Genomic DNA, 144,179 nt, shown 5'->3' with positions numbered 1-144,179 from the left:
ACATCAACAATTTACGCGACGGTCAGGAAAGCAAACGTTTTACAGATTGCGTCCTGTCTTACAGGGCTAAAGATCTTCTTGGATTAGTATCCATCAGGATAGCTAACACACATAGTAGTTTAACTGATCATGCTATCACAAATTATGACCACATCATCTCAACAGATGTCATAAATGGTCACCTCCCAGATCATTTAGGCTGAATAATGGTGCTAAAATGTAACACCAAATTCAAACCAAGAAAAATGTATGAGCACAGGCAAATACTGTCTGCAAACAACATTGCTACACCAAGACATAATTTAAGCCAGAAATCATGGGAATCAGTTATTACTACCATTAGGATCAACAACAAACAGAACATGTCCACAGAAATTCTGACTGAGGACATAAACAGAGCCATGCCATTAAAAAAAGTGAGTGAACAGAAAAGTCAACCTTTAAAATCAAAACCTGTGCTGTTAGATTTTAAAACAAAAGATTTGAAAGAAAAAGTGGAAAACATGTATAGCTTACACAGAGTGACTAACTCAGACTAACATAAAGAATTCTACAAGCAGTACAAATATAAATACCACAATGAAGACTGGAGCTTAAATGCAGAAAGAATCAGCCAACAGATATGAGGTTCAGATAATGGTTCAAAGACTTGCTGGTCAGTTATACATAAAATCAGAAGCAAACTAAAATTAATAATGCACAGTTAACTATGAATAATAAATATCTCTGATCCCCCACTAGTTAGCAATATTTTTAATAATTCCTTCATCGAAAATTGAAAATGATGTCTCTGTGAAACAGGAAATACAGGAAACATCTGAGTTCTGTAACAAACAGAACTGCAGTAAACCACCCTCAGTAAGCACATATGACATTCTGTAGCTTATTGATACAAACAAAAAATCAGCAATATTAGATGAAATTTAACCATATATATTGAAGCAATGGAAACATGAACTAATGAAACCACTAGTTCATCTACTAAACTGTGTTCTAAAGGATGGGGTGTTCCCTGACAAGTTGAAAAAGCATTTACAGAACTACATACCCATTGCCCTAATCTCAACTTTCAGCAGGCTGTTAGAGAAAATAATATTTAAAAAGTCCTGGTACATTACAACAATGCTGACATATTAGGTGATTTCTAGCATGGTTTCAGAAGAGGTCAAACTACCACATCAGCAGCAGTACTATTTTCCCATAATATACTTGAAAAAATAAATGAAAAACCTTAAGCAGCAGGAGTATCCCTGGACCTCTTAAGAGCTTTTGATAGAGCACATAATGATGTGGTCTTATCAAAAACTGTGAAGAGTGGTGTCACTGGAAAACTCATGCAATTGCTAGAAATATATTCAAAGGGTAGACAGCAGTGCATGGAGATTATACACTCTAATGAAGAAATACTGGAGAGGAGAAGGTCAAGTATAAGCAAATATGTTTTTTATGTTCCACAGATCTCCATTTTAGGTCCAGTCCTATTCATATGCTATGTAAGTGATTTATCAAGTTCTCTTGACAATAATCAACTGATCACTATGCATGCAGATGATACATCTGGTGTCTGCTGTGCAGACAGTGAGCCCAGCCTAGTTGAAGAGATACATTACTTTATTGAAAAGACAAGTGCTCACTTTGAAAGAGACAACCTAAATGTAAAAAAGAAAAATCTAATATTATTCACTTTAAACCAAATGGTACAAACAGAAAAAATACTGTGATTGATGAAATTCTACCAACAACATTGTGAATAATCAGGTTTATGCATAGATGATTGACTTTCATGGAAGCAGCGAGCTGATTACATCTGTAAAAAATTAACACCGTCTTTATTTTTTTTTAAGAAGATTATCACCATATCTTAATTCTCAAACCCTAAGGACTGTGTATTTTGGATTAGTGTACCCTTTCTTGTTTTATGGACTACTACTGTGGGCTGGAAGAGGCCTAACTAATATGAAAAGGGGTTTCAGACTGCAGAAGCGAGCGTTGAGGATCATCGCAAAAGTAAAACGAGGAACTTCTAGCAAATTCCTATTCATTATACACTATAGTCTCACAGTTTATGCCATTTATATACAACAACCTAGAACCTCTAATCCTAGTGAAAGAAGACACTAAGATTACAAAAAGGAACATAGATATTCCCAACTGTGAAATATGGCATAGAAAAGACTTTCGTATGGTTAACAAAAGATTTTTTGCTTTACCAGCAAAAAGCCCCTATGTCAAATATGTTTTTCATAATTTGTAAGCAAATGAAGTTAATATATTGACAGGGGATACTTTCAAAAAGTGAGTCAAGCAGTGGCTTATCCAAAAATTCCCTCATAACTTGAATTTATCATGAATTATAATTTAATAAGAAATAATGTATTCACAATGAAATTTTCAGAGTGTGCACCGATATAAACTTTCTGGCAGATTAAAACTGTGTGCTGGACCGAGACTCAAACTCAGAACTTTCGCCTTTTGCAGGCAAGTGCTGTACCATCTGAACTATTGAAGCACGACTCATGACCTGTCCTCATGGCTTTAATTCTATGAGTACCACGTCTCCTATCTTCCAAACTTCACAGAAGCTTTTCTGCAGACCTTGCAGGACTAGCACTCCTGGAAGAAAGGATACTGCGAAGACATGGCTTAGCCACAGCCTGGGGGATGTTTTCAGAACGAAATTTTCCCTCTGCAGTGGAGTGTGCGCTCATATGATACTTCCTGGCAGATTAAAACTGTGTGCTGGTCCAGTACTCGAACTTGAGATCTTTGCCTTTCGCAGGCAATGGCTCTATCGTCTGAGCAGCCCAAGCACAACTCACGACCCCCTGTGAGGATGGGTTGTGAGTTGTCCTTGGGTAGCACAGATGTAGGAGAGCTTATGTAAAGTTTGGAAGGTAGGAGACGAGGTACTGGGGGAATTAAAGCTGTGAGGACTGGTTGTGAGTCATGCTTGGGTAGCTCAGATAGGCCAGCACGGTAGCTCAGCGTGTTCAGTCAGAGAGTTAGCTGCCCTCTGCAACGAAAAAAAAAGTGAACGGATCAACGATGGGTGACATACGACACCTACCCCAAACAAATGCAGTGAACAATATCAAACAAAATGAGAATTACAGGGGAAAAAAATGGTAGAGCAGTTGCCCATTAAAGGCAAAGACTCTGAGTTTGAGTCTCGATCTGGGACACAGTTTTAATCTGCTAGGAAGTTTCAGAAATAATGTAAACTAAAAGAAATTGTAATTGTAAAATCTTTATACTTAGTTGAAAATGCACATGCATGTAAAACTACGGTACATGTTGTGAACAATAAACTGAAATCTGCAGTTTAAGTTGATCAAGGTACTCAGTCTTCCCAGAATGTTTCCATTTCTTCCACTGTTTTATTCTTTCTGCAACTGCCTTTTTCACAGATTTCATTCCAGCAGACTTTCTTCTCATTTTTATTGATTCAAATTCATTCTTCACTGCCCTCAAAGGATACTACCATCCAGAGCCAGATGGATTCAAGTTTTCTTGGGGGGTATATTCCTCACCCTCTTCTTTCCTCATAACTTGCGAGATGAGGCCTCAAGAATGGGAATGGCAGTCGCAGAGTTAGCCTGGTTTTCATGTTCATTAAAATTTTCACTAACATGGCTGAAAAATGGAATCAATGATCGCAACACATGATACCCGCTAATTAAATTCAGTCCAGGCCATTGCAAATATTTGTTAGTTTTGTCCACTCAAGACAACATGGCATCGCAGAAGACAGCTAATACTGCTTGCTGTCTTCAGATTTTTCAAAAGCGATTCTGCCTCATTTCTTGTCGTTGCATTTTCTTGTTCTCAATCATTTCTTCAAAGAACACATAAACGGCATAGAAATTCTGTCGAATAGCTGATATTGCTTCCTCACAGCATGACCATCTAGTATCACACAATATCTTAAGTCACCTATTCTTCCTCACAAGCATGTGCCAACGGTGAGTACAAACTACAAAAAAGCCACATAGTCATTGAATAACTTGGAAAAAAAAACAGCTGTTTCTGACGATTTCTCAGCACTGTTTGGAACACCAGGTTTAACAGGTATCAACACAAGGCACATAGAAAGCTAATTAATTCAGTTCCTTTATCTTTGCACTTAAACCTGAATATTTCCCACTCGTGTTACTGGCAACGACAATCTTCTGTCCTCATACGGTACTGTATTCCCAAAAGAGATCTAGGTAAACTTTCCTAAGACTTTCTCCTGTGTGTCTGTGTTGGGAACAAAACATAAAAATCTTCCTCATAAACTCTTCCCTCGAAACAATACCTTCTACAAGGGCTAGCTGATCTTCATGTGCTGTGTCTACTGTTGAATATACAGCTAATCTTTAGAATTTTGCTGTTTGAATTTCGCCAACTATTTTACTCAATACCTTGACTCCCACAAGACCGATGAATTCTTCACAATACCGGTAGCCTTGGAAAAATATGACTGATGGCAATGACCTTTAGAGCAACGCTCATGGATGTGTTGTTTCAAAAACGGGTCAAAATGAGCAATTAATTCAAGGAAACCTAAATAGTTACCATTATTTTTGGTGCAAAAAATTTTGTTATCACCATGAAAAGCAAATCCTCTTATTTCCAAATGCTTAACTACCTCTATCACGCAGGGAAGCACTTCCTGCCAATAATTTTCCTCGGTTTAAATCGTATGCTGCAGTTCACTGTCGATACGGCACATCTCTCATTCTTCCATGGTAGAAGCCGCGTCACTGAATTTTTGGGATGAATAGCATTGTTTTCATGAGATGTCACTTTTTCTACCTCTTTCTTCCAGACAGAAAGCCCACAAATTGAAAATGGAGAACACATATCATCTAAGTCAATGCTGTCACTGAATAATTTACGGAAAATACAAAACACATTTCTTGTAGATTCGGAATACTACAGCCATTTCCTTTCATTTTTCTCTCCATTTAGCAGTTTTCTAAAGAACAAGGTGTTGGGTGAGCACATTTTTTGTGATTTATAGACACGTTCAGATTTACTTAGATCATCTAAATTGTTCTTAACATAGTCTAAACCATTCGCTAAAATCAATTCCACCAATGATTTTTCACGTTTTTCCATTTCGCCGAATGTTTCTCCAATGTTGGGCACTTCACTAATTCACTGTTTAGTTCTGTCTCCGATTTCGATTTTATGATCACTTAGTTCAACATTCGCTTTCATTGCCACCTCAATTACAAAATACTGCCCGACTACAATTTCAGTTTCACCGGGATCTGTAAAACACTCCTTAGAAGAAATAGATACCAGTGTAAAAGGTACCGGTTCAGTACAGACTTCACTAACGTTACCAGTGGGGCAATTTTTTTTCATAAGACTATGCAGTCACTTGTGGCAGTTTCTTCATAAATGTAGCTCCTTCTTTCTGTGCTTTTCTTTTGCTCGAATTAACAATTCAGCTCTCCAACAATAGACGAGGAATATAAGCAACGAACAGAAGAAGGAAAGGGCGATGCGTGAATGGTGAATGCATCACACAAAACACAAAAGTGTTTGAAGTAACTCGCCCGTTGTTAAGGTCAAAAATTCTGCTCGAATACACGCATACGGAGTTTATAAATGGATGGAACTTGTTGACATGAAAGGAATGTTGCGCAACTGCGCAGTAACTTAATTTTTCGCTGGATTTGGACTGGTTATTCTGTGACTACATGAGACTGCAGAACATTTCTGTTCAACGAGAAAATATGAATCATAATTATCATGTACTATATTCGACCTTTTGTTTTAAACTGATGTATGATAGTTTTTTAAGATGGTGGTTGTAACAAACAAAGAAATTTGTTTTATATTTTAGGGTCTTATTTTATCCCATGGTGATGGTTGTATCTTGAATGATTCTTATTAGAGAGCCAGATGAGGAAGATCAGAGTGGAGGCCCCCCGTCCACATGGAGTCCTGGGTCTAGAGCCCCCCTTTTCCCTTCCCTTAATCTGGCACTGGAGGACATAAATTAGAATAACTCATTCAGCACAGAAGACTGTAACCATGACTTTACCAGTTGAAAGTTAGACTTTGAAATTTTTCTACGGAGCAGAGCTGGTGTAGCACCACTCAACGGGTCACCATTTCGTTTCCAGTTAAAAGTGATGAGCCCATGTTTCATCGCTTGCAATGATGTTCGAGAAAAACTGTCATGGCCAGCCTCATAACGTGCAAGTGACTTCACACAGATCGTCCTTCATTCCTCTTTATGGTCTTCTGCTAGGTAGCAAATAATCCACAGAGCACACACTTTTATGTACCCCAACTGGAGGACGAGAGCAGTAGGCTACCAACAGAGCCATCCAGTTGTGCAGAGAGTTTGACTGTTATCCATTGATCACCTCAAATGAGTGTGTCTGCACATTCCAACATTGCAGGAGTTGCAGCAGGCCAGCACGCAGGGGATTGGGCATGTTTGCGCAACCTTGTTATGATAACAGACTCAACACCCAATGACTCACTGTTCTTTTGTTCCAGGTCCTCATAGATATTCTGCATTCTCTGGTTTTCCACAAAAAGAAATCAGTGACAGCTCTCTGCTTGGAATGCACATGCATTACAGACACTATTTCGAAGGCTATGTATAGTACCGCCACCATTCACAAATTCATGAAACTATAGGAGCTGAAGTGGAAATATTCGACGAAGTTGCACAACAAATTCCGCATTTTTTCAACCAAAACCGGCCGAAAAAATGTGTTGCATTACTTACCGAACGCACCTTCATCTCCGTTATATAAAGTGCCAAAGAAACTGATATAAGTATACATATTCAAATACAGAGATATGTAAATAGGCAGAATACGGCATTGCGGTCGGCAGCGCCTATCCAAGAGAACAAGTGTCTGGCGCAGTTGTTAGATCGATTACTGCTGCTACAATGGCAGGTTATCAAGAGTTAATCGAGTTTGAATGTGGTGCTACAGTTGGCGGACGAGCGATGGGAAACACCATCTTCGAGGTAGCGATGAAGTGGGAATTTTCCCGTATGACCGTTTCACGAGAGTACCATGAATATCAGGAATTCGGAAAACATCAAATCTCCAACATTGCTCCGACTGCAAAAAGGTCCTGCAAGAATAGGATCAATGACTGAAGAGAATCATTCGACGTGATAGAAGTGCAACCCTTCCGCAAACTGCTGCAGATTTCAGCGTTGGGCCATCAACAAGTGTCAGCGTGTGAACAATTCAATGAAACATCATCGATAGGGGCTTTTGGAGCCAAAGGCACACTCATACACCCTTAATGACCGCACGACACAAAGCTTTACGCCTTGTCTTGGCCTGTCAACACTGACACTGGACTGTTGATGATTGTAAACATGTTACCTGGTCGGACGAGTGTCGTTTGAAATTGTATCGAGAGGATGGACATGTACAGGTATGGAGACAACCTCATGAATTAATGGACCCAGCCTGTCAGTAGAGGCTGGTGGAGACCCTGTAACGGTGTGGGGAGTATGCAGTTGGAGTTATATGTACCTTGATATGTCTAGATATGACTCAGATAGGTGACTCATACGTAAGCATCCTGTCTGATCACCTGCATCAACTCATGTCCATTGTGCATTCCGACGCACTTCGGCGATTTCAGCAGGACGATGTGACACCCCACACTTCCAGAATCGCTACAGAGCTGCTCTCCTGAGTTTAAACACTTCCGCTGGCCGCCAAACTCCCCAGACACGAACATTATTGAGGAAATCTGGGATGCCTTATAACATGCTGTTCAGAAGAGATCTCCAAGGCCTGCAGGATTCATGGTGTCAGTTCTCTCCAGCACTACTTCAGACATTAGTCAAGTTCATGCCACATCGTGTTATGGCACTACTGTGGCGTGCTCTCGGGGGCCCTACACGATATTAGGCAGGTGTATCAGTTTCTTTGCCTCTTCAGTGTAGAAGTTATGTACTGTTCTTATCCTAGTTTCTGCCAATCCCATAATATGAATTTTATATTCCATTTGGAAATAAACCAGATTTTCCCTATTAGAGCAGGCCAAATGAATGTTCCATAACATAACTCTGTCCAAATGATTACTGTCCATTATTTTGTAGGAGATTAACGGAATGTGCCTCACTCACTCTCGCAACATGATGTTTCGAATCCTTTTGAACTGCACCCAACTGCGCCGTGCTAATGATAGACATACACTTGTGATATAAATTATCTATGATGTTTGCACTAACAGATGACATGGGTCAGAATGGTTTATGTACAGTCAGGGATATAGGGACAGGCACATTGTAGTACAAACCTCTGAGCACTGACCGCTGATTGAGTCCTCTGGTTCTGACTTGTTGTTGAGTGGGACAAACTGTGGGGCTGGCTGAGTCTATGGTGCCTGCATTGCAGGGGCAAAAGTAGCATCTGGTACACAAGCCAGACACGGTCATATGGGACAGTGTTTGAAGAAGTTGACTTGGATTAAGGCTGCAGTCGTAGCGGTTCTGATATCGCTGGATTCTGCCGACGACCGACATCGTCTGGAGACGGCCGATCTTTCCAAATCAGTACGTACGCCACTATGTGCACGATCACACTAAAACTGATCCCTTCTCCTGAATGTACACATTTAGAATGGCAATCGGTGAAATTCAAATCAGTTTGTTTCCTTTGGTCAAATCGGCCGATATCCTCGCACACGAGCTATGGAGCATGAGAAACTGCCAAAAGAGAATGACTTTGTGGCATCCTGAGGATGAAAATATCATAATCGGCACATAGTTCGGAATCTATGGACTAAAATCGCAGGTTTATTCGAATCCTCATATGCAAAATCGGTATTGGAAATTTTAGGAATAGATTATAACCTCAAAAATTTATTTTTTGACGTGAAGAGGGTGGTGTATCTTTTATGCTCATAGCTACTGTACTGGATCTTTCTTGTGGTAGGATGTCATTAGTTGTCTACAAATTATTATTACTGCTTACTGGCGTTTCATGCCAGTAGGTTAGTGATGCTTTTAATATGAAGTGGTTTGAAAATGCAGTGTACGGTAAATATTTCCACTTTTAAGTGCTTCAGTTTTTCAGAGTACTTTATGCTACACCTTTTACTTGTCTTTCACTCGTGTGTAAAACGACAATCACTAATTGATGTACGTCAGCACAACTTCAAATAAATACAGCGACACAGTGTTTTTATAACTAGCTTTTCAAGGTCACCACGAATTATCTAGACTATAGAACAACGTTTCTCCCGTCATCTCATATATTCGTAAAACTTGTCTGGTTATTCCAATAACTGAGGACAGAAAGCATAGTACTTGCCATGTTCTTTACGATTCACGAAAGCTCATTCCCATGCATTCGGTGTCTCTTTAATAGCAGAAGCTGCTACGCAGCACTTGTATCCACAACACAGAGGCGTCGTTGTATCCACCCCACCATAAGAGATTAAAATCTAACCCACATCATACACAGAATAGATTCGAACCTAACCTTCTTGACCTTGACAAAAACAGACGGAGGAGATAAGACGCACTATGACCACACTGTCGGCCGATGTTATTGGGCAACATCTGGCGACCGTTATCTGTGTCACTGTGACGCAGACTACGGCTGCTTTCACACTGGCGACTTCGTTGTGGCGTTTCAGCCACGCGGTTCAATCAAGCAATGGGCGACTACCGCACTTTTGAGCAGCGTGGTCGAATTGCCAGACACGCAACTGTACCACGCAGCAGAAGCTCTGTGGCAAGAGCTGTCTGTATGCTTCTGCTACTTAGCGACGAAACGGACTCTGATGAGAAAGTGTTGCTTTTCGTTTTGTTATTGAAAAGAAAACACAGGCGTCAGCGACATCATCCAAAGTACTGGAGAAAAACATGGACTTTTTTTATAATTTAGAAGAAATTGAAAGAAAACTCTAAAAAATGCTTTAACTGCTTCAGAATGTCTGTGACGTCTTTTGATCAGTTATGTGCTGTGCTGAGGGCTAACAAAATAAAAGAAAGTACGTAAATGAGAAATAGTATATCATCAGATGAAAGATGAATGATTACTTCAAGGTAAATAAAATGCCTTTTTTACATATAAATTTATTTTTAAAGTAAATTCGACAATAATTTTTTTCGATGAAATACGTTAAAACAGCTTCCTAAAATCTACGCTACCCAGAGAATAAATCAGTGGTCACCGATGAATTAGGTGATATAGGTGAAAGTGATTTGATGTACTTGGACATGGATTGGAAGCATGAACAGTTATGGTGTATTTGAATATATAGGTACTGGTATGTGTGAAGTGATCTGAAACTTACAGTTTTCTGGTGAACTGTAAGACCTGATGTTTTACCACAAAACTGACATTATTTCAAAATTATCGTCCATCTTTAAACACTTTGCCACAGATTTCAAATCATCTAATAATGACAGGAGAAAATGATTATCAGGGTAATCTCCTTCACGGTTTGATGAATTTTCTTTTTCTTGATGTTTGCTGCAAGTACCTGAAACAGTTTCTCCCCTTCTGTCATCCCTTGTCTCTTACGGGAACTGGAGGCAACTCCACCCTCTACATCAGAATCATTTGCCACGTCAGTACGAACAATAGCTTCTTCCAGCTCTGCTGGTTTGTTGGCAGTTACAGGTAATAAGAAAGTTATTGTTGTTGTTGTTGTGGTATTCACTCCAGAGACTGGTTTGACGCAGCTCTCCATGCTACTCTATCCTGTACAAGCTTTATCATCTCCGAGTATCTGCAATCTACATCCTTCTGAATCTGCTTAATATATTCTCCTCTTGGTCTCCTCCTACAATTTTTACTTTCCACGGTTCCCTCCAATATTAAACTGGTGATCTCTTAATGCTTCAGAATTTGTCTTACCAACTGATCCCTTCTTCTAGTCAAGTTGTGCCATAAATTTCTCTTTTCCCCAGTTCTATTCAGTAGTATCTCCTCATTAGTTACGTGATCTACCCATCTAATCTTCAGCATTCTTCTGCAGAACTACATTTCTAAAGCTTCTATTCTCTTCTTGTGTAAACTATTTGTCCTCCATGTTTCACTACCATACTAGGCTACACTCCATACAAATATTTTCGGAAAAGACTTCCTGACAGTTAAATCTATACTCGATGTTAACAAATTTCTCTTATTCAGAAACGCTTTCCTTGCCATAGCCAGTCTACATTTTGTATCCTCTGTACCTTGACCGTCATCAATAATTACACTCCCCATATAGCAAAACTCATCTACATTCATGCTTATAAATTAAGGATAATGCTGATATGTGGTGAAACAACGCTCTGGTGGGCTGTTTGCGGGTTTAAATCACCACGGGGTATGACAATACGGTGCATTTGACCTGCGGTCGTCGCACGATGGCGCTGGCAGCAATCCACATACGCAGAGTTGTGTTGGTGCATGTCAGATTACGGTGCAGCGAATAAGTGCGCAGACGTTTTCAGACGTGCTAATGGTGACTGTGTGTTGAAAATAGCTCAAATAACAGATATTGATGATGTTATGAGGGGTAGAATAGTAGGGCGACTGGAGGCTGATCAAACACAGCAGGTCGTAGCATGGGCCCTCCGTGTGCCACAAAGTGTGATATCAAGATTATGGCAACAATTCAAGCAGACAGGAAACGTGTCCAGGCGCTACAGTACGGGACGTCCACAGTATACGACACTACCACAAGGAGACCGATATCCCACCATCAGTGCCAGCAGATGGCCAAGGATTACTGCAGGCAGCCATGCTCGGGACCCTACTGCAGCCACTGGAACAGTTGTCTCCAGACACACAGTCTACAGACGACTGAACAGACATGGTTTCGCCCAGAGACCTGCAAGGTGCATTCCACTGACCCCTGGTCACAGGAGAGCCCGTAAAACTTGGTTTCAAGAACACAGTACGTGGTCATTGGAACAGTGGTCCCAGGTTATGTTGATAGACGAGTCCAGGTACAGTGATTCTCGCCGGGTTTTCATCTGGCGTGAACCAGGGACCAGATACCAACCCCTTAACGTCCTTGAAAGGGACCTGTATGGAGGTCGTCGTTTGATGGTGTGGGGTGGGATTATGATTGGTGCACGTACACCTCTGCATGTCTTTGACAGAGGAACTGTAACAAGTCAGGTTTATCGGGACATCTTTTTGCGTGAGTATGTCAGCCTTTTCAGGGGTGCAGTGGGTCCCACCTTCCTCGTGATGCATGATAACGCACGGACCCACCGAGCTGCCATCGTGGAGGAGTACCTTGAAACAGAAGATATCAGGCGAATGGAGTGGCGTGCCTGTTCTCCAGACCTAAACCCCATCGAGCACGTCTGGGATGCTCTTAGTCGACGTATCGCTGCATGTCATCAAACACCTACGACACTTCGGGAACTCCGACAGGCACTGGTGCAAGAATGGGAGACTATACCCCAGCAGCTGCTCGACCACCTGATCCAGAGTATGCCAACCTGTTGTGCAGCCTGTGTACGTGTGCATGGTGATCATATTTCATATTGATGTCGGGGTACATGCACAGGAAACAGTGGCGTTGTGTAGCATATGTAATTCGGGATAGTTTTCTCAACTTATCAGCAATACCTTGGACTTACAGATCTGTGTCGTGTGTGTCCCCTATGTGCCTATGCTATTAGCGTCAGTTTTGTGTAGTACCACGTTGTATGACCCAAGATTCTGCAATTATCCTTAATTTATGAGCATGAGTGTACTACTTTAAGCATCTCATTTCCCAATCTGATACCTTCAGCATCACTCGATTTAATTCGACTATATTCCATTATTCTCGTTTTGCTTTTGTTTACGTCCATCTTGTATCTTCCATTGACTTATGGCTTGCCATAACTGTAACACTGTTAGTCAACTGCGCCGAACTGTGATTTCCACCTTTCTCAGATACTGTATTTACGCGAATCTAATGCACACCTTTTTGTTTACCATATGCATTAATCAAAACTGGGTTGTGCATAAGAATCGTCGGTGCATTACATTCGAGTACCAACCTGAATCCGTCGTTCAGGGACAAGATCATTGAAATTTACGTATGGTTCCTTACATCTCAATGCATTGTTGTAACTTTCAACTTACGTTTTTGTTGGGCTATTACTGCGTAGTGTGTTCGCATTAGGTAGTCACGAAATGGAAGGCAAGCACGGAAGAATATCGTATGATACTACTATAGAGCGTAAAGTAATTCCTTATGCTTAAAAATACGGTAGCAGGAGGGCGGGACGAGAGTTCGATGTAGCTGAGAGTAACGTTTGCTTTTGGAAGAATTAGAAATTGGCATTATTTGCAACTACCAGTACTAGAAAGAAATTCACTGGTCCTCACAGTGGAAGACATCCTGACGTTGAACCAATATTTTTGGAATTCGTCCGTGGAAGGAGGAAAAATGGACAATCTGTAAACTAATTACGCCATAAGAAACAAAGCGAAAGGAGGTGGCTGCAGTTCCTAATATACCGAGGTGAGAGTTTCAGGTTAGTCGTGGATGGGTTGATCGCTTTATGAAAGGGGCGGGCTTATCTCTACGATGCCGTACAACAAAAGCTTCCACAAGATTTTGAGGAAAAAAAAATCAAGAATTTCAGCTCTATGTCACCACACTTTGGCAACGAAGGAATGTTTCGATGAGCCAAACAGGCGACTTTGTTGATACGCCAATTTGGTTTAATATGCCACATGATTACACGACTGATGAAAGGGGACAAAAGACGTTACCATCAAAGCATCGTGGTGTGAAAAAAAGCACGTAACTATAACGCTGGCAGTCACAGCAGATGGGCGAAAACTTCCTCCTCTCTTAATCTACAAGCGGAAAACAAGTCCCAAGGCTTCTAAAAATGAAAAGCTGTTCCCTGTTGACGTCATTGTTCGAAATAAAGAGAAGGGACACGTGACAAATTCTAACGCTTGACTAGCTGCGAAGCGTATGAGAACTACAAACTACAATTAATGCTATGTCTATACGCATTTCGTGGTCATCTTGCTGATGACGTAAAAAAGAAGATGCACAGTCTAGGCAGTGATCTGTCATTATTCCTGGAGGAATGACTTTTGTGTTAAAACCATTGAACGATAGTGTAAGTAAAGCTTTCTGAGGTTACTTTCAGGAAGAGTGCAAGACATGGTTTTGCAAACCAAACTGTAAACTGACTCCGATACGGAAAATTAAGATTGCTGCACCCCACATTACTGCACGCTTGATTTCGGCCTCATGGAGAAAAATCCAAGCACCAATGATAGTAAACTCATTCGAGAAATGCTGCATTTTATATACTCTGGACGTTCATGAAAATGATGTGCTCTGGAACGAGGACGACGGGGGAAAGAGTAAATGAAACTGCTTCTGATGTAGACTCCTCCGAAATGATGATATTAGTGGATAATGATGAGTAACGACCGTGATTTATGATCTATTTGTTTGTATGTCATGTAGGTAATCAATTTAGGACATATTTTTTAATAATGACTGTGTCACTTAAGAATGGGTGGTGGCTTAAAATTGTTGTTTTGATGCTTCATGTATACATCCACTGACGTGTAAATAAACGGAGCCTACTAGTGATAAGCCAACAAACTCTTTGTTTACAACTTTAACTTGGGGGGGGGGGGGGGGGTGCATTACATCCCACGGTGCATTAGACTGGCGTAAATACAGTATACTGATAATGGCGTCCTGTATTCCGGGCATAGTCTCTCGGACTAGTTTGCCTACTGACATGGGGTGCAGTCGGGTTACGCTCGGAATTACTCGGAGCTTGAGAGTTCTCTTGAGTGAATACATATTAGTGGGTGTCGTGTCGATTCCCAATTTCGTTCTTTTTGTGTATTCTTGCGGTATGTTGCTTCTACAAGTTATCAAAACTCCTAGGATTGGTACATTGACTTTTTCCTTAACCCCCAAACTGTCTCGATGTTCTTGATCGTCAATGTTGACAGTTGTTTTTACACTGACAAAAAGGTTGGTTTCTCGTACACGTGCTACAACAGAGTTAGTGCTCTCAATGTTGGTTACTTTAAGCTGCGACTTATTGTTGACCCTGACGCCATTTCCTTAGCTAACAGTTTTCTTACCACGGTATATGTAAGCACCTGTTTCGGGTCCACTGCTAGCCCACCTCGTTTCTTCGGTATTACACACAAGTGTGCAAATGTTCACCGTCTTCATCCACATCTGTTCCCGCACTGACATCTTTCAGTCGTGTATTGTCCTAGTGAACATAACACTCATTTATATCGTTCGAAATAATGTTGCCCATCGCTGATAACACATTGTCTTCTGTAACTGTTTAGCACTAGTCTTCGAATGTCAGTTTCCATGACGCAGTAGTCGTAAGACCTAAAAACCCCTCACAGTTACAGATGGCTTCCTTAGTGTATCGGAATACCAGTATTTACACTGACGAAGAGTATTCTGCTCCTCTAGTGACAAGCCAGGAAATACCACAAACGCAAACACTGAACAGTATGCTGGAGCACTTTCATGCTCCGACGTCGTCACAATAGATTGTAGGCACAGACGTGAAAATACACTACTGGCCATTAAAATGTCTACACCACGAAGATGATTTGCTACAGACGCGAAATTTAACCGACACGAAGAGTGTGGTGTCACCGCCAGACACCACACTTGCTAGGTGGTAGCCTTTAAATCGGCCGCGGTCCGTTAGTATACGTCGGACCTGCGTGTCGCCACTATCAGTGATTGCAGACCGAGCGTCGCCACACGGCAGGTCTAGTCTAGAGAGACTCCCTAGCACTCGACCCAGTTGTACAGCCGACTTTGCTAACGATGGTTCACTGACTACAGACGCTCTCATTTGCAGAGACGAGAGTCTAGCATAGCCTTCAGCTACGTCACTTGCTACGACCTAGCAAGCCGCCAGATTCAGTTACTATGTCTTCTGAACAGATAATATTGTGACTCATGTACTGTCAAAAGCGACGTTCATCATTAATGGATTAAAGTTAAGTATCAAACTAATTACGTCCGCTTTCTGAATTCTAATTCCTTGTCATGTTCCAGACCTCACGTCAGTATAGTCCTTCTCTCCTCACGCCAGCCTGCGTGAGCTAAAACGCGTGCATTTCGGCCTCTACTAGTAACACGGTGTTGGCTCTTCTGCCAACACAACAAAGAAGATGCTGTGATATGCAAATTATTAGCTTTTCAGAGCATTCACACAAGGTTGGCGCCGGTGGCGACACCTACATCGTGCTGTCGTGAGGAAAGTTTCCAACCGATTTCTCATACACAAACAGCAGCTGACCGGCGTTGCCTGGTGAAACGTTATTGTGATGCCTCGTGTAAGGAGGAGAAATGCGTACCATCACGTTTACGACTTTGATAAATGTCGGATTGTAGCCTATCGCGATTGCGGTTTATCGTATCGCGGCATTGCTGCCCGCGTCGGTCAAGATCCAATGGCTGTTAGCGGAATACGGAATCGGTGGGTTCAGGAGGGTAATACGGAACGCCGTGCTGGATCCAACGGCCTCGTATCACTAGCAGTCGAGATGATAGGCATCTTATGCGCATGGCTGTAACGGATCGTGCAGCCACGTCTCGATCCCTGAGTCAATAGATGGGGACATTTGCAAGACAACAACAATCTGCACGAACAGTTCGACGACGTTTGCAGTAGCATGGACTATCAGCTCGGAGACCATGGCTGCGGTTACCCTTGACGCTGCATCACAGACAGGAGCACCTGCGATGGTGCAGTCAACGACGAACCTGGGTGCACGAATGGCAAAACGTCATTTTTTCGGATGAATCCAGGTTCTGTTTACAGCATTATGATGGTCGCATCCGTGTTTGGCGACATCGCGGTGAACGCTCATTGGAAGCCTGCATTCGTCATCGCCATACTGGCGTATCTCCCGGCGTGATGGTATGGGGTGCCATTGGTTACACGTCTCGGTCACCTCTTGTTCGCATTGACGGCACTTTTAACAGTGGACATTACATTTCAGATGTGTTACGACCCGTGGCTCTACCCTTCATTCGACCCCTGCGAAACCCTACATTTCAGCAGGACCGCATGTTGCAGCTCCTGTACGGGCGTTTCTGGATACAGAAAATGTTCGATTGCTGCCCTGGCCAGCACATTCTCCAGATCTCTCACCAACTGAAAACTTCTGGTTAATGGTGGCTGAGCAACTGGCTCGTCACAATACGCCAGTCACTACTCTTGATGAACTGTGGTATCGTGTTGAAGCTGCATGGCCAGCTGTACCTGTACACGCGATCCAAGCTCTGTGACTCAATGCCCAGGAGTATCAAGGCCGTTATTACGGCCAGAGGTGGTTGTTCTGGGTACTGATTTCTCAGGATCTATGCACCAAAATTGGTGAAAATGTACTCACATGTAATTTCTAGTATAATATATTTGTCCAATGAATACCCGTTTATCATCTGCACTTCTTCTTGGTGTAGCAATTTTAATGGTCAGTAGTGTAAGATTATTAGGTACTTATTAGCGGATAAGTTCAAAGTTATGATCATTACGCGCAACGAACATAATTCTAAGTTACCAGCTCTTGTGCAGGTGATGAAATCGAAGAACTAAAAACAGAAGCAACAGACATTTGAGTAACAGTTAATTTGATTAACAGGGGCAGAGAGCCACACTCCATATCATTTCTTAGAGTAATATTCCCTCCGAGAGCATGAAATCATTACTAAAATCTACTCAATACGTGAGCTTTCGTATGACCTAATCAAGCTCTTCCATTTCTATCCACATTCTCCCTGCACATCTGCAATGCCACTCGCCTTCTTCAACCTACATCTCGTGTCGTGAACCTTCCCAATATTCATCCCACATTCTTCCTCATAACACTCCCTTGCCGTGCACCTGCGTCTCAGTCCCTCACCAAGGACAGATTTTGTTTTTATAAATGCTTTTCTTTACTTTCAATCGTTTTAATCAAAGAATTAAGAGTCGGAACTTCAATGCTACTAACCCCTTCCTCTCCCTCCCTCCTCCGCCACCCTCAGGGGAAATACAAATATCAGATAAAGGGCCATTGTGTACTTGGTGGTATTATCTTCCGTCGTGTACTCACTACATAATTATTTTTTGGCCGGTGATTTAACGCAATTGAAGTGATCGGCAATTAAAAGTGACGTAGGTCTCTCCTAACACGTTAAGAATTCCATTTTTGTACAGTAGTTTTCGTTTCTTGAATGTTAGATTGCCAGCAGGTGGAAGGGCGATGACAATTTTCGTATCTCCTTTTGTACGCTCTATATCATTATCAGAACGTATTTTAGTTGAATGCTTTCTTCTGCCTTAACTGCAGTGGCTTTGTTTGGAAATTGTTACCACAGTTCTGTATCTTCTCATAGAGAAGTGCGTCCTCATCTAGATCTCGCGACGAAATCTCGTATTGTAACGGACAACGAGGTGGGTGTAGTCGTAATACACTGTAATGGCATTCGGGGGGAAGGCGGCTTTACCATTCACACAAGCACATTTAGATTTATGAGGATTACGTTTAAAACTTTTAATGCAAATTCTGGGATGGTTGCTCTAGCAAGACGTCAGCCAGTTTCCACCCTCAACTTTCCTCAGCTGGAGCACGTTCTTCATCTCTAATGGCTCCCTCATCAACAGGACGTTAAACACTGAGCCGGCTGGTGTGGCCGTGCGGTTCTAGGCGCTTCAGTCTGGAACCGCGTGACCGCTACGGTCGCAGGATCGAATCCTGCCTCCGGCACGGATGTGTGTGATGTCCTTAGGTTAGTTAGGTTTAAGTAGTTCTAAGTTCTAGGGGACTGATGACCACAGATGTTAAGTCCCATAGTGCTCAGAGCCATTTGAACCATTTAAACACTGATGTTACTTCCTGTGGTAGCGCTGTATTTACAGCTGTCACGCTTAAGTGTTGTTGTAAACATTTCTTTCGTGTTTTTGTGCATCTCACATACGTTTAAAACTAACATGCGGACCAGTGCTACATCAGTAGTTTCAGTGGCTAAGTAACAGTCATGAAATGCGGATGTCAGGAGTTTAACCCTAGATCAGTACTAGGAACTTTTTTCTGCGACTTGCCGTTCTTTCATCTCTGGCAATTATTTCCTAATGTGAAAAATGACAAGGTGCACTGCCGTTCGAAGTTCTCGTTGTAGGTACATCCCCTCTCACCCCTCCCCAAACACCACCACCAAGGACAACAACAACAGCAATCTCCGATAATCATTTAAAAGTCGAGCCAGTTAAAACTCAGAGGGAGACAATGGCGTGCTGCTGTATCCAGCGGGTCAGACGATGACAGCGGAATACGGCTAGCATGCTCAGCAGAGCAGCGCTGAATGCTGTGTGGAACCGTCGGAGAGGGACGCTGCAAGCCGCTCCACGCCTCTCGTGGTGACCAACCACCAGCGACCAGCCGCCTGTATCTGCGCTGCCTCAGCCTTTGGCAGGCGGTTTAGTCATGCCTGTCCGCCTTCAGCTTCGCCTGCCTTCAACCTCCAGTCTTGAATGTAGCTACTCAGTGATTATATGGTTCTGTTTTGGATTGCAGTTTCGACTTGTTTTCCCAGCGATTGACGTCTGTTCTCTATTCTGAATTCTCGACCGTACATTGTCATTTCGTGCACTACCCTGGCGGCACTAGCCGAGTACTTAGTTGTATTGCATCTACTGCGTTCAATGAATTCGGCATGCACCGATATGGTACGTACCATTTCTGACAGATCCATGAGCCTAGGAAAGCACCGTGTTGAGTGTACTGCCGACATTATTATCTTCCAAGACGACAACAGCTGCGTTCATAGGGCTGAAAGTGTACTGCCCTGTTTTGATGAACTCTCAGACACCCCACAACTCCTCAACTGGTCCGCTAAATAACGCGATATCAGCACCATTGAAATGTCTGGGACTATTTGGATCAACAGATTAAGCGTACTAATCAACATTCCTGCATTTTGGTACCTGTACGGAATCTGATCAATGAGAGTTTTCAGCCAGACATGACATAACTGCGGACACTTGTTGATCCTCTTCCACGCTGTTTTGAGGGCATTTCTAAGAGTAGAGGCGGAGCCACACGGTTTTAGCGTGACGTTTCCTGCAGTGACTAGTTATCTACCTGATGTTCTCAAGCTCTGCTGAGCTGCACAGAGCGCAAGTGCGTGGCCGTCAGCAGGACGTCACGAAAGGCCTGTGCCAATGCATGGCTTCGTAGGAAGGAACGTAGCAAGTAATTTCCATTCTGACAATCACTCCAGATATCTTCACCATTTATCACTCGTTATATCATTACTATATCAAAATGATTCCAATAAAAATTTTTCGATTCATTACTGATTTCAGAGTTTAATGCCCTATATGAAGCTGCTACTGTCACATCGCTGACAGTTCCGCCCACGTCACGATTTTTACAGAGTGAGTGATTTCCTGTAAGTTTTTTCGATACTCCTCCTAATAAGAATTTACAAATATGCAGTTCTGGAATATGTTCAACTTAATTCTATAGGTTTTCTCGTCCTTAATCTTGACTCTCTAAAATGACCATTCATGTATTTCCTAGGCTCAGCACCTCATAAAGGCTGCACTAAAGGCTAACTTCGCTCCCGTGTCTCCTCTATCAATTGATACGACCAGTGCATCGACTTTTGTTCCTGTGATAATTTTACTTGCCAGGGCTTTATAATCTCCTGCAGCTCTGTTGCGATGCACATGGGTAGTAAGTACAACTACCAAACAAGCACGTCCGCGAAATGTATATTGCAATAAATGCGTATTCTATTTATACAAAAGTTTAGATGTATTTTTTCTGTAGGTCTGGGATGATTGTAGTACTCTTCCTGCGTAATATTTCGTGTAATATTATTTCTTCTTCAAGTTAACTGAAAAGCGGATATTTCCCGATTCATTCCCGTCAGCACATTATATGGCATTACCTCCAGTCAATTCAGTAGTGCCAAGTGTAGGGGTAGGTTAATCTTCTGATCGCTCAACGAATAAAGAAGCGATTCGTATTGAAAGTCTATCCACATTTTCCAGATGTCCACGTTACTTCATATTTTTATGTAATATCACAGAGTGGTCTAATGGACTACCTGTTCGTGACCTGAATGTGAGTGACCTGACGCAAGAAAATAGTCAAAAGCCAAATCATTTTACAGAACAAATGTAGATATGTATACTGTGTTATATTTAATGTCATAATGAGATCTATTAACTATATCTATGGTACACTTCCATCGCCCACGAGGCATGATTACAGAAATACGAAATAGCTGAATGAGGATACCCAAACGCGGGTGTGAAACATTCGGTTCATACAAATGTCGTGTCTTATCTCTCCATCATACCTTACAGTGATGGGAGGAAACTCTGTACAATCATCTATTGTCAGAGGAGGCGAGCGAGCGAGCCTGCTAATTTTTGCAATACTGCAATGCTGAGTCCATGTCCGCATCTGCACCTGACATAACTTCTTGCAACAGAAGATGAGAGCATTTCCCACGTGTCTAAACAATTTGAGTGCGTTAGAATGAAAATCCGAAACTGTATTAGTGCCGCACGTATAATTTCTCATTTTAATAATTTTCGTTTGAACAGTTTCACAGGCTGTCATCCTTTATTTATGATGCTGCAGAAAAGATTATAGCGAAGAAGTCTCAACCATTTTGTATCAGTTTCCGTTACGTTCTTTTGTGCATTCATCAATATAACCATAACGTGCTCAAACGGACTACCTAATGAATACCACATCCTATTGCACTTTCTGAGAGCTACTGCGACTCACAATGTGATTTTTAACACGGTGCGTAGCGGATAGGTAAGCTTATTATTCAGTGTCAACAATAGTTTCATTCGAAGAGGTGTAACCGAAGAAACGCCATAGTTGGTATAGAATCGCCACGATGGAGATTGCCAGCGCTGTCGCGATCGCTCTTTTCGTGATGTATAACGTGATTGGGTGGTAAGTTGCATCAGCGATATGCTTGAGACGCCTTTAGCTCAGTTCTTAAATTTAACTTGACAATTTCGGCACTAGAGGCAGATGTTTAATAGGAGTAGGCTCCACAAAGCATCTTCCACATTTTGGAGTAGATTTCTCAACGATGGTTGTAGCCATGGATACGTTCCTGGTTTTCTAGATACGTGAAATTTGTAATAAATCGAATATGTATGAAACTTCAAAGATGATTTGTGTAGTAATAAGTCGGGTGTGTAACAAACTTCAAAGATGATTTGTGTATGTGAGTCGTAATTAACAAGAATTTGGAATGATTAGAAGTGAAGCCTCACAGTTTTCTAGCCACACATTTCCATATTTAATGCTATTCCTTATACAATCCGTATAACGTATTTTCCGCATCTGGTTAGAATTTTAGTTGCATCACAGCTTCACAATGCATCATGCGAAGAGTATATCTGCAGTATTTTCTTCGATGTTTACATTCCACTTTCGTGCACATTGAGTTTTAAAGACGATTTTGTTTGCTTTTGTTAGAAAGAATATCGAGTGAGCGTATACAGTGCTATATCAAATTTGCTCTCACGGGAAGCCAGATAGTCGCAGGCAGCCATAGAGTTTTAATAGTCATTTCGAAATAATAACGGTAGGCGTACATAATTAATGTTTCGATTCTGCGAAAGTAGGGGAGAGTGTTGTGTCTGGATGATAGAGCACCTGGGAATACATATGGATGATAGAGCACCTGGGAATACATATTGTTTCCAGGTCGGAGTTTTAGTCTACCGAGTGATTTTAGAATCACATGAAGAAATACGCAGTAGAAAGCGCCATAAGCAATTTCCGCCATTAAATTTTCTGCAGTGTTTGTTAAAGAGGTTGTGCGTTGTGCGGCGTTTGTTAGTATTATGAGTTCAGAATATTTAAGTGCTTTGTAGCACTGTAAAGCAATATGCAAGCTATTGTTAATTCTTTAGTTGCAGAATTTTATTGCCTGTAAAATTCAGTATATTTTTAAAATTAGTTACATAACGTGTGGACGATTGAACCACACTTTGTCGGTCGTGCACCATTTTGTACTTTGAAATGGAAGGAAGTCTTGTACCACGACACACGTGTTATTTGTAATTGAGTCTCTTTAATGTCTTAACTATTTTCCCTGTCTTGAGAACGGAAATTCGTTTCTATTTCCAGCAGGTTCTGCTTTAAATTGTTTTTCACTTGTAAGTAGTTTTTGATATCACTTTTCATATCACTTACTGATTCTTGGTATATAGAAGAGCAACAATCGAAAACATAAACTATTACACACAGTACTGACAAGATTTTCTCGACTGTAAGACTTTTAAATTTGTCTATAATGTTTGTTCCTATGTAGATGACCATGTTTTACCATGGAACAGTTTTTCACATTTGGCTTTTCACTTTTGGAGAACATACTTTCCCTGAGTAATTTTTGTAGCTTCAGAAAAAGAATGCAGTAGGCATAAGGTGAATGCGAACATTTCAAAATGAGTACGAAAATACATTAAACTTACATTACAGGGCTGGCTGTAGGTGATAGAAAAGTGTTCCGGGGTAGAACAGTGTCCGATGTATGTCTGCAGGTCTGGTTGACACTGATAGCCACGCGCCACAGTACCGTGTCACGTCGCTACGTGAGCGAAATCAACATCTACATTTACAATCTGTACTCTGCAAACCACCGTGAGGTGGATGGCAGAGAGTACGTCCCACTGAAACTTGTAATTACGGGTTGTTCCTGTGTTTTTTTTTTCACGTATGGAGCGAAGAAAAAATGACTGTTTGAATGCCTCTGTGTGTGCAGTAATTATTCTAATCTTATCCTCACTACCCACATGCGAAAAATACGTAATGAGTTGTAGTACATCCACAGAGTAATCATTTAAAGCTGGTTCCTGAAACTTTGTTAATAGACTTTCTGGGGATAATTTGCGTTTGTGTTCAAGGGTCTTCCAGGTCCACGACCTGCTTTACCCACGACTGAACCTATGTGATCATTCCATTTCATATCCCATAGAAGAGTTACACCCAGGTGTTTGTATGAGTCGGACGATTCCAACAGCGACTCATTGATACTGTAGTCATAGGGCAACACGTTTTTTCGTTTTGTGAAGAGCAAACTCTTTCATTTCTGTACATTTAGAGCACATAGTTAATCTCTGCACAACGTTGAAATCTTATATATCCGAACATTTAGATCAAGTTGCCAATCCGCGCACCACGTTGGAATCTGATCAAGATCTGACTTAAAATTTATGCAGCTTCTCTCAGATTGTACTTCATCATAGACAACTGCATCATACGCATAAAGCCTGATTTTACTATTAATATTGCGTAGCCCACTGATAAAAGTGGAAATGAGCGCCATTTTCTTTTGGTTGTCCTAGTTAAGTGCTACGGTACTGCAGTTTGTACCAGGATGGCAGACAAGTCGTTGCAAATAATCATAAACCTGGTTACGTAACTTTATTTGTTCTAAATGATAATTTTAACTTCATGACTAAACTTCGAATTCAGTGTTGCAGAACTCTTTGTTGTTCCAATTGAAATAGTGCTTATTTTGTCATATAGTATTGCACTTTATCATCTTTTATCCTTATATTACAGAACTTTTTACCTTTTTAAACCTTGCACCACTACACTAATATTCGATGAAACACATGTTATCAGCAGAAGAACAGTTTTCAAGTTGAAGTAAAAACACATTGTAATAAAAAGATCTTGATAGTTTACAGTTGTTTTGGTGAAGAAAACTTACATCAAAACTTTCTCTACTGCTGTTATGCAGGGGGCGCACAAAAACGTGGAAACACCATAAACACAACACATTGCCATGACAGCTATGGCGTAGAAAACCGTTGGCATTCAAAACAAATTCGAATAGTCTCGGAATGGACAAATACAGGTCCTGCGTGGTTTGCAAGGAAATGTTATACCATACTTTCTGGAAAATTGTGCCAATTTCAGGTAATGACGATGGAGGTGGCTAGCGTTCACGCACTGTTCTCTCCAAAACAGACTACAAAGACCCAATAATACTCAGACCTGATGTCTGTTGTGGCCAGAGGAGATACGAAAATTCATCCTCGTGCTCACAAAACTAGTCATGGACGATGCGGGCTGTGTGAACAGATCCCTGTCCTCTTGAAACGCAACGTCACCTCTGGGGTACAAACATCGTACTACTGGATGGACCTGATCAGCCACAGTAGTCACACAATCTCTGGCAGTAATACGATCTCGCAGAGTACCAATTGGGCCCTTGGAATACCACGATATGTCTGTCCAAACCACCACCGAGCCTCGGGCATGAACTGCCGTTGCGATATTAACTGGACTAGAAGTTGGAAACAGTGTGAAACAAGACTCAACCGACCAAACGACACACTTCACTTGCTCTACACACCAGGTATTATGCCTTTAGCACCACATTTACTTGTTACGGACATTTGCATCACTGGTGAGTGGTGTTGGAATTATATCTCGCCCTGCAAATCCGAACTTTTAGAGTTCCCTTCGTGAATATGGCATTCAGTTCTGTAGTGACTTTGGCATCTGTCGTCCTCTTAATTTTCGTCGCAATAACCTTCAAAGACCCTTCTTCATCATCACTCAACACATACACACACACACACACACACACACACACACACACACACACACACACACACACTTTCGTCCGCGTTATGGCTTAGCGGCTGATGTTTTCCGCTTTCCCTTTATGCGGTATAAATTTTCGATACGGTGCCTCTTGAAACACCAAAAATTTCGGTTACGAATGCCCAAACCATTCGAGCACCAAAAATTTGCCCATGTTCACATTCACTTAGCCTACCTAATGCACTCACAACTACATCGAACACTGTTCTGACCATGTCTGATATATTGACGAAAAATGTTGAGGGAGTTGCACTGGCGCCGTTCGTGGTTAAATACAACAAAGCAAACCTCCAGGCTTTACTAGCATCTGCGTTTACATTCAAACATATTATACACATCGCATATCAACGCAGGGCTGTCAGATTGTACGACGTACATCCACAGAAGACATGGACGATGATAAGACTTAGTCGTATGACATGCTCAGGGATCAGACATAATACATGCTGAGCATGAGAGTGAATATTCTCACGTAGCAATCTGTCACAGTTGAACTGCACTGAAATGTTACCAAGGACTTGATTCATCAAAAACTGTATCTCACACTCGTGGCAATGGTTTCCACTGTCTGTGGAAGAGACGACAGAACGTCGTCTGCTTTTCAATTTTTCACTCATACTATTACGCTAATCTGTAGCATAATGTAGCATGATGTAAATATCTTCGATTTTCTAATGCGATACATCCGTGAAAAACAAATTAACCGAAATGACAGAATCGCCACGTGGAACAATCAAGACAGATAATTCCAAAACAAGACCCTGAAGCGAAGAATTTATGAAATAAAAATTAATTCCAGACTATTTCAGTTGCCATTAAAGTAAATACTTGTCCTAACAAATGTGACGTCCTTGGGGATTAGAAAACGGAAAGGAGAACGTGGAGGAATAGTCATAAAACGTTTCAGTAGGCTGTATCCGCTCAGTATTTGCAGCTGTCGTACACTACGTACAAAAAAACTTACTTAATAAGGTATTCCACACTTATTTCACACCGCGTCAGTGTAAAATATCACAAGCACAGGAGAGGGAAATTTTTTCGCATCATAGCTCATATGGAACATGGGTAGTCTCTCGATAGATTTCGAAGTATAAGAAGCATGTATTCTGACACCTGCATCGTACCGCCAAACGATTTGCTAACGCTGCAGAATTCAGAACAGTCGGAGTGGACATTTGGATCGGCAGCGCTGAACCTAAGTAACTCGTTCGTCATTGTTCGCCCGCACTGCCCAGACAATTCAGAACTTTCTGCGGGAAAATCAACACTAAAAGTGCATGGGGGATAACAGAAAAAAAGGACATGACATGTCTAAGATCTTTACATTTTATGTGTTTTTTTCTAGTCAGTTCGCCTTAACTTTTGAAAATAAACTGAGACCAACGTACTCACTTCTAACGATTTTGGGAATCAAATTTTTAATAGTCGAAAAGGAACTAAATATAAAACATCGTGGTCACTGAACATTATGTTAGAACCTACTGCTGAGGTACTGTCACAAAGAGGTGAGCGTACACTCGAGTATAATATGACACAACGACCACCGAAAGTTTCATCAGTAGGCAGCAAGAAAAACTGTGTTAATCGTTATTTCGAAATTCGATAAAAAAAATTGTAGCAGAAATCATTACATGGCGATGGTCTTAACACCATACTCTTTTTCAGACTTTATAAAACAATAAATAACAGAAAGCTGTTAATGTTCTCCGAATATTGCTGTATAGTCACGGACGACTGCACGATCTTCTCGTCTGGCTCCGGTCTCTCGGGCACTACCCATAAAACGTATCTGAAACAGAGTACAGAGGAAAAACTTTGGCGTCGAATGCCAAAGGGCTTTCATTCTCCAGTGAGAAGAGTGTAGGTGCTAATTTTAATTTTATGCGTCATCTTGTTAATTTACTTGCATTGGTACTTTGGAGACACCATTCTCAGCTGTATCATTGCGACTGCTCAGTCTCTGATCTGACGAGAAATCTAATTAGTTATCACACCAAAAACCATGAAAACGAATACGTTGAAGGTTCCAAATATTTTGGAGTGCCTCCGTTACAGGACAACGGATAAGACAGGTCTTCCCACTTTTCGTTTTACAAAGCCTTTCCTCGGTCCCGGCTGGACCTCCGGTACGTGATCTCTCGACCAGCAATATTTTATCTAACAGTGTTATAAACACCCCGCTATGAGACATTAGGCGCCTGTAAAACAAGCCAGACACAGCATTAGCTGCCGACGCTTGTGAGCCATCGCTCTACAACCTACGAGAGATCCTGACGGTGCAATCAATACTTACTATAAAAACAGATGCACGTATATGTGTACGAACGTATATTCAATATACTCTTCCTATACCACTGGTCGGATTAAAACGAAACTTGATACACACATGACTTTATCTCTGGAAAGATTCGCTGTGGAGGTAAGTACCTCCAACCTATAAAAGGGGTGGGGGTGCCAAACCAGAGGAACCCATCTCAACTCAATACCAGTTACTTTTGTCAGCCAGAATTTGAGAATGAGGGCACTTACAGACTTGCAACAAACTTTAATTATAATTTCATATCTATACGAAATATTTTCTTGCCGACGATGAAGTGAAAAACGTTTGTCTCTTACTACATTTTCGCTGTTCGTGGAATAAGACTGCTGCATGAAGCATTACATTTTAATTTATCATATCTTTATTACTAACTGTATCCACATGTACCACAGATCGTACCATCAAAATTGTGTCATTGTATAGCACATAGTTCAGGAGATGTGACGTCGAATACTGAGACGCACGAAAAACTGGCGAGTCATGCGTGACGTTTTATTTTTTTATTTTTGGCTTCTAACTACATTCAAACTATTCCGATAGTGAAGGGAGACGATAATTTAATAGTCTTGGGGGACTGAAATTCGATAATAGGAAGAGAAGGAAAAGTAGTAGGTGAATATGGAATGGAGGTAAGGAATGAAAGAGGTAGCCGCCTGGTATAATTTTGCAGAGAGCATAACCTAATCATAGCTAAGACTTCTTTCAAGTATCATGAAAGCATGTTCTATACGTGCAAGAGGCCTAGAGGCACAGAAAGGTCTCAAATATGTTATATAATGGTAAGACAGAGATTTAGGAAACAGATTTTAAATTGTGAGTCATTTGCAGGGGCAGACGTGGATTCTGGCCACAGTTTATTGGTTATGAACTGTAGATTGGAACTGAAGAATCTGCAAAAAGGTAGGAGTTTAAGGAGATGAGAGCTGGATAAACTGAAAGAATCAGAGGTTGGAGAGAATTTCAGAGAGAGCGTTAGGGAACGATTGACAAGAACACTAGGTAAAAGGACGAGAGCTACTCGAATTCCTTGGGTAACAGAAGAGATATTGAATTTAATTGATGGAAAGAGAAAATATAAAAATGCAGTAAATGAAGCATGCTGAAGATTAGATGGATAGATCACGTAACTAATGTGGAGATACTGAATAGAATTGGGGAGAAGCGAAATTTGGGGCACAACTTGACTACAAGGAGGGATCGGTTGGTTGGACATGTTCTGAGGCATCAAGGGATCATCAATTTAGTATTGGAGGGAAGCGTGGAGGGTAAAAAAAAAAAGTAGATTCAGAAGAATGTAGGTTGCAGTAGGTACTTGGAGATGAAGAAGCTCGCACAGGATAGAGTAGCGTGGAGAGCTGCATCAAACCAGTCTCTGGACTGAAGAGCAGAACAAGAACAATTCTGTTCACATTACATTTCACAGACTTATCTTATAAATTCCTTCAGTCATTCGTATTTAATCTAGTTTCCAAACATCATATTGACATGTCTTCATGGATTATGGAGTGGCAATGAGACAATTTGGGATCCAGAGTCACTGGAAATAAGTGTCAGTTATTTCTGAGTAGCCAGACAGTGCAGTCAGGAATACCTGTGAGGGAAATGTTGTTATGCACTGTTTCACTACATTACATGCTACCATCTCACACTCTTAAAAGAACTTCTGCATGCCAAGGCGTGAACGAGTGCTTCGGGAATAGAAATCAAAGAGTTATGTCAGGTAAAGCCTTATTACGAGGAAATAGCTGACACCATTCCAGTCCGTCTGGGGGAAAGGAATGGAACTAACAAGACTGTGAATAAGGCCTGCTCCATAACGCATGGTCATCTTCGTTATGGATAGGATTCGCTGGTTTGTAATGACTGTGACATACTAGTTAAAGTAGGCCACAGATTGATTGATTCCATTATGTATCCAGAAGAAGAGCACAAATTTGTCTCGATAGTACACTACCCTCTGTTCTGGGAAGCAATGAATTGAATGTGCAAAGTCTCTGTTAAATTTTTATATGTGTCCTGCCCTCCCACCTAAACTGATAAGAAGAACTAGAATTCTGTAACGTTCTTCGGAGTAGCTGATTAATAGGTACACCTCCTTAGCGAACGAACCATAATTTTTTGTACACTTCCGATTCTTTTTTTACGTTTCTTTTGCAACCCTTTCAATCAAGACGTAGACTATATGTACTGGAGTTCGTTCTGAATCGTAATGTCTCCGAATATTTTATGTGAAAACTCTTAAAGATTCTTAAATAAAACGAGCATTATTAACACTCAACATCCCTACCTTCATGTCTACATACCTGTTTGTCAAGATAGCCACCCTAGTGACCATGTTGTTAACAGAGGATTGCAACTTGTGTCAGCAAAGCGGGAAAGTACGTACGTATCTCCTATCGCATCATGTTATTAAACCATAAGTGTCCGACAGCACCGAACACGGTGGCACAGTTATTAACGGACTGGATTTGGACCCAGAAGAACGACAGCTCAAATACACGTCCCGCCATCCAGGTTTAGGTTTTTCGGGATTTATCTAAATCTCTATAATCGCTACAGACAAATACCGGGACTGATCCTTTGCAAACGGTACGGCCGATTTCCTTCCCCGTCTTTTCGCACCTAAGCGTGTGCTCCTTTCTCAGCGACCTCACTGTTGGCGGGACGTTAAATTCTAACATTCCTTCCTTTTCTTATGACACCAAAAACATCCATCATCCATGTAACAGATGGTTTCAAGAAACAACACACGGACTTCTTAAAAGAACACTGCAAAAATTCTCGTAGACAGAAAACCTTAGATACTGTTAAATTTTGCTGATTTTCCTTGAGTAAAATGTTGTCGGCAAGTGTCATAGTTACTCTATGGGCTGACGGTCAACTTTCTAACGGTGCCTTGCACTATCTGCTGACAGAAACGCCCTTGCACTTTTTTTAAGAATTCTGAAAGCGGAAGTTGTTTCGTTAGAGCGCTTGAATACTGTATCTCTTTGTCACAATTGTGTTTATATATCTCGTAGATGGCTTGTGCATCCTTGGATGCTGTTAGAAACGTGAAAGAAATAACTGGATATGGCCCACTTCAAAATTCCTCTTCCACTTTCTAGATTACATAAATTAAAAACAAGCTATACATAACTAACATTAGTTTGGTTATCAACTAGCAAGAAATTTCAGCTTTACTGGTTACTGAATTGGTATGACGTTCTATTCAATTATGTGGTGTAATAGTTAGGAATTTGTACAGTCGATTTGGAAGTCATTCAAATTACAGGTCTTCTTACACACTAACGCAGTTAGACACTAATGGCGATAATTTATACACCGAAGAAGCAATGGCTGTAGAAGAGTGGGATTAATATTTAGGTTGAGAGAATATCAGTGGCAAGATTCGCTTATGGCGTTGTTATACTTAGTGAAAGCGACAAAGAATTAAGGGATCTGTTTAATTTGAGGCACAGTCAAATGATTACAGAATGTAGATTGAGAGTGAAACGAAGAAAGACGAAAGTAATGTGCAGTGTCAGAAATGAGTTTAGTGACTAATTTAACATCAGAATTGGGACCACGTAGTAAACTAAGTTAAGGATTTCTTCTACCTTGGAAGCAAAACCAGACCTAATGGACGAAGCAAACATGGCATGAAAAGCAGGCCAGCACAGGCAAAGAAGGTAATCCTGTCCAAGAGAAGCCTGTTAGCATCAAACATCAGCGTTATTGTGGGGAAGGCATTTCTGAGACTGAGACTGTACTAGGAATTCGGCTGGGAAGATTTGGGATCGGATCATCGTAATGGAAGTACTGGGGTCCCCAAATAACTGCTTCAGCGTTCATCATCTTTCATACGAAACTTTCTTTTATTAATGTCAAACAAGTTAAAAAACACAATCAACAACAAAATTGACTGAGAAGGCTTTAGAAAAACGATTTTTAAACAGCTGCCACCAATTACGAGCCACCAGTCATTAACCATACGCAAAAAGTACAGAATTTTAAAACAGTTAACTATAGTTATCAAAATTCACTCAGCAGTTGTTTAGTAAATGTTCTTAAAACACCTACCAGCAGTTATGAGCCCCCTGTCACTCAGTAGAGGGCAAGGATACAGAATTTTATAAACAATTAACAGTCACTGAATAGTTAGATACAGTTAACTATAATTTTCTGATCAGATTTTAAGCAAATGATTTTTAATCAGCTGTTACTAATTATGAATCCACTGTCATTCAGCAGACAGCAAATGCAGAATTTTAAAATCAATTAAAAGTCACTGGATAAACAGCTACAGTTAGCCAAAATTCACTGATCAGATCTTAAGCAAATGACTTATAAACAGCTGTCATTAATTATAATCCACTGTCTTTCTGAACGCACACAAGGAACAGGATTTTAAACCAGTTAACAATCAATGAATAGGCAGCTACCGTTAACGAAAATTCACTGATTATATTTTAAGAAAATGATTATTAAACAACTACCATAAATTATGAACTCACTGTCGTTTAATAGACAACAAAACACATAATTTTTAAAAAATTAACGGACGCTCACTAGGCATCTACGATAAGCCAAAATTCACTGAGCAGTTTTGGACCAAATGACTTTTCAAAAATGGTTCAAATTACTCTGAGCACTATGCGACTTAACTGCTGAGGTCATCAGTCGCCTAGAATTGAGAACTAATTAAACCTAACTAACCTAAAGACATCACACACATCCATGCCCGAGGCAGGATTCGAACCTGCGACCGTAGCGGTCGCTCGGCTCCAGACTGCAGCGCCTCGAACCGCACGGCCACTAAGCCGGCCAAAAGACTTTTAAACAGCTGTTATTAATTATGAGTGGTGGTAACATAAAGTCCACCGGACAGGGAGAGGGGGGGGGGGGGGGAGGAAGGGGAAGAATCGGAGGTAAGGACAAATATGGAAGTTACTTATCTTGAACGGGATAGTTGCCGTCCTTCCACCCCTTCAGCGTCCAGGACACCGGACCGCCTTCACTAGCGTCGAACCGGACAGAAACCGCTTCGCAGGGCAGTTGATAAACGATAGTCAAAAGAAGACTCTGTGCTTTTACACGAGCCGAAACTTTCTCTCGTGCTCCATTCAGAACTCCAAACCTCTCGCGATCCTGGCCAACTCGCTCCACTCACCACACATACAGACTGCCCAAAACTTCATGCTTCGCAGCTTCTGCCCCAACCGATGGCGCAAGCCGCGTACCTTCAAAGTTATCCGGACAAAGACAATCGACGCGGGGCAAAATCGATTGAAGAGCGTGCCCGTACGGCTCATTATAGAAAGGTGTTGGAAATTAAATGAACTGATTAGATACGGAATGAACTGATTTTCTCCAGAATCAGTGAAGAAAACAACACGTGGAAAACACTGACACTATCAAGGAACCAAATGACAGGACGTATGTTGAGGCATCAGGCAGTAACTTCCCTGTTACCAGAGAGAGGTGTAGAGGATAAAACGTAAGGGAAGACAGAGAGTGTAATAAATCCACCAAATAATTGAGGAGGTATGGTGCAAATGTTATTCTGAGATGAAGAGGCTGGAAGTCAAGAGGAATTCATGGTGGGGCGCCACAAGAAACCATGACTTCCGTTTCAAAAAAGCACCAACTTGGAATAGTGTATAACTGTGATGAAAAACAAAATTATTTGAAGGTTATATTTTTTAGATTAGCTTTCAAACCGAGGTTTCAATTGCATTGATAACAGCGTAACGGAAACTCCTGATTAACGGAAAATCAGACAGTAGTTTTCCCAGGATAGCTACTGTGGCACAGTGTGAAGTTCGTCTACATTCTCTGTAGAAACGCCTCTCTGGCAAGAGGAGTAGCTGGCACTGAGGGGCTAGTCAGCCATCAGTTATATAATCTTCCAGTGCGGCTGTTTGCAGACAATCAGACAAAACCATGTCATTGTCAGTCATTTCTGTATAGGGCACCCTCTATCCTCTGAGAGTGGTATCCTTTTTCGGTGTCAAGGCACCAGTATGCGGAGCGTGTGATGTACGACCCTAAGTAGTCCACGTTTGGTAAGAGAGAACCCGATTTGCTCAAGAGAGAGAGGGTCATAATTTGGCATCAGGCAAGCCATCTACATTAGCTAAGTACATAGTTTGTATCAACGTTTTCGTTCACCATCCCGTCTGGTTTCCAGTATTGGGAGAGAACACTTAGCTTCAATATTAAGCTCTTTTTTCAAAACACACATTCTTATTTTAGAAGTTGTCAAACGTTTCTAAGTGATTGCACTTTTTCATTTCCTTCTCTTCCTGATTAATTTTCTACGCATAATTTAACAATATCCAGTTCACATAACAGTCTTAGTTTTCCATAAAGCAGAGAAGAATGGATTTGACTACCTGTCGTTCGTATTTACGGAGACGAGCATTTGGAAACCGTGTCTCACTATGCAGACTTAAGTTTCCTTAAACGAAAAATCCTCGAGCTTGACGAAATTTTACTGGAGCTCGGAATTTATCGCGGACTTGGAGACGATATTAATAGTTTCCACAACGAAACTCTGTTTCAAAATGTGGCAAAAAATCCAAAGAGATTCTGGTCATATGTTAAGCACACCAGCGTAAAGACACAATCAATACTTCCACTTCGTGATAGCGATTGTAATGTTGCCGGCGACAGCGCCACTAAAGCGGAGTTACTATACATGGCTCCCCGAAATTCCTTCCCCAAAGAAGACAAAGTAAATATTCCAGAATTTCACTCGATAACCGCTGCCAACATGAGTAGTGAACAAGTGGCAAAGCTACTCAATTCATTTAATAAAAGCAAGCCCCCCGGTCCATATTATATACTAATTAGATTCCTTCCAGAACATCCTGTTACACTACTAGCCATTAAAATTGCTACACCACGAAGATGACGTGCTACAGACGCGAAATTTAACCGACAGGAAGAAGATGCTGTGATATGCAAATGATTAGGTTTTCAGAGCATTCACACAAGGTTGGCGCCGGTGGCGACACCTACAACGTGCTGACATGAGGAAAGTTTCCAACCCATTTCTCATACACAAACAGCAGTTGACCGGCGTTGCCTGGTGAAATGTTATTGTGATGCCTCGTGTAAGGAGGAGAAATGCGTACCATCACGTTTCCGACTTTGATAAGGGTCGGATTGTAGCCTATCCCTAATGCGGTTTATCGTATCGCGACATTGCTGCTCACGTTGGTCGAGATCCAATGGCTGTTAGCAGAATATGGAATCGGTGGGTTCAGGAGGGTAATACGGAACGCCGTGCTGGATCCCAATGGCCTCGTATCACTAATAGTCGAGATGACAGCCATCTTATCCGCATCGCTGTAACGGATCGTGCAGCCACGTCTCGATCCCTGAGTCCACAGATGGGGACGTTTGCAAGACAACAACCACCTGCACAAACAGTTCGACGACTTTTGCAGCAGCATGGACTATCAGCTCGGAGACCATGGCTGAGGTTACCCTTGACGCTGCATCACAGACAGTAGCGCCTGCGATGGTGTACTCAACGATGAACCTGGGTGCAAGAATGGCAAAATGTCATTTTTTCGGATGAATCCAGGTTCTGTTTACAGCATCATCAGGGTCGCATCAGTGTTTGGCGCACATTGGTGAACGCACATTGGAAGCTTGTATTCATCATCACCATACTGGCGTATCACCCGGCGTGATGGTATGGGGTGCCATTGGTTCCACATCTCGGTCACCTCTTGTTCACATTGACGGCACTTTGAACAGTGGACGTTACATTTCAGATGTGTTATGACCCGTGGCTCTACCCTTCATTCCATTCCCGCGAAACCCTACATTTCAGCAGGATAATGCACGACCGCATGTTGCAGGTCCTGTACGGGCTTTTCTGGATACAGAAAATGTTCGACTGCTGCCCTGGCCAGCACATTCTCCAGATCTCTCACCAATTGAAAACGTCAGGTCAATGGTGGCCGAGCAACTGGCTCGTCACAATATGCCAGTCACTACTCTTGATGAAATGTGGTGTCGTGTTGAAGCTGCATGGACAGCTGTACCTGTACACGCCATCCAAGCTCTGTTTGACTCAATTCCCAGGTGTATCAAGGCTGTTATTATGGCCAGAGGTGGTTGTTCTGGATACTGATTTCTCAGGATCTATGCACCCAAATTACGTGAAAATGTAATCACATGTAAGTTCTAGTATAATACACTCCTGGAAATTGAAATAAGAACACCGTGAATTCATTGTCCCAGGAAGGGGAAACTTTATTGACACATTCCTGGGGTCAGATACATCACATGATCACACTGACAGAACCACAGGCACATAGACACAGGCAACAGAGCATGCACAATGTCGGCACTAGTACAGTGTATATCCACTTTTCGCAGCAATGCAGGGTGCTATTCACCCATGGAGACGATCGTAGAGATGCTGGATGTAGTCCTGTGGAACGGCTTGCCATGCCATTTCCACCTGGCGCCTCAGTTGGACCAGCGTTCGTGCTGGACGTGCAGACCGCGTGAGACGACGCTTCATCCAGTCCCAAACATGCTCAATGGGGGACAGATCCGGAGATCTTGCTGGCCAGGGTAGTTGACTTACACCTTCTAGAGCACGTTGGGTGGCACGGGATACATGCGAACGTACATTGTCCTGTTGGAACAGCAAGTTCCCTTGCCGGTCTAGGAATGGTAGAATGATGGGTTCGATGACGGTTTGGATGTACCGTGCACTATTCAGTGTCCCCTCGACGATCGCCAGTGGTGTACGGCCAGTGTAGGAGATCGCTCCCCACACCATGATGCCGGGTGTTGGCCCTGTGTGCCTCGGTCGTATGCAGTCCTGATTGTGGCGCTCACCTGCACGGCGCTAAACACGCATACGACCATCAATGGCACCAAGGCAGAAGCGACTCTCATCGCTGAAGACGACACGTCTCCATTCGTCCCTCCATTCACGCCTGTCGCGACACCACTGGAGGCGGGCTGCACGATGTTGGGGCGTGAGCGGAAGACGGCCTAACGGTGTGCGGGACCGTAGCCCAGCTTCATGGAGACGGTTGCGAATGGTCCACGCCGATACCCCAGGAGCAACAGTGTCCGTAATTTGCTGGGAAGTGGCGGTGCGGTCCCCTACGGCACTGCGTAGGATCCTACGGTCTTGGCATGCATCCGTGCGTCGCTGCGGTCCGGTCCCAGGTCGACGGGCACGTGCACCTTCCGCCGACCACTGGCGACAACATCGATGTACTGTGGAGACCTCACGCCCCACGTGTTGAGCAATTCGGCGGTACGTCCACCCGGCCACATGCCCACTATACGCCCTCGCTCAAAGTCCGTCAACTGCACATACGGTTCACGTCCACGCTGTCGCGGCATGCTATCAGTGTTAAAGACTGCGATGGAGCTCCGTATGCCACGGCAAACTGGCTGACACTGACGGCGGCGGTGCACAAATGCTGCTCAGCTAGCGCCATTCGACGGCCAACACCGCGGTTCCTGGTGTGTCCGCTGTGCCGTGCGTGTGATCATTGCTTGTACAGCCCTCTCGCAGTGTCCGGAGCAAGTATGGTGGGTCTGACACACCAGTGTCAATGTGTTCTTTTTTCAATTTCCAGGAGTGTATATTTGTCCAATGAATACCCGTTTATCATCTGCATTTCTTCTTGGTGTAACAATTTTAATGGCCAGTAGTGTATAAAAGCTCTGTACTTCACTATCGTATACATCCGGTCGCTGCATGAAAGATCCGTGTGTAAAAGATGGAAAGTTGCTCAGGTCACAGGAAGGAAGTAAGAGTAATCCGACGGATTACAGCACTGTAACACTGACGTCGATTTGAAGTAGGATTTTATAACATGTACTGCATTCGAAAATCCGCCTCGGTAGCTGAGTGGAGGCCGGCACAGTAGCTCAGCGTGTTTGGTCAGAGAGCTACCTGCCCATTGTAATAAAAATATTGAGTGATAGGATCAACGAACAACCTGAACGAGTGTCATCGGATGTCCGCCACGAACAAATTCAACAAACAGTACAGAACAAAATAAGATCAAAGAAAAAAAGTAGTGGCCAGCGCGGCCGAATGCTGTGCAAAGGGGCCCGGGTTCGATTCCCTGCTGCGCAAGTCGCTGAAGTGGCGTCAAATCAAAAGACTTGCACCAGGCGACCAATCTTCCCGACAGGAGGCCTTAGCCACACGATATTTCATTTCATTTCCGTTCCAACATTATGAATTACCTTGAGGAAAACGATCTGTCAGAACAAATGCAGGAAATACCATTCTTGACAAGCACAACTAGATCTTTATTCTCTTGAAATAGTGAGTGCTATCGACAGGGAGCCTCAAGATGTTTATATGTTCCTAGATTCCCAAATGGCTTTTGACACAGTTCCTCACAAGCTGATTTGCATGCCTGTAGAGTATCGTATCTGTTCTGTGACTGGATCCATCATTTATTATCAAAAATATCACAATTCGTAGTAATTGATGGAAAGTTATCGAGTAAAACAGAAGTGATAACTGGCATCACCCAAGGAGGTCCTACAGGCCATCTGCTGTTCCTCATCTATATAAAAGGATTGAGAGACGATCTCAGCAGCCGTCTTAGATTGTTTGCAAATTGTGGTTCATTTAGCGTCTAATAAAGTAATCAGAAGATCAAAACTATTTGCAAAGTGATTTATACAAGATATGTGTATGCTGCAAAAAGTGGCAATTGATCCTAAATAAAGAAAAGTGTGAGGTCATCCACATGACTACCAAAATGAATCTGTTAAATTTTGGATGCACGATGTTACTGTGAATTCAACTACGGGTCTAGGAATTGCAATTATGAAAAACTTAAATTGGAATGATCATATAGACAATGTAGTGGGGAAGGCAAACCAAAAACTGTGTACATTGGCAGAACACTTAGAAGACGAAACAGGTCTAGTAAAGAGGCTGCATACACTGTACCTGTCCACCCTCTGTTCGAATATTGCTTTGAAGTATTGGATCCGTACTAGATAGCACTGATGGAGGATATTGGAAAAGTTAAAACAAGGGAACCTCATTTCGTATTATCGCAAAGTAGGGGAGAGAGTGTCATGGATATGATATTCGAGAGTAGTAGGAGAAGGGTGGCGTCAGTGCATTTGGTTAGTACGGTTTGTCTAAATAAGGGGCAAGGATGCACTCAGCGGCAAACCGATTGTTCTCCTATGACTGACATGTCATTAACCTACTGTTCTGCTAACAGGATCCTTCCTTTTGATTCACAGGCCCTTAACCTATTGTCTCCCGGCACCTCCACCGAGCCCTCCCCAAAAACCCTCAGGAAACCCCCAACCCACCCCCTCCCCCTCGCTGATGCAGGTACACTTTTAGCTCCCAGTTATTCCAATTGCCTCATCTCATTCTTATCAATTGACTGACTACTTAATTAAATTTATCAATTAATAAACCTCTCCCACTCTGGTAAACCCCCACATCCCTCCTTCCCCCTCTCCCTGCTCCACCCACAGCTGGAAATTAATGGCTCTGCGGCGGAGAGAAACGATCTCATAACAGGAAATTCAAGGGTATATTCTTTATTTATAAGAAATTCAGTTTGGGGGGTTGGATTTCTCTTGCTCATTGTTCTCTGCTGTTTGGGAAGATGCAGGTCTTGTAGGAAGTACTTCATCAAATGCTTTCCTCATTTTTTTCCAATCGTGCAAGGAATACTGTCATGAAACACCTATGACATGTAATTACACTGGTAAAAATGTTTCAAGCGCGAAGCATGAACCATCTACTGGACCACGCAGAATGCCACCGCACGCACTGCCAGGAGTCAGGGTGCACTGGCAGCCTCTGCAAACGCGGCCATCAGCTGCCGAGCCACGTGCAGGAGTCCATTCATGACCCACAAGCATGAGGCTGTGGCATCCCTTTCACACTTCACACCCGAGAAATTCCTGTCGAAACAAGTGTTTTCCTAGCCACCAAAGCTGATGCATAGCCTTCATAGCTGTGGGTCCAGTACCGATCGAGATGTTTGCATAGAGGCTCACCCTCGCAGATGCAGCTAAAAGGTTGTCAGTGCTATACTGACGTCACATGTCTATGTAAATCACAGTCAAGTCTCACTCTGGATGTACTCTAGAAATCTGATGCAATGCTTTCAGAAAACATTTACGAAAATATCCCAGAATAACACAGGTTGCATTGTTGCTAGAGATCCTTACGGGATAGCCCATTCGTCATGCGTTATGCTGTACTGCCTTCAACATACATCTCAGAAATGGTAAAAATTCTCACCACTAAAAGTTTTCATCTTGTCTGTGCATGGTTGCGAAAACACCATTTATCATAAGAGCATTCTTGTTATTTGGGAAGAGAGCACCGTCTAAGCACAGATGGCAAATTAAGATGTGGATTTAACTTAATAATTAAAAATCAAATTGGACACCATTAAAACTACGTCTAACAAAAATAAGGAAAGAGTTGTTTTCTGTATCTAAAAGTATATGCTAAAGTTAATAAAGACTTAGTACAAGAATATCTGCTTCTCTTGTTCGCTAATCTACCAAAAATCCTAAGACCTTGAAAAGTTGTTGAAACTAGGTAGCTGAAAGTATAGTGAGCCCCTTTTCGTACCTATATGAAGAATTTAGCTGTCAGTGCAATATGGCGACCGGTACAAAATAGGTTTGCCACTGAAAGCCTCGTCTGCAGAAGAGAATGGCATCAGTGCTGCCACACCGGCAGTAATTTGGCGGTTGAATTCAGGAAGAGCTAACCAGAATGCTCCATTCATTCACAAGAATTACTTTGTGCTGGGACACAATAGCCTCTACAGACTGGTTCAAACAAGATGGGGGCAAGGTATCTACTTAAAGTTCTGAGAGTAATGTGATGTCTTTTTTGTTCAAGTGTTCAAAGACAGGATGAAGCATACCATCCATCCCTGGCAGTATGGTGGCATTAGGACATCTCCACTGTAGGTCAGAGCTTCGAATTCTGTTTGTGAAATTGTTCTGAATTTCCCATCTTTGCTTAGACAGTGCTCTCTTGCCAAACAACAAGAATGGGTTTATGATAAAGAGTTTTCGCAACTATGCACAGCCATAATGAAGGCTTTTAGTGATGAGAACGTTTACCATGTCTGAGACGTATTTTGAAGGCAGGACAGCATAACACATGATGAACAGGCTGTCCCACTAGGATCGGTAGAAAGAATGCAACTTGTGTTATTCTGAGATATTTTCATAAACAGAGGGAGACTTGGCTGTTATTTACATAGACATGTGACATCAGTATAACACTGTCAGCCTTTTAGCTGCACCTACAAGGGTGAGCCGCACCTATGAGAGCTATGCGTCAGCCATGGTGGGTAGGAAAGCAATTGCTTCGACAGGGATTTCTCATGTGTCAAGTATAAAAGGGCTGCCACCATCTCATGCTTGTGGGACCTAAACAGACACCTGCACATGGCCCGGCAGCTGATAGCCACATCGTTGCTTTGTGGGGCTGCCAGTACACCCTGATTCCTGGCAGTGTGTGTGGTGGCATTGTGTGCAGTCCAGTGGACAGCACATGGTTCGTGTTTGAAAGATTTTTACCAGTATAATTACGTGTCATAATCGTTTGATGATGACATTCCTCACACAATCGGAATAAAAAAAGTAAATCAATCAATGTGATTACTCCAGAATGAGATTTTCACTCTGCAGTGGAGTGTGCGCTGATATGAAACTTCCTGGTAGATTAAAACTGTGTGCCGGACCGAGACTCGAACTCGGGAGTTCGAGTCTCGGTCCGGCACACAGTTTTAATCTGCCAGGAAGTTTCAATGTGATTACTTCTTGCACGGCCTGCATCTTTCCTAACAGCAGAGAACAACGAATGAGAGAAATCCAACCGCACAAACTGAATTTTTTATAAATAAAAAATATACCCTTGAATTTCCTGTTATGAGATCCTTCCTCTCGATCGCAGAGCCACCAATTTTCAGGTAGGGGAGGGGGGGGGGGCTGGAAGGATGGGGATGTTTACCAGAGAGGTAGGACTAATTGATCAGTTTAACTAAGTAGTCAATGATATTGAGAAGAATGAGAGGGAACTATTCAAATAACTCAGAGCTGCAAGTGTACCTATATCAGTGAGGGGAGGGGGTGGGTTGGAGGTTTCCTGAGGGGTCAAAGGGGAGGAGAAGGAGAGGGAGAGGTGGGGAACAATCTGTTAAGGAACTGTCAATCAAAAGGAAGGATCATGTTACCAAAACAATAGGTTAATGACCTGTCACCACAACAGGTTGACCCTGAGTGCCTACTAGCCCCTGATGTAGGCAACCCACACTAAGCAAATGCACAGACACGGCCCTTGGCCTACTACTTTTGAGTTGGGGTGACAACCAGTAAAACAATGGCATTTTTCATTGCAGTAAATGAATTTCCCATGACATTTCAATAAACTGTGTTCTGCTCCGAGTGCAAGAATATTTTGTGAACACCCACATTCATAGGGAGAAATGATCATTGTAATAAAATAAGGACGTCAGAGCTTGCACAGAAAGATTGAAATGTTCGTTTTTACCACGTGCTGTTAGTGAGTGGAACGGTAGAGAAATAGTGTGAAGGAGGTTCGATGAACCATCTGCCAAGCACTTCAGTGTGAATTGGAGAGCAGTTATATAGATATATATGTCGGATATCATTTGAGGTGAATAGAGGGTTAAGGTTCTAGCAAACAATGATAGTTTACTTCTTCTTTTCTGTTTAGTGAAGAAAGTGTTCCGACTCTAAATATCGTTCAGTCAACCAAACTTCAGTCTATAGTCTTCCTTCCTTGAAGCAACAATGGAAGGATCGTTGATATTGCGCATCCCTGAAAGTGCTGTCCAAATAATCAATCTCCCTTATATATTTCCACGCATCGGAAAAAGAGATACTGACTGGGATTCATTTCACATGTGGCGAAGTATCAGATGCTAAGGGGAACTGCTCCTACAAAAACTGTTGAATAAAGAAATAAAGACACTTAACCTAAGTCCCACTGACTGCTGTGGCTTGAATTGTTACCTTGAATAAAATAAATATTTGCCTCCAGGATCAAATCTTTTCCCAAACTGGTTCCTCTAAAGGCTACTGACAAAAATTTATTTAAAATAACGTTTGTCTGGGGGAGATGAACAAGTCACATAAGACTCATCCCTGGGGAAATGAGATCTACATAAATGTTAATTATTTTGCCATAGGTATCTTAGGATGTAGGTAGGTGCTTGAATATACAAATATACAGTATGCTGAACTGTTTTTAGATTTTTCTCATGCGTAGTATTAACGTGTCTCACATATAGGCCAACTTCTACAGCTTTTACAATTAAATTTTACTTTCATTTTCAAATCTTCTGTTAATTACTAAATGCCCTTAATATATGTAAACGTTTATAAATAGGAAGGGACGATGGTTATGGTACAGCTGGAAGGGTGGTTTGAGTTTTGTACTTGACAAAACAGTTGGAGGTGTGGAAGTCCTTCCCAGTGTATGAACAGGCGCCAACAAGAGAGGCGACAGCCTCTGCTGCAGGATCTCCTCATAACACAGACAGCAGACAGCAGAAGCAGATAGCAGGGCCGTACAGAACAAGGCTAGACACACAGCCTGCTCACACATACAGTGACACGGAAATACTTGTTGCACCCACTGCAACACACTCTGACTGTCTTGTGCTTACTGCAGTATACAGTCTAATATTTCAACTTCTCATGTTTCAGGTTCCTCTGGTGGACCTGTATCGTCCTGGATCGGTAAGACCCATTTTAGCTTTTTACTTTTACTTTACATTATCCATAGATATTTCTAAGTACTTTGCCTGGTCACAGGTAAAGTACATTTCTTTTGTTTACATTCCTTTCATCATCAAAATTAAACGAGTATGTGGACTTACTCTGGGGCCCCAAGTCCCTGACTGTACCAGATGTCAAAGAAATGATGATATGTCCCAGGATGATGTAGGCTTCAGGACTCCAGAATGTGGTTTAGGCCACTACTGGGAAGGGATATCTTCTTCACATACATTTGCAGCAATCCTTGTGTATATACAAGTGCTGTATCATACGAATTTGTCTAGTGCAGAGGGTTGTAATGAAGCTGTGTAGAGTGTAGAGGTGACTTTGTGTCCTTGATGGTGAAAGAGGAAGTGACAGCAGATATCACAGCTTACTCCTTCTTCTCCAGTATCAAACCAGAGGGCAATAAACATGATGTCACAATATGACCAACGAACCACAACTGACACTTTTGTACCCAGTAATTCAACATGTCTCTGCAGAATGCCAGGGCATTGAAACCAGGGCGCGGACATATAGTCTGGTGACCAGAGAGTATGCAAGACTATGTCTGAACATCAGTCTGATGGAAACCTATGGAAACATCTCGTATCATTAGGAATTATACGGAAATGTCATAGACTGAACGCCTACACATCCTATTCATAGCTACAGCCGCAGAGGCTGGTTCCAAAGGCGTGTCCAAATTCTCTGAATCTTCATGTATGTAACGTCTATATAGGCAACATTTATAAAATTATTAACAACTTTTTGTATTTTTGGCCCCGGTTTATTTTCCAGAGAAACACAAATACGTCATTCAGTTTTATTTGGAATGAGAAGCTCCTACGTGGAAATGAGCTATACAGATCTCTACCTGCCCTGTGGTCCTCCAGCCCACTGCTGGATGGAGTGTCATTGTATCTTTAAAAACAATGCTTCGTCTAACAGAGAGAAAATTCTGCGAAGTCGAACTGCTACCACAACTGGAGTAGATCAGCTGGAGTTATCTCCAAGACATAGACATCTCGCTCGATGCTCTCCCAGGTGTACTTAATAGGACCAGTGTCATATGATATGAAAACTTACACAAGTGGCCTCATGTGTGGGGAGTGTTCCTCAAAGCATTCACACTTAACTGACAAAAGTAATGAATTGGACTCCTGAAACTACAAGTCAACACTGGGCGCTAAAGGTGGTGAAACAGATTTACGCAGTTATAATCAAACAGTAGGTTAAGGTACTGATGGCCGGGAGAAGATGATAGTAGTGCATCCACCTCTTTTCATCCTGCGTACTGAACATGTGGCTTGAACAAATTTGATCACTGCCATTGGTGTGCACCAACTTATATCGTGACACGTTACTCCTGATGTGTATTTTCCAAGCTTATAGGGCAAATATTCTTCCAATCTCCAACATTTCGACCACTGTCGGCAATTCAGAGTACACTACAACCTCTCGATAAGATAGTTGGGACTGAGCGAGCTGGTGCTGTGGTCAGACACTGGACTTGCATTTGACAATACAGAAGTTCCAGCTCCATCCCTCACAAACCTGTCTTGGGGTTTCTGTGATGTCCCTAAATAGCTTACGGTAAATTTCTAGATGATTCCCTCAGAAAGAAAGCAACCAGTTTCCTTACCTGTCCATCCCCATCCTTTCCCAATCCAGCCTTGTGCCCAACCTGCAGCACTCTTGGCATCAAGGGGACATAGAACCATAACATTTTTCTTGTGCCCACAGCAATTTCGGTGCTTGTTTTGTGCAGCGAGTGTAGGTACACATGTGGAGCGATGAATTGTCTGTCACAGGGATATGGCAATATGGCTGTTGGCAGGATGCTGTCATCCAGCATTAAAATGGCTAATAGTCGCATTATTATCCATCAGTCCACAGTCACAAGCCACGACAGTTGACAATAACAAATAACAGTATAAATACAGTGTTCACATGTCGACAAAAGGCTGTAGAGATAGTGATTTTCCTTGAATCGGTGCTGTGTCCTCACAACATTGGCTAAATGGTGACATATGTACTGATATCGCAGATCCTATGCCATGTATGCTCTTCTGTTCAGTGTATTCCAACCATGGGTGCCAAGTCGAGTGGTATGATTTATTTTGCTGTGTCCAGAGAGTAAGTTTGAATGGAGTGTCATTCTGTGGACCCAAGATGGCAGACAGCCCAGATATGTGACTGCTGTGAGTGCCACTGTGGTCGAGCTAGTATCGAGCATGTATGGTAGTATAATGAGTCAGCTGCAACTAGAGGAACCAGCAATGTCTTCCAGCACGATCACCAATTTTTAAGAGGTGAACAAGCCTACAGAGAAGAACCAGTGGCCAAAATGTCATGGTGGCCAATGTGTCCATATTGTGGGGCGGACCTGAAGATGTTGGAGTTACTGAGCAGCTACATGGAGACGAATGTGCAGGTTCTGGGCAGAATTGTTCCTGAGGGCCTCAAGAATTTGATGCACTACACTTCTGTCACCTGAATGTCACTACAGTCTGTGAGGGGCATGGTCGCTGTGTGGACACAACAACTTGGTGGAGTGGTTGGTGCCTGTTCACAGCCAGATGGACAGTGATCCCAGTTGAGGCAGAGAACCTGGCTTCAGCATATCAAGAGGAGCACTAACTAAGAACTTTTGCAGCTGACAGTTGCATGCTGGTGACTTTATGCTTGGTACAGCGTATCGTGTGGTGTACTAGCTGTACATTGGGTACATCTGATAGCAAAAGCATTCCACTTGCAAGTCTTTGGTTGTTGTGTGACAAGGTGTGGTTGGTTATTGATTGCACATAGATGTGTGGGTGTGTGTGCAGTGAATGAGAGCACTTCAGTTTGTTAACTACATGGTGTGAGTGTGATTAATTGTATTGATCCTAAAATTTTAGCTTAAATTATGCTGTGAACATAACTCTCTTGTTGAGACTATTCTGCTTGAAATTCATCTTGTTACTTGTTCTATGTCAAAAATCAATTCATTGTATTATTAGATAAATTGTTGCTGAAAAAAAAACACTTTCAGCTGCAAATGAACTTTTACAGAGCATAATGTGTAGTTCGTTGTGGTATTATATGGTGACAGTGGTGGTAGTAAACAAATACGCAGTTTTGTGTTATGATCCTAGTTAGGTCCTAGAGTGTTTTTATATTCTGTCTTTTGCTACTGAAGTTGTCTCACATATTATTACTCGTTATGTGCCAAGCATTGTAAATTTTTGTCATTGTTAGCTGTGTACGATTGTCCTAAGGTAAGGTTATTTGATGGAAGATACTTTTCATTGGTTGTTTGGAGCCCAGTGTTGGGATCTTTATAGGCTACAGAAATATCTTACTTAAGGAAACTGTGTTTCTAATCTGTTGATGTTAAACAAAATAAATTGAGTCCCACATGTACACAGCTCTCAGTCCAAACGCCACTTCATCTAAATCCTAGGCCACACATGTGACTCACTTTTTTCTTCAATAGCATGTGTCAACACAAGTAATCTGGAAGGCAAGCGTTAAAAATTCCAACCACTGTTAAGGAATGGTTCGTCAAGATATAACGCCAGCAAACAGTCCTGGAACTAGAGTGGAAGAACCTTAGGGAATCCAGTCTCAGAACAAGCTAGGCCAAAGACATTCTTCAAAATTGGGCAGAGCACAAAGAGCTTTCGTTAGCTGTGCTAATCTAATGAGCATGACTCTCTTTTTTATTACCAGGGTGTCCATAGTAGTGGAAGTTGTAGAAACGTTAGTCAATGTGCAGTCTGGTCATATACTGAAGCCTGTTTCTCGTCCTTGCAGCAAGTCTGATGAACGGGTAGCGAAGAACGAAGATTGGTCTGGGCCACCTGCTGCACCACCACCACCACCACCACCACCACCACCAGCAGCAGCAGCAGAGGAGGGTGTTGCAAGAGAGATGTCTGTGGACACCCTGAGCCTTGTCGCTGGTAAGTGGGGCAACTTCTTGTATGCAATTTAGTAGGCGCCGCTACTTCCTGCGCACCTGTACCACACCCTGGAAAAGTCACAAACGTTCATGTGAGGCAAGCACTGTATGTACTGTTCAGACCCAATCCTGTGACCTAGCCTTTGCTTCAGTCTGCAGAATTTTGCCAGGGAATGCAAAAATTATGGAACCCGTTTTGAGGAACTTCAGAAGTTTCATGCAAAGTCTATGATCGTATATAGCTATAGGTCTCAGAACTCTAGTTGGCTTCATGGAGCTGTGAAGGTTCGATAGATTCTTACACTTTTCTGTGCCAAATAAGTTCAAATGTGGATGAAACATGTCATTTGACTGTAGCAAACGCTTATGATGAGATTTCGTCGATACCTCTTTCCGAGTAAAGAAATTATTCGGCAGATGATAAAATTGTCGCAGGTTCTTTTTTTGCGCTCTGGTTTTGACCCAAGCACATAGTGAATTAAATCAGAAATGAGCTTTGGTTAATGCGATAGCAAAAGTATAGTCAACCGCCCCACATTAAGTAGCATATGATTTTTGTGTCAACCTTAATGAAGTTCTGCCACTTCAATCATTAGCAAAACGGTATTCACCATTTTCGCAAAACTACTGTTTTAAGTTCATTTTTTTTTTCTCCAGGGAGTAATGATTGATCCATGACTAACCTACAGAAATTCAACAATGCTGAGAGACCTTTGAACTGACTTTGAGCTTTTTAAATGCACTTTTGAAGTTTCTCCTTAGGGCATTTCGCTTCTACATTCACAACATTGAACACCCATTTTGAAACTGGTTCTTAAGATAAAAATTCATTTCCTGCGAGATGTCTACCTTTTTTTCTTTCTTTATTTATTTCTTCCCTTATTGTATTTTGATTTCCCCCCCCCCCCAGAAGGGGGTAGGCTGGCAGCAGCATAATACGCCGCTCTGCAGCCTACAGATAAATTTAAAAAACATAATAAGAAGATATAACAGTATAAAGAGGTGATAAAATGGTGACTGTTTAAAACTTGTACATGGCAAAAAAGTTGTGAAGAAAAATAAAAAACAAAGAGGTCAGTGATGCTGATTAAAAACGCTTAGGAAACAGACAGGCACAATTAAAAAACATGGTGACAGTCTGGTTTCTGTTCGCAACACTTTAAAAAGGGGACGTACAACACTGAACACTCACGGAAAATACTGCAATATAGAGTACAATGGCATATGGGTATGGAGTGGCAGGGGGGGGGGGGCAAATAATTGGGAGGGGGAAGCCAATAGAGGAAGAGGGCACAGAAAAAGGGGGGGGGGGGGGCGGAGCAGGGCGGGCGCGACAAAGGAGTTGGGAAGACAGTGATGTCTACCATTCCATCAAACTGTAGAATCTTAATGCAGTACTCTTCCACTGTGATATCAACAGTTAGGTCGACAGATAGCTGATAAAGCACATATTTAACAAAATCACTTCCAAACTGACTACAAATTATATTGCCTGAAAATAAATAAATTAATTAATGAAGCACCCAGAAGACTTGGCTGGATGTCAAGTGTGACTTTGTATACCTGTACACCATCGATGGTAAGTAAACGATTAGAGTGGCAGTTCTCTGTGACTGGTAGAATGGCCCACCAGAGTGCTCTAGTGTTAGAAATCTTACAGACACAGCTACATACAGGCATTGTATTAAATCCAATGGCGACATGTGAAAATTTGTGTTGGACCAGAACTCGAATCCGGATGCTCCACTTCTCTATAGCAGTTCCTTTAATCACTTAAGGCACCTGAGCACAGCTCCTGCCCTGCCCAAATCCCTACATGCCACACACTACAGATATAGTGTCCTCTGTCCATTATCACCCATCACATGAGTCGCACAAGTATTCAGACAAGTAAGTGCATCCCCACAGAAGATATTATTTTGAGGTGTCTGTTCTTTTGGACATGTTAGAAAGAACACACACCATACATACATACGTGCATTACTGTTGTTCATATTTAGTGTTGTTACTAGGCCTGGTAAAATTATAAGAGGCAAAACAGCGTCAACATTAAGTGATGACTGTGAATGGCACAGAGACGCTGTGAACTGATGTGAAACGGAGTTATAGCGCCTGACAGAGACTCAAAGAGTCCTCATGGCAGGTGTAAGTTTTTAAACATTCAGATGTGACAGTGGCCCGATGGTGGACTGGAAGGGAATATGGATGTGAGTAAGATGTGTGTGAAATCTTATGGGACTTAACTGCTAAGGTCACCAGTCCCTAAGCTTACACACTACTTAACCTAAATTATCCTAAGGAGAAACACACACACCCATCCCCGAGGGAGGACTCCACCAGGACCAGCTGCACAGTCCATGACTGCAGCACCTTAGACCGCTTGGCTAATCCTGCATGGCAGGGAATATGAGGGCAGGCATACTCATCGTCATGGTTCCAATGAAACACTTATGATTACACCACAAGGGAGATTCTCCTTATTGTGCACGAAACATATTGTAACCCTTAGATATCCTTGTCTGCTATCTGAGAACAATTAATGGACTCCCTCTACATTCTGTGTCATCCTGCAACATCGGTCAGAGACAACCAGGAGCCAGACTAGGGGATTACTACGCCTTGTGTGGCCTGGCATCAACACCACAACACAAAAGGCTGCATTTGGAGTATTGCTGTATGATTCTTCCAGTGGAGGGAAAAATTCGGGTATCACTTCCGGTCGTGGCTGGTATTGACCAAGGTAACTCTGACAGCACAATAGTACATCACTTACATCCTGCATCTTCATGTGGTGCCTTCTATGAGACAGTACCATGGCGCCATTTTTCAAGAGGACAACGATCATCCACATGCAACATGCGTCCCTATCAGCGCTCTGTGTTATGTTTAGCTATTAGCTCTGTACCCAATAGAATATATGAGACATCAGCTCGTACGCCATCTCCATCCCAGTGAAACGATCCAGGATATCAAGGACCAGTTACATCAGCTGTGGACCAGCTAGCTTGTGTCAGGACTGGGTCAACAGTTTTATGACACAATTCTGTACTGAACCAATACATGCACCCAGACCAGTAATCCGGCAACCCCTTAAAATTAACCCACAAGAGGTGCACTCCTTTGTCTAGAGTTGAAATATTTATGACGAAGTCTTAGGATGCTCTTGCTCGCACTGTTTCATGGTTTACTCACGTCGCAGGCAGCTGGGGTACACTGATTCCATCTCGGAGGGGGGACGGGGGGTTATGGGGTGGTGGCAGGAAAGTAATCCAGCCATCCCATAAAATTAACCATGCCAGTTCTGTACTAAACACTGCCGACCCTGTGCATGATGCAGAACAAAGCCAGTCTCAAAAGAAGAAGAAGTAATTAATGAATAAAAGTGAAAAATTCATATTCATGAAAAGTCAGTTTTCAAAATGAAAAGATGTAAGGAGAGAAATGTCTTCTGAAATGTTACTGTCACTGTCAATTGATGCTGCAAGAAGCCAATTGGATTTACACATGCAAATACTTTCATTTCCAAATAAGTTCTTGTTAGTTCCCTTTCTATAAACAATCGTCACAGAGGAACTAACACCATTGATAAAATTTACTGTTTCAGATATACTTCCTGCAATGGCCGGAAACAATATTTTTGTCCCTTTTTGCAGATAGGATAAATAGTCATCCTAATTGGCCTAACATGGTTGAGAGGTTAGCGAAATAAGAGATTATCAGGAGCAGTCAAGAGTATGATGAGATCCAGAACATGTCATCTGTAATCGAAATAAAATGAAGCATTAAGACACAAACGGATAACATTCTATCAGAGGACATCGCTGTAGTGGAGTCCGAGTTGCACTGTTTGACTAAAATAGAGAAATGCCCAGAAAAGGCGGAGGAGACAAAATGAAATTTCATGAGTTGAGAGGATACATGATGCTATTTCAGTGATTAACACTCTGAGTCAAAATTACTTCATTTATCAGCAAGATGCTGAAATCCCTTCTGCCTGGATGCATGATCTAAATTGGTTAGAAAGGGTTTATCCTGAGGTATCCCAACCCACAACGATTGTAATCGTACTTGATATTCTGGATACAGGAATGACGACGTCGTTGGTGTTCGAACTGGTCTAAATCATGCACCATCAGAGATAGATCTAGGGATCTTGCAGGCCATAGGGGTATCTCAGTTACGCAGACAGGATATACGTCCATGTGTGGATAGGCATTGTGCTGTTAAAAAAATGCAACATGATACTGTCACATGAGAGATAACACATGATGGTGCAGCATGTCCATGTCAAACCAGTGTGCTATCACAGTTCAGTTAATCTCTACCAGCCATGACCCGAAATGATATCTGATAGCTCCTCTCAATATGAGACCAGGTGCAAACAAATTGTGTCTATCCAAACCAGTGGATGAATGGGACCACTCCCCATGCCGCCACCACACTCGTTGACCATAGTCGTCAGGGTAACGTAGAACAACGATTTATTGCTGAGTGTGTGTGTGTGTTCAATTTTAAACCAATGTGACATCTTGACACTGCATTATTTGACCATCCAACCCAATGGACGCCCATTGTGAGGCTACTTTCAGTCCAGTCAGGAGCTGATAATGCTGTCTCTCATGTGTATGCAGCATATCAATGTCATTTACAGTGACCACTCAACATTTGAAGCTGTTCATGTTCCTTATATATCCTACCAGTTCTGATACAACACCAAACATGAACACCACTAACACAGTTTGGTGACCATTCTGTCTTAGGGAATTGCTACACAAATTTTTAGAAATACGTGGATTCCGAATGAGATTTTCACTCTGCAGAGGAGTGTGCGCTAATATGAAACTTCAAGACTTCGAGTCTTGGTCCGGCACGCAGTTTTAATCTGTCAGGAAGTTTTAAATGCATGGATTGTGTGAACATAGACGCAGTTACATTGTTATCTGACCGTGGTTTCTGGGAGCTTCACTCTTTTTTTATAAGGCAGTGGATATACGACAACTCCACATGTATACTAGGTGAACTATACTGCAAGGTGCTTATGAAGCATTGGCACTTCTAAAATTCAAGCAATAACAATTTAAACCACATGTTTACGTAAGTAGGAGAGTGGGCTCACTATATTGCAATACCGAGTGTGAGATGACGTTAACCACATCGTGTTTGCCTACCAGCGACGGAAATACGGAACATGCATACTACTTCATCAGATTCTGTATGTGGGATACAGGAGACCTTCCACCATCCCGCCGCTTCTGCCTGATATCGTTGTCATTGCCTTGAACCTATTATTGAGCATCCTCATTGCAGACAATATGGAAATAAGGCAGTTATTCTTAAAAAAAAATAAACCCACTGTGATGACCTATGCAGTCAGCAACTCTGTAATTAATGCGCATTTGTGTGTGTGTGTGTGTGTGTGTGTGTGTGTGTTTGTGTGTGTGAGATAGTGTAGTTGGGGGATGAAAATTTTCTGAACTTATGCTGCAAAGACAGAACTGCTTGAATGGTGTGTTGGATGGCTGTATGACTGTCTTAACCAGCATAAAATAAAATAAAATTTACAGCAATGGATAAAATGCTTACTATCCACTCTCCAAAACACTACAAAATTGCTCCACCACTGCTCAGCATGTAACACAAGAACTAAGCTATTTGCTGTAGATACTCACGCGACATTTGTGTTTTGATCATAATAACATTTTACCCAATGTTTTCTACACTGTAAACTTACAGCTCTCTTGGTGTAAACAGTTGAGATTAAATTTACTGCACAACTAACTAATCAGTTTTGTAAATTTTATTGTGTTCTTACACCAGTTTATATTTCTTACCTTTGTAAACAAGGGTGCATTTTCATGAAAGTTAATCTTTTTCTTTACAGTGCACTCAGGCATGTCAGATATCCAGGAATTTGTTTTGCCCCATGCGGAGCCAGCATTCTGCTCGCTAGAGGTTGAGCATGAGAAGTAGACTGGTTAGTATACAATCAACACTGCTGTGATATTGCGTTCATAAACTTGTTTATATTGTTTTAGCTCTGTCAATTTGGGTACATTTTTATAAACTTTATCCCTTTTGTTCACAGTCTTCTCAAGCATGTTAGCCGGGAGTGTGCCAATTATGGCCCCAAGGAACACCTGTTCTGCACACTCCACAATACGGCCCGCAGGGCCAGCACTACTCAGACCTGTAGGCCGGGAAAAAGCTGGATTTAGTCCAGAGCAGCAAGCATTCCGCTCACCACACGAAACGCCATTCAGACTAGAGCACAATAAGTAGGATGGTGAGTATATGATCCAGTCTGCTTGATATTTTGTACACACACTTGTTTATATTTTTTACCCCTATCGATATGGGTACATCTTGATAACATGTAACATTTTTGTTCACAGTCTACGCATTCCTGCTGGACAGAAGAGTGACTATACTGGCCCAGAGCAGCAAGTGTTGTGCTGTCTAAACAAAACACCCTTCAGGACCAAGCACTGGTCAGGGCTGTTGGCCGGAAAGGATCTGATTATAGCATGGAGCAACAAGAATTCTGCTCGCCATGCAAAACGGCCTTCGAACTCGACCAAAGGAGCTAAAATGGTGAGTATACAATCCAGTGTCCTGTGATAATGTCTTCTTACACTGGTTTATATTTTTCACATTGATCAACTGGGGTTTATTTTAATGAAACATAGTTCTTTTGTTCACAGTTACTCAGGCCTGTTTGCTGGCAGTGTGCTGATTTTGGCCCAAAGCAGAAACTGTTCTGAACACTTGACATAACGGCATTCAGAGCCAACCACTACTCAGATCTATTGTCCGTGAAGAAGCTGATTTCAGCCCACAGCACAAAGCAGTCCGGTCACCAGGCAAGATGGTGTTCAGACTCGACAACAGGAAGTAGAATGGTGAGTACATGATCCAGTCTGCTTGATATTTTGTTCACACACTTGTTTATATTTTTTACCTCTAACGATTTGGGTACATTTTGATAAAAAGTTACCGTTTTTGTTCACAGCCTACTCAAACCTGCTGGCTGGAGGACGACTATATTGCTCCAGGGCAGCAGGTATTCTGCTCGCTAACAAAACAGCCTTCACAGCCAAGTACTACTCAGGCCTGGTGAGTAGAAAGGAGCTGAATTTGGCGCAGAGTAGCAACCATTCTGCTCACTAGATAAAACAGTCTTCAAACTCGAGCACAAGAGATGGGACTGTGAGTACATGTTTCAGACCGTTGTGATACTGTGTTCTTATATTCTTCTGCAATTTTACCATTATCTATAAATATACACTTCGATGAAATGTAACCAGTTTCTTCACTGTCTAATCAGGCCTACTTGGCGGTGAGGAGCATTTTGGTCCAGAACAGCAACTACCCTTCTAGCTAGACAAATTGGCCTTCGGTGTCTAGTACTACTCAGAAATGTTGGCCGGGAAGGAGCTAATTTTACCTTGGAGAAATCAGCATTCCGCACACCATGCAGAACGGCCTTCAGCCTCGAGAACAAGGAGAATGGTGAGTATATGTTCCAATCTACTACTTTTTTGTGATCTTACACTTGGTTATTTATTTACCTTCATCGACAACAGTGCAGTTTGATGAAACTTAATGCTTTCATTCACAGTGTACTTACATGTGTTGGGTGAGAAAGACTTTTTGTTGACTCCAGAGCACACACAGATTAGTGTCAACGTCTTCCCAACTATGTTGGACTATTCTTATTTCCTCCCATATCACCATTCTACATTTCTAACACTAACATGTGATCACACATCTTAGTAAGCACCTGCAGACCATTCCGTTTTTTGTTTCTCATTGCTTAACTTCTCAGTTCGGGCTAAAACTACAGAGTTGCTCATTCATAAATTTGGTCCGTTTTTCACCACAGTTAGCGATGTTACAGATAGAAATATTTCATTACAACCTTTACTCTCTCAGATTGTCACTTTGTGAAAGCCACACTAATAGACACAAACCGTTATTTACCGGTAACTTCCGACTGTTGTTTGTGTTAGCTACCTGTGTTCTACTGATCAACAACATTCATTGAAATTTCAACTTAAACTGTAACATAGTTGACCTTCTCTCGGTTATTTTGTGAACATAGTTTATCACTTTGATGTTAATACAAATAAATACATTGGACTGCACTGAGAGAAAGAACCAAGGCAATACACAGCACGGTAACGTAATTCGGAACAACTTGCATGTGACGGTAATCGACGATCTAACAGGAGTGCAGGATTTCATTTTGTCGTAGAACTACGTTGAGCGACTGCGTGCCTCAAGTCTGGCCACACAATCCCTACCTATGATGCAGTTCTTTTTATGCTGCACTCCGGTCTGCACACATCACTGAATCTTGCATGACTACAATAACACTTGGAAAAGGGTCAGTGCACCAACAGAGAAAGAACAAACTATCTGGTAAAATCAACTATTTTGTCGAGGCCCCTTACTTGCCAATGAAGTTGACGGTAAGAATGCACAACATTTGTGCAAAATTGACAACAGTACTTATCTGAATTCAAGGTGTTGGGAGACAAACTAATGTGGATACAAAACAATCCCGTTGTGTCATATTTATTTACTCATAGATAACCTTAAAATCCCTTTGATGTTGTGCCATGTAGCTCTTAGGAAAGTTTTGGACTCTGCCTTCAATAAAATCACACGATTTCTTCAGAACAAAAATCACACCAACAACCTAGACTCAACCACACAGCGATCTTCAACATCTTGTTACAACAATGAGCCAGTATACCAATGAAGCCCTCAACCCACTGACCGACAGTTGGTTGAGTCACGATGTATGACCTCCCATATGCTTTGTTCACTTAAACTACCTCCATCTAAGTCTGTAGATATTGCCACCAGGAAAAATAAATACTGAAACGGCAACTAAAAAGATTGCCTATGTGATTGTATCTATGTAGTCTTATTTAATATGAAATGAACAAATAGAAAGCATATGATGTATCGATGGCGGATTACAGTCCAAAGTAGGTCCGACATCAGCCAGGCCCCAAGACTTTTCTTCCATTCAATGGCCTGTCTGTCTTACTTAGAACTTTTGAGGCTGCTGTGACATCAGGCAAGCCACTTTATCAATTATTTGTCTATCAAAACTGCAGTGGATACTCTTTAGCAGCACTCTCTGAAAAATTTTCACTTCATTTTTATTGCCTTAAAATGTGTTTTTCGGAAGTAGTATTTTTTTTCCTTGGTCGTCCATTCCTTGGACTCGTCCGTTCGCTGATTTCCAAGGGATATCTGCCCTCAAAAATTCAGTCTTACGAATTGTTTGTGCCTTAGCGAAACCTTATGTCAGCTCTCCGAAACTTTCTGCAACTATGCTCTCCTGCCTGCCCTAATGACATGGTGCCCTTGTCCCCCCTTCCCCCTCCCTTTCCTCCCTATGCAACAATGGTAGCTTCTTCCCTTCAGGTGGTCCTACAAATTCTAATTTCAGTGCTTAGTTGCACCTGATATATCTTGAGATCTAACACTCAAATCACAAAGCATGTTTTCACAAGGCCCTCTCTAATCAAATTGTATGTACATCATCCTGTGATTGCATATACTAATCACTCTCCTTCATTATTTTAATTTATCTACAGATTAGCTATGAGTGTGCTGAGCATGCAAGAATCTACCTCTGCCATGTCTCAACCTTCTCATATTGTTTTTGAAACATTCATGAGTACTGAATATCGGTACATGATAAACTTCACTTTCTTTATTTCTACGTCATGCAGGTATATTTCATTTTCTCACATTTTCTCCTGCCCCCAACTGGTCACAGCATTCAATTCTGGCCTTTTCATGTCCTTTGCAAGTCTTACCAGTTTTTAGAACTCCCCCCCCTCCCCCCCCCCCCCCCCAACTTTTGACACTATATATTTTTAAGAAAACATGCACTGATGGTTACATCATTTTATTTGTCATGAGGATATATGGTCCACTCCAATCCCTACTCCAGAGCCATCTTTCTCTAATGTGAGATAGGTTCATAAATCTCAGAATAAAAGCCTCACAATGACACCTGAAAGCCACCATTTTCCACACCATGTAACAAAGTTTGTATTCTAACTACACACAGATTAATTTGTTACACTACTTTTTCCAAATATTTTCAGAATAATTTTAGTCATGACTTCAGTGATGGAAGCTTACCATTATTACTCATTATGATTTACTCTGTCCAAGGAATACCACTCATGACTCCATAGACTTTTCCCTGTCCATTATTGTACTTTTTTGGTTTTCATACACTAAAAATCATACTTTCTTGATTGCATTTGCTACATTTACTAAATCACTGGACCTTTTTATATTTATACTTCTAAGTCCACCTATTCTAGTGCTCCACACTGCTCAGTCTCTTATTTCCTTAGCCAATTACATAAAATATACAGATCACACACCTGTTTGTGACACAAATCACTAATCTTCTTAACATCAGATTCTTGCCCTGGTGTATATTACACATTCCGCACTGTTACCTTAGTTCCAAGTTACATTTGTATTATATTTATTCCTCTTGTAACCTATTTAACTTAAAACATAAAAACACTGTTCATACTTGTATATCACAGAGCATTACTTCCAATATCATGGTTTACCCAGAATTTTGTCTTGTTTTCACTTCATGTCCCCCTTGTTATTTTCTCTGTATTTCAAAACCCTATTCACACTGTTCTAATTTCGGGATTTTACGTTTATCATGATATCTTCATGACATCCTGTATCTAACCATTGGCTTACTTCACATATTCTCTTGCATTTCAATAACTTCCTCACTTCTCAGTTGTCTATATGTACATACTGAAGACTACCAACAATACATTAAACAAAAGGGGAAGAGAATAGAACAAGGAAAGAATGCATTGTTCTACCCGGCTCAAGTACGCACAGTCGCCTCGCTGTGAAGTTTCCCTTAGAGCAGGAAACCTCGTACCCTTTTTAATGTGCCTCATCTACCATCCCTTCATCAACTTTCCACGCATCTGTTTCTGGTCCTCCTTCCAGAGGATAACTCTTACATCCTTTTTCTGCTTCCCTTTGAACTCTAAAACAATATAAACTTATATTTCATACTTCTTTTTCGTTAGAACCTTTGGTCCTACTTGGAAGTTCAAAATTGCCCAGAAATGGCTCCTTTTACTAAAAAAATTGTGTTACTACTGCCTTTTCCTAACTAAACTCTGCGTGAACAGGCACCATGAAGTTCTAGCGGTACCGACTGGGCGCCATGTCATCCTCAGCCCACAGGTGTCACTGAATGCGGATGTGGAGGGGCATGTGGTCAGCACATCACACCACTGACCGTTAGTCAGTTTACATGACTGGAGCTGCCACTTCTCCATCAAGTAGCTCCTCAGTTTACCTCACAAGGGCTGAGTACAGCCCACTTAGCAACAGCGCTCGGCAGACCGAATGGTCACCCATTCAAGTCATAGCCCTGTCTGACAGCGTTTAACTTCGCTGATCTGATGACTGCCTTTTACTGCATGCTGAGATTTTGTTAGAAAACGAATATTTGCATACTTGGAAATACACATGGTTTATTAGGTACCGGTTCAACACAAAGCACATACAACAACAACAACAACAACAACAACAGAGAAACCACACACAGGTGCGTATTACCAACCACTGAACATGAAATACTGACTTTAGTTATTTAGTTATTAAAGAACACCAAAGACGTAAAACACATTAACGCTCTTCCTTATTTAATAACTTGCGAAGTCTACTCTTATTACATAAATACTGATATCTAATGTAAAACAGTGGCTTTTTTAGTATATCAGCAAGTTGTTCTACAGTGTCTACTTTTGCAACTGTGATTTCATAAGCATCGACTAGTTCACGGACAAAGAAATGCCTTATATGAATATGCTTCATTCTTCAGTGAAACTCAGGATTCTGGGCAAGCCAGATAGCAGTTTTGTTGTCAGCCTGCAGAACTGGTGTTGCCTCCAATTGGTCCATTTCTGTCAGAAGCTTCTTGATCCAGACAATTTCCCAAGCACTTCACTGGCAGCCACAACCTCAGCTTCAGTTGTGGCTATGGCAACAGAAGATTGCCTTTGACTAATCCAGGAAATAGGTGCCCCAAAGTACAGACAAAGGACACCATATGTTGAGAGCCCAGAGCCAAGATCACCTCCAATGTGGTCAGCATCACTAGAACACTCTAAAACCTGCTTCTTAGAATTGTTTTTATATAAAAGTCCATAATTTGTTGTGCCTCTCAAGTATCGTAAGATTCTTTTAACTTTCACTACATCACAATCTGTTGATTTCATGATACAACACTGACAGCATATGCAATGTCAGGACGTCTCCCACACATCAGAAACATCAGTGTTCCAACAGCTTGGCTGTATGGAAATTCAGAGTTGCGAGGACTTTCTTCTGTATCATTGTCATTTATAATGGGTGTAGTTACAGCCTTGCAGTTCTTCATGTTGAAACGCTCTGGTATTTTCCTGTGTAATGAGTCTGACTTACACATACAGTTCCACGTTCTTGTTGGTCAATTTCCAGACCTAAGAAAAATGATGCAGGCACTGAAGTAATTTTAAACTCTTCTCTTAAATCACTGACAATGTCTTCAAGTTCCTGTTCACTGTGAGCTGCAATCAGACCATCATCAACATAAAGCACAAGGAATATTTTCTTACAGCCTTACTGTCTCACGAAAAGACAAGGATCAGCTTCACTCCTCAGAAAGCCCAATTTAGTGAGATGATTACTGAACTTCTCATTCCAGCAATGCAGAGCCTGTTTCAGTCCGTATAGACTTTTCTTCAAGTGACTTGCTCTCCCAGACCCATCGTCACATCCTTGAGGTTGTTGCATATAAATGGTTTCTTTTAAATCACCATAAAGAAAAGCCGTTGAAACATCAATTTGTAAAAGTTTCATGCTCTCACTTGCAGCAACACTTAGTAGTGCTCGAATGGTAGACACTCTAGCTACAGGACTGAAAGTCTGGCCATAGTCAACTCCTTTCTGCTGCGAATAACCCTTAATCACCAATCTTGCCTTGAATTTATTGACTGAGCCATCAGCATTTGTTTTTACTTTATACACCCATCTATTAGGAATGGACCTCTTTGCATATGGTAGGTCAACCACAACCCATGTTCTATTTTCTTGAAGAGCTTTTATTTCAGAATCCATAGCTTCCTTCTAGAAATCATGTTGAACAAACTTCATGGCATCGCTGTCTGTTTCTGGTTCTTGAAAAGATAGTGAGAGGTTCATTACATAATCATTAAATTTTTGTGGACGTCTGAGGGTTAACCAATCACGCAGACATGGTAAAGCTTCTCCACTTGTGACTTCCTGATCTTCCTCCTAAGCGTCTTCATCTACATCCAAGGAACTGCCATCCTCTTCACTCTCACTATCAATACCATTGGTCTTCAGTCTGAGGTGCTGGATCCTGATGATTGAAAACATTCACTGGAAGAGTTGAACTTTTCTCACTCTTCAGTGGCCTCCCCTCTAAGATGACATCTCGTGACCTAATGAGTTTGCACACCTCTCCACAATAAATTCTGTAACCCTCATTGTGATCATATCCAATGAGGACACCTTTCAGTGCTTTTCGGTCCTTCTTCCCTCTCTGTTGTTTTGGAACATGAGCATAGCAAGTGGAGCCTATCACCTGCGGATGTTTCAGTCTTGGCTTCTTTCCATACCACAATTCATATGGAGATGTTCCTGGAGTACTGGAAGGCACTGTTCAGATAGAATGTAGGTTGTGGTGTTCACCATCTCTGCCCAAAGTTCCTGTGGAGTGTTTGCATGTGCATGCATTATGGCTCTGGCAGTTTCCACAACTGTGCAGTTCTCTCTTTCACTGCACCCATTTTGTTCTGGAGTGTAAGGCATTGTGAGGCGTTGAATTATACCCTCTTTGTGAAGAATCTCTTTTGCTTGTTTGTTGTCAAATTCTTTCCCATTATCACTCTGAAGTTTCTTGACGGTATGTCCAGCAGCTTTTGCTTTAGCTATTAACTGCCTTAACTTTTCTGCAACTCCAGACTTTTCTTGTATAAAATGTGTTGCCCTAAACTTTGTATAATCATCTTTGAAAAGAATAAATTACCGGTGCCCTGACACAGAAGGTACTTGAAACGGACCACATACATCAGCGTGAATAAGTTCACCTGGTTCTGCTGTCCTCTTTCTGTTGCCAAATGGTAAACGATGAGCCTTGCCATAAATACAGCCTTCACAAAGTTCACTGTCCATTTCCACCTCAATATTTAACTCGCTACGAAGTACAGACTTCACATCGCGCTTGTATGGTTTCCAAATCTTTCATGATAAAGCTGGAACGTATTGTCTCTGCTAGTGGTGTTAACTTTGCTGAGGGAGCTAGGTTTCACATTTCTTACAGCAAGTTTAAAAAGGCCTACAAAGCGATCACTGTAACCTACCAATCTAGTGACATTATCAATCTTAAGATGACAAAATTCTGCGCTAGATGTGAATTTACTTTCTGGATGTTTATCCTGTGCTGCAAGAACAGAGAATAAATTCTTGTGAATCTGAGGTACATACCATACATCTGTCAAGGTAATTCTGTTCCATTTTCCTCCAACTGCTGCTTCAGTGTCTATTGAGCCTTTTCCAATTGCTTCAATTATGTCCCCATTAGCTGTAGTAACTGAGTGTTTTGTTAGAAAAGGCTGAAATGTTTTGAAACAATTCCTGTCATTTGTAATATGACTTGTTGCACCATTATCTATATACCAGTCCTCATTTCTACATTCAGAGTTCATCACAGAAGATGTCACAGAAAGAAGTAGTATATTTGTATCTGTTGTAGCTGGTGTTGGAGGTTTGCCATCTGATGCCCACTTTCTGCACACTTTAATTGTATGGTTCAGTTTCTTGCAGTAATTACATATTAATTTCTTATACTTCTTTTTCTCCATTGGATTTACTTGCTGAATGACAGCCTTGATGAGTTTGTAGTGAGGACTTCTTGTTTACTAAAATCACCCTCCTTTGTACTCAGAGCTTTTTCATGTGCACACAATTGATTTGTTAAATTATCAATTGTTCTGTCATCTCTAGATGTTAGCATCCAACTAGATTTAAACGAAAAATAGTCTTCTGGTAGTGTACCTAATATTTTACAAATCAAAAACAAATAAGGCATTTCTGAATTATTTACGATATCTTTAGTAATTTCCTGTTTCAATTCACTCCACAAATTTTTCAGTTTGGAAATGTGTGTCACAATATCGTCTTCAGGAGCCTTTTTGTAACCAAAGAACTGCAAACAAAGGTTGTACATTTTGTCTTCAGAAACACCATCAAATATTTTGTGTAATTCTGTCCACACTTCACATGCTGTATTTAGACGCATTATGTTCTGCAAAGTTTTTCCGACATATTTGTAGTCAAAACAGGTAGAGCATTGCTGTCTGCTTTGTTAAAAGTTTCTAAAGCACTTTTGTAGATCGCTCTTTGTTCAACGGTAGCACTTTCTGAAATAATACTAGGTTTCACTAACCTGCCTTCCACAAGATCAAGTGCACCAGGAATTCCTTGTAGACAAATACTTATTTTGTATTTCCAAGTGCTCCAATTTGTTTTGCCTTCCACAACCCCGATGTTGATAATTCTCATTGAATCCATCATTGGTTGCGTGGAATTAACAACTTCAAAGATGTCTTCTTGGAGATAACTTTACAAACATTTTACACAGAGCTACGTTATTATTTTCGTACAAGTGTCCTTTTAACACGCACCTGGGCCCATAACCTGCTGAGATTTTGTTAGAAAACGAATATTTTCCTATTTGGAAATACACATGGAGGTACCGGTTGAACACAAAGCACATACAACAACAACAACAATATACAGAAAAACCACACACAGGTGCGTATTACCAACCACTGAACATAAAATACTGACTTTGGTTATTTAGTTGTTAAAGAGCACCAAAGATGTAAAATACATTAACACTGCACGTACATTATTATACAACACCACTCGACATTTACATCACAACAATTCATATTAAAAAATCAATACCTATGATCATGTTGACACTGAGTTTCTGAATTCTCTAATGTGTGTAATTCTGTGACCACAACTTTGAACTGCAAGAGTAGTTTGACTTCATGTTGGATCGTTTTTGGACACCATCCCTGTAGCACCGTAAATTTCAACATTACAGATCAGCAGTAGTACTGTGCCCATTTTGCTGGGTGAAGTCACCGAAATCTGTGAACAGCTGTCAACCAATACCTCACTTTCTAAGCCACCTACTGCTACTTTTACAATTGGATTGACATCAGCTGAAATGGGCACCAACTCTCCTATACAAAACAACTCTTTTATTTGGCTTTTTTTTATCAAACTCAGTCACAGGCATCGAATTTCTATCTTTGCTCTTCCTATTCACCATTGAGCCTGGGAGTCGAAAATCACACTGCATGAGCACTGTCCAACCTTGATGGCAGTTCATATTTGGAATCTCCATCAAATACGAATTTATAAATCATACGAATTTATACACTAAGCAGATTCAGAAGGATGTAGGTTGCAGTAGGTACTGGGAGATGAAGAAGCTTGCACAGGATAGAGTAGCATGGAGCGCTGCATCAAACCAGTCTCAGGACTGAAGACCACAACAACAACAACGAATTTATAAATCATATTACTTCCGTCCGGAGGCACTCTTGCGTTTTGTAATGAACATGCTTGTTTGAATTCTCTCACTTGCAGTTCAGAAGTGCTTGCTTCCTTGCAGTCTTTTATATACTGTTCTGGAGCCTGAAGTCCCCAGACTTGCCACATCAATGAATTTTTACTTCTTATTGTTCCAGTTCCAGTCAATTGCTTTTTGTCAAACTGTCATACCATCCCTATAGTACCAGGAGTGTTTAATTCGTCACTTGTGTCATAATAATAACTGGTGTGTAAGTCAGGTGACTCTTCACACACACACTCGGTGGTGCAGGAATGTCTCCCCCACTCATCAGTGTCTCCATTCCTACCAAGTTCACTAGAACTTCCTATCAACTGCCCAACCAAGCTATTCAGCAATCTTGTTCCCTCACTGAGTGCACCTCCTTGCCACCAAGGTAATCTGTGGCAGCTGCTATCCACACTTTATTTATGTTCTTCACTCTTACTTAAAACTGGTCATCACAATGATTGATATTCTGTTGCCTGTCGTGCACATCATCATTAGGGGCACCAGTCTTCCACCTTCCCGCATTTGCTGTGGTATATTTTGCACTATACTGTAAGGGCCATGAGAATATTAGACTCTTTCGAGAAAACGTTCATAATTCTCATAATTGTCATGGACTGGTGCTACAAGTTCTCACCAAACACAGTATGGTAACAAAAGTTTTATACCCACAGCAACAACTGTACAGCCACCCCCACATCAGTGGTTACTGAATGACTTCATTGTGCCCTGACCAGGTTGATACTAGTCTTCGATCCAGAAATCTATGAGCAGTTCCTGCTGAATTGCTGTAGACCAATATTCTTTCAAAAATTGGAGCTTGATAACTTGTAAATGATTCACCTGTCTAAAGACATCATCTTTGAACTGCTCTGCTGTAAAAGAAACAGACAGTGAATGAGTTGTAGAAAAGGTAGTAAGAGCAACTTGACTTTCTGCAAGTTGTATCCAAGGCTGTATCCTCAAAGTCTTATGTGGATGGCCTTAGCAGCAGCTGGTTCCATGGCTAAATAAAGATGAGGACAGCAACCAGGCAACAGTCGGTTACCACTTCACAGTGGGCTAGTAGCACTTGTCCAGAAACACATGGAAGTATGACTTCTTGACATGGCTGGAAGTACGAGAAGATTGTACTGAAAGATGTTGGGCGATTAGCCAGTTTCATCCACAGCTAGTTTCACACTCTTGGGTATTGTGGTGCAACTTAATGGTATAAACAGTAACAAACATTATGAGCACATTGAAACAAACAAAAATTAACAAAATATAGGCACTAGTAACTTCACTAGGCAAAAATTACATCATATCATTACCTTTGCCAAAGTATCATTAACCACTAAGCCACATGGCAAGACTAAAATGTGAGTAAGTCCCTCATATAACTATGAAACGTAGAAACTGTAGCTTATATGTTTGAAACCTGTGGTAACAGCTAAAGAGGCGAAACTTCTAAAACATAATAATTGTTTCCAGTTTAAAATATGTTTCAGACTTGGAAACTGACTCCTTTTGATTAACTTTTCCTTGTGATATGCACCTCCCTCTTCTCATTATGTGTAAGATCTATGCGTTTTGGCATACAACTTGAAATTTGAGATTTCTCTCGTGTGGCATAGGCACCAGCACTTAAATCAGCATCTTTGTTGTCCACAGGTGTGCTCGGTTGTCTTGGACAGGCCTAATGTCCCCTGTGACGGGTCAGCCAGCAGCGACAAAGTCATTAGTATCGGGGTGGACACCCACCTTCCAGACAATGGGGCCAGCTCATCACTGACGACGATTTTTTTCCTATTGTGGTGGGCATCTGCCTACTATAAGGGCAGCCAACACACTAGCAGCACCAGGTGCCGACGTCATGGACACTGACAAGACACCACCTGTTGGATGGAGACGCTGTGGCTCTGCTACTACCACAACAGAAGCGTTACGTCATTGTGAGGCTAACATCAGGACAGTCAGTAATGTTTGCCTGGCATTTAAAACTGATTTTTGTTTACAATAAACAAATTATTTGAGCAACATGAGAATACTCATTGAGTGTAACTATTGTTGTTTAATAGTTCTCATAAAAAACCTTCACTGAGATCAGTGTAGGGCATCTGTTTTACCTTTGTACTAGAGCATTATTTACACAATGATACATGCATTGGCCTATTCACTTTCATTCAGCATCTTGTTTCATCAGAAATCTGTCAGCATTGTTGAACGCATTCACTGCCAACTACTTAGCCTATCTGTAGCAATGTATGTTATGCGTCACCAACCTTGCAATTTCTTCATGGCAGAACTCTCAATAGAGATCAGGTTTCCAGAGCTTCATATTTCCGAAGCTATCTTCAGAGAATAACAGTCCCAGATCGAGAGATTATGCCTGAGAAAACAAACTTATAATAGAGAAGAATTTATCTGTGGTTGTCACAGACACAGCTACAAACTAATAATCCTGACTTTTTTCCCATGGAAATCTTAACACTTAAACATCTCTCATGACATACTCTGCCTGAGAAATGGCCACACCAATTTAGTTACTGCAATATGTTCATTCATTTCATGACAGATATTTCACATGAAAAGTCATAATAAAAAGGAAATAATTTCATGCTTGGCAGAGCGAGTGCACCAGCATACATCATTGGTTCAGGAAATGACGTGTTGCAGTCACCTGAGTGGACATCGGTCCCTATCAGCCGACTTCCATGATTGATGGCCGGAGTCTGGTGTGACAAAGTAAACTCTAGAGCACAGTGTTTTGAGCTGGACCACAGCCAACAGCTCTTTTGCACAACATTTTTTGATCTTTTTCTATTACTAAAAGTCAGAAAGTGAAATACATCATTTTTACTCTTCCATTGTAGCAAACTGATACTTTCAGCTTACAGGGGAATGTAAACACATGTCAAGTATTGTGCATCACATAGTAGATATCGACTGCTGTACCAAAACACTATTTCTGGGAAGCTGGATTTTCCCCAATGTGGCGAGAGGTAGTAATAGGTAATGCATCCAGGAACATTGTTGAACATGATTGTTTTTGTGGTGCAGGTGTTAATGGTGGGCAAACGCATAATGTTACTTGATCGAACTGACCTCCACGCCCACCTGTCAATGTTATTGCGACACTGTACTTGTTTGCCTCGTTTGCCTTTCCGGAGGTGCATTTGGCACTGGCTTCAGTTTCATTCATATATATTATTTCTCAAGTCAACATCCCTCTTCTTCAAGACATTGTTATCGTACAGAGATGAATGAGGCATCATTAGAAAATTTTGAGCTATCATAGGCAAAAGGGCATCATGGATGCCCAGCATCATACCTGTATTTTGTGAAGCTAACCTCTTACTCAGGAACAAGAGACTTGGTTTTCATATTTTCTTATTACAAATAACTTCTTATTAACTGGATAATTTGTAAACAGCCGTGTCACAGATAATAACGGTGACCACTGCAGTAGTCCATTATCTCTGCCCATCGTACAGTTGACTTTTCTAAATGAATATACGTTTCAAAACAACAAAGATATTAGTCATAGTCATCATAAATTGCGATTTACGTATTGCTGCTACACCCCAACTTGCTTACATGAAGTAATAAATGCAATCAAAATCCCAAAATACAGTTAGAATTTATTGAGGTCTTAGTGAATACCAGATAAGAAGCGAATTAAAATTGCATTCGCTGTCACTACAAGCAAATTACAGGGACAAAAGTTTAAAAACACAGGATCGTATTTACCATATCCATTCTTTACTTAGAGGCAGTTGCATGCTGCCATTTCAGGACTAACTAAACCAACTAACATTTTCGTATCCCTTAAGGAAAATCAAAAATAAAAAGTTCATGAAGCTCTAATTCTTATACGACATATCGTTTACAACGAGGTATTCTAAAGCCCTGGAAGGAATTTCGTTCAAATTTTCTGTGTGGAAATATGTAGAAAATGGTGCGTCATAAATTTATGATTATTATTTCGCTTTTTCAGTTTATTTTTGAAGAATTTTTTTTTTCAGTTCACACAACTATTCTTATCCCAACTGCATTCTTATCCCCAATACTGTCATTATTTAAAATTATGAAAGTGCTAAAGTTTTGTACAGGGCCCCTGATGAATAATAATGTCCAGCTGCATCGAACAGCACAGTTGGAGGTTCTCTTGCAGTGAGAGGATATTTGGCGAATGGGCTGGCCTGTCCGTTCTCGTGACGTAAATCCCATCGAGCACGTGTGAGATCCATTAGGGAAATGTGTTGCAGCATATCCACATTCACCAAGGACCATCCAACAGCTGTCAATCCTGCTGGCAGATGAATCAAACACCCTGCCACAAAAACTTATTACCAACCTTACTGTCATCAGTGGTGATCACACATTCCTTTAAGAACCATGTCCCGCCATTTGTAAACCTGGGGACCATCATGAAACGCAGACACTTTAGTGTAATTCTACTTTGAATGAAATTGTTATTTCTGTTCTTCTCATTGCACACTTGTTTCAGTGACCTTCTCCAATACACTGCAGCAATTCTTTCTATGAGTGGCCCACATTTCATTGAACCATATTACTTGGCAGAGACATATCTAGCAAAAATTATGAACTTTTTGTCCATAGGGTTTGCACAACAGCTATATTGCCATGATTTGATACACAAATAGCCATGATATTGAAGATACTGCAAAACATGATTCACAATAAGATTCTATGCAGCTATTATGTTTCTCTACTCAATCGCAATCATAAGGCCATCTGCAATTATCTACCACAACACCAAGAATAGCCCACACACAGTCATATAGTGATGATAGCTCTACGTACAAGTCCTGTTGTGAGACATGACACAGAAGTATGACATAATTTTTGTTCATCTCATCACATCTTGATCTGCAGTTATTATCACCATTCAAAATTAATTTTTGTACGTAAAATACCTCCTACATGATAGTACATAATTTTATTTAGCAATGTCAGTTGAAGTCACAATAAATCTCATTGCATCTCTTGAGGTAGTGTCACCTTTAGCTACACCTGCATGAATACTGTGTAAGCCACCTTTAGGTGCCTGGCAGAGGGTTCATCAAAGCACTTTCACTATTCCTCTACCATTCCACTCTGTAACAGTGAAAGGGAAAAACGAACTTAGCTGAAAAGAGATCACTGCTCTGAAAAACAGTTTTGTTTGAATGAATGGAATCATTAGTCATGTATCATGTCCATCTCTCTCTCCCATAATTTTTGATAATACCAAATGAGCTGCCCTTCTCTGAACTTTTTCAATGTCCTCTTGTCAATCCCGTCTGGTAAGGGTACCATACTGCACAATCATACCCTAGCAGAGGATGGACAAGCATAATGCAGGCAATCTACTTAGTAGACCTGTTGCATCTTTTAAGTGCTCTACCAGTAAAATGAAGTCTTTGGTTTGCCGCCCCCAAAATATTATCTATGTGATCGTTCCGATTTCAGGAACACTGCAGCATAATTATGAACAACACAGGCACTTCAATATTGTAACCATCCACCGACACTTAGCAAGCGACTTTCAGTTAAAAATGTCACCCCTGTATGGCAATATACATAATTAACATACGAATGCCAGTTGTAGATGCATGGTTGACAACATATGGAAATTTGGGTCTGGCTGTGTGTGGCATAATGACAACATATGGAAATTTGGGTCTGGCTGTGGGTCACGCTCAGATAGCCTAATGGTAAAGTGATCACTCCCAATAAGTGGGAAATGCTCGAGTAACCTAATGGTAAACTGACAGCTATTAGTAAGACAGAAATCTGCCGCAAGTCTAGGTCTAGCACAAAAAAATTTCATTGTCACTCCATTATACAGCTAATGTTTGTCCATATTTGCAACTACAAATACATTTCATGTACTTGTCTGACTCAGTTCTGTCCTATGGTATAATCTGCAACTTGTTGAAGTTTAAATGAAAAAAATATTATTGCCACAGAAGTTGAAATAAGAACATTTTGACAAGTTGACAAGTAAATATCTTGAAGAAGCCTCTTCAGGGAGCTAAGAATTCATATTCTTACATAACAGTACATGTACTCCATACTGGTATTTGTGGTTCATGATAAAAGTGAATTTAGGGTGAATTCATAAATTCACTAACACAATTTAGAAAAAAATGGTTCAAATGGCTCTGAGCACTATGGGACTTAACATCTGAGGTCATCAGTCCCCTAGAACTTAGAACTACTTAAACCTAACTAACCTAACGACATCACACACATCCCTGCCCGAGGCGGATTCGAACCTGCGACCGTAGCGGTTGCGCGGTCCCAGACTGAAGCGCCTAGAAACGCTCGGCCACACCGGCCGGCAACACAATTTAGAATTAAATATAATTTTAATATAGATTACATACCAATCTCGAGTATTCAGAATGATGGAGCTTATTTATTCTGGTGCAAAAAGTTATAATTGTTTATAAATTGGCTTATGACTGGAAACTGAAAATATCCAAATATTTAAAGTCAGAATAAAAGAATTTAGTAGCCATTTTATGTGCAGTGTACTCAAGGGTACTGAGTAATATAAATTGTGTTTATGTTTGCAAATATGTAGGCAGCTGGTTGTGGTCTGCATAAAGTTGCTGAAATACTCTGTTTGAAGTGTTAAAACACCAGCTAATTAATGTATGGGAAACGTAGTTCCCCCTTTTTTTTCTTTTTTCAAAATAGTTGTTTCCCTCCTAACAAAAGAAGAAGAGCATAATATTCTAATTCCAAAGAAAGCAGATGTTGATAGGTATGGATATTATCAAGCAGTACATTTAATGAGTGAAATACTAACATGAATTATTTGTCGAAGAATGAAAAAACTGGTAGAAGCTGACCTTGGGGAAGATCTGTTTGAATCCCAGACAAATGTAGGGACATGTGAGGCAATATTGACTCTGTGATATTTCGTAGAAGATAAATTAAGGAAAAGCAAACCCACTTTTACAGCATTTATAAACTTAAAGAAAGCTTTTGACACTGCTGACTGGAATAAAATTTTGACAGTAGCACAGCTAAAAAACAAGGAGCCAAAGGTTATTTACAACTTGTTCAGAAACCATATGTCGATTATGAGTCAAGGGGCATGAAAGGGAAGCAATGGTTGAGAAGAGAGTGAGATATGGTTGTAGCCTATCCCTGATACTGTTCAATCTGTACATTTAGTAATCAGTAAAGAAACCAAAGAAAAATTAGGAGTAGGATTAAAGACCAAGGAGAAGAAATAAAAACTTTGAGGTTTACTAGTGAGATTGTAAATCTGTCAGAGACAGCAAAGAACTTGGAAGAGCAGTTGAATAGAATGGACAGTGTCTTGAAAGGAGGTTAAAAGATGAACATTAACAAAAGCAAAACAAGGATGAGGAAATGTAGTCAGGTGATGCAGATGGAATCAGATTAGGAAATGAGGCATTTAAAGTATTACATGAGTTTTGCTGTTTGAGCAGCAAAATAACTAATAGTGGTCAAAGAGAGAGGATGTAAAAATGTGGATTGGCAGTGGCAAGAAAAGTGTTTCTAAAGAAGAGAAATTCATTAATGTTGAATATAGATTTAAATTTTAGGAAGTATTTTTCTGGAAGTATTTCTATGGAGTGTAGTTCTGTATGTATGTGGATGATAAACACTTTAAGACAGGAAGAAACAGAGGCTTTTGAAATGTGGTGCTACAGAAGAATACTCAAAACTGGATGGGTAGGTCATGTAACCAATGAGGAATTACTGAATAAAATTGGAGAAAAAAGAAGTTTGTGGCACTGCATGACTAGAAGAAGGGATTGGCTGATGGGACACATTCTGACACATCAAAGTATCACAAATTTAATATTAGAGGGGAGTGCGAGGGATCCCATTTAGAATTTAGAGGGAGGCCAAGAGATGAACACAGTACTCAGGTTCGAAAGTATGTAGAGTACAGTAGCTATTTAGAGATGTAGAGCCTTGTGTGAGATAGAGTAATGTGGAGAGCTGCATCAAGCCAGTCTTCAGGCTGTGTGTGGCATAATGCAATAGATTTTCATGGTTTAACCACGGACCAAGGACTGCGGTGTTCCTCAGCAGGCCAGCTTCCTTGGAGCTCAATCAACATGGCCACTGCTTTACAGGTGAAATGTTGCACAACACCACAGGATCAAAACCCAGCCCACTCCTTCACAGTCCATCATTGAGACCAGTGTTACATCAACACTGATTTATAAACTTCTGCAACAGTGCACCATCATGGAATAGGGCTTCCGACGATGGGGGAGGGACCCAGGAGCGGCACAATTGAGGGGGCGGACAGCTGAATTGCAGGGATGGCTTCCCACTTGCGTCCTTGAATTGCTTGTGAGGGGCAGAGGAAAATGTCCTTTGCAAAACCTGCCTGTGACGTGCACCACCATTGGGTATGCTCAGACAAAGAGTCAGAGCAACAACTTCCATGGGCGACAGTGGCGGCATGACATCAGCCTCAGCATCCATCGACTCAGGCACCACGAAGTAACACGACAGCGATGGCAGCTGGAGGGGTGGGGGGCATGGCGGTGACGAGAGGCACCCGCCCAGTGCAGCAGAGCAGACCAGTGGTGCAGTCAGGGGCGCCAGCACCATAGGCAGGAGCAGCGGAGCCGCTGTTGGTTGAGTTGTGGGCTGTTGCAGCGGTAGCTACGGAGCATCCAATTCTGGTGGAAAAGAACCAGCAGAAAAAAACCGAGGACGTCACAAATGGATCTGGTTATGGTATTGCTTGACAGTGCCAGAAGGACCAGAAATCACAAACAAGGCATGGCCAAGCTGACGAAGAACGCGCCCCTGCTCCCAGTGCTGCCTGACAGAGAAAACATGATAGAAAACCAAATCATGTGGCGCCCAGCCATAACAAGGCGAAGCAATCGGAGCGTGCAGCGGTGGGTGCAACACCTGCAATAGCAACCGATGTGTGCAGCCATACAGTGGTTCCACTGGGGAACAGGTGCCATGCAACTGGGAGAGATATGAATCAAAGGAAGTCCATAGCGCAGGCTTGCAAGAGCGTGTGGCACGCAACTTGTTCATCTGCGACATAAACGTATGCACAAAGTGTTCAACCTTGCCATTCAACTGGGGGTGGAATGGGGCTGAGGTCAGATGGCGAATGCCATTAGCAGCGCAGAACACTTAAAACTCAGAGGACACAAATTGTGGGCCAATGACGGAGACAATGACTTCAGGAAGGCCCTCAATGGAAGAAATAGACGTCAAGGTCTGAATAGTACTGGCAGATGTGGTACAAGACATAGGTACAACAAAAGGAACGTTGCTGTAAGCATCAATGAGTATCAACCAGCGGGTGTCGCAGAAAGAACCCGCAAAATCATTATGAATGCGCTGCCAAGATGCAGTAGGAGTCGGCCATGTGAAGAAGCACTGGCGGGGAGCACACTGGTTCTCTGTGCAAGAGCGACAATTAGCAAGCAAATTCTCAATTTGGTTATCAACACCGACGGAAGTGCAGTGATGATACACTAATTGCTTCGTCCGCACTATACCTCAATGATGTGCAGTAAGCACAGGATTTCCAACTGCAATGAATGAGGTACAACCACACAAGACTGATCAGTGTCAGTTCATAACAAAATAACACCGTGGTGTACAGACACGTTGAGATGTTCCGCAAAGTACCATTGAACAAGGGAATCACTAATCCGCATAGCAGACAGAGGCCATTGAGTTCGAATGTACTGCAAAACAATCTGCAGAGAAGCATCAGCAGCTGTCATGGAAGCAATGCGACGAAAATCCACTGGAAAACCATCATTGAAATCCTGCGAATCAATGAACATGCTTGGCAATTCCGAAGAATCAAACACTTCGTCAGGACGGATAGGTAGATGAGACAGAGCATTGGCCATAGGCCAAAACAAAATTTCATAATTGCAGTTTGACAAAAACGAAGACCAACGTTGCAACTTTTGTGCAGTATGGGCTGGAACTGCCTTTGACAGGTGAAACAACGATTGCAAAGGCTTATGGTCGGTGACCAAATAGAACATCGTACAATAAATCGTGAAACTTGGTCACTCCATATACAATAGCTAAAGCCTCTTTCTCGATATGAGAATAGTTTTGCTGGGCAGAACTGAGCAATTTAGACGCAAAAGTGACTGGGCGATCAACAGAAGTAATATGGTGCAACAGAACTGCTCCGATGCCATGAGAAGATGCATCGGCAGCCAAAACAACTGGTTAGCAGGGATCGGAAGGAATCAAACAGTGTTCACTCAACAGAGCAGATTTGAGGTTGTGGAAAGCAGCATCACAGTCTGAAGACCAAACAAAAAGAATGTTCTTACCCCGAAGGCAATGCAAAGGTGCTGCAATGTGCACTGCATTTGGTACAAACCAAACATAATATGTAATTCTGCCTAACACAGACAAGTTCTTTCAAGTTCCTGGGTACTGGCAAGTCCCTAATCGCATGGAGATGTGATGGTGAGTGGTGGATACTCTGTCCGTTAATCATATGTCCTAAATACCGAATCTCGGTTTTAAAAAAATTGCACTTGTTTCTGTTACACTAGAGTCCTGCCTGCAAAAGTACAGTAAATAAGGCACGCAAATTCTGCAGATGTTCGTCACGGGTGTGACCTGATACGACAATATCGTCCACATAATTGGAACAACCAGGGACACAGGTGCACAACTGCTGCAAGTACAACTGAAAAAAAGCAGGACCTGAAGTACAACTGAACGGAAGGCGGCGAAACCTGAACTATCCGAGGTGGGTGTTGATCACAAAATATTGCCATGACTGTTCATTGAGCGGAATTTGAAAGTATGCGTCCCGCAAGTCAATCGTGGAAAAGAATTTACCTGCACCAAGCTTAACAAAAATGTCTTCAGGGCATGATAAGGGAACTGTAGCTACCACCGTCTGGGGATTGACTGTAGACTTAAAGTCAGAACAAGTACTGAGATGACCATTTGGTTTTTTGACACACACACTATAGGCAAAGCCCATTGCAAAGCAGAAACTGGTTCAAGGACACCACTGCCTTGCAAATGCTGAAGTTTAGCAGCCATGGCGTCGCATTGTGCATGTGGTACCGGACGTGCACGCCAGAAAACAGGCATGGCATTGTCTCTAACTACAATATGCACTGCAAAGTCTGTGGCATAACCAAGGCCCTCAGAAAAGAATTCAGAAAAATCATCGCATAGTGTAGCCACACTGTCTGCATGGTCACAAGCTTTGACGCAAAGTACATTGTCCTGAAATGCAAGGCCAAAAAGTTCAAATGTGTCCATGCCAAAAATGTTCGGAGCATTACTAGAGTGGAGAACATAAAAAGACACAGTTATTGTCATCGCACAATACATGGCTTGCAAACTACACACACCTAGCATTGAGATTTCCTGTTCAGGAAATGCAGTCAGTGTGGAACGCGAACGACGATGTCGGGACAAACCAAGCAAGTCATACATTGATCAGTTGAGTATAGAAACACACACCCCAGAGTCCAGCTGCATACAAACAGAACGTCCACAAATGTTCAAAGCCACAAAAAGTTTATTCGCATCATGCTGAATGCGAGAGGAAGTGTCTGGCAAAACTTGTTCATGCACACTACGAGCTGTAGAAGCATGTGAAGCAGAAGGCTGATGATGGGAACTATGATCACGGCAGTTTCCATTGCAGTGATGCCCACATGAGTCACGTGAACATGAAACATTCTGAGATTTAGTGTGTCTCTTACTACACACAGCTTGCACATGTCCTTTCTTATTGCAAAAATAACACTGTGAATGACAGGATGGGCAACTGTCCTGTGGGTGGGCAAGAAAGCAATTCAGATAAGATTTCAGTTGCTTAGTGGGTGCCTGGTTGGAAAATTGTTTACTTGTGCACAAGCGGCGCGGCGTGGCTCCCTGTGCCGGGGCAGGGCAGGAGGATGTGTGTTGTGCCTCGCTAACAGTACACACACCCGAGGTCACGTCGAATGTGGAAGTAGCCCAATGTAGTGTATCTTGTCTGTCTAACAAGTCTACTACTTCCTGCAAAGATGGGTTTTTAAATCTTAGGAGTTTTTTGTGGATGCGGTGATCCGCCACATTCTGCACTATAGCATCCCGAATCATGATATTCACATAGGAGAGTCCACAGGAGCAATTAAAGTCACAGCTAACCATGAATTATTTGACTGAGTAGGACCATGCAGGAGACGGAAAAATTTGTAGAGTGCAGCCACCACATTTACACTGTTACAGAAGTGGGAGTTTAAAGCTGCTATCACTTTGGCGAAATTTTTAGTTTCTGGGAGGGTGGTGGGAAACAATTTTATGAGTCCAGGGTATTACATAACACCAACATTGGCAATGAAAAAGGCAAGCTGCTCTGTACCTGGTATGTTGTATGCGGCAAGTTAAGCCTCGAGCTGGCCAATGTATTCTGGCCAATGTTCAGAGTTCGGATTGATGGCACAGAATGGCGGCACCGAAGGCATCATCTGTGGCACAGGCAGGGGCATCAGAGGTGCCGAGGTAGCTGCAGTTTGTAGTGTGACAAGTCCATTCACAGCAGCAAGCAGTGGCGTCATTTGCTGAGCCTGAAACCATACAATATCGGACAGTGAAGCCTGTTCCTGTTGCAAAGCCATCATTGACACAAAATCATTTCTTAGAGCGAAGAGTGGGACTGCACATTCACTCAGTCACACAGAGATAGCACAAAAAAGATAAAGCAGTGCCAAACGAAAAACATAGGTAAGAGGAGAAAAAAAAAATATCCCATACTCATCGACACTTTTTGGTATCCCTCCTGGATAGGCGATGCATGGGTCTGCTCCTGTGAACTACTTCTGTAATATAGGCTGAGAGTGAAGGAAGTGTGTAGGAGCAGGAGAGCTGAAGCACTTCGGTACTGCATGTAACTTTAACACTTTTAATAGAGTCAAAAACACAAGTAAATATCAAATGCATACATATCTTTGGACAGGGTGAGCACGTAAGTGTGAAGCCATAGTCCATGTCTAATCCTGTGAAGTTAGGATGACTGTTCTATATAATCTCAAAACTAACAAATACTCATTGCTGTCCAAACTCTAATTGAATGTAACTAATACAAAGTCTCAATAGCACGCTAGCCCATTTGGTAGTAGAAGCGATATTTCCAGCCCATCTGCTCTTGATGAAAAAGGGCCAGAAATCAAGATGGCACTCGCTGAGCTCCACAGCATCAGCCAGATGGCGCTGTGGTCAGCATAGTTAGTCTTCTCTCATAGTGCCAACTTACGAGAACGTGCACCTATGTTGTTACGTCGTAACTATCGACGCCACTCTACATAACGTCCAAAACATTGAGAATATTTGTAGTACAATACCACAATATTTTCTCATCACTATACTAAAACTACATGATACTGTACTGTTTTGTAGACAAACATATATATTAACATAATAGAAATTTTGTAGCGAAGATGATTTATTTTATAACTATTTTCCTTAAATTCTTGCTGACTTTCTTTTATTTTATATGGCTTACTGTTCAGCTGAAAGCTCTTCACATGTACACTTAATTTTGAACTATGTCCACTCATTTTGAAGGCCCAAACTTTGGCTGAGGTACTACTGTCAGTGTCCTCAGTTTCACTTTCTCTCAGGACACATATACCTGGAGAATGTATCTCATACTTTGAGGTGAAGAAGACATAAGGCCACACAGCCACCTACTTCAGTGAAGTCCTTCATCTCAAAATTGTACCAGCCTGTACAAAAGACTTGTAGTGGCAACCAGACACTGACAGCTGGACAGAGCCCAACCTACAGTTATATATGTACCCTCGAAGCTTCCACTTACAACTGAAACAATGGTGGCTGCAGAACATATTGTGGGAAGAATAATACACCTTCGTGGCAGAGAGAAACAGAAAAAAATCTGTTAAAACAGCCTTACCAATTTCGCAAAACTTGAACCTGAGGATTAAAAACAACAGGCCGGAAAAAACAGGTCCAAAACCATCAGGCTATGTGATTTTCATCCTATCTGACGGATCAGATGATGACCATGTCATAGGTGGTATCAATGTCGATGTCTGCCTTGGAGGTCAGCAAGTCCTCTCACCCTCCCTCGTTGCAGACTCCCCACCAAGGAAGAATAACAACGGGAAAACAGCTAGGTGGTATCAATGTCGATGTCTGCCTTGGAGATCAGCAAGTTCCTCTCACCAACCCTCGTTGCAGACTACCCACCAAGGAGGAATAACAGTGGGAAAACAGCAGAAAAACCTCACTGCTAAGGCGGCTTTCATACTAAAGTGGAAAATCAATTGGTTTTGGGCACATGTGGTGGGTCCATGACCATTAGCTCAGGAAAGACCAAAGTGTGTAAGATTTCAACAGGTACATTTTAAGCTATATTTCACCATTGGACTACATGGTTGTGGCTACCACAAAAAATATGACCTTAGGACAGAGAAGGCTGAATAAGGAGTGAGTATTTTCATAAACAACACAGCCCTGAACAGAGGGTGGAGCATTCACTGCAGCAATGCAAGAGGGTGGAGCATTCACTGCAGCAATTCATTAGTGTCATTGATTCCTCTTTGTCTTTCTGTTTGCTCTCCATCCCACGTGCACACTGCTCAGTGGAAAGTGGTTGATGACTTTTACTGGTGATCACTTCTTGCTCTAGATTCACCTTCCAGACAGAGTGGTGCCCGGAATAAAACTGGGATAACAGGTGCTATGCAAGGCAAACAGGAATAGGTGTCGAGTTTACAAAAGTCAACCAGAACTAGGTTTCTGGATGACTTTTCTAAACTGTACCCCTTTCCCTAAATCTCTCCAGTTCTTTCCCTTCACCCCTCTTTCTTCCCCTTCAACTCTTCTGCCAGAAGAAGGAGCCACTACCTCCAAAAGCTCATGAAAGTTAAATCTTTTTGTGCATGTATTTCCCTGCCACTGCTTGGAGAGTAGATTTTTTATCTGTCCATTTACATTTTGAAATAATATAATCTTGACAGTAGTAATATAATATTACCTCGACCTGTGTTCTTCTTTGTTTGGAGACAACTTCGTCATCTTTTGTGCCTCCTCCATCATTGCAACGACATTTATAGCTCTCCAGTTGCCAGTAATTTTCTTAAGTTATTTCACAACTGATTTTGGAGCTTAAAATTTTATCTTCAGGTGCCACCAAATAATTATCATAGCACCACCAACCAGCACCCATCTGAACAGCATCTCACACACACATGATCATGAACCCTAGCTGCTGAAGCTGACAGTCTGGATTCAGTAACCAGACTGTGGTCATATGTTTGTGAGAGTTGGATTTGTATGATTGTCTGTGTGGATGTATGTCATCTGTTTCTGATGAAGGCCATTTTGGCTGAAAGATTACTTGCTGTCAGTCTTTTTGTTGAGCACTGGATGATGAGAAACACATGACGAACAGTGTATAATTGTGCAGTAATATTGAGATGTTGTGGATTATGTCAAGGGGGACAGCACCTCGAGCGAGGGCACATTCAAGACGGAGGGGGGGCATGAGAAACCTCGACAGGGTGAGGCAGGCGACGGTGGAGAGGTCCAAGGGCCCAGTGGCGAGGGCATGATCATAGGTAAGTTCACGTGGGGAGCATGTGGTCACTCGGCGGAGTGCGTGAGACACGAGTATAGGGTGAGGTTGGAGGAGAGCTCGACAATTGGAGCTGGAAGCCACTCGATGGAGTGTGTAAGTCCAACGTGGAGGGAGTGGTTGGAGCGTTGTGAGCCACGACAGTGATTGGTGTGGTCGTGGCCTGAAGGGGGTTAGAAGAAGGCTCAACATGAGCAGGCTTAAGTCTGTTGAGAGAGACAGTAACAGCTGGATATTTCATCTGGATGTCATAGGTGTTGGCTGAGTGCCGGAGAACTCAGTACAGGCCGGTATATGGAGGTTGGAGGGGAGCACAGACAGTGTCATCTCAGAGCACAATGTACTCGCAATTGTCCACAGATTTCAGGACGTGAACCTTAGGGCAGGAATGGCTGGCGGGCAGAGGAATATGGAGGTTGAATAAGTGGCGTCTGACGCGGTCCACAAAGGAAGGTAAGTCAGACTGAGGGAGAGAAGCAGAAGGGCTCACAAGTTCAGCAGGGAGAACAATGTTCTGGCCATATACGAACTCAGCTATTGCTGAGTAGCACAAGGGGAAGGGCCTCTGTCCATAGTGAGTTGTGGCATCGAAGAGCCGCCTTGAAAGTGCGGTGCCAGCGCTTGACTAGCCTGTTACTTTGCGGGTGATACGCTGTGGTACGGATGTGCTGGATGCCGCAAATGTTACAAATCCCGTTGAACAGGGCCGACTCAAATTGTCTGCCCTGGTCAGTCGTGATGATAGCTGGACATCCGAAACGTGATACTCATGACTTGATGAAAGCTCAAGCAACAGTTTCCGCCATAATATTGGGGAGGGGAACAGCCTCGACACAGTGAGTTGTTTGGTCGATAGACGAGAGAACATAATGAAAGCCGTTAGAGGGGGAGAGAGGGCCGGCAATGTCAATATGAATATGCTGGAAACGCCCAGGAGGGATCGAAAAGGCGCCAAGGGAGGGTGAAGTGTGCTTGTGTACTTTGCAGTGTTGGCAGGTGATGCAGGAGCGTGGCCATTGCTGGCAGTCCTTGTTGTCATTTCCCCACACAAAGCGCTCCGCTACGAGGCAGGCAGACGCACGAACATTGGGGTGGGCTAAATTATGCAATGCGTTGAAGACAGCTCGACGGAACATGGTTGGGATGAGGGTGCATAACTAGCCCGTACTGTTGTCGCACCACATCTCACCAGAAATGCCAGGGAAGGTGGTGCGGATGAAGTGTAGTGAAGAAGTAGAGTCTGTAATCAGGTTTTGTGTTTCCTCGTTGGCGGGTTGGAGGTTAGGCAGTTCACAGAGGTCTAATAGCGAATGGACGGCATCGACTCGTGAAAGGAAATCAGCAACTATATTGTCAGCACCCTTTATGTGTCTGACATCAGTGGTGAACTGGGATATGAAGTCCATGTATCTGAAGCGGCGAGGAGGCGGGTCAGCTGGCGGGTTTCCAATGGCCGCAGCCAGGGATTTGTGGTCCGTTAAAACATAGAAAGGGCATTCTTTAATGTCAGTCTTAAAATGTTTAATCACTTCGTAGACCACGAGCAACTCCCTGTCAAATGCGGAATATTTCCATTATGCATTGGTGAGCTTGCACGAGAAGAACTGCAGAGGCAAAGTCTGGCCGTTGATTGTCTGGCTAAAGACAGCTCCAATGACAGTATCGCTTGTGTCTGTGGTGATGAAAAGCTGTGCATTGGGATGAGGATGCGCGATGGTGCAGGCCTCGGCAAGAAGATTTTTGAGGGCAGTGAAAGAGTCAGTCATAGCTGGGGTCCATGGAACGGGCCAAGATCCAGAAGTGTTGGTGCCTGCCAAGGTGTCCATCAGTGGAGCCTGAATCTCCACAGCCCGAGGTAGATGTTGGCGATAATAATTAACTGACCCCAGAAAGTGTAGGAGCTCTTTGAATGAAGAAGGTCTCAGTAGGTTTAGTATTGTTTGCACTTTCTCAGGGGGCAGTGAAATTCTGTCGGGAGAGACCCGAAAACCAAGAAAAGTGACAGCAGGTTGATGTAGCTGCAATTTGTCCTGGTTGGTCTCGATGCCTGCTGCTGCGGAGTGTTCATAACAGTGTGCACATGTCGAATGTTGTCCTCAACGGAGGAGCTGAACACAAGAATGTCATCAAGATATGCAAAGCAGAATTTTAGGTCGAATAGCACTTCGTTGATGAAACATTGCCAGGTCTGGGTTGCGTTTTTCAGACCGAAGGGCATGAATCAAAACTGAAATAAACCGATTGGGGTGATGATTGCTGTCTTCTTGATGTCTTCAGGTGCCATGGGGATCTGGTGGTAGGCCCATTTGCAATCAATGACAGAGAATGTGGTCGCACCTGCGAGGGAACTGGTAAAGTTGGCAATGTTGGGTATGGGGTAGGTGTCCATAATTGTTCGTGCGTTTAGTCAACGGTAGTCTCTGCACATGCGCCAGAACCCGTCTTTCTCGGGTGTCATATGTATGGGCGTAGACCAGCTACTGGCAGAGGGTTCAATGACGCCAGAGGTTAGTAGTTCAGAAATATGTTTTTTAAGGTCAGAGTGGCGCTCGGGACAAAGTCAACATGGGTTACTGGAGATCGGGGGTCCTGGCATGAGGCGAAGCTTGTGAACCGCGCCGTTGGTGATGACGGAAATGTTGCCGGTGGCACGGAAGGCGGTTTGTTTACAATGTGTGGCGGGCGGGGCAGGCGAGGCGTGATCGCGGTGTTCGGAGACACTCAGCGGATCTGACGGGAGCTGAGACAGCGAAGTGTCCCATGAGTCAACGTGACAAGATGGCCGCTGGCCCAAGGCAGTGGCACGATGCTTGGGTGAGCTCGGTAGAGCTCGTGGGCCGTTAGTGAGTCCATTGCCAGGGGTGCGGACTGTGGCAGCACAGTCGCGGGCGAAATGCTTGGCACGAGTGCACTGTTTGTGTTGTCAGTGGTGATTGCATGGCGGCGCGCAGGAGCCAAAGTTGCATAGTTTGAGGTGCTGCCCACAAGGGGCGGGGTAGGGGCCGTCAGTTTGTGAACACGTGACGTTCGTCGCGCATGCGCACTTATGTCTGGCCGAGTGTCAAACGCTGCCGTGTTAGGAGGGTGTGGCCCTGCGGAATTGGCAGTACACGTTATGGCAGTCTTGATAGCACAGTTGCGAGGGTAGCGGGGAGGGAGGGGGGGGGGGGTAAACCCACGGAGGCTCGATTGCTGGGATTGCAAGCAGATTCGGCGGACTTACTGACCTTGCTTTGTCCTTGCTGTAGTGTCTGTAATTCCTTTGCTGCATCAGAGATATGGAGCTGTGTTTCATGGAGCCGGAGGGAGAGCTCAAAGTTTTCCTTGCATAGGCGAGTGACATGTTCAAGCTCGACAAGGCACTTGTGGGTGGTTTCTTGTAACGTCGTCGACAGAGACGAGCATGTACAGATGAGATGAGCCCGGACCGATGTGTCAAGGGGGGGGGGGGGGGGGGTGGCGTTGTTCGACGGAGCACAGGGGAAGTGAGTCTTCGACAGATGATGAAACACGGTGTTTCGCACTAGGTATGGTGAAAGTTTGTGGTGTTGCAAGAAGTCAATGCCCAGTATAGGTTCATCAATTTCACACTATAAAAGAGTCCACTCAAGTTTGCAGTTTGTGGAGAGTGAGACGACGTGGGAAGTTGAACCCGAGCATTGTAGTTTAGTTGAATTCATGGCTTGCAGTGAAGTATGATGGGGGCAGATGTTCGACGTCACTAAGGATGTAGGCAGCAGCGAAACATCGGTGCCTGTGTCCACTAGGAAAAGGTATCCCGATGAAATGTCTTTAATGTAAAGTCATCCACAATTATCTGGTCGTTCCTGGACAGAATGGAGCACCAGGGGGTGCATGTCATGTTGTGCGGAGGAGGTTGCACCTGGACCTACCTGCAATTGGCGTTTGGGAAGTAGCAGGGTAGTTTGCAGTTCCATGCCGCCTCACCAAACCGTGTGTGGAAGTAACAGTACGGGTAGTGAGGTTGCATTTCCTGTGGAAAGTTCATTGCCAGTGGCAGTGGCGGAGGTTAGGTGGCAGCGGCAGTTCAGTTGCAGGAGGGGGCGTGACCGTGGGCAGAGCCAGTGACGTCCCAGTTGCTTGTTTACTGCTTCCCGGAGCGAGTGGAACGGTCGGCTCAGTACGGCCCCAGCTGCATCTGGCCGCAGGACGATGAGCCTGAACCTGAGACTTGTCAGGTAGGCAGTGGCTGGTGAAATAGAACAGAGATGCATCATGTAGGTTGTTGGCAATTGTCATTCTTTGCTCGACAGGTTCAGGAGACCTTTGAGCCAGAGCAAAGGGGATGTGAGGAAATAGTTTACCTGACCAGATGGCGAGGAGAGCTGTGTCAGAGTGTAGATCGGCGCTGACCATGGCACGCAGCCATCTCCAGAGCTGGGAAGGTTTGTCATTGCCTAGTTGATTGACGTGGAGCACTTTCCGTATTGCTGCCTCAGTTGAGCGTGCAAGCCGACGTAGAACTGTCTTTTTGGCTAGAGTGTACCAAGTAGATGAGTCCGGGGTGTCGACCAGGTCAGCAATCTAGTCCTCCTGGTCATGCAAGTGGGTGATGAGGCACAGAAACATGGTTGACTCGTTGAGTTTGTAATGGTCGAACGCTTCGTCCACAATTTTGAACCAGGTTGTTGCTCCGTCGAGATTAAATGGCGGCAGCATTGGTAAGTGTTGTAGAATTTTCGGAAGAACAGGTTGCATTGAGTTTGTCGGGGCACTGCCTGAATTGAGCTGTTGTTGCTGTAGTATTCCAGGAGAGTGTGCCTCCAGGGGATGTGACGACGATGGCTGGTCACGTGGCAGCGTGAAGGTGACGCATTGTGGTTGAGCGTGATCCGTCACAATGCGGAACGCCGACATGGGTGAGACACTGTAATGTGTCAATTGTAGTTGCGGAAGCTCAAAACGTTGCGGGTGTGTTTGGATTGACGCATCGTGGAAGACTGATGCAGATGAGGCACCGAGATGTGCCGAGAATGGTAGTGGAAGCTCGACTGGAGCCGGCGCGGGGGTGACAGGTGAGAAAAAGCTCAGAGTTTGAGAACACGTGTTAGTCCACAGAAAGGTCGACGTATGATCAGAGCCGGGGCCACCTGTGTTGCAGGGAGGCTGCGGAGGTGCAGGCTGTCCAGAAGCACAGTGTGTGAAATGATGTCGAACGTGGGACGGAATGTGTGAATGTTCACTGTTCATAGTCACTCCACTCAAAACGGTGTGCGGATAAGGTGAATGTCGTGGCACAAAACACTGAGGCGTAGCAGTGGGACGGAGGTGGAGGTCAGGCACAGATAACAAGTTATTGTTCCTGTTGCAGGCCGAGGTATCGAAGTAGGATGGCATGTGCTGACGCTGAACCAAGGCAGGCGCGGGCGTGGTCGGATGCTGAGGAGATAGACCTGTGAACGAAGCAGTTCCGGCCACATGTTAGGTATTCATGTGGTACTGCACAGATTGCGGCATGGCAAATTGTTGTCTTGGCAGTAGTAAGTTGTCCGTCGAAGCATTTGCAGAAATTGGCATTGGTCCCGCACTGCACGGAGATCCATAAGAGGTAACTGCACAGTCGATGAGGGAGGGCACATGGGCTGGGAACAAAGGCATTTGATGGCTGGAGTCATGTGCACTCCTAACCTCACCTATTGTTGCAGGCTCAAAAATGTCTGGTGAAATCGGCGGAATCATTGAGTGAAAGGCATCGCGTTGCAGTCCTGGTGGGTGTACATCACCCGCAACATGATGCATGTTGATCACAAAATCCGGTGTTAGGCGCTGGGCCGAAGTCATTGTTCGAATGCTGTGTTGATGTAATACACGTGAAAATAACGGACGCGGAGCTTGCAGACACAGTAAAATGGCGAAAACAGAAGACGTTGCAACTCGGGGTCACCAGTGAGGAGGATTACCGGGTTAGTTGCACGAATAATCACACCCATTTAGCAATAGTTCATTTATTAACCTTAACACATACAAGGATCACAAATAACTGAACTGAACATGGCGGAACAGCCAAAGATAATGCTTAGAGTCCAAAGATGAATGCATATCGATGTTGGTGTTGATTTCATTGGCGCCACAAATAGTTTACAACACATGACATGGGATAAAAATTATAGTGAATTAAATGCTGAAGTAAAATTTAATTTATTCCATGATAAAGTCATATAGTTGTTTGAAAACAGCTTTCCTCCTAAAATAATCCGAAAGGACATTAAACATCCAAGTAAAGAAACATGGATTACTAGACAAATTAAAGCATAATGTGAAAGGAAAAGGGAAATGTATCTGTTGGCAAGAACAGGTAAAGATCCTGCAGTAGTTGCATACTCCAAAAATGACGCAAGGTGACTAAGAAAGTCGTTTCAAATAATAAATGTGCACCTTACATCAAAAGTCATTCCAACAACAGACATAAGCCATATGGAATGTAGTCCTATATGGAACATAGTGAAATGAGGGACAGGACAGCAGGCCACAGAACAGGATAACATCATTGTTGGTTCAAATGGAGGGGTTATACATGATCAGTCCCAGGTAGCAGGTATGTTTTTAATCTATGTATGTTTGCAGATGGGGATATTCAGCTGGAAAATAATTGTTAAAATTCATCGTGGACCTTGATCTGCACAATTCGCTTCACTACTAGTTTCAGTCAAATGAACATTATGAAGCATAAGCTGCCATAAACAGCTGGAAAGTTATACCCTAATAAGGAGTAATTTGAGTCCACCATAGTAGTGAAACAATTTCTTTTCAATAATGGCTGTGTACAATAGTTATTTTTGGAGAAGCAGAGCTCACAACAGAAAGTAACACACTGACCTATTTACATTATACAACATAACATCACAGGTTGGCATTTTCCGTGATCTGTCTAAGATGTTTGATTGTGTAAATCACAATATCCTCCTAGACAAAATAAGGTTTTGTGGAACTGGTAGTAACAGTCAACTGATGGATAAAAAGTTCCAACACCAAGAAATAATAACTGTAGAGTAATGAAATTTCAGGAATACACTTTTCTAGGTAACATATTTAAGTGATTATGTTGCAGGATCACAGGTTAATATAAACATGAGAAAAACCAATGCAAATGTGAAATGTTGATACATTAATAACTGACATAACTGTCAGAATGTTGAATGCAAACATGCAAACGTGCATTCATTTTGTTGTGTAGCTTCTGGATATCAGTTTGTTGAATGGAGTTCCATGTCTGTTGTACTTGGTCAGAGTCAATACAGGGATAATTAATGCTGGTTGTGGATAAAGCTGGTTGTCATCTGATTATCTCCCATAGATGCTCGATTGGAGATATACGTGGTGATTGAGCAGGCCAAGGCTACATGTCAACATTGTTTGATGTTTAGAATATTCCTATCTCCCAATTGTGGTGACAGGCACTGCACACATATGAGATTTCATTTCAGTTAACAGCACCCTGTCCAACTCTTTGCTCACTTGTTTCACAGCAGTGTTGACTCAGTGCTGGTCATGATACTGCAGGACTTCCACAAAACTCATGCTTGCGTCTGCAGTTGCTACTCATAGTCATTCATTGATTCTGTCATGAAGTACAAAGCAAGTGTATACTCAAAATCTGAGTTTTTGGCTTGGTGGGGGGGGGGGGGGGGGGGGCAGAAAGATAGTAAATGTTAATTTTTGGACAAATGATGAAATAGTTTTGAGATATCACAGTAAATGATTCTGGGAACACTTTCTGTTAATGAATATTCATGACATATTGTGGCATCTGTCTGCTAGGTTCGGAATGGTGCAGGTTTCATTTGTGGCGATTTTTTGTAGGCAAGAAAAGAGGGGCAACTACTCTCCCCTGCCCCTTAATGGCTACATCATTGATACAATCTATTGCATACACCTGATATTTAGCCTTTCATAATCTAGTATGTTTTGCTAGAATCTAGCCTCCAAGACATTCTCTTGTAACCATAATTTTCAGACCTTTAAGTGCACTTATGAGCAGATTATATTGTCACTACCAGAAACTGGATACAGTCAGGCCAGTTCACATTAACCACAGTTCTTTACTTTCCTCCAGTTGTGAAATAAACTGAGCTGCTGGGAAATGGCCTTCTGTTATTAGTTATTCAGATTTATTGGTGTATCTTCAGTGTAATTTATTTACAAAAAAGTATTACCCATAGACCATGTGGTATGAACATTTATGCATTCAGGGTGTAAATTTGCTATCACATGCTCATTAGAGGCATGAAAAATATATTTATAGTAAAAAATCGCTTTCTAAATTCAGTGAACTTAGGCATTAATCCATTGTAATCAAACCTGAATGTCTTATGGAGCAGAAACTTTAATTTTAAATAGAAAGATGGATATTGAAGAAATTTAAAAGAAAGAAGAAAGGTTATTAGGAAAATATTAGGCCCCCAATATTACTGATGGAGAAACTCATAGGCTGAGAAGTAATAAGGAAATAGAAGAATACGCGGACATAAATAGTGACATGAGAAAATGAAGATTTAAATTTTTATGGGCACATTAATGGAATGAGATGCACTAGGATGACAAAACAAATAGTAAAACTCAACAAAAACAGAAGTAAGGGCAAAACTGAGCAAATTAAATGGATCACTGCAATTAAGGATGATCTTAAAGTAGTCAGTATAACTCGGGCAGATGTTACAGATAGAAAAACATTCAGACAAAAGATATTTCATAGGAAAGTTTGTCAGAGGGAAATTAGAAAATGGAATGGAGCACCATGGTCTGACAAAAGAAAAAGACTTCATTCTGAAAGGATGAAACAAACTTGGACACAAAGAAAGTCCAACCATCAAAAGTGACATTGATTGATTCTACCTCGCATGGTCCTATTGGGTCCATATATGAATGATAATAAATAATAATATTGCTCTTATTAATGTATACTCTTTCATCTGGCATGTTATCATACAACATGAAATTCCCAACCTGTACAGCTTGTGAGTTCAGTAAAAACACACTTATATCCAACTCACAAAAATTACCTCACTTGCATTTTAATAATTTTCCAGTACACGTAGTGGAAAGATATTGTTACAAGCTACTCAAAAACTATTTTTTATACTGCATATCATTTTATCAAGTAGATTCTTCAAATTCCAGTTTCTGTGATTCTCAACACATTGTTCTTTAACATTTTCTGACACAAAAAAGCCATATATATTCTGCTGGTGTCTCAAAAGGTAGCTGCTGGATTGCAGTCGCATGGCACTAACTTGTCATGGCCGAAAGTTAGTGGCACCAAAACGTTTGAACAAATTCAACTTTTAGTGACACCATTGAAATCTGATAATTTCTCTTGTAGTATTTGTGATTCACTTCAAGTAACACCACTTTAATTACATGTGGAACCCATCTTCAGCCACTGCACACATAATTTGCATTCTCCTCTTAGTTTGCAGTCCATCACTGTTTCTCCTGTGTGTCCATCTGTCAGTGCCCAAGTTGTTGGATCAATTTCCTACTTTGTCTGCCAAGATTATCCTTTCTCCGAGCTCTAATGGACATCCTGTCAGGGTACTAGTGCATGGGAAAAAGGAGTTTTGAAATCTTTCAGAGCAAGCTATGATTTTTCTGATTTTATTATGCCAATCACTTCTCTGTATTTGGTGGGTACCAACAGAATATCTTCACAATTGAAGGAGAAAGTTGGTGATTGAAATTTCATGAGAAGATCCTGCCACAATGAGAAATGCCCTTCTTTTAAAGATAAGCACCCCAATTCACATATCATGCCCATAGCACTCCCTCCTCTATTTTGCAATAATACAGAATCAGCTGCCCTTCTTTAATTTTTTTTTGATGTCTTCCATGAGTCCCAGCTGAGTAGATCCCACACCACACAGCAGTTCTCCAGAATAGGACAGGCAAGCATGTGTAAACAATCTCTTTTGTAGACTTGTTGCACTTCCTAAGTGTTCTGCCAATAAACTGCTGTTCTTGGTTTGATTTCATCAAATGTTAAAATGTGTGTGAAATCTTGTGGGACTTAACTGCTAAGGTCATCAGTCCCTAAGCTTACACACTACTTAAACTAAATTATCCTAAGGACAAACACACACACCCATGCCCGAGGAAGGACTTGAACCTGCACCGGGACCAGCCGCACAGTCCATGACTGTAGGGCCTTAGAACGCTCGGCTAAACCCGCACAGCGGTTTGCTTTCCTTAAAACATTATCTACGTGATTTTTCCAATTTAAGTTATTTATAATTCTGATCGCTAAGTATCAGGTTGAATTTATGGTCTTTAGATTTTGCTGACTTATTGTGTAACCAAACTTTAGCGGACTTCTTTTAGTACCCATGTGTATGACTTCATACTTTTTAATTATTTAGAGACAGTTACCACTTTTTACATGATATATATTGTATAAATCATTACACATTTGGTTTTCATCAGCTGAAGACCTTACCTGATGGTAAATGACGGCTTCTTCTGCAAACAATGTAAAAGGGCTGCTCAGATTGACTCATAAGTCATTTATGTAGATCAGGAACAGCAGGTGATGTATCACATTTCCTTGGGAAATGCCAGTTATTACTTCTGTTTTACTCAATGACTTTCTGTCAGTTACTATGAACTGTTGTCTATCTGACTGGAACTCAAGAATCCAGTCACACAACTGAAGCAATACTCAATAGGCACACAATTTGTTTAGAAGTCACTTGTGAGGAATGGTGGCAAAAGCCTTCTGGAAATCTAAAATATATGTAATCAATCTGACATCTGCTGTTGATAGCACTCATTACTTCATGAGAATAAAGAGCTAATTATATTTTACAAGAACAGTATTTTCTGAATATATTGTAGCTATATGTTAATAAGTCATGTTCTTTGAGGTAATTCATAATGTTCAAACACATCTTAAATTGGTTCTCCTCAAATGGTTTCTCACTCAATGCAAATAAAACTCATTATATGAGGTTCCATACATCACAAAGTAATCTCAATGAAATTAACATAAAATGTAGAGATCAACCAATACAGAAAGTTGAAGATACAAAATTCCTGGGTGCTTATATAGACAGCAAATGTAATTGCTCAGTTCACATTCTCCATCTATGTAAAAAACTTAGCTCAGCAACATTTGCATTACGGGTAATTTCTTCAGTGGCTGAAGTTACTCCATTAAGGTTGCCTACTTTGGCTACTTCTGCTCATTGATCTCAAATGCTATCATATTTTTGGGGAACCAACCACTTGCAAAAAAAGTTTTCACCATCCAAAAAAAAGCAATCAGAATAATGTGTGGGGTCCATCAAAGACACTCTTGCAGGCACTTGCTTCAAAAGATAGGTATCCTAACAACTGCCTCACAGTACATTTTTTCCTTGCTGACCTTTGTGTGCAAAAATTATTCTATCTACCAAGGCAACAGTAAATTCCATGGCTACAACACCGGAAACAAAAACAATCAATATGTCGAAATGAAACATCTCATCTGGTACAAGAAGGAGTTTACTACTCCAGCATTAAGCTGTTCAATGCGCTCCCACTACATATCAAATGTGTTCATACAGAACTGCCAAAATTTAAACAAGTTTTCAAAGATTACCTGACAGAGAAATCTTTTTATACTGTGGGTGAATATTTGAAAGAAAATGTATACCATCACTAAACTTATTGTGTCTAGAAGTAGTTCAACTGATTTTATTGAGCATTTGAACATTGTCACACTTTTTGTAGCAACAGATTGGCTGTACCTGTATTTACTCTTGTAGGCCTAATATCTGATTTAACTTCGTGCTCTTATTTATAACCTTTATTTGAAACTCCCTTTCCTGTTAAATTGTTGTTATGTTATCTAGTTGACATTGTATCTATTGCTGTATTTATAGCATATCTTACTTAAATTATGTAAAATTTGGCATTGAATTGCCCTTGTATTTATTGTAAGTTTAAATCGAAACCTGTAAAATTTGACATGTTCCATGTCCTTGTGATTGACTCACTAACTGGATCTATGGAACATGAAATAAATAAGTAAATAAACATAGTATATGTTCCAAAATCCCACTGCAGATGACTATTTTATATGCCATGCTGGATCACTCCTTTGCTAGCTAGGCTATGGAATAGCTGACAATTCTTGTTACCATTGCTTATACTGTTCTCACTATAACACATGCTAAACAGTTGCAAATCATGGGCCTGTGATTCAATATTTATTAATGACATGGGCGTTTTCAACGTCTATTATCATCATCTTGCGAAGTTATTATTTGAAGATGGTTGTGAAGAACAACCAAAACTAATCACTGTCCTTTGACTATATATTGAAAATTGTGGCCTTTGCATTAAAAGATTTTACGTTAAAATGTTTTTGTTCAGTAAATTATATTAAGACTGCCACGTCCTCCCCGACATCCAGCTTCGCTAATAATGAGGCTTATTTCCAGAGTATTTGTACCTCTGAATTTCTAGAGACTTGTAAAAGAGTAATTTGCTATTCAGCATACTACTTGAGTGATCTTTTTCTCCATATTGTAATAAGAATACTTTCCAGATCACTGCAAATGGATATAATACACACTGTGTTTCACAGTACACACTGTTGCCAATTTAGTTAAATGAACTCTCAAAATCTCAGGTATTAAGCCAGGTGGCATCATCCAAATGGTCCAATATTTCAGGAAGCTAACTTGCCATTTTCAGGTGGCCATGGCCATCAGCACCACATACTATCATCTGCCACGAGAGCCTAAAAACACAAATGAGTTCTTACTTCTTCAACACAATGGTTGAACTTCAAAAATTTTAAGAGACTGTCATTTGTTCAGTAACAGATACAATTAACTTACAAAACGATGGTAATTGTAGTAAAAATCCAAACATGTCTCTCTCTCTCTCTCTCTCTCTCTCTCTCTCTCTCTCTCTCTCTCTCTCTCTCTCTCACTCTTTCTTCTCTACCCCAACCCGCCACCTGACCACCTCTCTCTCTTGATACTTCCAGTTTTCCCCAGATATTATTCAGTAACACCCATGAAACATGGACCTTGCCTTTGGTGGAGAGGCTTGTGCGCCTCAGTGATGCAGATAGCCGTACCGTAGGTGCAACCACAATGGAAGGGTATCTGTTAAGAGGACAAACAAATGTGTGGTTCCTGAAGAGGGGCAGCAGCCTTTTCAGTAGTTGCAAGGGCAACAGTCTGGATGACTGACTGATCTGGCCTTGTAACATCAATCAAAACGGCCTTGCTGTGCTGGTACTGTGAACAGCTGAAAGCAAGGAGAAAGTACAGTCCTAATTTTTCCCAAGGGCATGCAGCTTTACTGTGTGTTTACATGATGGTGGCATCCTATAGGGTAAAATATTCTGGAGGTAAAATAGTCCCCCATTTGGATCTCTGTGCAGGGACTACTCAGGAGGATGTCATTATCAGGAGAAACAAAACTGGCATTCTATGGATTGGAGTGTGGAATGTCAGATCCCTTAATTGAGCAGGTAGGTTAGAAAATTTAAAAAGGGAAATAGACAGGTTAAATTTAGGTATAGTAGGAATTAGTGAAGTTTGGTGGCAGGAGAAACAAGACTTCTGGTCAGGTGAATACATGGTTATGAATCAAATGTGGATAATCCAGGAGTAGGTTCAATAATGAATAAAAAAAATAGGAAAATGGATAAGATACTATGAAGAGCATGTTGAATGCATTTTTGTAGACAAGATACACATGAAGCCCATGCCTACCACAGTAGTACAAGTTTATATGCCAACTACCTCCTCAGATGATGAAGAAATTGAAGAAATGTATGATCAGATAAAAGAAATTGTTCAAAAAGTTAAGGGAGATGAAAATTTAATAGTCATGGATGACTGGAATTCGATAGCACGAAAAGTGGTAGGTGAATATGGAATGATGGTAATGAATGAAAGAGGATGCTGCCTAGTAGAATTTTGCACAGAGTGTAACTTAATCATTGGTAACACTTGGTTTAAGAGTCATAAAAGAAGGTTGTATACGTGGAAGAGACCTGGAGGCACTGGAAAGTGTCAGATAGATTATATAATGGTAAGATAGAGATTTAGGAACCAGGTTTTAAATTTTGAGACATTTCCAGGGGCAGACATCAACTCTGACCACAGTTTATTGGATATTACAGAAGGTTAAAACTGAAGAAACTGCAGAAAGGTAGGAACTAGAGGTTGTATAAAGTTTCAGAGGGAGCATTATGGAACAATTGACAAGAACAGAGAAAAGGAATACCATGGAAGAAGGACGGCTAGTTTTGAGAGATAAAATAGTGAAGGCAGTATAGGATGAAGTAGGTGAAAGGATGAGGGCTAGAGATACTGGATTTAATTGATGAACGAAGAAACTAGATGTAATTATGTAGAAGCATACACCACTAGGGGTAACATAGATGCTACCTACAGAGAAATTACAGAGACCTTTAGGGAAAAGGGAACCACCTGTATGAATATCAAGAGCTCAAATGGTAAACAAGTCCTAAGCAAAAAAGGGAAAGCTGAAAGGTGGAAGAAGTACATAGAAGGTCTATACAAGTATGATGTACTTGAGGACAATATTAAGAACATGGAAGAGGACATAGATGAAGATGAGATGGAAGATATGATACTGCATGCAGAAGTTGACAGAGTACTGAAAGACCTAAGTAGAAACAAGGGCCCAGGAGTAGACAACATTCCATTAGAACTACTGGTAGCCTTGGGAGTGCCAGCCATGACCAAACTCTTCTGTCTGGTGGGCAAGATGTATGAGACAGGTGAAATACCCTCACTCATACTTCAAGAAGAATAAAATAATTCCAATCCCAAGGAAAGCAATTATTGACAGGTGTAAAAATTACTGAACTATGAGTTTAATTAGTCACGATTGCAAAATACTAACACAAATTCTTCACAGATGAATGGAAAAACCTGGTAGAAGCCAACCTAAGGGACGATCAGTTTGGATTCCATAGAAATGTTGGAACACACAGGGCAATACTGACCCTATGACTTACATTCAAACATAAGCTAAGGAAAGGCAAACCTACATTTCTAGCATTTGTTGACTTAGAGAAAGCTTTTGACAATGTTGATGAATTATCCCTTTCAAATTCTGAAGGTGACAGGGGGAAAATACAGTGATCAAATGGCTATTTACAATTCGTTCAGAAACCAGATGGCAGTTATAAGAGTTGAGGGGCATGAAAACAAAGCAGTGGTAGAGAAGGGAATGAGAGAGAGTTGTAGCCTATCCCAGATGTTACTCAGTCTGTATATTGAGCAAGCAGTGAAGGAAACTAAAGAAAAATTCAGAGCGGGAATTAAAATCCACGGAGAAGAAATAAAAACTTTGATGTTTACCAATGACATTGTAATTCTGTCACAGACAGAAAAGGACCTGCAAGAGGAGTTGAATGAAATGGACAGTGTCTTGAAAGGAGAATGTAAGATGAACATCATCAATAGCAAAATGAGGATAATGGAATGTAGTTGAATTAAATCAGGTGATGCTGAGGGAATTAGATTTGGAAATGAGACAATTAAAGTAGTAGATGAGTTTTGCTATTTGTGAAGCAAAATAACTGAGGACGATCAAAGTCGAGAGGATATAAAATGTAGACTGGATATGGCAAGGAAAGCGATTCTGAAGAAGAGAAATTTGGTATAGATGTAAGTGTGAGGAAGTCCTTTCTGAAAGTATTTGTATGGAGTGTAGCCATGTATGGAAGTAAAACATGCACCATAAATAGTTTATACAAGACGAGAATAGAAGCTTTCAAAATGTGGTGCTACAGAAAAATTCTGAAGATTAGATGGGTAGATCATGTAACTAATGAAGAGGTACTGAATAGAATTGAGGAGAAGAGGAATTTGTGGAACAACTTGACTAGGAGAAGGGATCAGTTGGTACGACTTGTTCTGAGGAATCAAGGGCTCCTCAATTTAGTATGGAAGGGAATTGTGGAGGGTAAAAATCATATAGGGAGACCAACAGATGAATATACTAAGCAGATTCAGAAGGATGTAGGTTGCAGCGGTTACTTAGGCCGGTATTACACTATCAAATTTCTTTGTCAAAGATTTGATCAAAGATGTGATCAAACATTCCGTCAAATATATTTGACAAAGATCTTTGACGTAGCGCTAGAAGGGGTATTACACTGTCATCAAATTTTTTGTCAAAGTTGAAGATGGCTGACAACAACCTGTTATTAACCGCAACAGTTGCACGTACAGCGATTGCATTGTGTGCACATACGGAAAAGAAGTGTGTGGGGGGGGGGGGGGGGAGGGGAGGAACCATACATACGAGGTTGACAGTCTTAAATTCCTGGGATTACAACTTGATAATAAATTCAGTTGGGAGGAGCACACCACAGAACTGCAGAACTGCCTTAACAAATCTGTATTTGCAATTCAAGTGTTAGCAGACATAGGCAACATAAAAATAAAAAAGCTTGCATACTTTGCCTACTTTCATTCCATAATGTCATATGGGATAATATTTTGGGGTAAATCCTCAATTCAAACAAAAGTTTTCAGAGTCCAAAAGCGTGTAATACGTATTAGTTTTGGAGTAAATTCACGGACGTCCTGCAGAAACCTCTTCAAAGAACTGGGTATACTAACTACTGCCTCTCAGTATATTTACTCCTTAATGAAATTTGTCATAAATAATATATGTCTTTTTCCAACAAACAACTCAGTTCATACATACCATACCAGTAACAAAAATGATCTGCACAAGGACTTTAAAGGACTTACTTTAGTTCAAAAAGGGGTCCGCTACTGTGGAACACTCATCTTCACTAATTTGGCAAACATAAAAAATTTAGTTACAAATAAAGATCATTCTTAAAGGAGCCTGAAAGACTTACTAGTGGCCAACTCCTACTCCATTGACGAAATTTTTAATAGAAACAAGTGACGTATTTATTCATACTATTAGTATCGTTATTTCAGGTTAAAAAAAATTGACATGTTCCACATCCACGAGGATCTCCTCAGCACAGATCTATGAAACAAAAAACTAATCTAATCTGGGTGAAGCCGTGGGTTTTATGACGACACGATAAAAGCATTCAACAAAACTTGCTACGTGAGCTTACAGTGGAAGACGTCAAGTCATACATCAATGGATGAGCATACATTTCTGTATGTGCTCAGTGAAGTGTATCCTCATATCACAAAGCACAATATTCACTTAAGAACTGCTACATCTTCAGAAGACAGGCTCACTGTAACACTCCGATTCCTTGCTACAGGAGAGGGTTATGTTTGGTTAGGTTAGGTCAGGTCAGGTCAGGTCAGGTCAGGTCTCCAATCTTCTTAATCTATTTTTGTATTCAGGGTGCCTCACGTTGTAAAGCACCTCATCAGCTTCATACACCTCTATTAATTTAAAGTTGTCAACATACACCAATTGTATTTACCGTCAATGTTTATAAAAACACTACAGACGACAGAACGCTGCAGCGATGCTAGCGCTCCATGTGGTAACATGTCACATTGCAGTGAACAGAAGACAAGCGATTTCTTTGATCAAATCTACAGTGAGGCCCTAGATTTGATCAAATATTGGACAACATTTGACAAAGTCCCTATTACACCATCAAATATCTTTGACAAAGATATTGGACAAAGAAATTTGATAGTGTAATACCGGCCTTAGAGATCAAGATACTTGCACAGGATAGAGTAGCATGAGGAGCCTGTAATCTCCCCCCTCCTTCCTGATTCCAATTTATTGTCCACTTTAAACAATGTCCAGCAAAGTCTTTTATGAAGGTTTGAAAGGAGCAAAGCTTACAATAAACTTTATAGTGTACTTAGTGTGTAATATTGAGTTGGATCCCATTCTTCTTGTCTGGGGTCTGATTCTTGAAGCTGAATATTTCACAACAGGTCCTCATAGTTTGTTTGAACTAAATAAATCTTAGGATTATTGTTGCTGCATTTTTTATGGAAATATATTTTCTCATATTTTAGTATATCATACATTATTTTGATTTTTCATGTTAACAATGCTAAAATTACATTGTTCATGCAAATATACAAAAATACTTCTGATCACACCTCAGAGACGTGTTTAGGACTCTCACACTGAGCGGAAATAAAAATATTCCAAAGGGCTTACAGTTTTTCTTATCAAATGAGTTTCTATTAGTTTCTGTTACGTTATTAATTTCAATTATTATTTCATAAATGAATCCAGAAATAAACATAGTAAATAGTACGGGATTGTGTAATTAATAATAGAAATTTTAAGTGTGCCAATAATTTCTAATTTCAAATGTTTAAAATAATAATAAAAATAATAATAATAATAATTTTAACGGTACATTTGGGACTAGTACTTACAAGTTATATCATCAAAACTGAAATATTTTATAAAGTAATTCCTTTTCATAAATTTTAGCTTGAACTATAATACGGTGTGGTACTGTGTATAAAATTATATGAAAGTTTTCAGAAAAGCAGCTGAGATATTATTGGCCTGTCCAAAATTCAAAAAATAATACTGATATCAACAACTACTGTTGAGAAAAAGTATATCTACAGCAGTAGGTGCCATTACAACATGCCCCTCATATAATATGGGAACAATGTGTTTACAATATTTTCTGACCTACTGTAAGGTTTGCCAAATGGTATACAAAATGATGCAAAAAGGTAGAATACAGATTCTCAAAGTTAAATTCCAAAATTACAAGAAAATTTAAGGTTGAATGATTGTCATTTCCCTATGAACGTAAGTATAGGTTAGCTTACAAAAAACTGCAAAAGGTATATAAGGAAATACATACCATCTGACAAATTTATGCTTACAATAAACAGAGTTCTTGTTGCATACAAGTTGTCTATAGTCCAAATAAGTGTGAAACCAGAGTAGTGAAATGGTAAAATTAACATATGGCAACAATTTCCAAAATTGTGGACAAAATTCACATGAAGTTGCTCAAAACATAAGAAAAATATCTACTATACACGTCACAATCTATACATATATGAGGACAAAGCATTCAGATTTCCAGATCTATGGAACATTCTGTCCCAAAACAAATGATACAAAGTCAAAACTACAACATTACAACACCAAACTAGAAATAAGTGCAGAGGCAACTTGAAGTACTAGAATTAAAAATTGCAAGTTTACATCTATAAAGTTACACCCTCAAAATAATCAAAATAGAAGAAAAAATTTCAGAGTCTAAGTCTATGATGAGTGAGCCAACTCAAAAAACTCACAATAATGGACACTGCCCAGAAGAACATACTCTATCACAAGTATGAGTATAGCATAAAATTAATCAGCTACATAAACCAGAGTATGTAAGGGTATGTTGGTTCACGAAAAGAGAAAATAATGAAAAATATTAGGACCTATGCTTGCGATATGTGGACTGACCAATGAATCCAAATCAAACCGGGTACACGCCAGCAGAAATGTTACAACACTACAAAACGAATAAAGTTCATAATCATTTATCAATAAGTTCAATAATATATAAAGAATAATTAGAGGAAGCATCTAGCCTCAATCAACAGTTGCACTGTTGCACTGTGTGATACCGCCTCTAGACTTGATAACGTCCTCAATTCAGTACGGAAGAAAGTCAACAAGTTTTCTCACTTACACTGTGTCCAGGTGAAACCCCTGACGGATTAGGTTCCTTAGAGCCAACGGAATGCAGGGATATTGATCCCTAGATTTTATCTTTTGATCCAGCCAGCCCCAGGCACATTTTCAGTGGTACTAAGATCAAGTTATTTAGCTTCCCCCCCCCCCCCCCCCCCTCCCGCTCCACCCCAAAGTGTGATTATTTCAGTGTACTACATCTGCACTTGTGGTCCAGGGCTAGCGTCTTTGGTTAGTAAAAATGATTTCTCTCCCACGTTCAAATCCCACCACTGCTTAAATTTTGATTAATAATCATCATTGAACACTGAATCTTCTTCATATGAGCCCCTCACAAACTGACCATGTTTCGAGACACCATTTACTCTGCGAATGTCGATATTGCACTCCTGCTGGAGGTGTCAGTCACCGACTTCCAAGTGCCCACCGGGTATGCCACCCATGTTGCTCATGCCTCCAACACTGGCAGCAGTGTCGCCATCCTCTTACATGATGGGTTCCCTGCACAGAACGTCGTATACCTCCCCTCTACATGGGGGATGACCCTCACTCTATTTGGCATGTGTATCATTAATATCTATGCACCGCCTGACTCTAGTTGCCATCATGACCGACATAACATGCTTCGCAGAGAAGATCACACTGTTCTTCACAGGTTCACAAGATCATGTGATGCTTGGTGGGGACTTCAAGTCAACACAAGGGTCTGCTGACCAACTCCAATGGCATTCAACTTGTGCGACTCTCTCAGTTGTCATTGATTGCCTGCAGTCTATGTTGATTTACGAATGAGAACTGTCAAATGGGACTTTCTTCTGTGCTGAATTGAGGACATTATCTTTGTGCAGGTGTTAACGAGTTGCAGGCAATTGATCCAGTAGGAGTGCAATATCAACATTTGCAGAGTAAATGGTGTCTTGGAACATGGTCATTTTGTGAGGGGCTCATATGAACAAGATTCATTGTTCAATGCTGATTATTAATCAAAATTTAAGAAGTGGTGGGATTCAAACCTGGGAGAGAATTCGTTTTTACTAACCAAAGACTCTACCCCCGGACCACAGGTGCAGATGTAGTATGAAATCACACATGGAGGGGGGTGGGGTGGGGGGAAGGGGAAGCTAAATAACTCGACCTTAGTACCACTGAAAATGCCTGGGGCTGCCTGGATCAAAAGGTGAAATGTAGGGATCAATATTCTTCCATTCCCTGTCTCTACGGAACCTAATCCATCAGGGGTTTCACATGGACATGGCATAATTGAGAAAACTTGTTGACTCTCTTCTGTGCTGAATTGAGGACATTATCAAGTCTAGAGGAAGTATCACACAGTGTTAACATAATGTCTCCTGGAACTAGTTATCTGTCTGGTGCTCTGAAGTTCAGACGAGCTGCACTCCGCATAAGTGTGTGCTATCTCTCTTATATTATGAAAGGCCTGTGATACTACACAGCTACGTAGGAAGCAATGTGCCTAGCAATTTTTGTTCTGACAATCCTGATGCCATGGTGCAATTTGTATCACAAATATCTTCACCTTTTAACACTTACTATATCAACATTATAGACAATATAAGGAGGGAAGAGAGTTGTAGCTGGAGGATAGTGCACCTGACTGGTTGGTGATTGTGACTGATTTTAGAATCATGTGAAGGTATACACAGTAGAAAGCACTATCAGCAGTTTCCATCATTTTCTACAGTTTCTGTTGGAGTGAGACATGAGGCTATGTGTTGGGCAGCGTTTGCCAGTATTACAAGATCTGCACATTAAGGGCTGTGAAATACATTGAAGCTATTTGGAGCATATTTTAATTATTCAGTTACGTACTTTCGTTGCTCGTAAAATTCAGTGTAATTTTGAAACTATTTACATAATGTGTGGGCAGTGAAGCCATACTTGGTCAGTCATACACTATATAGTAAACTGAAACAGAAGGTCTTCAACAATGAAACACAAAATATCTGTAAACTAGCTGAGTCCCTCTGATTTCATAACAATTTTCCCTGTCTTGAAAATGGAAATTTGTTTTAATTGCCAATAGACTATTTAAAACAGTTTTTGACTCAAAAATGATTTCTGGTAATACTTCTTAATTTGGTATCACTTAGTGGTTATTGGTGTACACTGTAATAAGCTATTTGTGGTGTCCTCGGAAAAGTTTAATAAATTTTATTACATGTCAGATCATGACAACAGAAGTGAGCTGGATACCGTATGCAAGACAGCGTGTGTGCATCATAGAGGAGAGCTGAATGGTGTATCGGGAGCAAATAATACTCCTCAAAGGAGCTGCACACTATTTCCATTTTCGAGGCTGGTCAAACACATGAGCAAGCAGAACACTTGACATGTTACCAATGGTGTGGAGGGTCATTCTTAATGGAATCATACAGAACTTTCCACAACACATAATGTAAGAACCTCGAGTTCGATGTAGAGAGATAGTCAAGCACTAAGGTTTCAAAGGAATGATCCAGGAAGAAATTAAAGAGGGCTTTGTGCAATCAGAGTCTATTAATAATGTTATAAAAGAGTCATGCAGCTGTGAGTAGGGAGGTTCTCAGTGTCAGTACAGAGCATCCAGGGGGCAGGGATGCTCTGCACCAGCACCCAATGGAGCTGTAAACACTTCATCTAGTGTAGAGAAGATGGTGACAGACTATGGTGGACACACAGCAAATGTAAGCTAAGTAGCACTTTACAACATTCATTGGAATAATGCTGAACAGAGACTGTCTCTCGCTTTCTCAAAAAGTTAGACTAGTGGAATTTCATCAAATACTAGGACCAAGCTATTGCTTGGTACCTGTCACTTGTACAGTGGATGAAATGGCCTGTGAGTAGCAGTGATGCAGTTCCCAGTGTTGATTGATTAGTTAGACCGAGTGGCCAGCAGATAGCAGACTGACTGACAGCCAAACATTTGTCTCTGAGAGAGATCCTTTCTAATACTTATTGAAAGCATCTGACATTCTGATAAGTGGTTTTGGTCCAACACCTCACTGAGCAAATGTGTTCATTATATCAATAAATTTGTTAAAAAAAGAGTAATATCTTGCCTCATCAGCAAAAATTCCTACCAAATCCAAGAGAATTATCAGTCTTCTGTAACCTAGCCCCCTCCAACCAAGTAGATTTTCTCCCTCTCATCTATGCTATAAAGATTCATAATATAGCAAACAAACCCACAATGATATTAACATTCTGATTGCACTAAGAAAGGTACGGAACCGATGCCAGGTTGCGATGTATTAAATTAGTACAGACAAGATTTTCTTGACTGCAAGACTATTAAATTTGAGTAGATTATTTATTCCTAGGTACATGACCATGTAGTACCTGGGAACAGATTTTCACAACTGGAGTCACCTTATTCTCTGGAGTGATTTTTGTAATTTCAGGAAAAAGACTGCAACAGGCACAGGGTGAATGCCAACATACCAAAATGGAATAAGGAAATACATTGAACTTCTATTACATTGCTGTATAGATGGGATAATTTATAAAGAGTGCCAAGGTACAACACTGTCCCCTGGATGTCTGCAGATCTGGTCCATACTGATAGCCACGCGCCACACTATCTTATCATTCAGCTAGGTGAGCCAAGCCAACATGGTGCAGCCCAGTGATAAAAGTGGAGATGGGTGCTATTTTCTTTTGGTTGCACTAGAATATTGCTATGATACTGCATCAAGGAGATGCTGACAAGTCCCTGCAAACAATCAAAAACTTGCTTAATTTTATTTGTTTTAGCTGATAATTTTCACTTTGGAACTACCGTTTGTATTAAGAGTGGCTGAATTTTTTGTGGTTCTGATTGAAACTGTATTTCATTTATTACCTACAACTGCAGGTCACCTCTTTCTTATATAAGGTTTCTTACTTTTAGCTACCTCCAAATTATTCCAAGACAGAACATTTAACTTGGTTATGGAAGGAGCCAGATGCACTCACCAAAAAATAACATGTACAATATTTTACAAAATTTTATTTCATCAGATAGCTCTAATTAAAATGGCCATCTTTAAAAAATAATGAAGGATAACAGTTATTTCATGTTCATGATAAACAATTCATCTGTACCTGTAAAATATTTTTATTGATCAACGTCTTGCATGACATAAGACACTATAAACTGCCATGGATTCAGTATCTTAGCCGAACCATCAGATGTATCTGAAAATCTATCAGTAGAGCAACATCATGACCATGCTCAAAGAACTAGTATACAAATAACTACCATAGGTGGACCATCAAATAACATCCCAAATTGTGTCTTCGAAGAACCCCAACTTTCAACTGTGGCCTGAGAAAATTCCTCTTATCACAAAATTGTCACCAGGAATGCATGCAGCCAAATGCTGACAACAGCGCACCTGTGCGACCCATGGGGCTATGGAAGAGTATCTCAATCTATGTCATAAATTAGTCAAATGTATGGAAACAAAGATTAAAAACAAATGTTTGGAATTTAAGGTCATCCCAAAGTACGTAGATGCGATGTTCAGACATTCGAAGAAACAACAACCTGTATATGCTAAGAGTCTGAAGTTGTGATGTTTATGTAATGAAATCAATTAATTATACAAGAAGAAACCTTATGTCAATGTAGTCTGCTTCCCGTAGGCGCATGGGTCATACAAGCGTATTGTACCTGCTTCTGACTTCCTGCATTCCTGGTCCCAATCTTCCTGCAAGAGGCATTTTCCAATATCAGATGATACTAGCCACACTCGTTGCACCCATTGTCCTGTAACTGACACAGGCAGCTCATTTGAGTGTGTGCACACACACCTGCTCATTATCTCGATGGTGAATTAGTTGAGCCGGCAAGCATAACACCTTCCAGACAATGCTCAGTTTAAACTCCAAAGTACTGCTTGAACTCCACATCACATGCAGATGACCTTGTGAACATCTACCACAAAGTCTGCTGCAGAGCTTTCATTAAAGGTGACACTGTGTGTCATCTTCACATGTGAACAGTTGCCCCGCTGTCCCACAAGACTCACTCACTCTTGCATACGGTGGAAGTGCCAAGACCATGAACCAATACACATACAGGGCTTTAAAGCCTCATTGCATAATGCCGCCACCGCCTGGAAGGCCGCTGGGGTAAGCATTACCAAGAGACCCGGTCCCGATATCTTTGAGTATCAATAGTGGATAGGATCAGTCATCACCTTTAATACAAAACCTTTTATTTATTTTCATAAAGCGTTCTCCACTGTACTAATCTGTTACCACCAGAAGTTGCTTTCATTGAACAATGCTTTTTTGTCGACTACTTTCGGTAGGAAGTACCATTTTCAAGTCAACGTATGAATACATTGTAACAAAAAATCATGGTAATTAACATTTATTTCGTTAAAGAAAATTTACATCAAGACTTTCTCTACTGCCATAATACAGGGGTGAACAAAAATATGAAAACACTGAAAATACAACACATTACCAGACCAGCGTCAGAAAACCAGTGGCATTTGAAAGAAACTTCCATTCGTCTCAGAATGGACAAACACAGGTCCTGCATGGTTATCAAGGAAATATTATAATATCCTTCCTGCAAAACTGTGGCAAATTCAGGACATTAGTGTAGCTGTGGATAGCAATCAAACTTCCTTCTCTCCAAAATAGACCCCAAAGTCTCAATAATACTGTAGTGTTGTGGAATAGTAAAGAGTTGGAAACGTGGAATATTGTCAAAGTTTCGTTGCCTATGCTGAGAGCCAGAGGCAGTAGGTTAGCCAAGAGGTAAGAGGATTGCACATGTATCGGAATGTGTCGTCACGCAGGGGCAGTGGCCGGGTTACACACAACAGGCGAGAGAGAATTGCTTAGCACGCGGGTTTGTGTTAAACGGAGATTTTCGTAGAGTGTAAGACAGAGGTATAGCGTCAGCTGTACTGCATTTCATAACTTTGCATAAGTCTGCCGTGACAACACGTAACTCTGCCGCAAGAACACCTAAGGGGCCAGTACGACAGATGAATCAGCAGTATAAGTGGAATGAATGCGTTCATTACAAACGAGCATGACATCAGGACGTCGCTCGTGTTTCCTTTAAATACGCCAGCTTTGATAGCAACAAGGCACTTGCAGTTAGACTTGCAGTTAGATGTGTACTGGGTCGCTGCATAGTGCTGATCTCGGTGATTGACATGCGATCTTTATTAAGGAGATGTTGCAGTAAGGGCGGCCCATCCAGCAGCAGACGTGAGGGGACAGTACCAGCTCTGGTCCTCTCTGCTGCTGCTGTCAATCATCAACCCAGGATTAGCAGACATCGCGGCAGACTAGCTCGCCGCCAGTGCTGACCACATCAGTGAGCCGTCATCAAGATTGTGCAGGGCCTAGGCCCTGCGCATCCGCCATCTGGTACAACCGGGTGAGCCGATGACGTTGGGGGAATGCAGCCCATTCCGCCCATCCACCGTGGACGAGCCACCAGGAGGAGCAGGGAAAAAGATGGGGTGGGACAGAGTGCACTCCGCACTGCGAGAATGCCTCTTGTGCCAGCCGGGCGCCGCCAGCCACGCACGGCCAAAGTAAGGGCATTCCATCGCTACGTCACAGCACGCGGCGCTGTGCTAGCAAGACTGGTGCGGCCCGGAGCTGGTGTCATCGCTCCGAGGACTCGGGGAAGGTCATTGATATCACCAAGCTCAGCCAGCCTGTGTTACGTGGGCCACATTGTACTTGGCAGGAATAAAGGTGTCATGAATTAATAATGTTTCTTTCGCATTTCTGACGTGTCCACAGTCATTTCCTAGCATCCTGACAAGTGGAGAGGTCACCGCTCGGCCTCCAGTCCACCGTAGGCGACCGGGACCACCTGGACACCTACAGATTTGGTGTCAGAAGTCCTTGCGCCCACCGCCTACAGATTTGGTATCAGAAGTGTTCGAACCATCCATTACGGCACTGGCCTACAGATCTGGTATCTGGAGTCGTCGACACCGCCGCTGCAGGACTGACACCACTGAGTTGCGGTCAGAACTGTCGACTCTATGCAGACATGTGGTAAGTGCTGTTGTTGTTGCTGTGGTCTTCAGTCCTGGGACTGGTTTAATGCAGCTCTCCATGCTACTCTATCCTGTGCAAGCTCCTTCATCTCCCAGTACCTACTGCAACCTACATCCTTCTGAATCTGCTTAGTGTATTCATCTCTTGGTCTCCCTCTACGATTTTTACCCTCCACGCTGCCCTCCAATGCTAAATTTGTGATCCCTTGATGCCTCAGAACATGTCCTACCAACCGATCCCTTCTTCTAGTCAAGTTGTGCCACAAACTTCTCTTCTCCCCAATCCTATTCAATGCCTCCTCATTAGTTACGTGATTTACCCACCTTATCTTCAGCTTTCTTCTGTAGCACCACATTTCGAAAGCTTCTATTCTCTTCTTGTCCAAACTAGTTATCGTCCATGTTTCACTTCCATAGATGGCTACACTCCATACAAATACTTTCAGAAACGACTTCCTGACACTTAAATCTATACTCGATGTTAACAAATTTCTCTTTTTCAGAAACGATTTCCTTGCCATTGCCAGTCTACCCATTATATCATCTCTACTTTGACCATCATCAGTTATTTTGCTCCCCAAATAGCAAAACTCCTTTACTACTTTAAGTGTCTCATTTCCTAATCTAATTCCCTCAGCATCACCCGATTTAATTTGACTACATTCCATTATTCTCGTTTTGCTTTTGTTGATGTTCATCTTATATCCTCCTTTCAAGACACTGTCCATTCCGTTCAACTGCTCTTCCAAGTCCTTTGCTGTCTCTGACAGAATTACAATGTCATCGGCGAACCTCAAAGTTTTTACTTCTTCTCCATGAATTTTAATACCTACTCCAAATTTTTCTTTTGTTTCCTTTACTGCTTGCTCAATATACAGATTGAATAACATCAGGGAGAGGCTACAACCCTGTCTCACTCCTTTCCCAACCACTGCTTCCCTTTCATGCCCTTCCACTCATATAACTGCCATCTGGTTTCTGTACAAATTGTAAATAGCCTTTCGCTCCCTGTGTTTTACCCCTGCCACCTTCAGAATTTGAAAGAGAGTATTCCAGTTAACATTGTCAAAAGCTTTCTCTAAGTCTACAAATGCTAGAAACGTAGGTTTGCCTTTTCTTAATCTTTCTTCTAAGATAAGTCGTAAGGTTAGAATTGCCTCACGTGTTCCAACATTTCTACGGAATCCAAACTGATCTTCCCCGAGGTCCGCTTCTACAAGTTTTTCCATTCGTCTGTAAAGAATTCGCGTTAGTACTTTGCAGCTGTGGTAAGTGCATGAGGCGATTTTTGTTAATAACTGTGGATGCACGTTCTTTGTTGGGAGTGCACTTTGTGAGATCTGGATAAACAGCAAATTTATCTGAGTTTAAGGGAAACAGTTGGGAAACGTACTTGGTAAGAGTCAGATGTACTGTGTGTAGTTGAATGGGGCATGGGGAGCCATGCACAAAGTTTGTACCAGTAGAATGTTCAATTTGTAGAGGGTTTGGTTATGCAGCACACAATTGTAGAGAGTGTCGCTGGGCAATAGCAAGGTGGAAGGATTAATTTTGTTTAGTTTTGTATTGTGAGTCTTGTTCTTCTTGTGTGTAGTGCTCAACTGTGACTAAGGAGTTGAGTAGCTAGTGTTGTTGTTGTTTTGAGTAGTAAATTCAATATAGAGTAAGTTGTTGGTCATTTGCACAGATCATGCCCAAAACAAGATCCGTTCGTACTGAAGTGAGTATAGCTTACGGAGCAAGTCTCAAAATTGTTAGAAGAGAATGCGCAGCCTAAGCTACGTCATGTGGAATTAATGACGCAAATGGAGACCTTGCATTCGGCATAAGAGTCGCAAACGGGTTCAAGAGAGTGCAAGTCAGTAGCAATGTCCAACCTTGAAATATATCCTTCAGTAGCTAACCTGATCACACCTTTCTCGGATAAAACAACAGAGAATGTCACAGCATTCATTAACGATGTTTTGGCAACAACTGCAATGAGCAATTGGTCGGACGTAATTACGTTATGTATGGCAAATTTGCGACTTGCAGGGGAAGCCAAGACGTTCGTGAAGTACCATGAGACGCTTAGTAAGGTGAGCATGTTTGAAGAGTTGGCTGATGGGTTACGACTAAGATATCATAAGCAGAATAGTTAGCTAATTTGACACAGAAGGTCAATGAGACAGTGGAGTCTTTTTCAGATAGGATACGGAAAATTAATTCGCAGACCTATGAATTATTGGGTAATCCTGATGTGGATCGTGTATTACTACAAGAGGCGGAAAACAGAGCCCTCAATGTATTCCTCAGGGGAATTCCTGCAGAATTTTCTCATAGGGTTAGGACGGAGAATTCTGGAGATTTAGCTGCAGCACTGCGTATTGCAATGCATTTGCAGGAGATAGACATTGCAGCAAGGGTTCAAAATGATAAACGCATCTTTGCGTCGGAGAGGAATTGTTACTGTTGTGGCAGGAAAGGTCATGTGAAGGCTCAATGCAGACAGCCGCAGTGCTATGCTTGTAAATGCTACGGTCACAAGGCAAATGAGTGTTGTAGTAAGCAGAATGGTAACGGGAATAAACAGGAAAAAGCATTAAACGAGAACGGGAGTATTTTGTCCGTCGAAAGACATTCCTGGTAAGCTGAAGTATGGTGAAAACTAGTACAGAGATGGATTGTTGCTTGATGGGTGTTGTAAGGAATAACAGATGTAAGTGTTTGATTGATACAGGGGCACATGTATCTGTTACTATTCTAGAGCTCATGTGTAGGAGAAGTCTAGGTACTCCTAGGTATAAATTACGTGGAGTGTAGCGAATAATGAGTTGCAATCATTGGGTACAACACTGCTCGTTTTTAAGATTGGAACTGTAGAGTTCGGAGAGCAAATGGAGGTGTTGCCAACTGTGGGACAAGGTTATTCTGTGATTCTTGGACTGGACTTCCTTGATAAACACCATGCCAAAATTAGTCTTTCACAGTGTACAGTTGAACTTAGTGGGAACTTGTTTTCAATGGGTACAACAGCTGTAATTGTTTCTACATCGCGAGGTGCATCCGTTGCTAAGATGTCACCAATTGAACCGCGTACAAGGGCACTAAAGATGATTACGCAAGTCAAAGAGCCTTCAGATACAGGTAAGTTAGTTTGGTTGTCAGTAGGTACCAATGTACCACAGCAGAGACTATGTGTGGTGGAGCCACTGCAGAGCGATGAAGCATTGGATGAAATGCATTGTTTTATTAGGAGGAGCGTTGCGCGCATAACGGATATAAATGGGGGACTGATGATCCCGGTCAGTGTAGATAATTTTGGGGCAGATGAAACGGATCTCCAAAAGGGTTTAGTGGTAGCAAGTATGGAAATACTCAACAATGAGGATATAGGTGAATCCCAAGGTGATTATAACGTCAAGCATACTGTCAAGGCATTTGTACTACGTGATAAAATTCATCACTTGGAGAATGGTGATTGGAAAGCTATGGAAGCTTTGTTATTAGAGTAATTAGATTTGTTTAATTCAGAAGGTCCATTACTTGCAACTCCTATTACACAGCACCATATACTGACTGGTGACAGTCCGCCGGTCTATAGAAAACCATACAGGATAGCAAAACACCTACAACCACTAGTGGAAGAATTTATTAATCAACAGCTAAGGGATGGTATTATAAAGAACAGTGAAAGCTCATGGTCTGCCAACATAGTGGTAGTTCCTAAGAAGTCATTGGATGGTACTAAAAAGTATAGGTTTTGTTGTGACTATCGTTTTTTGAACGCACGAACTGTAACTGATGCGTATCAATACCGAACATCACGGAAACATTGGATAACCTAGGTTGGTGTAAATATTTTTCGACACTAGATCTAAAGAGTGGGTACCATCAGATAGAAGTAAGTCCCAAGGATAGACCGAAGATGGCCTTTACAACAAGCCTTGGTCACTTTCAGTATCGTAGAATGCCATTTGGGTTGAAAAACGCTCCTGCCTCCTTTCCAGCATCTATTAGATGGTGTGCTTCGGGGACTGAAACCGAAGATTGCTATGGTATACCTCGATGATATTGTTACTTTTTCACGTAATATAGAAGAGCATGTGGAACGACTGAACGAAGTATTTAGTAGGCTAAGAGCGGCACATTTTACGCTTAATGTCGAGAAATGTTAGTTTGCTGAGACACAAGTGACTTATCTTGGGCATATTATCAGTCAGGATGGGATAAGAACATATCCTTATCTAATGTTGGCTGTGCGTGGTTTTCCAGTACCACATACCACTAAACAAGTTCAGCAATATGTCAGTTTATGTAATTACTACAGATGATACGCAAAGGGGTTCGCGGAAATTGCACATCCATTAACAAGACGGCAGTTTGAAATGCAGGATGGGTTGCTTTGCAGGAAGACGAAGTGCAGACTACGTGTCGTAGTACCGGAGTCACTGAGGAAAGAAGTGTTGAAACAAGCGCACGACCATGTATTGTTGGGTCATGGTGTTAAGAGAATGACTGATACACTGGTAGCTGAAAGGTTTTGGTGGAAGACACGTCGCAATGATGTAGAGCAGTATGTGCAAAATTGTATACTGTGTGGGCAGAGAGCACATTTAAGTCCAGAAAATTCAGTTACAGAGACTACCTGAAGCGGATCATCCGTTCGTATTCATCGGATTAGACATAATCGGAGGATTTAACAAGACCCAAGCGGGTAATTGATACGTATCATTTTTCCCGATACCTGGTAATGGTAGCTATTCCAGATCAGAAGGCAAGCACTGTTGCGCAAGCCTTAGTAAATAACTGGTTGCCGAAGTATTGTGTGCCTGATACTATAGTTACAGATCAGGGTAGTAACTTTATGTCGGAGCTGATGAAGCAGTTATGCTGTTTATTGAAAGTTAAGAAATTGCAGACAAGCCCATTTCATCCTCAGTCGAATGGACAAACAGAACGGGATCATAGGATGTTAGTTAAGATGATTAGTCATTACGTAAATTCAGAACACATGGATTGGGATGTATATTTAAATCTTTTGACAAGCGCATATAATGTGAAAGTTCATACAGGAATGGGGCTCTCTCCGTATGAGGTAATTTATGGTCGGAAAATGCCATCACCATTTGATGTGCTCAAACCTCAGGTGGGTTTACAGGATGAGTCAGTGAAGAATTTCGCCAAGAAATTGAGAGAGATTTGGCAAAGGGTACGGTGTGCTAATACTAAAGCTTTGGAGAAACAAGAGAGTATTGGGCAAAGAACAGGTAAACTGCTGCAATACAGAATTGGTCAGTGGGTACTGTTGGCTAATCCTTATGTTCCGAAGGGTAAAACGAAGAAGTTTTTGACGAAATATTCTGGACCGTATCAGGTAAATGAAATAGTGTCTCCAGTGAACGTAAAGTTGCAGTTACCAACCAAGTCGTCAGTAGTTCATGTGAGTAAGATTAAGCCGTTTAAGGGCACAGTGGATGTGTTATCGCAGATTTCTCTAGTAGTAACAAAGGTTACCGAAGCTAAAAGAACAGCAGAGGAACGTTCCTTACACACTTAGGTCTAGGGATACATAGATTAAGTGTCCTCGGGGAGGAACATGTCTTATTTATTGTTATTAGGTAATAGGGTATGTGTTGTTTTTACTTGTCATTTGTGTGTTTTAGACGTAGTAAGGAAGGGAGCGATTGACATGGCTTCCTTTTCCTTTAGGTGCCATGCCAGGATGTGGCCTGGGAAACTTTTCGTCAGTCTGGTACTGCTACACTGTTGCAGACGAGAGGTGGTGCAGGTGCAACCACTAGATAAGGGAATTTTGTTTGCAAGACAATTAGATGTGGTATTGTCAAGCCGCAGGTGGACAATTGTGTTCACGTATAATATATGGGGAGTGAGGAATGATGTACGGACACTACAGGATAGGTTTACGGTGCTACAGGTGGCCACGGAGAAGGAGGGGTTGTTTCAAGACATATGGAACGAGTATCAGGAATTGAGGCTCTCATACAAAAAGCTGAGAAGGCAGCTGCAACAAGTAATGGAAGTGGTCCCGCAAACCCTCGTTCACAGGAAACAAGGGTGGTTGGATGCAGGGGGAAAATTGCTGAAAACAGTGTTTGGAACCGTGGACGAGGAAGATATAAGGAGCTTAAATAGTACGGTGAGGGAGGTGCAGGAGTTGGCGGAGGAGACAAAGTCGAAAGTGGATTGGCACACGACACGTATAGGTAACATGGAGGAGGGGATATTGAATGTCACTAGAACAGTGCGGGAGTTGACGTCAGACCTGGAACGGTTTGCAGCAAATACCAGGAAAGTGTTGAATGGGGATATAGAGGCTATACAGGCGAGATTGAGCTGAATAGACGGGAAAGTACAAGTAGCTTTATTGAGGGCATTAGCAGACAGGGTGGATGATGCGCGTGTCGAATTGGAAGCGTTATATGAAGCTATGCATCACGCAGTGCATGGGCAATTGAGTGCTCCTTTGTTAGGTCCAGATCAGCTGCTGAAGGCGTTGCTGAAAGCGCAGAATGAATTCTCAGAAGGAGTGCATCATGTTGTGCCTCCGGCGAAGCGGAATTTACTGTTATTCTATCTCATGTCTAAAGTGAGAGTAATTACAGATCAGGCGAGTATACATGTAGAAGTGCAAATACCAGTGATGGGTATCAATTCGCAGTACCAGTGTTATACTGTACACCCGTATCCAATTAGATGGGCTGCACTTGGAAAGTGGGTGCAAGTGCAAACTGGGGAAGTGTTGCTAGTGTCAAGACGGAGGAGTGCTCATGTGGTAATGTCTACGGAAGATTTGACAGACTGTTTCAGGGGAAGTGTTTTTATTTGTCCAGCAAAGGAGGTGGCAACCCAAAATCATTCATGTGAGATGCAGTTGTTCTTGGGGAATATGGGAACCTTAGAATGCGAAAAGATGATGTTACTTCCGAGATCGAAATTTCAGAAAGTTGGGGAACGTTGGATTTACTCTGTGTTCGAACTAGAGACCGTAGTTGCCACTTGTTACAGAAATGATAGAGTGACTGATATATCAAAGCTTGAATTTCAGGGCAGTGGGTTATTGATTAATGGTACTGGATGTGAAATAGTGGGGAAGCATTTTCACCTACCAGCTACTTTCACGGGTACAACAATGATTAACGTGACACAGCCTACCTTGTATTATCCAGAGGAACCACCACACATATTGCTTTGCCAGAACCTAACATTTATTAATGAGTCCTTGGATCCCACAATGCTACAACCTTTAGATAGCCTGATTATCTCAGAAAAAGAGCAGATCTCAGTTAATCAACTACTGCACACGTGCAGCAATATCGGGAGAAACGTAAGCAAAACACAATTATATTTGGTGTGTCAACGACAAGCATAATCTTAGTTCTAGTGTTTATTTGTGCAACTTACTTTTGTATATGAAAAAAGATGTCTCATTCTGAAGTAACAACCGTACATCAAATACCTATGGGATGGATTGGGAATAGTGGAACATAATGTAAATAGATAACCAGTGATAAGATTGGAATCAGTATAAGTGTAAATAGATTATTAGCGAATAAGAAAAGTTTGACAGTGTTGAAGGATTAGTTGTAAGACACCTGTTGAGAATGAGGAAGTATGGTGTCCACAACCAGTAAGTCCAGAATTGTAAAATTCGGGACCAATTTTCTTAAAGGAGGGGGATGAGTAGTGTTGCGGAATAGTAAAGAGTTGGAAACGTGGAACATTGTCAAAGTTTCGTTGCCTATGCCGAGAGCCAGAGGCAGTAGGTTAGCCAAGAGGTAAGAGGATTGCACATGTATCGGAATGTGTCGTCACGCAGGGGCAGTGGCCGGGTTACACACAACAGGCGAGAGAGAATTGCTTAGCACGCGGGTTTGTGTTAGACGGAGATTTTCGTAGAGTGTAAGACAGAGGTATAGGCATCAGCTGTACTGCATTTCATAATTTTGCGTAAGTCTGCCATTAAAACATGTAACTCTGTCGCAAGAACACCTAAGGGGCCAGTACAACAGATGAATCAGCAGTATAAGTGGAACGAATGTGTTCATTACAAACGAGCATGACGTCAGTACGTTGCTCGAGCTTCCTTTAAATATGCCAGCTTTGATAGCAGTTAGACTTGCCATTAGATGTGCACTGTGTTGCTGCATAGCGCTCAGCTCGGTGATCAACATGTTAATCTTTATTAAAGAGATGTTGCAGTAAGGGTGGCCCATCCAGCAGCAGACGTGAGAGGACAGTACCAGCTCTGGTCCTCTCTGTTGCCACTGTCAATCATCAACCCAGAATCAGCAGACATCGCGGCAGACTCGCTCGCTGCCAATGCTGACAACATCAGTGAGCCGTCGTCGAGATTGTGTGGGGCCTAGGCCGTCACAACTGGGTGAGCTGATGACACTGGGGGATTGCAGCCCATTCCGCCCGTCCACCACAGACGAGCCACCAGGAGGAGCAGGGAAGAAGACGGGGTGGGATAGAGTGCACTCTGCACTACGAGAATGCCTCTTGTGCCGACAGCACCGGGACTCTAACCCGGATCCTACTACGTGCAGCGGCCTGCTGTCTGCCACCGAGCCGGCCGGCCAGCCGGGCGCTGCCAGCCACGCACGGCCGAAGTAAGGGCATTCCATAGCTATGTCACAGCACACAGCGCTGTCCTATCCAGGCTGGTGCGGCCCGGAGCTGGTGTCATCGCTCCGAGGGCTCGGGGAAGGTCGTTGATATCACCAAGCTCAGACAGCCTGTGTTACATGGGCCACATTGTACTCGGCAGCAATAAAGGTGTCATGAATTAATAATGTTTCTTTGGCGTTTCTGACGTGTCCACAGTCATTTCCTAGAATCCTGACAAGTGGGGAGGTCACCACTTAGCCTCCAGTCTACCGTAGGTGACCGGGACCACCGGGGCGCCTACAATACTGAGATATAGTGACTTTGGTGACAAGGGAAGTTTCATTCTCATGCTCATAAAACCAGTCCTGGACTACACGAATAGTGAGAACAGGGGACCTGGTGTCTTGCAACACAGCACTACTAGATAAGGGAATTTTGTTTGCAAGACAATTAGATGTGGTATTGTCAAGCCGCAGGTGGACAATTGTGTTCACGTATAATATATGGGGAGTGAGGAATGATGTACGGACACTACAGGATAGGTTTATGGTGCTACAGGCGGCCACGGAGAAGGAGGGGTTGTTTCAAGACATATGGAATAAGTACCAGGAATTAAGGCTCTCATACAAAAAGCTGAGAAGGCAGCTGCAACAAGTAATGGAAGTGGTCCCGCAAAACCCTCGTTCGCAGGAAACGAGGGTGGTTGGATGCAGGGGGAAAATTGCTGAAAACAGTGTTTGGAACCATGGACGAGGAAGATATAAGGAGCTTAAATAGTACGGTGAGGGAGGTGCAGGAGTTGGCGGAGGAGATAAAATCGAAAGTGGATTGGCACACAACACGTATAGGTAATGTGGAGCAGGGGATACTGAATGTCACTAGAACAGTTCGGGAGTTGACGTCAGACCTGGAACGGTATGCAGCAAATACCAGGAAAGTGTTGAATGGGGATATAGAGGCTATACAGGCGAGATTGAGCTGAATAGACGGGAAAGTACAAGTAGCTTTACTGAGGGCATTAGCCGTGTGATGTACTTGGTCAGCTATACTGGTCACATAATCCGTGGCATTAATGAGGCCTTGCAAAGTAATCATAGGGCTCTTAAAATACCATGATATGGCTGCTCATATCATCACCAAATGCCAATCATGTTTGCTCCTCAGATAAGTTGGAAAGAATGTGAAATGAGAGCCACCAGACAAAATGACATTTATCCGTTCCTCCATAATCCAGGTATTATGTCTTTGGCCACACGTGTTCCTGCTACGGGCATTTGCATCACTGATGAGTGGTTTTGAAATTCTAGCTTGCCCACTAATTCGCATGCTCTTATATTTCTTCAAAATCCTCTTCAAACACCATACATCACGATCACTCAACACACACTTTTGTCCACGTTGTGACTTAGCAGAAGGCGTTTTTTCACTTTCCCTGTATTCGGTACAAAATATCTTCGATATGGTGCCTCTTGAAACACCAAACACTTCACCTCTTTTGGTTTACGGAAGTACCCACCATAATAGCACCAACAATGTTCCACCATTTGAATTCATTTAGCTCTGACATAATGCACCAGGCTGTGAATCTTGTAATGAATTGAGGATATTGCACAGGTGCAAGTACCCACAATAATAGCACCAACAATGTTCCACTATTTGAATTCATTTAGCTCTGACATAATGCACCAGGCTGTGAATCTTGTAATGAATTGAGGATATTGCACAGGTGCAGTTCGTGATCAAATACAGTATTGTAGTCTGCAGGCTTCACTACAATCTGCATTTGTGTTCATATATGCATACCTCGGAGTGTTTCCATATTAAGCTCTGTACATTCTACACTTCACATAGCATCAAAAGTCTGTCACAGTTGTATGACATACATCAATAGGAGACGTGGATGATTAGAAGACTTATGACAGTCCCAGTGATCAGACATAATACATGCTGGGCATGAGAGTGAATACCAACGTAAGACCATCACGTAACCATCTGTCAAACTGTTGAACTATTTCACTTAAGCCATTTTGAAATCTTACCGAGGACTTGATTCATCTGAAACTGTTTCTCACACAAGTGGAATAATTTTCACAGACTTTCAAATAGGTGAAAGAATGATATGTGTGTTTGCAGTTTTTCCGACTGATACCAACATGCTAAGCACTTACAGACATGTACCATAAGACATGATGTGGATGCCTCCAATTTTCTAATGTGTTACATCAGTGAAACTAAACACTTTAACAGAAATCACACACATGAAAGATAATTTCAAAAAGATGCAGAAGCAAAGAAGTTACAAAATATATTTTAATCCAGACTCTAATCCAGATAATTTTCATTGTCTTCACAGTAAATCCTGGTTACTCAGAAATGTAGCATCCTGTGGGATTAAACTGGGAGTGGAGAAAGCACAGCAGTAAACAAAAAAAGTTTCTGTATGGTGTATCAACTTAGTATTCATAGCTGTTGTCTGCTAGGTACAAAAAAACTCTCACTTAATGAAGTTTTCGACCCTTCATTCATGAAGATATGGTGTAAAATTACATAATAAACACAAGAGAGAGAATTGTCTTCACATCGTAGCTGAGATGAAACATAGGTATAGGCACAATGAATTTTGTACACTGAAGAAGCATTCTATTATACTATCTGCATCATACTGCCGAACATTTTCCTAACGTGACTGAAACAGTCAGACGACATGCACATCCGGATCTGTGGCAGTGCTGAATGACGGCAACACATGTTCCTCATTATCTGCTCACACTGCCCACATGATTCAGATCTTCTGTGGGAAAACCAGCCTTCAGTTCATTTTAATTACATGGGGAACAAGAGTAATGTTGTTGTTGTGGTCTTCAGTCCAGAGACTGGCTAGATGCAGCTCTCCATGCTACTCTATCCTATGCAAGCTTCTTCATCTCCCAGTACGTACTGCAATCTACATCCTTCTGAATCTGTTTAGTGTATTCATCTCTTGGTCTCGCTCTATGATTTTAACCTTCCAGGCTGTCCTCCAAAACTAAACTGGTGATCCCTAGATGCCTCAGAATATTTTCTACCAACTGATCTCTTCTTCGAGTCTAGTTCTGCCACAAATTTCTCTTCTCTCCAATTCTACCGAATAACTCCTCATTAGTTATGTGATCTACCAATCTAATCTTCAGCATTCTTCTGTAGCACCACATTTCGAAAGTTTCTATTCTCTTCTTGTCCAAACTATTTATCGTCAACATTTCACTTCCATACATGGCTACAGTCCATACAAATACTTTCAGATAAGACTTCCTGACACTTAAATCTATACTCGATCTTAACAAATTTCTCTTCTTCAGAAACGCTTTCCTTTCCATTGCCAGTCTACATTTTATATCCTCTCCACTTCGACCATCATCAGTTCTTTTGCTCCCCAAATAGCAAAACTCATTTACTACTATAAGGATCTCATTACCTAATATATTTCCCTCAGCATCACCCGATTTAATTTGACTACATTCCATTATCCTCATTTTGCTTTTGTTGATGCTCATTTTATATTCCCCTTTCAAGACCATTCTGTTCAGCTGCTCTTCCAGGTCCTTTTCTGTGTCTGACAGAATTACAATGTCATCGGTGAAACTCAGAGTTTTTATTTCTTCTCCATAGATTTTAATTCCTACTCCAAATTTTTCTTTTGTTTCCTTTACTGCTTGCTCAATATACAGATTGAATAACATTGGGGGTAGTCTACAACTCTCTCTCACTCCCTTCCCAACCACTGCTTCCCTTTCATGCCCTTCGACTCATATAACTGCCATCTGGTTTCTGAACAAATTGTAAATAGCCATCTGATCCCTGTGTTTTACCTCTGCCACCTTCAGAATTTGAAAGGGAGTATTTCATCAAATTGTCAAAAGATTTCTCTAAGTCAACAAACGTCAGAAACATAGGTTTGCCTCTCCTTAATCTATTTTCTAAGATAAGTCATAGGGTCAGTATTGCCTCATGTGTTCCAACATTTCTATGGAATCCGAACTGATCTTCCCCGAGGTCGGCTTCTACCAGTTTCTCCATTCATCTGTAAAGAATTTGTGTTAGTATTTTGTAGCCGTGGCTTATCAAACTGATAGTTCGGTAATTTTCACATCTGTCAACACCTGCTTTCTTTGGGATTGGAATTATTGTATTTTTCTTGAAGTCTGAGGTTATTTCACCTGTCTCATACATGTTGCTCACCAGATGGTAGAGGTTTGTCAGGGGTGGCTCTCCCAAGGTTATCAGTAGTTCTAATGGAATGCTGTCTACTCCCGGGGCCTTGTTTTGACTTAGGTCTTTCAGTGGTCTGTCAAACTGTTCACACAGTATCATATCTCCCATTTCATTTTCACCTACATCCTCTTCCATTTCCATAATTTTGTCCTCATGAACATTGCCCTTGCATAGACCCTCTATATACTCCTTTCACCTTTCTGCTTTCCCTTCTTTGCTTAGAACTGGGTTTCCATCTGTGTTTTTGATCATGAATTTTCCCGGATTTTATAGAACAATATGTAGTAGAAAACTCTGGTTTCTGTTTTGCAGATATTGCCATATAGTTGTAGAAAACTGAACAATCCTCTCACCTGGCTCCTAACTTTCAGGCACTGCCTATCAAATATAATTCAAGCTGAGGAGATGAAAGACTTTGGTGATGGAAGCCACAGGGTTTTAGTTCTCCACTAAGAATAGGTGTGTATGAATTTTAACCATATGCGTCGTCTTTTTAATGTACAGAATATGAGTCTGGGAGACACCATTCTCAGTTTCAAAGTATCGGTGCTATTCCTCAGACCCACATTTTATGAGAAACAAAGCTAGTTAATAAACTTAAAATTCTCATTTAAAAAAATTTAAGGTTCTGAGTGTTTTGAATTCCTCTGTGGCAAGACAAGAGGTACAGTCATGTTTTCCCTCTTATTGCTTTGTAAAGCCTTTCTTCAATCCCAGGTGCACCACCACTGTGTGACTCTGGATCAACATAGACCTTATCTAACAATGTTACACAGAATCTGTGACGGGGGATTAGGCAAGATACATGCACTTGTAGAACGAGCCATACATTTAGCATTAAGTGCCAGAGCTGGCGAGCCATCACTCTTCCCTCTATGTAAGTTCCAACACGCTTATAATATGAAGATGATCCAAAAGTTAATTGTATTTAATCTAGTTCCTCGATTATCAACTGGACATGTCTTCATAGATTATGGAGCAGGAGCTAGACCCTTTCGAATTCAGTCAAACAAACACCACACAAACTTAGCCATGACTGAGATGAATGTCCAAATCCATAGATGGCATTAGTATCCCCCATGGCTACTCTCTCACAGCTTTTAAAATAATTAAGATTGTATTTGAATTTGACAGAGTACAACAAATATGATGTTCCACATTATGTATTTTAGTTATTTTTCAGCAACCAGACAGATTACGTGCTACCACTTTGCACCTCAGAAGAACACTTTTATGCTAGCATGAGAACGAATGCTTGGGCATACAAACCAGTGAGATGCGCCAGGGGAAGACTTATTACTAGGCAATAGTGGGCATCTAACATTATGCAGCGTCCCATAGCACATGACCCTTTCCAGCATGAATGAGATACGCCGGTTTGTGGTGTCTGTGACATACCTGTTGCTGTGAGCAACATTTTGACAGATTCCATTCTGTATTCAGAACAAGAACACAAATTTGTCTCAATGTTATCCTACCATCTGTTTTGGGAAGCAATGAACTGAGTGTCCAAAAATTCTTTCAAGTTTTGCATCTTATCTAGTGTTCCACGTAAACTGTTAAATACAACGAGATAGCTGCAATGTTTTAAGAAGTAGGTGATTATTGAAACTTCTGGTTAACACAGCTTAGACACTGGCTTTCCCAGGATAGCTACTAGGCACAGAGTGAAGTCCCACTACGTGCACTGATCTCTTTACAGAAACGTAGAGTCCTCTCTGTCTGGCAAGAGGAGTAGTTGGCACTGGGGACTACATCGAGCCATTAGTGACATCAGCTTCCCAGTACGGCTGCTCCCAGGCACTGGCTAAACCACAGTCTTGCCTGTCACCTCTGTATAGTGCACTCACTTGCCAATGCACATGGGATCCTTTTTTCATGAGAGGGCCTGACGCCTTTGTGAGTGAACTACATGTCTTAGCTTTTTTTACAGTCCCTATTCTTGTTTTACGTTTCTTTTGTAAATCCTTTAATCAAAATGCTTCATACACAATTTAGCATCTACAGGTCATACTGTATACATGTATCTCGTATCATATCATATATTAAACTATAAATGTTGGCAGCACCAAACGAGGTGATTCCATGATTAGCATACTGGACTTGCATTCTGGAGAATGACAGTCCAAATTCCCTTTGGCCATGCAGGTATAGGCTCTCTGTCATTTCCCTAAATCACTCCAGGAAATGCCAAGATGGTTCCTTTGAAAAGGCCATGGCTAATTTCCTTCCCATCATTTCGTGGTCCAAGCTTGTGCTCCTTCTCCAATGACCTCACTGATGACAGGCCGTTAAACTCTGATCTGCCTTCCTTTCCATTGGATTACAACAAAATCATTGGGATGGGAATGATACACTCTCATGCATCCCAAATTAAAATCCATCATCTGTCCATGCATGTGGCAGCTGGTTTCAAGAAACAACATACAGACTTCTTACAACAACCTTACAAATATTTTCGCACATAGAAAACTTTAAATGCTCCTAAATTTCACAGACTTGTCTTGAGTGTAATGTAGTATGCTAGTGTTGTAGAAACTCTATGGACTACACGTAAAACTTCAGCTGTTAATGCCTGCTCCGCTATGTTTTGTAAGAGCATTTGAATGTTGCACCTCTTTGCCATTACTGTGTTGATAAGTCTTTGAAATTGCTTGTGTGTCCATGGATGCAATTAGAAGCATAAAAGAAGCAACTGCATATGGCTTGCTTGAAAATTCCTCTTCCACTTTCTAGATTACATAAATTAAAAAAATGCTGTACATAACTACCTTTGGTTTGGTTACCAGATCACATAAAATTTCAGTTTCACGAGATCTGTCAGTCAATTCGAAGATCATTCTAGGTATACATCTTGGAAGATCATTCAAGGTATACATCTTGTTATAGTGTACCACAATTACACAGTAAGCGCAAAGAAACAATGAGTGAAATAGAAGAAAGCTTCGAGTGTGGGATTATAAATTGGGTGGAAGGATAAGAATGACAAAACTCGTTGACAACTTGCCATCTTCAGTGAAAGTGATGAAGAACCACGGAATCTGTTGAATGGAGTGAAAGCCTTAATGATCACAGTATGTGGATTTGAGAGTAAACAGATGGAAGACGGAAGTCATGGGGAGTAGCAGAAATGAGATTGGTGATGAACTTGACATCGGATCTGGTGACTATGGAGTAAGTAAAGTTAAGGAATTCTGTTGCCTTGGAGGTTAAATCACACATGATGAACAAATCAAAGAGGACATAAAAAGCAGACTGCCATTGGGAAAGGGAGCATTCCTACCTAAGAGAAATCTGCTAGTGTCAAACTTTGACCATAATCTGAGGAAGAAATTTCTGAGAATGTACATTTGGGGCATAGCGTTGTGTGGTAGTGAATCATGGAATGCAGAAAAACTGGAAAAGAAGGGAATTGAAGCATCAGAAGTGTGTTGCTGCAGTGGGTAAAAAATGTAGGGGAGGACAGAAATTGGAATACATCCAGTATATAAGTCAGGACATAGGGTGCATGTGCTACTCTGAGAAGAAGGGGCCCACTCATGTTGGGCTACAATGGAGACTGAAGACTGACAACTCAAAAACAAAAAGAATAATGACATGGAACAATGAATAGCTATGATGATAAAATTTTTTTTTGATAGGCTCTCTTTTTTAGATCATCTTTCAAACCACAGTTCCAATTGCATGGTAATAGCAGCTTATGGAAACTCTTGATTAGCTTTCCAAGAACAGCTACTGTGGCGCAATGTGAATTCACCATGTATGCACTGATCTCCCTCTAGAGACACAGAGTCCTGCCTCTCTGGCAACAGGAGTGGCTTCCTGTGGCGGACTACAATCAGCCATCAGTGCGGCTGCTCTCGCACACAGGTAAAAGCACGTCCTTGCCTGTCACCCCATGTATGGGCAGTCATCCGTGTTTGAGGGTGGGAACTTTTTTGGACAAGAAGGCCCATCAGTATGAGATGATTGTGGTGTATGGCCCTCAGTAGGCCACACTTTGGAAGAGAAAATCTGATTTGATAATGGGAGAGGAATGTTCATAACTCAGCTTTGGGTATGCCAATTCTATTAGCTGAGCATGCTGGTTGTATCAACCCCTCAACATTTTTGTTCATCGTCTTGAATTATTTCCAGTGTTGGCTAGGATCATTTAACTTCAATATTCAGCTGTTTTCTCCAAAATACACATTCACATTTTAGAAATTGTCAAACATTTCTACATGGTTGCACTTTTCCATTTCCTTCATTTGCCGGTTAATTTTCTACACGTATGTTAGGAGACCTATAATTAATTGTAATCATATAGTCTACTGAATCAGATAAGCAACTAATGATGCAGATTCATGTCTAAAGTCTCAGTTTTCCATAAAGACAGAGGCCAACCAATGTAACTACATGTCATTCATATTAGGGGCACGGGCTGTTGGAACCCATGTCTTGCTATGCAGACTTCAGTTTCCTTAATTGTAAAACCTGGAAGTTTGGCCAGCTTTTACAGACTCTTCAAATTTAGTGCGGCCTTCAGTAGCAGATGCTTTTAATAGTTCCCACAACAAAACTCAGTTTTGAAATCTGGTAGAAAATCCACAGAGATTCTAGTCGCATGTTAAGTTCACCAACGGCAATATACAATCAATACTTTCACTTTATGATAATGATGGTAATGTTACCGGTGACAGCACCACTAAAGCTAAGTTACTAAATACAGTTTTCCAAAATTTCTTCACCAAAGAAGATGAGGTAAATATTCCAGAATTCGAATTAAGAACTGCTGCCAACGTGAGTGGCTTAAAAGTAGATATCATCGGTGTAGCGAAGCAACTTAAATCATTTAATAAGTTTTCCGGTCCAGACTGTATGTCAATAAGATTCCTTCCAGAGTATGCTGATATAATAGCTCTGTACTTAACAACCATGTAAAATAGCTCACTATGCGAAAGATACATTCCTAAAAACTGGAAAATTGCATAGGTCACACTAGTGCTCAAGAAAGGAAGGAGTAGTCCAATGGCTTACAGGTCCATATCACTGATGTCAATTTACAGTAGGATTCTGTAACATATACTGCGTTTGAAGGTTACTGTGAGGAAAATGATCTGCTGACACACAGTGAGCACAGATTCAGAAAATACCATTCTTTAGAAACACAACTACATCTTTATTCTCACAAAGTAATGAATGCTACTGACAGGGAATCTCAAGTGTTGATTCTATATATCTAGATTTCCAAAAGACTTTTGATACTGTTCCTCACAAGTGGCATCTAAACAAATTGCGTCCCTATGGAGTATCATTCCTGTTGTGTGACTGGATTTGTGATTCCCTGTCAGAAAGGTTGCAGTTCAAATTAACTGATGGCAGGTCATTATGTGAAACAGTGGTGATTTCAGGTGTTCCCCAAGGAAGTGTGGCAGAACTGCCAGAAAATATTAATATCTTTGCTTTTTTGTGCTTCGTTTTACTTACTTTGATTGTTGACTAGTAGGTGTGAGACATTCGTCATGACTGTTACTATGATTGTCGAAAACTATTTCTTTGTGTTTTGATTTATCTTGTGCCAATAAAAATATTACATAGTGAAAGTAAATGGTGTTTTCTGTGTTATAAGTACACCACATGCCATACTGGTGACCTCCGACGCGCAACATACGTCCAATTCGACAATGTGGCCGTATACTTCGGCATATCCACATCGCTCACCTTCCGCTCCTTTCAGACTACAACATGATTGGTGTCTCTACACTGCCTTTCCACGGTTTCCTACACACAACGCCACCAACAACTGGGATAAAATTGGAAGATAAGTACAATGCCGTGGAGTTTTCTCCGTCATCAACAACACCGTTGTGGACTCTTTCAACATCGTCAGTGATGTCACCTGCTATGAAATATTTTTCTACGTTCGTCTATAACAAACCAATCATGAGTGGTGTGCCTAAATTTGTGACTCACAGTGTGTCGTATGTACAACCTCCTGTGACATGTAGTGTGCAACAGTGCCCCAACACTATGAACCTCACAGACTTTTCGAGCCCACAGATCAGTCATATATTGCTGATAAATCGGTTTTGGACACATTCTCTCCCCATCCACTACAAGACTCACTACAAAAACAGATGGGTACAAATTTCAGTGACAACAATTACTGGTTGGACAGTCGTCCCGCCCCGATTGTTCCCGCAGCCTCCCGTGTGTAAACCAGCCGATGCAAGTGACAGCTTCATAAACACTCCGCCACTCCCATCTGCTGTGCTATCAAATCTGTTACATCCACAACTCAAGAGTGAGAAAATTCCTAAATTACCAAGGTTCACGATGGACAATCCGTATACGTATTTTGGCAGAGACTATATTCACCGCCCTAAACATTGATTCAGACAGTGCTAAATTTATTGCACTTATTAATGCCCTAGACTACCATGCTGAGTGGGTGCAGGACTTAGTGCTGTTGGCGGCCACCGCAAATCATTACGCACTGGCAAAACAACAGATCTGCGAACGTCTACCTAAGACTACGCAAGAGTCTGTATTATACATACTGCAAGATGTACATCTCAAAGACTCGACTCCTTCACAACTGTGGCGACGTATCAGAGCAGTCTTTGATAGCAAAACTATGCCAGAGGAAGCGTTACTTTCTTTCTGGGTTGCAAAGCTGCCGCAAACTATCCAACTACAGCTCCTATCACACGACCAGGAACCCTCTATAAGTGAAATTATTGCTGGCCGACGCCACATATAAGAAAATCAACAGAAGAACGTTATCTACGTGTTTCCCCCTTGATATTACGCCTGCCCCGCATGCAGAGACTGATCTTTCCAAAACAACAGACAGAGTACACTGGCTGAGCACCAGATTCCACACCGTCCTTCACCATCCCATACCACAGCTTCAAGTGATGTCCTTCACCCGATAACAACACAGGATCAGCAAGTTTATCCTCTCTGCTGGTATCACTCCATTTACGGTAATACAGCCAGCAATTGCCACTCACCCTGCCTGTCCAATGCGCCCAAACACACACGGCGGGCCGCTATAGGCGCACCAGTCTGCACTGTGACATCAAGTCGCCTAACAGATCACAGGCTAGTACTTCCGTATTATTCTCTCGGATGTTTGTATATCCAAGATATAGCTTCTCAGAAATGGTTTTTAGTGGACGCTGGTGCCGATGTGAGCGTCATTCCACGTTCAATGGTCACTTCTACAATCAAGCATTCGCCTCACCAAATCAGAGCAGCCAACAATTCATCATTAAAGTATTATGGTGTAACGCAACTTCGCATTTACTTCAATGATACACACAATTATGAATGGACATTTTTGGTAGTAGACATTGACGAGCCAGTATTAGGATTGGACTTCTCAACTGCTCATAACTTTTCTTTGGACTTAATTACACCTGCCCTCTGCTCAGTGGATTTTAAACAAAAATTTTCGGCGAGATTTTCCCCATCCATGCCAACAGAATGCAGCTCAAATACGTCCTGTCAACAAGTCAAAGAGACAGTTTCTATTCTATCTGAGGAGTCAAAGCTGCCATAGTGAACTTAGTTCCACAATGCCTTGAAATCGACCAACTGTCCGAAGACAGTGCAAGGCTACTTCAACATTGTGATGCCCTGACTGGTGAATTGCACGGATTTAGAGAGGAGATCAAGATTAAAAGTAATAACATGCACGAAACTACACAGGACCTGCATACCGCACCGCTGTTTATATGCAGCCACAGCAGCGCCTGCCACGACCTGGACAGTGAAGACGCCAACCCGCCCAGCAACCCCCCATCCTGCGCTTCACCATCCACCTTTCATCAAAACACAGAGGCGACAGCTGTTACAGGTGACGCCGTGCATGCACACGCAACGATTCCTTCATGCAGTAACACCATAGTCGATGGAACCCCGCCGGCTGTCGCACAGCGCAGCTCCACGGACAACACTGCAGCTTTCACTGAACTACCGTTCAATGATAACATGTTTCTATCAACAAAACTTTCAAGTCCAGGTAAGTTAGGAACTCCAGTGCCTCCACGTACAATGGCTACAGTGAGCCAACCATTACCTTGACCAAAGTATCACTAATGTCGATAGTAAAATTAAGTCTACAACCACAGAAAACACAAGGTTCGTCGACAAGTGCAGTAGCAGCAACACTCTTAATTGGAATTCGGTTCTTCTTGTCTCCAGCTGGAGTATACAAAGACAATGCAGAGGACGATATATAAGCAGATTTATGAAAGTCTTTATTAGCAAGTTCTGCCATATGGTAGGTATGATAGGCAATAATGTCTCTATCAACAAAACTTTCACGTCCAGGTACGTTAGGAACTCCAGTACCTCCACGTAGAAAGGCTACAGTGAGCCAACCATTACCATGATCAAAAGTATAATTAATGTCGATACTAACTCCTGTAATGGAGTATAATGGCTACAGTGAGCCAACCATTACCATGTGAGAAACTGTCATTAATTTCAATACTAAAATTAAGTCTACAACCACAGAAAACACATGGTCCGTCGACAAGTGCAGTAGCAGCAACACTCTTAACTGGTATGCGGTTCTTCTTGTCTCCAGCTGTTGTGGCAAACTCGATGTTCTCGATCATTTTATACACTGTCTGTTTAGAATGGCGACGAAATCTCTCCTGTAAGGCGTCGTGGCGGCGTTCTATTAATAGACTTATTGCTTGATCTTGCTGACCTCCCGCAGCTGCAGCCGGCTGACGCAATCGTGGCGGCGCGCCAGCGGACGCGCACATCTAGAACACCCAGTGTGCGCGTCCGGGATAACACTCCACTGGCACTGTGAAATAATTCTAAGTCCAAGCTATTGCAAATACTATATAAGCGAGCTAGAGCCACGCAGAGGCTCATTCACACTGCTGCTGCTGCTGCACAGGCAACTGCATTGAACGCTGCCACGATGCCTTACAGGAGATTTCGTCGCCGTTCTAAACAGACAGTTTATAAAACGATCGAGAACATCGAGTTTACCACAACAGCTGGAGACAAGAAGAACCGCATACCAGTTAAGAGTGTTGCTGCTACTGCACTTGTTGACGGACCATGTGTTTTCTGTGGTTGTAGACTTAATTTTAGTATTGACATTTATGACAGTTTCTCACATGGTAATGGTTGGCTCACTGTAGCCATTGTACGTGGAGGTTCAGGTGTACCTACTGTTCCTGGACTTGAAAGTTTTGTTGATAGAGACATTATTGCCTATCGTACCTACCATATGGCAGAACTTGCAAACAAAGACTTTGGTAAATCTGCTTATATGTCTACTTCTGCTCGAGGAGGCAACAGTTTTGTTCTATTAATAGACTTATCGCTTGACCTTGCTGACCTCCCACAGCTGCGGCCAGCTGACGCAATCAGGGCGGCGCGCCAGCGGACACGCACATCTTTCATACTTACCGCGCACCGACGATAATGTTCCTCCTTCCTGCATCCCTCCACATATTTCGGCCACACCTATTCACAAAATCAAGGCCATTACTACGAGCGTCTGTCACAGGCTTAACACAACTGAGGGACCGCATGTCCGTTCTTGCCCCCGACGCCTCAATGCAAAAAAACTTACCGCTGCCAAAGAATGTCTTAGTGAACTTTTACGCTTGGGTATAGTCCTCCCCTTGGACAGTGCGTGGTCTTCCCCAATACATGTCGTTCCCAAAAAGGACAATTCCTTTCGACTCTGTGGAGACTATAGGCGTTTGAATGCCAGAACAATACTTGATGACTACCCTGTCCCCCACCTCCACGATTTTTCACAATCCATGTTCGGTGCCAATTTTTTCTCTGTGTTAGACTGCATAAAGGCATACCATCAGATTCCGATGCAGCCAGAAGATATCCCTGAAACTGCTATCATCACCCCATTTGGACTATATGAATATTTGTTTATGCCTTATGGATTGAAGAATGCTGCTCAGACCTGCAAAGATTCATTGACACCATTCTACGTGGCCTTAATTTTTGCTGTGCCTACCTAGACGACATCATTATTTTCTCCACATCTGCAGAGGAACACAAACAACACCTCCAACAGGTTTTTGATAGATTGGCATGACACGGAGTTGAGATTAATCATGGCAAATCGCAACTGAGCCAGAGTTTATTTTCCTGGGACATTTGATCAATAATGAGGGCATTCGTCCCACCTCAGATAGAGTACAACAAATACTTGACCTTCCCCTCCCTCAAACCTATAAAGAGTTACATAGATACCTCAGAATGGTAAATTTTTTTAGACTTCGCATTCCACATGCGGCATCTCTTCAAGCCCCTCTCACTGAGGCCTTAAAGGGAAAGAATACCACAGGTGACAGACACATAGAATGGGATCAGACCATGCAGCGAGCCTTTGACTCGCTTAAGTATGCCTTGATGAACGCTATTACCCTGTCTCACCAACATCCTGACGCCTCCCTGACAATAACCACAGACGCTAGCGAGAATGGCATTGGCGCAGTTTTGCAACAGACCCTACCAACAGGTACTACACCCCTGCGTGTTTTTTTTTTCAAAAAAGCTCACCGAAACGCAAAGAAAGTGGTCCGCATTTGATCTTGAACTTTATGCCATTTATGAGGCCGTAAAGTACTTTCGTACAGATATTGAAGACCGACTTGTGACAGTTTACACAGATCACAAGCCCCTTGTCAAGGCTCTCCGCAAACCAGCATTACATGTACTACCCATAAGGTTCCGCCATATGGATTTGGTACCTGTGGCAGAACTGCCAGAAAATATTAATACCTTTGCTTTTTTGTACTTCGTTTTACTAATTTGGTTGTTGACTAGTTGGTGTGAAACATTCGTCATGACTGTTACCGTGATTGTCGAAAACTATTTCTTTGTGTTTTGATTTATCTTGTGCCAATGAAAATATTACATATTTAAATTCTTTGGTGTTTCCTGTGTTATAAGTATAACACACGCCATAGAAGTGTTGTAGGCCTTCCCTCTGCTGTTCCTAATCAATATAAGCAGTTTAGGAGACAATCTGAGCAGCCCTCTTGGGCTGTTTGCAGATGATAAGTGTTATTTAGTGTCTGGTAAAGTCATCAGAAGATCAAAATCAAGTGCGGAATGGTTGAGACAAAATATATCTGCAGTGCAAAAACTAGCAATTGGCCCCAAATAATGAAAAGTATTGACACGATTACTAAAGGAATCAGTTAAATTTCGATTGTACTAGAAATCAGACAAAACTGAAGGCTGCCAATTTAATAAGTATCTAGTAATACACTTACAAATGACTTAAATTGTAATGATCACATAGATAATGTTGTGGGGAACAAACCAAAGACTACATTTTATCTGCAGAGCACTTAGAGGATGCAACAGCTCTTCCAAGGAGACTGCCTAACTACGCTTGTTCATCCTCTGATAAGAGTACTGCTGTGCAGTATAGGATCCTTACCAGATGGTGTTGATGGGGGACATCAAGGAAGTTCAAAGAAGAGCGGCTCCTTTTGTATTATCGCAAAATAGGGGAGAGAGTGTCATGGATATGATATGCGAGTTGGCTTGGCAATCGTTAAAACAAAGGCATTTTTCACTGATTTGAGATCTTTTGACAAAATTTCAATCTACAGCGTTCTCTCCAGAGTGCGAAAATATTTAGATGACACCTATCAACAGAGGGAGAAATGATCATTCAACCAAAATAAGAAAAACAGATCTCACATGGAAAGATTTAAGTGTTCATTTTTCCCGTGCACTGTTATACAGAGTGTTACAAAAAGGTGCGGCCAAACTATCAGGAAACATTCCTCACACACAAAGAAAGAAAATATGTTATGTGGACATGTGTCTGGAAACGCTTACTTTCCATGTTAGAGCTCATTTTATTACTTCTCTTCAAATCACATTAATCATGGAAAGGAAACACACAGCAACAGAACGTACCAGCGAGACTTCAAACACTTTGTTACAGGAAGTGTTCAAAATGTCCTCCGTTAGCAAGGATACATGCATCCACCCTCCGTCGCATGGAATCCCCGATGCACTGATGCAGCCCTGGAGAATGGCGTATTGTATCACAGCCGTCCACAATACGAGCACAAAGAGTCTCTACATTTGGTACCGGGGTTGCGTAGACAAGAGCTTTCAAATGCCCCCATAAATGAAAGTCAAGAGGGTTGAGGTCAGGAGAGCGTGGAGGCCATGGAATTGGTCCGCCTCTACCAATCCATCGGTCACTGAATCTGTTGTTGAGAAGCATACAAACACTTCAACTGAAATGTGCAGGAGCTCCATCGTGCATGAACCACATGTTGTGTCGTACTTGTAAAGGCACATGTTCTAGCAGCACAGGTAGAGTATCCCGTATGAAATCACGATAACGTGCTTCATTGAGCATAGGTGGAAGAACATGGGGCCCAATCAAGACATCACCAACAATGCCTGCCCAAACGTTCACAGAAAATCTGTGTTGATGACGTGATTGCACAATTGCGTGCAGATTCTCGTCAGCCCACACATGTTGATTATGAAAATTTACAATTTGATCATGTTGGAATGAAGCCTCATCCATAAAGAGAACATTTGCACTGAAATGAGGATTGACACATTGTTGGATGAACCATTCGCAGAAGTGTACCCGTGGAGGCCAATCAGCTGCTGATAGTGCCTGCACAAGCTGTACATGGTATGGAAACAACTGGTTCTCCCGTAGCACTCTCCATACAGTGATGTGGTCAACGTTACCTTGTACAGCAGCAACTTCTCTGATGGTGACATTAGGGTTATCGTCAACTGCACGAAGAATTGCCTCCTCCATTGCAGGCGTCATCGTCGTTCTAGGTATTCCCCAGTCGCGAGTCGTAGGCTGGAATGTTCCGTGCTCCCTAAGATGCCGATCAATTACTTCGAACGTCTTCCTGTCGGGGCACCTTCGTTCTGGAAATCTGTCTCGATACAAACGTACAGCGCCACGGCTATTACCCCGTGCTAATCCATACATCAAATGGACATCTGCCAACTCCGCATTTGTAAACATTGCACTGACTGCAAAACCACTTACGTGATGAACACTAACCTGTTGATGCTACGTACTGATGTGCTTGATGCTAGTACTGTAGAGCAATGAGTCACATGTCAACACAAGCACCGAAGCCAACATTACCTTCTGGCGGTGAATCGAGGAAGTACAGTACATAGTGACGAAACTAAAATGAGCTCTAACATGGAAATTAAGCGTTTCCGGACTCATGTCCACATAACATAATTTCTTTATTTGTGTGTGAGGAATGTTTCCTGAAAGTTTGGCTGTACCTTTTTGTAACACCCTGTATATTGGTACAGTAGATATTCAGTATGAAAGTTGTAAACTGAATGCTCTGAGCAAGTATTTAAGTGTCAATTCCAGAGTAGTCATGTATATGTAGAATATCGTTGGGGTGAATGGAGGGTTAGGTTTTTAGCAGACACCCTGGTAAGTTACTTCCTGTTCATTGAAGACAAGAAGTCCGTCTTTCTTGATGCATTAGTGGAATGATGGTTGATATTTTGCATCACTGAAACAGTAGGGGCATTGTATTCCAAATCTCAGCCTCCCCATCTGTTTCTATTCAGCTGAAAAGGAGATAGTGAATGGCATTCATTTTCTCTGTGGGCAATTATCAGACTCTGAAATTAAATAAATAAATACATTTGGATTTACGGCAGGTTGACTGCTGTGGCTAACATTGTTACTATTTTAAAGACTCTGTCTTCCACATCAAGCCTTTCCTCAAACTATTTCCTCAGAGGTTCTTGACAAAAATTCATTTAAAATAACTTAGCTCTGGAGAATATGAATAAGGTTCATCCATATGGACTATAGACAATTTTTTACACTGAATATGAAAAAAATGATAAGGTGCTATCATGAAAAACTTTTAAAATGAGCAAACACAAGCAAATGTTTCTACATACATAAGCATTGCATATGAAAACTCAGCACAGTTTCTTGCTCATTTATATGGTGTGCTTGGTTTTCTCACAGCACACCGCATGTGAATCATAGCTGATTTAAGTATAGGCCTAAACTAATCAAACTGTATAAATTCAATTTGGCACAGAAATATGTTACATATCTGATTGCAAATACACTTAATGAAGAGTTAGGGCATAGAGTAACACATGTTGATATTATGAGATTCTGTTCAGTTTAAGTGGTTTTAATCAAATCACTGATACTATAGACCCAGATAAGTTTCAGACAAACAATATCAATACATGTTCAGTTTACAGTTCAGCTCTTGAATGACATATTGTTTATGTCATTTGTGGTTTACCAGTAGTATAATTTAAAAAGTTTTGTAATCATTACCTATAAAGATCAAAGTCCATTAAAAATTAAAGTTTTCACAATATCATGTAGTATTCCACTGAACTCGAATCATCAAGCTGGACCGTTTGATTTCCTTGTGTATTTTACTTTTACCATTTCTGTGTGTAATTTTGATAAATAATATTTTGTCGCTGGAAAGTGACATTTCACCAGTCAGCCACACATCTACAGCCAGCTCAAACACCAGAATCCTTCCAGGAATTTCAGTCCACTACCTGTAGTAGCCTACCATTTTACTCAGCATCCTATAGTGATCAAGTGTATGGAACTCCACCTTGTTGCTGTGTTGGTCTCCCACACCAAGCCAGAAGGCAATCAGACTTCTAAACTCAAATATACTCCTTCATAACAACACAAACCCAACTCTGTATTGTTTTAGGATTCATGATAGTAACTTTTATGATGCAGACGCAAACTTTGAGCCTCCTTTTCAAGTCAATGGAAGACAATAGTGAACTACTGCTACAAGGACATTATCTAGGACTTATAGCATATCATCTACCAATCAAATATGAATGTTTATACTATAAATATGACTAGCAATGAACTTTCAAACAAGTATTTGTCACTATTAGCAATTTAGTAGAATGGAATACTTATCCCATGTTTGGCAGCCCTCCATGTAGAATGCAGGGTGTAAATCTCTCTTTGCAGCCTGGGTAATCATAATTTATGTACTCCAGGCTTTCTAAAAATTGACACCATTTTACGTCTCTTTGGTATCTATTGTGAATTTCATCCACTCCACAACAGTAAATAACAAAACTCTCAACAACTAAAATTTCTCTCCTCCTGCCTCTGCAGCTGACAGATACAAACATATTCTTAACAATCAAGTAAACAATATAGTAATTATTGAAATTATCAAACACAAGACTTGAAGTTAAAAAAATTAATTACAATAGTTCTTGCTGCAGCAGTTTTACATCAAAGAAATTGCTGGATGGATACACAGTGGTTGAAATTGTGAATTTTGTATTTTACTGTGCAAAATAATCTTTTATTTCTGACCCAATAATGCAAAATATAAAATATTGATTTTTTCTTAATTACAAATTGGCTTTTGTTGATAATGTTTTCATGAACTCCAATGTGCTGTTTGATATCAACCCATAATAATGATTGTCTTGGATTTTGTGATTTTCTGTACAGAATAGTGTTTTATGCTGGATACAATAACAGAAAACATATAATGATGATTTCCTTTTTAATTAAAATTCAGATATTGTAGATAACATTTCCTTAATATTCAAATACATTGCTTGGTATTATCTTTAAGTTGTTTCTTTATGAAATAAACAGGTTGTATCAGAATATGAAAATACGTTGTTTGTTTAAAATTTTTTCAAGAAATTACTTTCGATGTATTACTCTGTTACTTAATTAGCTAATCAAAGCTTTACAGGTGTCATTATTGTTGCAATCACCCATGTAATTTGTTGTAATACACTCATGTGAAATATACAATGATGTGAGACATTTGGTATCAGGTTGTATGCTAATGTATGGAGCTGTAATATTCAGTTGATGTACTTGGTTTTTCCCAACATTTTGCCTCCCAATTTCAGCATGGAACTGACACTGGCACTGTTTGAAATATAAATATGTTGTTGATTAACATTATTAGAAGCGCATCTTTGGTTTCTGGATTGATATACGTTCTACCCATATTCTTTCCCACTCCTCCCAAAGTGGTATTCCACCACAACTAAAAAATATCTTGCTCCATCCTTATGCTACTTTAAATACAACTCATCTCCAAATGGATTCTGTTCCTTCAAAACACCCAGGTGCAAGATCCGTTCTAAGTTCCTGCCTAGCACGTAGCTTTCCATTATCTTCCCAGGCATACACTATCTTATCTGAGGCAGAGCCACTGGTGTGGCTGTCATACACCAAGTGTACTGTACTGTAACTTTTGCACTACCTTTGAAAAAAATTATACTCACGAAACTGCTGAGAGCTGCTGATAAATAATTCATTATTTACTATCAGTTTTGACTTTCTGGTCACCTTCACGTATGACGTAATTAACATTTGGTAATTTTATGGGCTGCAGATCGCTGAGTGAGTCATTGCCACTGTGATGATTAAAAACTTCTGCTCAGAACAATATTGTCATGTAGAAGAAGGTGTACTTAGATAAATGACGAACTCTTGACTTCACTTAACGAAGGTTTATTCAGCACTGCCACATACAAGAGCGCAGAGCGGATTGGCTCCACAGCCAGAACACATGCAGTATATATACAGCTACAGAACATCCAGTACAGTGATTCTTGACATTTGTAGATACTTCTAGAATGTACTCCAACTGAATATAGAAATTAAAATGGTACAGTTCACATGTGTTTAGAACTCAGCACCCTCCAGTCAACAGTTTAGTATCATAACCACTACACCACGGTACTATTCAGCTGCTTCTGTGACATTGCTCCCTCCTTAAGTGAACAGAATTTCAGTGTTACATCGTCCTAGTCCAGGAACGAGTCATCGATCCTTACATACTCTGACCCCCTATGACTGATGCTCATCCTGGCGGTGATCTTCTTGGAACTTCTTTTGCCACTCTGCTCTTCATCACGTTTCCGCTTGTTGCCCGTCGCCGGAGCTCCAAATTTACCCTGGGTGGCACGATCCTTGCAGTGCTTCATTCGAAGGGCACGGACCGTATCTCTGATCTTTCGACGTCTTGCGTCGGGGTTGAAATCTTCAACTTCATAAGTAACATCAGACAACTGTCTTACAACCTTATAAGGTCCAAAGTAGTGTCTGAGGAGTTTCTCAGAGAGAACAAACCTTCCGAAGTGGAGTGAAGATCCATACGAGGTCACCAGGTTGGTAGACAACAGGGCAGTGACTCGCATCATACCTTCAGTGATCGTTTTCTTGAGCCTGCAGCATGCAGAGTTGAGCTAACTGCCGAGCTTTCTCAGCTCTGGTTAACACCTGGCCGCTGTAGTCCTCGTCATCAGGATGTAACGGAAACACAGTGTGCATAGTCACAATCACCTCATGCCCATGCATGAGGAAAAATGGAGTAAATCCTATGGTGTCTTGTTTGGTGGTGTTGTAGGCAAACGTCACGAAAGGTAGCACCCCATCCCAGTTGCTCTGCTCAACATTGATAGCATGTTGACCAAGGTCTTATTAAGGTGCTCAGAAGCCTGTTAGTTTGCAGATGGTAGGCAGTCATCATGTGATGATCAATGTTGCACCAACAGCTTATCTCTGTCACCAGATTCGACTGAAATCTTTCCCTCAGTCTGTAATTAACGACCTTGGGGCACCATGTTTTAATACAGTGTCTTCCACAATGAATTTGGCTACCTCCAATGCTTCAGCTGTTTTCACGGCTTTTGTAATGGCATAATGCGTCCAATAATCAGTGCAAACAATAATCCATCTATTGCCACTAGCAGACTTTGGAAATTGTCTGAGGAGGTCAATCCCAACACGCTGGAAAGGTGTTCCAGCTGGTGGAATTGGTATGAGTCAGCCAGATGGTTTCTGAGGAACTTCCTTTCTCCTATGGCACTCTCTGCGGTATGACACATAGTGACGGACACTCCTAATTAAACCTGGCCAGAAAAATCTCTTGCTGATTCTATCGTATGTCTTAATAAATCCTAAATGTCTGGACTCGGGTGTGTCATGGAATTTCTGTAGAACATCTAAATGCATGTGTTTAGGAATCACTGGTAGCCACCTATTTCCAAATGGGTCAAAGTTTTTCTTGCAAAGTAATCCATTAACTACCTTAAATTGTCCTTTCACATCCTCTGACCGAATTAAGGCAAGCATATTTTGAGATATCTTGGCGTCCTCAGCAGAGAGATCCTGAAGTGCAGTGACACAGTCACTATCTTCATCAAAGTCTTGATAGTCTTGGACAGGGTTTCTTAATACACTCCTGGAAATGGAAAAAAGAACACATTGACACCGGTATGTCAGTGTTGTATCCTAGCCAGTAATGCCAACCGAGCCCGCTGCCAAAAGGTTGGCAGCATCAAAGTACGGACGCCGTCCGCATAAGCAGCGCCAGCGAGACAGGAAATCGCTGCAAGTCTGCGCGCGCCACCGCTGGCTTCTTAAGCGCTGGAGTCGCGAGTGCTAGGACAGTTCTGCATTCGCCGCTCAGTTGTGTACTCGCCACCGAATTGTGTACTTGCTAGTCAGTTGTGTGTTCATCGCAGCAGAGTTGTTGTTTGTAGTCAGCCGACGCTGACCTATCCGCTCCGACTCGAACTAGACAGATTTCTGTAGACACGGAGTTCACTACTTTCTGTATCTTCATTATAAAGATAAGTACCGACTTTTATTTAATCAGAGTGTTTGGGTTTCATCTTTCTGTTTACTGTTCCAGCGGACCGGTCGGCCCGCTATTAAAGTGTGGCGGTGACTTCGTAAGCCATTTCTACAGCCAAGTGTTTGTCGCTACGAACACCGCCACAAAACTGGCGACGAGGACTTCCGAACTCGTGTGCAGGGCTGGTTCAACTTGTTTCTGGTTTTCCTAATTGTAGCGATAGAATTTTGGGGGCTGGTTTAATTTGTGTTCACTATGTCTGCCGAATTACAACAGTTAATCTTGTTACAGAGTCAGCAAATACAAAGTCTGGTGGAAGCAATCGCCAAACAAGCGGCTAATCCACCAACACAAAAGGAACAAGCACAGGCAGCACCACAGTTCCGGGCTTTTGAGGAATCCAGAGAAGAATGGCGAGAATATTTCGCGCAGTTGCAGGCGCACATGACAGTCTACAAAATCACAGGTACTGAGCGGCAGCTTTATTTAATTTCCACTGCAGGCGTGGAAATCTATCGACTACTTTGTAAGTTGTTCCCGGAATCCCAGCCAGAAGCTTTAGACTATGACGTTGTTGTTAACAAGCTTGCTGAGTATTTCGAGTCGCGAGTTCATGTGGCAGCAGCCAGATTCAAGTTCTTCAGATTAAAGAAACTGCCACATCAATCTAATAAACAGTGGTTAACAGATTTACGGGGCCTCACCCGTCAGTGCCGATTTAATTGTGTGTATGGAGCTTCCTACAGTGATGTCATGTTACGAGACGCTATTACTCAAAACATTGCAGATTCTCGTATTCGTGCTGCTATCTTAAAGTTGCCTGACCCGTCATTAGAGACTGTGATGAACATCATTGAAGCCCAAGATACTTTTGACTATGCTGAGTGTGAGTTAGATCAGCCATGTATTTCTCAAATTGCCTGTGCTAAGCAAGTTAGGTCACGCCCGCAGCCCCACCGGCAGAGTCAGACTGTAAACACTAGCCGGCCGCGTCATGTTAAACACATTCGTCAGCCGCGTGTGCAAAATGATAGAGTTAAGTCTTGCCCTAAGTGTGTTCTTGCTCATCCTCGTGAACGTTGCCCGTTGAGAAACGCAGTTTGTCACTTTTGTCAAAGGAAAGGACACATCCAGACTGTTTGTTTGTGTAAACGCAAGAACAATTCTAGTGCTGCCCAGCCCATGGATATTCATGTTCTTCAAAGCCAGCCCGCCCAGAAGGTCGCGTTTAAAGACTCTTCCACGGTTCGTGTGGGTACTCAACTTGTTCGCAATAAGCCTCCCACCCAGCCCTCTGCTATGCGACCCCAGCGTAATTCAAACGCTGTAAACAGTAATGTACAGACTGCAAGTGAAGCGGGAGTTGTTGTTCCACCCGCCCAACCCACGAGTTGTCGTAAGCCGCGAACACGCGCTAAACGCGCTGATTTTGTGTCTTCCGCCTCCACTGCACCGATCCAGAGACAGTGTAATAAACTATTTGTGAAGCTACGCATCCAGGATAAGACCTTCAATTTTCAATTAGACACTGGTGCGTCTGTGACTCTCATAAATAGTGCTACGTATGCGGCTATCGGCCGCCCTAAACTTTCAGTGGCAAAACATTCTTTGGCTACTTATAGTGGAGAACAGATTCCTGTGTTAGGTGTATGTAGAGTGCCAGCCACATTCCGTGGCAATACAAAAACAGTTTCATTCACAGTGCTCCGCGCTACAGACAGTGTAAACATTTTCGGATTAGACTGTTTTGACTTGTTTGGCCTGTCTATCCAAGATAATGTGTTGAAATTAATTCTGTTGTTGTTCCTCAAGACAGCATAACCGATTTGTGTAAACGATACAGTGACATATTTAAAGACGAACTAGGTTGTGCTGCGAACTTTTCCGCTCATATTACGTTAAAAGATAATGCTCAGCCTCGATTTTGTCGTGCTCGTCCAGTGCCGATAATGCTCAGCCTCGATTTTGTCGTGCTCGTCCAGTGCCTCACGCCCTCCGGGCACCTGTAGAAGATGAACTTCGTCGTTGGCAAAACAACGGTGTTATTCAACCCGTTTCAGCGAGCCAGTGGGCTTCTCCCTTAGTTATTATAAAGAAACCGTCTGGCAAGTTACGTTTGTGTGCTGATTTTAAGTCGACAGTTAATCCTCAGACTGTCATTGATTCTTTTCCTTTGCCCAGACCGGACGAGCTGATGAATAAGTTAGGGGAAGCTCGTTTCTTTTCCAAAATTGATCTCCGTGAAGCATATTTGCAATTGCCCCTCGACGACCAATCACAACAGTATTTTGTCATAAACACGTCGTTGGGGTTGTTCCGTTTTCTGCGTTTGCCTTTTGGTTGTGTGTCAGCTCCAGCTGTTTTTCAGCGTTTTTTGTCACAACTTCTGGCTAATGTGCCATCGTGTTGCAACTATTTAGACGATATTGTTGTGTCCGGTGGGACGCCTGCTGAACATTTCCGTAATTTGGAGTGTTTGTTTAAAGTGTTGTCTCAGGCAGGCCTACGTTGCAACATCGATAAATGTTCATTTTTCCTTACGGAGCTGGAGTATCTGGGACATGTTATTAATGCTCAAGGCATTCATCCCTCCCAGTCACATTTAGCAGCTATTCGTGATTTGCCCGCCCCTCGCAATCTGCATGAATTGCAAGCAGTTCTTGGCAAATTGACATATTATATTAGGTTTATACCTAATGCATCACAGATTGCTGCACCGTTGCATCGTCTCCGCCATAAGAATGTTCCGTTTGTGTGGTCAGCTGATTGCCAATCAGCCTTTCAGCAGCTTAAAGAGGCTTTATTGAATGATCGTTGTCTGGTCCATTACGACCCTAACAAGCCTCTGGTGTTAGCTTGTGATGCCTCTTCTTTCAGCCTCGGTGCTGTGTTGTCTCACCGAGTCGGTAACACCGGACGTCCTATTGCGTTCGCATCTAAATTGCTAAACAAAGCTCAGTGTAATTATAGCCAATTGGACAAGGAAGCGTTGGCTATTGTGTTCGGTGTCACAAAATTCCATCACTACCTCTATGGTAGACCATTCTATTTAGTAACAGATCACAAGCCCCTGACGTCACTGTTTCATCCGTCTAAACCAGTTCCTCAGCGGACAGCTCAGAGACTACAATGTTGGGCTCTTTTGTTATCACAATACCAGTATGAGATACTGTATCGCCCTACAGCTCAGCATGCAAACGCTGACGCCCTTTCTAGATTGCCGATTGCTGCGGATGATGTCTTCGATTCCTCTGACGCCTCTTGCCATCAGATTGACGCCGATGAGCATCAATCCCTCCGGGATTTTCCGATTGATTATCGTCAGGTGGCACGTGAGACAGCTACGGATCCTCATCTGAGTTTACTATTACGTTTTGTTCAACGTGGTTGGCCGTCCAAGGCAAAGGACATATCGGATCCTGTGGTTCGTCGCTATTATCCGCAACGTCATCTGTTGTCTGTTTCGCACGGAGTTTTGCTGTTACGCACCGAGAATGACCAGCTTCGTGTCGTGGTTCCCCAAGTGCTCCAATCCAAGGTCCTCGACTTGTTGCATCAAGGTCATTGGGGAGTGGTCCGCACCAAGCAGCTTGCCCGCCGTCATTGTACATGGATCGGCATTGATAAGCAGATTACGCAGATGTCTACAGATTGTTCGACGTGTGCCGAACACCAAGCTGCTCCGCCTCAACGCTATTTTGAGTGGGCTCGTCCTGCCGGTCCCTGGCAGCGAGTACATATTGATTTCGCTGGTCCATATTGGAATTCTCGTTGGCTCATCGTGATAGATGCATTTAGTAATTTTCCGTTTGTTGTGCCCATGCAGTCTACAACGTCTGCACAAACTATACAGGCGTTGTCTTCAATTTTTTGTATTGAGGGTCTTCCAGAAGTTTTGGTGTCTGACAATGGTCCACAATTTACCTCTGCTGAATTTGAAAGTTTTTGTTCTGCCAATGGCATTCGCCATGTTCTTACTCCGCCATTCCACCCTCAATCGAATGGTGCAGCGGAACGTTTTGTACACACATTCAAGGATCATATGGACCGCCTTCGTGCTACGCACTCTCGTCAGCAGGCCCTCATCACGTTCCTGTCGTCGTATCGGACCACGCCACGCGACGGCCCTTCGCCTGCAGAGCTTCTCCATGGCCGTCGTCATCGCACCCTACTACGGTTGTTGCACCCCCCGGATCGACCCCCCGCTTCTGAGCATCGCACGCGTTTTCAGCGCAACGACGCAGTTTTTTTCAGAGTTTATCACGGTCGCCGTCGTTGGGAACGTGGTACCGTGATAAGTGTCCAGGGTCGAGGTTTTTATACTGTTCAAGGTGCTACTGGGGTGCACAGGAGGCATCAGAACCAGTTGCGCCGCGCTGGCCGCCCGGATTCTGCCGCTCGTTCTTTGTCCACAGATTTGGTCCGCGGCGGGTTCCAGCAGCGCCTTCCGACTTCGCTGCCGCCCCCAGGGCAGCAGCAGCAGCAGCAGCAGCCGTCGCCGCTACCACGCCGACAGCCCGTCCCGTTGATGCCTCCCGCGCAGCTTCATTCGGGAGCGCCCCAGGTGGTCGCTCCGGCGCCTGCGGTCCCTCTTCAGTCGCCACCGCCTTCGGAGCTGATGGACGTCGACCCCTCAGCCGGGCCGCCTTCCCAAGCGGTGGCTGTGCAGCCTGTCCTGCAGCCGCTTTCCTTGGGCACCCCCAAGGAGTCTGACACCGCAGCGCCTTGTCCGGCGCCCGCTCAGCAGCCGTCGACGCTGCGCCAGGAGACGCTGCCTCTCTTCGTGGGTCCCGACGCCCCGTCGCGTCCAGTACCAGAAGCTGTACCCGTGGCCACAGGCGTGCACCCTGACCTCGGTTTTCAGTCGGTGTTTCCCGGGGCCCCGCGCAGCCAATGCTGGGGTGCGGACCGGGGACTGCCACCGACAACAGTCTCCGCCCCGTTCTCTTCTGCTACGCCTGCGGCCGGACCCCTCCCCCGCCGTCGACGCTCGCCACGTCATTATTCAACGACGGTGCGGCGATTTGGGGGGGAGGAGTGTTGTATCCTAGCCAGTAATGCCAACCGAGCCCGCTGCCAAAAGGTTGGCAGCATCAAAGTACGGACGCCGTCCGCATAAGCAGCGCCAGCGAGACAGGAAATCGCCGCAAGTCTGCGCGCGCCACCGCTGGCTTCTGGCTTCTTAAGCGCTGGAGTCGCGAGCACTAGGACAGTTCTGCATTCGCCGCTCAGTTGTGTACTCGCCACCGAATTGTGTACTTGCTAGTCAGTTGTGTGTTCATCGCAGCAGAGTTGTTGTTTGTAGTCAGCCGACGCTGACCTATCCGCTCCGACTCGAACTAGACAGATTTCTGTAGACACGGAGTTCACTACTTTCTGTATCTTCGTTATAAAGATAAGTACCGACTTTTATTTAATCAGAGTGTTTGGGTTTCATCTTTCTGTTTACTGCTCCAGCGGACCGGTCGGCCCGCTATTAAAGTGTGGCGGTGACTTCATAAGCCATTTCTACAGCCAAGTGTTTGTTGCTACGAACACCGCCACAAAAGTCAGACCCACCATACCTGCTCCGGACACTGCGAGAGGGCTGTACAAGCAATGATCACATGCACGGCACAGCGGACACACCAGGAACCGCGGTGTTGGCCATCGAATGGCGCTAGCCAGTTTGCCGTGGCATACGCAGCTCCATCGCAGTCTTTAACACTGGTAGCATGCCGCGACAGTGTGGACGTGAACCGTATGTGCAGTTGACGGACTTTGAGGGAGGGCGTACAGTGGGCATGCGGGAGGCCGGGTGGACGTACCGCCGAATTGCTCAACACGTGGGGCGTGAGGTCTCCACAGTACATCGATGTTGTCGCCAGTGGTCGGCGGAAGGTGCACGTGCCCGTCGACCTGGGACCGGACCGCAGCAACGCACGGATGCACGCCAAGACCGTAGGATCCTACGCAGTGCCGTAGGGGACCGCACCGCCACTTC

Source organism: Schistocerca piceifrons, unplaced genomic scaffold, assembly GCF_021461385.2.
Source record: "Schistocerca piceifrons isolate TAMUIC-IGC-003096 unplaced genomic scaffold, iqSchPice1.1 HiC_scaffold_1682, whole genome shotgun sequence".
NCBI lineage: Eukaryota > Metazoa > Arthropoda > Insecta > Orthoptera > Acrididae > Schistocerca > Schistocerca piceifrons.
Note: the sequence above shows the minus strand (reverse complement) of the source record.